The following is a 141,853-nucleotide window of genomic DNA, read 5'->3' on the forward strand; positions in this document are numbered from 1 at the left end:
GGCGCAGCCTGGCAGGGTCGGCCTGTGTGTGGGGGGGGCACTAATCGGTGCAAAGGGTCATTTTCTCAGCCTGTCTCTTTCAGGAAGAATTGCCTGGCTTTGGCTCTCACAGCACCCAGCCCTTCCCCGCCAGCACTCAGCAGCGCTGCAGTCCCGGAGGGGCTGGGTACTGCCGCACCTTCCCAAGGACCAGGCCCTGCTCAGGGGAGCAGCGCGCCCCTCTAGGCCCCATGGAGGGTGTCGCACAGGGAGCCACCGGGCTTTCCCTGGAAGCAGCGTCTGGCTTGGCAGCTCATTTCCTAGACACGCTCCTGCAGAAACAGCCCTGGGGAGCCACCTGCTACATTTCACCAACCCATCACAGACCCACCTGCCCAAGCTCCTCTCGCATTGATGCTGCTGGCTGCTCCATTGAGACAGCTACAGCTCCCTGAAACTTTCCTTTGCTGACCCACCCATGGCCTCTCTGGCACGGCACCTCAGTGCTGCACTGGGCCCCTGCATCCTTCTCTCCAGCCACCCAAGCAATCCCTGACCTCAGTTCAAATGCTGGCCCAAGGTTTCTCTGGCCCTGAATCCCCACAGTCCCCTTCCTATCCCTGAGTCTCTCCAGGCTCCACACAGATTCCTCCCTGACCCCACCTTTGCCTCTGTCCTGCCCAGCTGTGGGAGCCGTACCTGAGTTATGTAATTGACCCGCTGACACCCGTGACCCCTAGTGAATGGCTCAAAGTGGTGGGTATTTTTCCCAGCGTATACACCAGTAATTGCAGGCAGTGTGTACAAAACACTCGGCTGTGAGCCCAGAGATGCTACTTTGGCAAGAAAGAAAACAATGATAATCATAATTCCACAGCTGGGTTTCTTGAAACCACATTTTAAAGGGCTGGAAATGTACCCTCCAGCAGAGCCTGTGTGACGCGCACCAGGTATCTGCTCCCACACCCAACCCTCAAGGTGGCTGCAAGAGAGAATCTGGGGACAAGGCCTGCCTGCTGGTTCCCATGCAGTGTCACCGACTGTCCCTGGCGGGTGCAAGGCCTGCCTGCTTGGGAGACCCTGAGAGCAGCTGGTGCATGGACTCGCAGCGTTCCTGGGAGACGACAAAGCAGGCGAGTGGGTAAGAGACTCAGGGTATATACCGGACTAGGTGCTGTGTGCTGAGAAAATGCACTGCATCGTACATCCCCTAGACGCTCCAGGGACGGAGCACTTTAGAGGTGCGTTGTGTTATCGCTGACATCAGCTGAGACCTGATGAAGAGCTCCGGGTGGCTCGAAAGCTTGTGTCCAGTAAAAGCTATCACCTCCCCCACCCTGTCTCGCCAACTGACCAGAGTAGGCAGGAGTGGATAAATGCAACACTCCCAAGGCAGCACCTGCGACTGGGCTAAGGAGGAAATACCAGGGGGCTAGTGATCTGTCCCCCTTCCCAGACCTGGCTCTGTGCCACAGCGGAGAAGAATGAGCCCCACCACCTGGGCTTGCATCTCCCACTCAGAAACCGGACATCAGCGGAAGCTGGGGACACTCCAGCACCTCTCAGGATCAGGCCTCATGCCATGGGGAGAGCGCTCACATGGCCTGGTGATTCTGAAGCACTGTAAGTGGACAGCAGATGTTTGGTGAGGGGCTGAGACCCCAGGGGGCCTTTGCTACCAGTGAGCAGGGCCATTGCTTTGTCAATTAATCTGCCTTTCCAGTTGGATTCAGCAAGGAGCTGGCAATCCCTCTCCTGCCTCCCCTCGCCCGCCCTGAGTTTAGCAGGCAGCTCTCACGCTTGTCCGTCCTCAGGAGGGGGAACGCAAGACAGTCTGGGTTGCCAACGAGTGCCAGACCGGCTCCACAGAGGCATCAGTCACTGGCACCCGTTGTCTGCACAGGGGCCAAGTGTGTGCTCAGACGAGAAAACAAGCTGGACGTGGCCATCGCCGCAGGACCAGCTGTCGGCGGCTAGCTGTCTTCAAACCAGAGTCACTAGCACTAAAATAACAGCAACAACACTCTGCATCTCTGCAGGCCTGTTTATTTGACAATCTCTACGTGCTTTACAGACATTAGCCCCACCCCCCAGCCCTTCGGGAGGCAGGTGCTTTCTGTTAGCCCTGTATTGCAGATGGGGAAACTGAGGCACAGGAAAGCTAAGTGACTTATACCAGGTCACAAAGTGTTAGAGTCGAGGCTAGAATCCAGAAGTCCTGAAGCCCTGTCCTTTTCTCTCACTAACAGGTCACTCTCCTTTCGGGAGTGACACTACCTGATCCTGCCCCTTTGGCTCTCCTTGAATGTATTAGGCCAAAGGAACCAAATTGCTCAGCGGATAATAGCTGAGGGTGGTGCAGAAGAAGCTCATAATCAGCTGATTGTAAGCCACGCTGTGTCCCCCTCTAGTGGTGACTAGGATTTGAACACAAGAGGGTGGGGGTGCTACAAGCCTTTGGGTCCTGCTTTGAGATCCCGCGGTCGCGGGTTCGATCCCTGCTTAGTGACTCAGCCAGGGGCACAGTGGAACAGGAGCAATATTGATTCTCTGACACTCTTTATACCACACCCTCTTGAGGCCTTCTGAACTCATGACAGTGTCTCAAGTCTAGAAATGCTGTCAGGAGTGAGTCTGAGGACCCGCTGGCGGGGGGAATGGGTTTATGATACTTGTTGGGTGAGGCTGGCACCCCGGCACCCACTGGGGCCCGCTCAGCGTCCGAAGCACTCGCTCCCCCAGATGGAAACATTGGGCGGAAGGGGAGCCGCTCTGGCGCAGCACGGGATGACATTTTGAAATCCACCCGTCGGGATTTGACCTTTAATCCAGAGCAATGTTGATATTTCTAGGATGTCAGAAGAAATCAAGCCTGCTTGACTAAGTGCAGAGTGGGGCAGGGATTGGAGGGGGTTGAAATGGCAGCGTGATGCTACCGGAGATGGGGTTGGGAAGGGGTGTCGCTCCCTGGACGCCTGCATCCACGGGAACTGGGGCTCTCGCCAGCCAGGGGCTGAGTGCTAACCCACACACAGATGCAGCAACCAGCACCACTGCTTATGGCCCATGAGACCCCTGTGCAGCCTGCAGAGGACCGAGAGCCTGATCCTGTGCAGTACTGAGCTCCCCCAGCTCCCACAGGGGTCGGTGGGAGTGGTATTGATTTCATGGGCCTAAATACCTTTGAGGATCTGGGCCTCTCAGGATCAGTCCCTTATATATCCCCTGACACTCGGGCCAGGCTTTAATCTCCTCCCAGTCCATCCCCACACAGATTCGTTTTAGTGGGGGAGGGTTAATTTGCCTCATACCCACCCACTAGACCGAGGTCCTGTTCCCAGTCAAGTCCAATGGCAAAACAGCCCTTGATATCAAGGAGAAAAGTAATGGGTGCTTTAATGCCACACTGGAGGCAGTGTGGCCTAGTGCAGGGAGCCTGGGACTCAGGAGACCTGGGTTCTAATCCTTCCTCTTGCCTGCTGGGTGATCTTGGGCACGTCACTGCCCCGCTCAGTGCCTCAGTTTCCCTATATGCAAAATGGAGAGAATGTTCCTGACCCCCTTTGTAAAGCACTTTGAGATTATGGATGAAAAGAGGTAGGCATTACTAGATTAATGTGCTTCCTGGAGAGTGCTAATTACTCATCCCCTCTCCCCCCCACCGGCCCATGCTGGTGTAACTCCCATTTCTGTGTTTTATTTCATGGGGTTCAGCCTGTAACCCTTATGGCTGTAATTCCAGCTGCTGTTGCTAGTGGTGCTCCCACAGGGGGCAGTACAGAGCCTGGCGGGAGGGCAGTTGCCATTTCAGCCCCCTAGAGGGAGCGTGGGAAGTTTGTGCCCATGCCCAGTAGCTGTTTGGAAGCTGGAGTGGAAGGCTCCATTAAGGGCAGCATCCCCGCTTGTGCCCACATCTCCCCTTAGTTAGAAGCTGGGAGCTCTGCCGGGGTCAGGTGCAGCCTAGACCTGCAGGGAGGAGGCAGAGCTGCCAGGGGTGACCCAGACTGAGCTGTGGGGTGGATCTCAGTGCAGTTCCCTCTAATTGCACGGGTTAGTTGGATGTTACGGGTCTGCAGCAGGCAGGGCTATGCGAAGGTGTCTGTACAGTCCTTCGTCCCAAGAAGGAAAATAAGTTGGTTTTTATATTGCAGTGGATTAGGGACTGGGAAATTAGCTACTTGCCTGAAAGCGTGGGGCCTTACCTGTGTTAGAAGTCAGTAGGTTTCAGTGGTAACCGTGTAAGTAAGCGGGGCAGTTGTGTTTGTGGGACTGTATCCATTGTGGAAGCACAGAGCATGACCCTGTGCCGTGACTGGGAGAGCAGCTCTCCAGCCCCGCCCTGCAGGGAGAAGATAGAGCTGCTGGGGGTAACCCAGACGGGTCTGTGGGGTGGATCTACCGTTCCGGGCAGTGCCTCATTACAAGGGACGTCTCTTGTCTTTTCATCGCTGTTCCACAAGAACGGGAGTTGCTGAGTGCTACCAAAAGCAGCAAGAAATATCCCTGGTGAAAGTAAGTGAGTCCTGCTTAGTGTTATTATGAATAGTGGTGATAATAATAATAATATCAGGAGGGGGAGGTGCTAAGAAAACAATCCCTTGTTTTGAAATACAATGTTGGCAAGCCTGGTTGGATCTCCGTACAGGTTCCTGTAATTTTACACAAGTCAGTGGGATCGAGATGGGGAAGACCCCATAAAGGCGTAATCGCAGACTGGAGGCCAGATGTCTTCAGGAGGTGTGTCTGAAGCAGAGACTGTGCGTGAGCCTGACAACTGCACGCATTGTCCGGTTTCTCCCTTTTTTGCTGGAAGTTGCGTCTGTGCCCAGTAATATGGATGCTGAAACAACTGAGTATGTAGGACAGCCATATGTTTTATTTTAATTGTCACCATAATACGCAGGGCGAGCCTACGTGAAAGCAGATCTCCAGTTGTCAGAGGTCCCAGCCCCTGCATTGATTTGGGAAGGTAGTCTCTGGATTTGGGGTTTAGGCCCTGTGTTCTGTCCTTCATGTCAGAGGAAAAACAGCACAGCTCTAGTTAGTGATGTTAGTTTACCCAGGGGCCTTTGCAGTTGCGGTGGTGCAATGGCTTATCCGTCGAGTGTTATTTGTAAGAAGGAATTAGAAATTAGTGTCTGTGTGTGTGTGAATCCGATTATAATTTCCACTGTTAGTATTTAAAAGGTGTTTTTAGAAAACCCAGCCGTTGTCCCTCTTGCAAGGATAGGAATTCATGATCTGTGCAAATACTTTGTCAAAGAGAAGAATGCTGCGGCACAGAATTGGCAAGTCAACTGACTTACCTCCCCTCTACCCAGGTTATACTGGGACTTAGTCTCCCAGATTCTTGGTGGTGCTTTGCAGGGCCGGGGCTCTGCAGCCACATCCTCCGGGGAGGGTGGGATCATGCTGCTCCATTATCCCTGCTCCCTGTTTCCCATCGCTGGGATGGAGCAAATGCCCCAGCACTGGCTGTGCGTCCCAGCCTCATCTGCTTGCTCCGGGGGAATTCACACTGGAGTGCATAGGCTCACCCCAAAGGCTTTCTTCCCAAACCACAAATACCGGGATGCCTTGCCACCCACAACACTAACCCCTGTGCCTTCCCCTTTCAATCCCTGCTTCGCTGGAGGAAAACCTCTGGAATGAAATCACTCGTGTTGGAATTAACACAGGGCCTGCCCTTTACTGGGATCAATCTCATTTGCCGTAGGCAGGTATTACTGGATAATTCCAGCCCTGGGGTTTTGGCCGTCCCTATGGGCCAGGTTGTGCCTCTCTTAATCACGGTGAGCAGCATCTTGCTCTGTGAGCAGCCCCATTGAGTTCGGCAGGAGAACTGGCAGGGTGAGGCACTGGTCACTCCAAGTAGCCCTGGCCCTGGATGGGGTAGTGAGGAAAGAACCAACATCCTTATTGATTGAGGCTGAGCTTTGCAAAGGGAGTTAGACACCCAATGAGTTTTCGAGCGACGTAAGCATCCAATGCCCTTAGGCAGCTTTGTAATAATCAGCCTTGATTCTTAGCAGGTCCTCAGAGGAAAGATATCCCTGAGAGAGGAAGGATAGAATATTTCCTCCCCTGAGTCTCTCCAGGGCTGTCACCTGTGCTGTCATGGTGCCCCTGGTGGATCGCTCTTTGCAATGGGTGACGTGGGGCTTTGCTGGCCTTCCCATTCTGCAGAGCACTTTGTAAGAGAAGGGTCTCCACTGCTTGGCTGCTAAGATATTTCCCTCCGCTGGTCCAACACGAAGAGCTCCAGGGGCCACAAGTAACCCATTGGTCACTGCCTCATCAGAGACCACTTACAAACTGGGGCAGGACATTGCAGCCCCACCGAGGGGACCTCGGTGACACACAAGAGTTTAGTCTCCTGAGGCCTGAAATGCTTTAGTTTAACCCAAGTCACTAGGGTCAGTGCAGGAGAAACAGAATGAAATCGACGGGGTTGTGGTGGGAGGTCGGGCGAGATGATTTGGCAGTCCCTTCTGCCCTGAAACTCTCTGGAACTGTGACACACACGCTTGGAAACAATAACTACGTAAGTGCTGACAGAAATCTTGACAGCACTTAGGCAGTCAGTGTGCTGCGGCCACTGTTGGTGATGTTGACCAGTATTGTCTCGTTGTTTCCTTGTGCTTCCCTGCCTGTATCCACCTGTTGGCCTTTGCCTTTTACTTAAATTGTAAACTCTTTGAGGCAGGGACTGTCTTTTTGTTCCATGTTTATACAGCCCTAGCCCAGTGGGGACCTGCTCTAGGACTGTGGTTCCTGGGTACTACTGCATTGCAAATAATGAATTATAATAATCAATCATAATAATGGCTGGGTGCTGTTAAGCAGCTGCCAGGTCTCACCCAGAGGTGGCTGCATCTGAGTGGTGGGCAAAGCAACCCTTATGCATGAGTTATATATTAGAATGACAGCCACGCTCTGCACTTCTCAAACATCTTTCCTTCGAGGATCGCACGCTGCCTTACTGTGACAGAATGCCTTCACACCTGGCACACTATTTTGTAATAATCTTTGTACAAAATATGCCTTGTAAGGTATAATTTGAAAACCAATAACTTGCTGATCAGTAATGTCATGGTGAAACTCCGGAGACTTTTAAATAGGGTCATCTGAGCTATTTTATCCAGCGCTCCAAATGGAAAGTGCATGGGGCTCTCCCACCCCAAACAACCAATTCACTAAAAAACTAACCTGGAATAACAACAACAATGGTCTGGCATTCATGGCAACCCTACAGTAAACAAACGAGTGAAGGAACAGCAATCAAGATGCAGGACTAGCTGCCACAGAGCTGTAACAGGGCAGTGGGATTTATTTTACAGACAGAATCAGCATCTCTCTCGCTGATGATTTATAGCCCTGACAGCTCAGGCTTGCTCTGGCTAGAGTGAACCAAACTTATCTGCGTCCATGCCCCTCTCCGTATCAGGAATTCAGTCTTTATCTGGACCAGTGTGGTCCAATGGATAAGGCACTGGCCTGGGAGTCAGGAGGGCTGGGTTCTAGCCCAGTTGTGTTACTAACTGAGTATGTGTCCTTCAGCAAATCAATCTGCCACTCCCGCCTTGTCTCATTAGGCTAGAAACTCTTCAGGGCAGGGACTGGGACTGGCTGTTCCCACTGTCACGCACAGCACCTTACACGAGTAAGTTAGTGTCTCTAGGCACTGATGAAATACTGACAGTGGCAGGAGCCCCCCAGGCAGCTGCTAGGCGCTCAGCTGTCGTGAATGGGGCTGAATAGCCTCGATTCTTCATTTTAACCCGGCGCCTTAAACTTCCCGCAGTGCGTGCCGTGTGGTTGAACTGGCTCAGCCTTTGATTTACTTCTGCAGCAGCTTCCCCAGACAGCTGCCAGGGTTGCCTTTCAGGCGTCCTCAGTCTTTTCTAATCAGCCTCACTTGGTTGGCACATCCGAGGCTTTGCTTGGGAATACAATTCAATTAAGGCTTTCACGCTTTTGAAATGGAAATTCCTCCACGAGCTGACGGGCCTTCCTGCCAGTGGGCTCTGCTGTACCTGACAGCAGCCTCCTGGGAGGTGGGGGGAATAAAGGAAACCCTGTTGGTTTCTTGGGAAGGGGTTGGCCTGTCTCCTTGCAGCTTGACTTTCTGCTCTCCCTTGCCACAGAGCTCCGCTCATCAGCTCCTGAACAATGACACAAGGTCTCCGGCGCATCTGGGAGGTGTCAGAGCAGGGATCTGATCTCTGCTTTCTAAGGGAACTCATGTCACAGCAGTCTCCTTCCCTCTGTCCCTCTGTACATACCGCAAAGGAGGACTAAGCAGAAAGGGTCGGACATCAAGAGCAGATGGATGGCGCTAGCCAAGTTCTTTCCCGCCCCCACCTCCCTGCTGTATATTTCAGTCCTTCCCCCATGTGCCTGATCTCTTTTCAACCACATTTATGGCATTGGCTTTGATGGTCTCTCTCAGCAACTTAACCCCTTGTTTACTTCCTTCTGGTGCTATGGGTCGGCTTCAAATGCCCCACACATCCTTTCCTCCCAGGGTACAGTTCTTTGATAGCTCGGAAATCATCCAGGGTTGTTTTTATGCCCAAACATCCTGCCGCTGGAAAGGGGAGCAAAAGAACTCAGCATCTCCTAGAGAAAGGCGGAGGAGGCGGTTGCGGTTGGTGATTTCTATTCGCTCCTCCTGTGGCTGCATCTAACGCTAAACTGAGCCTTTTCTACTGCGGCCAGGCACCAGGCTGAGAGTTAAAAGGTTTGCTCCCCCCAAACCCTTGAGCTGCCTGGAGGCGGCCGCAGCATTGGTTTGCTTTCCTGCAAACAAAAGGAGTTAGAGGGAGGGAAATGAATACTGGGGCTGCTCATTCCGAGGAGTTATTTTTGGCTAGTTGATCTTCACAGGTAGGCACATCAGGTTAGCTTCAGCTGCTCTGTAGCCGCCCCACTGAGCTGACAGCGCCCAGACTACAGCCCCCTGGGCCTGCATGGCACCCCATTGACTTCAGAGCTCATGGCAGGATCAGGCCCCGGAGTCTTATGTATCATCCTCTGCCTACCTGGAGCCCCAGTTCGGATCTGATCCGAAGCCCATTGGGAGTCTCTGTGTTGACTCAGGGAGCGGTGTCCTGCTTCAGTGCACTTCCCATGTGGTACTTCAATATAATTGCACCTAGCTCTTACCCAAGGCTTTTCATCCATAGGGCCCAAAGAAGCGCTTTACAAAGCAGGTCAGGATCACGATCCCGGGGGAACTGAGGAACCAGCCTGGGGAAACTGAGGCGCCAGGAGGTGAAGTGACTTTCCCAAGGTCGCCCAGTAGCAGAGCTGGCATTAGCATCCAGGTGTCCTGAGTTGTAGGCCAGTGCTCTGTCTTGTAGGCTACCCTGTCTAGTCTTGAAACTCCAGTGCTCTGTTCAAAGTCATTTTAGAATAGCCATGGTCCGTCTACCTGTTAGAGAATTACAGAAATGTGGGGCTGGAAGGGACCTTGAGAGGTCATCTACCCCATGCCGAGCCCCGGACCAGTGTTTCTCAACAACCAGTCCATGAACTGGCACCGATCCTTGAGATTTTTCTGACACAGTTTAGGAAGGCAGCAAGCTGGTCCCTGGTATCAAAAAGGGTGAGAAACACTGACCAAGACCATCCCTGACAGGTATTTGTCTAACCTCGTCTTTAAAACCACCAACCACAAAGATTCCACATCCCCATTGGTAACCTGTCCCCGTGCTTAGCAATCTTTAGAGTCAGAAAGTTTTTCCTAATACCCAGCTTCAATCTCCCTGCTTGCAAAATAAGCTGCTTCCTTCTTGTCCTGCTCTTGGTGGACATGGGGAACAATGGATTGCCGTTCTAACCCTCACCTCTTCTCGTTGAATCAGAAGGAATCGTAACCAGGAGTTGACTCAGCACTTTTGATGCTGTTCTCTTTCTTGCTGAATTTCACTCCATTTGAGCCAGGCAGACGGTTAATGGCTTTGCAGCCAGGTCACCATTTGCAGCCCCGGGCCTGGCCTGATTTCATGCCGGGAATTTAGCATCTCAAGGAAGGGAGCTGTTCACTTTAGCACAGTTGATATCCCCCATCAAGGGTATCCAGTGCACAGAAGGAACAGAGCCAGGATTCTACCCACCATGCTAGCGCTTCCCCCCTCCCCCATCCTTAAACCAGTAAGCACAAAAGGGGAAACTTCTCAAGTGTGTTTGACAACCTTAAGGTCCTTGTCAATTCAGGGCATTTGCCTCCATTCCGGGCAGCTGCACCCATGTGAACCCCTAGTGCAGAGAGGCAAAGCTCTTTGCACCAATGCTCACTTTTGCTTGAAACTTGCCACCGCAAGGTGTGTCCTTGGCGGTCCCTCGGCCTCTCCTGTTCTTTGCCTGGGGCACATGCAGTTGTCTCCCGAGGACTGAAATGCTTTAGTTGAACTCAAGTTATTTGGGCTCAGTGCAGAGGGATTTGGGTGCAATGGAACAGCCTTTGCTATGCAAGAGGTCAGCTCTATGCATCTATGAAACAGGGATCAAGTCCCCCTGGTGCAAACGGCAGCTTTGTCTGTCTGTGTGAGGGGCTGGCCTCAATGCAGGTGCCACCAGTGGCTGGAATCGGGGCAGATCCCCATTGCAGCTGAGGCCTCGATATCATCCGCAGCATGTCCTTGAACATCACCAGTAAGAAAGCTCCATGGCACCAATTCTACCTTCAATGCCTCCCATCGAGACCCCCTCTCTGGCGCTGCCTCTGATGGATTTCCGCTGCTATAACCACCTGGGGGTAAGCAAGCGATTCCAGTGCAGATTCACAAGCGGGAATAGACTCCAGCTTGCTCTTGCCTGAGCTCTGCCGGGCGAAGGAGCGTAAAAGGCAGGAAAGATCTTATTTATCACTGAGGCCAGCGGGTAGGAGTGACCCTCACTGGGAACAGATCTGTTGGGTAGCATGGGGCCATTTCTACATCGTCGCTTTTCAAAACAGAACTGCCCTGAAAGCGACAGAGGCAAATGCGTTATGCAATGCGTCTGCTCTGCATCCCCTTGCAGCTCGCGGTCGTAGGTCATGAGTGAGGTGCAAGAGGCAACCGGAGTACAGCAGGGAAGGTTGGAGCCGCTAACGGGGGCGTTCAGAGAGGCTGCAGCGAGGTGGGACTAGACCCAGCTGTAGGATGGAAAGCAGCGAGGGGGTAACGCGGCCCAGGAGAAGAGCAGAGGGTATCGATAGCAGCGCAATAACAGAGGCTGTTGGGCCCTTGCAGCCAGGACATGGCCAGATACGGCAGAAGGGAATGCAGCCTAGCCACGGCCAGAGGTGACCAATCAGGCCAGAAAGTGGCGAAGGTGCAGGCTGGGGACTGTGGAAAAATCCCCATCTCTGAGAGCCGTCTGCTCTCCCGATATCTGCGGCGGTATTAATTAGATAATGCGAGAGCGAAGCAGGCCATTAGCAATCAATTACAACAAAGCGCTGGCAATAAATGCAGATAATTAGGCTCCCAAAAAGTAATTACGTTTGTTCCACTCCAGTGAACTTTTTATTTTAATAGTAATTAACTCCGGCTGGGGGCAGGGAGGGGAGGTTTTCATGACCTGCTGCGACCAGCCCAGTCTGCATGAAAAATGGAGGGTGTCTTCTTCCAGCTATGGACTTTCCCTGCTCTCCTTGAAACTTTTATATGCTGGAGGCCGCTCCAAACAGATCTTTTTTGGGTCACATTTTCCAGATAGGCGTCACCTAGGACGTGGAACCCGAGGATTTACCACAGATCATCATCATGCTCTTTTGCCCGGTCAAACTATCCCTGAAGTTTCCTAAAGCCTCGTGGGATAATTTGCTTGGAGACATGGGCGGCAGCTTTCGTTGCCACTGAACATGGCCAAATGAGGCATCTCAAGCCGCAGAGGGTGCTGCTAATGAGAATGCCATCAGCTGATTTATCCCTTTGACTAGAGGAACTTCTATGACCCTGTAGCATGAGTCCACAGAGCAGCTGTCTGTGCCCCTGGACCTGTTCTCCAAGAGGAAATGTTTGTAAACTACATTAATTTTTCAGGCTCGCCTGAGGAGCCAGTTGGCCTTTTGTTCACTCGTGCATTACTCAAACCACAATCAGCCCTATGACTGAGTGACAGCAACCTCTCTGTCTCTGTTTAAAAGAAACTCCACATCAAAGGGTATCCATCCAAGCCAAGGAAGGCCTTCGTATATATTTGAAAACACAATAACATAGGAATTATGAAACATACAGGCTTCAAAGCAGCAACATCCCTTCCCCTGCCTACGAAACATCGTGTGACCAATACAGCTTAACCGTCCCACCAAGAGACTTGAGTGAATTTGGTGTTGATGAAACGTGGTGGATTGACAGCTTTGGGCCAGTTCTGCACTAGAGATCTGAGCCATTGGTAATCTGACTGGTACCATTGCATTTAGGGTAAATTGGCTGAAATTGGCAACAAGGGGCCAGTCGCCGTGAGGGGTGCGGCTGGTAAAGGTGGATTGCAAAGTCTCATTACAGTTGAGAGTGATTAGAGTAAACTTCAGAGGATGCACACAGCCACCTCTGATGTAAGACCTTTTTCAACTGTACATTCATAATAAGTCTCCCTTAACTCATGTGTTCAGTTTCTGTTACTTGAAAACGTGGTGTTAAAGTATAAATATTGTAGCCAGTTACTTCATTCTATCATTCATTTATTGTGTGTTGTGTGATGTTAAGTTTACCTAACATACCATGTAATATATAATCATTGTATGTTGAATAGACTGAAGTGGTAGGATTATAGGCCTATAAGATTGATCAGTAATTAGAAGGGATAAATATGTATTAGGTATCTAAGTAAATAGGGCTGAAATGTGAGGCCTACAGGCTGAGGCCTGTATGATTTTAGCTTAGCCATACTACGCCTTAGAATTAAGAAAGGCTTGACATAAATGACCAAAGAATAACCCGATGCCATAAGATTACAGGGGAAAAATGTACCAATGGGTGATATTGCGAAAAATTAGCCGTAAGATTCATTTTAGATCACAAAATGCCCGAGAGGTACCTTTTTTCTAACACATGCCTTACCCGCAGGATGCAGGTTGTGCATCAGTACTAACGAGAATAAAAGGAACTACACACAACCTATGAGAAATGCGGTACCCCAATATTCTTGGAGACACAATATGAATGAGGAAAAAGAGGGTTGACACTTTCACACACAGGCATAGTCAGAATCACATTGAAAAAGAGGGTGCCCAGATTGGGAAAATTGAGTTCCCTATGGGAAAATTCCAACAGGAACCATCCCTCTCCTGATGATCAATTAATGAGAGATCCATCAGACCGTAAGACTATCTAGGAGGATGTGAGTATGACTGTAGCTATAATTTGTGCGTGGATATGTGTAGGATTTATCTATACTTGAATAGTCATAACTTTGCTGGTAATTTAATAAAATTTAGAAAGGCTGTTAGACATTGTTCTTGTGACTGTCTGTGTTGCTTTCCTTGTTCCTAGAGGCTCTAGATCTGAAACAAGTGGCAGAGGTAACTTTCATTCTGTTGAGACTGAGACCGTAGCCAGTGGTGTAAAACGACATTATTAAATCCACTTTAACTAAAATAAAAGGTCACAATATCCCTACATTCTGGTCTTAAACAATGGGAATCAAGCAGCATGGATACAATGCATCAGAAGAGAAGAAAGCATGCCATATAAAGAGGTGTGACCAAAGCATTTCTGGATCTAGCATCTATGGAATGCAGGTAGGAAGGACTCTTGGTCTCTTGACCCCTTCAGTATTTCTGTTCTTCAAAACAAGCACAAGGAATTATCACGTAGAGTTTACTAAGGGCCACGTTCTTAGCTGGTATAAACTGGGGCAGCTTCATTCTTCACCTCAATCGAGCTACACCATTTTACACCAACTAAGAATCTGGCCCTAGAAACATTGTTCTGATTCTCCACCCACACTGTTCAGTGTTAGTCAGAACTGGAACCTGGAAGAAAGAAGAACATAAACTTTCCATGCTCGTTCATTTCTAGGAACATTTTAGTCTAGTCGATGAAATACCAGACACCCTTTTTGTGCTAACTGTTATGGCTTTTCATGATTAAAATGATCACCCCTTCCTGCTAGATACTGAAAGCATAAATTTCTTCCACTTATGCCTCTGAGAAGATTTAGAACATTGCTCTGCTGTGTCTGCAGGATAATTATTATGATTAAAACACATATATAACACTGTAAATAGCTAGCGTCAAGTAGGTTCCTCTCCAGTCTTCAGCATTCTGATGCCAAACTGATTACCCTTTAAATTACATGTGGTATATAACCGAATTCTGAATCCACTCCCAGATCTCGATTGTGTCAATATTCCTGTCTAGATTTCCTTGCCATTCTTTATTTCTGTGCTTTGGAAAATAAGACTATAGTACTTTGCATTACCAGCTGAGGGGAGGGTACAGCCAGTGGTGAGCTGGAGCCGGTTCCCACTGGTTTGCTAGAACCGGTTGTTAAATTTAGAAGCCCTTTTAGAACCGGTTCTAAAAGGACTTCTAAATTTAACAACTGGCCAAAAGTGGCGCCTTAGGTGCCGACTCCGTGGGTACTCCGGGGCTGGAGCACCCACGGGGAAAATTTGGTGGGTGCAGAGCCCCCACCGGCAGCTCTCCGCCCCACCCCGCGCCCGGCCCCAGCTCACCTCCGCTCCACCTCCGCCCCTGAACGCACCGCCCCGCTCTGCTTCTCCACCCCTGCTTCCCGTGAATCAGCTGTTCTCGCGGGAAGCCGGGGAGGGCTGAGAAGAAGGCGGTGGCTTCGCGCTCAGTCCCAGGGAGGTGGAGGCGGAGTGGAGGTGAGCTGGGGCAGGGGTGGGGGTGCGAAGAGGGCCACCTGCACCGCAGCAGGTAACCTGGGGGTGGGGGGCACGCAGGGGAACCGCTCTCCACCCCAGCTCGCCTCTGCCTCCCTGGGACTGAGCACGAAGCCGCCGCCTGCTTCTCAGCCCTCCCCGGCTTCCTCTCCCTGTGGGTGCTCCAGCCCCGGAGCACCCACGGAGTCCTTTTGATGTGATCAGTCGGGGGAGCGGCTGCTTCCCCTGTTCCCCCCCAGCTACGATCCCCAGGGACCTGCCAGCTGCTTCCTGGGAGCTGCTCCAGGTAAGCACCGCTGGGACTCTCCACCTCGCCCGCCAGCCAGTCCCTCTGGCTCTTAGGGGCGGGGTGAGCACCCACTACGGTGGCCCACGAGACCCTCCTGTCCAGTTCTGGGGGCAGTCAGGGGACAGGGGAGGGGGGTGGATGGGGCAGGGGTCCGGGGGGGGCATCAAGAAACGCGGTGGATTGGATGGGGCAGGAGTCCTGGGGGGCACGGGTGGGCCACGACCCCCTGGTGTGGTGAGGAGAGAACCGGTTGTTAAGATTTTGGCAGCTCATCACTGGGTACAGCACCTCTCTTAAGGTCTGATCCACAATGGTTGTTTATCCCCATTTCAGCTACTGTTTTTTGCTGCACAAGTGCAAACCCTTAGCGTAGATGGGGTAAATTGCTATCAATCACTGTTTTCATCCATGCATCTAATACTGGTTTCAAGCAGGGGTAAAGTGCACCAGTGCAAATTGCAGTTTATAGCCTGTCTACCTAGGAGTTTGCACCAGTGCAGCTATCCTGGGGGCTGTCTAGCAGTGGCTTAAACCTCCCATGTAGCCACGGTCTTTGATTCAGTTAGAAGCCTGGTACATAAATTGCCCTAAGCTGTTGAGATTGGAGAGGAACTAAGCATTTCATGTATCAGCTTGATTGTGGACCCCTTCCTTTTAGGCTAACGCTAAACTACGTGCTTTTCCTTCTGTCAAATTAGCTGAATTGTTTACATGCAGGATGTTTCGAAGGTGCAGTAATTCGAGAGACACATAGTCTGGATTCAGAGTAGCAGCCATGTTAGTAGGTATCCGCAAAAAGAACAGGAGGACTTAGAATACCAGAGTTGGAAGGGACCTCAGGAGGTCATCTAGTCCAACCCCCTGCTCAAAGCAGGACCAATCCCCAATTAAATCATCCCAGCCAGGGCTTTGTCAAGCCTGACCTTAACTTCTAAGGAAGGAGATTCTACCACCTCCCTAGGTAACGCATTCCAGTGTTTCACCACTCTCCTAGTGAAAAAGTTTTTCCTAATATCCAACCTAAACCTCCCCCACTGCAACTTGAGACCATTACTCCTTGTCCTGTCCTCTTCTACCACTGAGAATAGTCTAGAACCATCCTCTCTGGAACCACCTCTCAGGTAGTTGAAAGCAGCTATCAAATCCCCCCTCATTCTTCTCTTCTGCAGACTAAACAATCCCAGTTCCCTCAGCCTCTCCTCATAAGTCATGTGTTCCAGACCCCTAATCATTTTTGTTGCCCTTCGCTGGACTCTCTCCAATTTATCCACATCCTTCTTGTAGTGTGGGGCCCAAAACTGGACACAGTACTCCAGATGAGGCCTCACCAATGTCGAATAGAGGGGAATGATCACGTCCCTCGATCTGCTGGCAATGTCCCTACTTATACATCCCAAAATGCCATTGGCCTTCTTGGCAACAAGGGCACACTGCTGACTCATATCCAGCTTCTCGTCCACTGTCACCCCTAGGTCCTTTTCCGCAGAACTGCTGCCTAGCCATTCGGTCCCTAGTCTGTAGCTGTGCATTGGGTTCTTCCGTCCTAAGTGCAGGACCCTGCACTTATCCTTATTGAACCTAATCAGATTTCTTTTGGCCCAATCCTCCAATTTGTCTAGGTCCCTCTGTATCCTATCCCTCCCCTCCAGCGTATCTACCACTCCTCCCAGTTTAGTATCATCCGCAAATTTGCTGAGAGTGCAATCCACACCATCCTCCAGATCATTTATGAAGATATTGAACAAAACCGGCCCCAGGACCGACCCCTGGGGCACTCCACTTGACACCGGCTGCCAACTAGACATGGAGCCATTGATCACTACCCGTTGAGCCCGACAATCTAGCCAACTTTCTACCCACCTTATAGTGCATTCATCCAGCCCATACTTCTTTAACTTGCTGACAAGAATACTGTGGGAGACCGTGTCAAAAGCTTTGCTAAAGTCAAGAAACAATACATCCACTGCTTTCCCTTCATCCACAGAACCAGTAATCTCATCATAGAAGGCGATTAGATTAATCAGGCATGACCTTCCCTTGGTGAATCCATGCTGACTGTTTCTGATCACTTTCCTCTCATGTAAGTGCTTCAGGATTGATTCTTTGAGGACCTACTCCATGATTTTTCCGGGGACTTGTGCACGTCCAGCTTTTCTAAATAGTCCCTAACCACCTCTTTCTCCACAGAGGGCTGGCCATCTATTCCCCATGTTGTAATGCCCAGCGCAGCAGTCTGGGAGCTGACCTTGTTAGTGAAGACAGAGACAAAAAAAGCATTGAGTACATTAGCTTTTTCCACAACCACTGTCACTAGGTTGCCTCACTCATTCAACTATAGGCTGAGCAAGTGCAGAATGGTGGTAGAATGTGCCTTTGGACGTTTAAAAGCTCGCTGGAGCTGTCAGACTTCAGCGCAACCAACATTCCCATTATTATTGCTGCTTGCCATGTGTTCCATAATATCTGTGAGAGTAAAGGGGAGACGTTTATGGTGGGGTGGGAGGTTGAGGCAAATCGCCTGGCATCCGATTTTGAGCAGCCAGACACCAGGGCGATTAGAAGAGCACAGCAAGGCGTGCTGCAGATCAGAGAGGCTTTGAAAACCAGTTTCATGACTGACCAGGCTTCAGTGTGACAGTTGTGTGTATTTCTGCTTGATGCAAACCAACTCCCTTTGTTAATTTTAATTTCCTTGTGGCACCTTAGAGACTAACCAATTTATTTGAGCGTAAGCTTTTGTGGGCTACAGCCCACTTCATCGGATGCATAGAATGGAACATATAGTAAGAAATACATACAGAGAACAAGAAAAGGTGGAAGTAGCCGTACCAACTGTAAGAGGCTAATTAATTAAGATGAGCTATTATCATCAGAAGAAAAAAACTTTTGTAGCTCATCTTAATTAATTAGCCTCTTACAGTTGGTACGGCTACTTCCACCTTTTCTTGTTCTCTGTATGTATATCTATCTATACATCTATCTTCTTACTATATGTTCCATTCTATGCATCCAATGAAGTGGGCTGTAGCCCACGAAAGCTTGCGCTCAAATAAATGTGTTAGTCTCTAAGGTGCCACAAGTCCTCCTGTTCTTTTTATAGTCTGGATTATTGTTCTTTTTATTCAAGATTTGCCAAGTAGATACTGGCCAATTTCTCTGCCAAGACAAGTAATAGGGAAGTAAACCATCACCTGCTGGCTTCAAACAAGTCCTTTACCACAATGGCTTTCAACTTGTGGTCCACAGACCTCTGCAGACTATGTCTAAGATTTCCAAAGGGGTCTGCACCCCCATTAAAATTTTTTTTAGGGGTCTTCAAATGAAAAAACGTTGAAAACCACTGCCCTACCGCTTCCTTCATAGCGGTAACAACGTCAGAGCAGACCTGTTGGAACGCTTCGTGTCTCAGCCTATTGACTGCTGTCGGACATAAAAAAACGAGAGCTCCTATCCATTCTACTCCAGCTTGCGTCTCATCCCCCAGCTATGATGGACAACCGCAGGAGAATACAGAAACCTTGGACAACCACCCTGGGGCATGTTCCGCTCGTGGACTGCAACCCCCACCATGCCACAGGGGACTGGGCACCCCACAGCTGACGTCCGCCTGATGGATTTTGCTCACACCACTTATAAAGGTTCTAAGAATAATCATGGGGTGGGCCAGACCAGGGCTCCATGTTCTGTGTAAAATCTGGTCTGCCCCTACCCAGCACACTGGGGGCAGGTCAGGGCTAGGAGCATGCACCAGGCTCTGCCCCCTGCACCCCACCGTCCCCTGCTCCCAGCCACAGGGGCCTCTCAGGGCACATGTCCATGTCAGGCTCTAGCCCCTTCGGCGCATGCGTATCCACCGCCTTAGCCCCAGCTCCTGCCCGAAGCACATGGCTTCGCTGGACTATGCTGCGCATGCGCCACCTGACCTCCAAGCGGCCGCTCTGAGTGCGCACGCGCCTTCCGCTCTCGGCCAGTGTTTCCCTCTCGGCCTCTGTAGTTTTGACTAATTAGCGAGCTTATTGGCCTACTCCGGGTCACGTGACCTGTTAATCGTCTGTGGCCGGGTGCGTGACGCCGCGGGAGCCCCAGTCCCGAGATGGCGGCCACCCGCTGCCGGCGGTTTCCGGAGCGCTGCGAGGAGTGGCCGCGGGAGGAGACCAAGCGGGCCCGGGACCTGGGCGCCTTCCCGCGGCAGCGGGGGCCCAGGCCTTCCGGGAGGGGGCGAGCACCCAGGTGAGCGCCGCGGGGCGGGAGCGCGGCCGCGCCCCCAGCTGGGCCGGGGGGGCCGGGGCTGGGGCCCTGGGGGGGCCGGGGCCGGGGCCCTGGGGGGGAGACAGCCACGGCCCGCGCCTCGCAGCCCCCCCCCAGCTACTCCCGGGCACCTACACCCCGTGCAGCCCCCCAGCCACCCCCGGCAGCCCCCCAGCCACCCCCGGCTTCTCTCCCCTTCACAACCACTGCCCCCCCCAGGCCCCCAGCCCCACCCCAGCTACTGCCTGACACCTTCACCCCCTGCAGCCCCCCAGCTTCTCTCCCCTTCACAACCACTGCCCCACAGCCCCTCTGGCCCCTCACAGCCCCCCCCCCCCAGCTACTCCCGGGCACCTACACCCCGTGCAGCCCCCCAGCCACCCCCGGCTTCTCTCCCCTTCACAACCACTGCCCCCCAGCCCCGCCCCCCCTAGCTACTCCCGGACACCTACACCCCGTGCAGCCCCCCTCCGGCTTCTCTCCCCTTCACAACCACTGCCCCACAGCCCTCCCCGGCCCTCACAGCCCCCCCCAGCTACTCCCGGACGCCTACACCCCGTGCAGCCCCCCAGCCGCCCCCGCTTTATCTCCCCTTCACAACCACTGCCCCACAGCTCCCCTGCCCCCCCCCACGCCCTCACAGGCCCCCAGCCCCACCCCAGCTACTGCCTGACACCTTCACCCCCTGCAGCCCCCCAGCCCTCCCCGGCCCTCACAGCCCCCCCCAGCTACTCCCGGACACCTACACCCCGTGCAGCCCCCCAGCCACCCCGGGCTTCTCTCCCCTTCACAACCACTGCCCCACAGCTCCCCTGCCCCACCCCAGGCCCTCACAAGCCCCCAGCCCCACCCCAGCTACTGCCTGACACCTTCACCCCCTGCAGCCCCCCAGCCCTCCCCGGCCCTCACAGCCCCCCCCCAGCTACTCCCGGACACCTACACCCCGTGCAGCCCCCCAGCCACCCCCGGTTTATCTCCCCTTCACAACCACTGCCCCACAGCTCCCCTGCCCCCCCCCCCCAGGCCCTCACAAGCCCCCAGCCCCACCCCAGCTACTGCCTGACACCTTCACCCCCTGCAGCCCCCCAGCCACCCCCGGCTTCTCTCCCCTTCACAACCACTGCCCCACAGCCCCGCCCCCCCAGCTACTCCCGGACACCTACACCCCGTGCAGTCCCCCTCCGGCTTCTCTCCCCTTCACAACCACTGCCCCCCAGGCCCCCCGGCCCTCACAGCCCCCAGGCCCTCACAGCCCCCAGGCACTCCCTGACACCTTCACCCCCTGCAGCCCCCCAGCCACCCCCAGCTTCTCTCCCCTTCACAACCACTGCCCCACAGCTCCCCTGCCCCCTCACAGGCCCCCAGCCCCACCCCAGCTACTGCCTGACACCTTCACCCCCTGCAGCCCCCCAGCTTCTCTCCCCTTCACAACCACTGCCCCACAGCCCCTCTGGCCCCTCACAGCCCCCCCAGCTACTCCCTGACACCTACACCCCTGAAGCCCCCCCACCGCCCCCGTCACCCCCTTACACCTGTACCCCATACACGCCCCTTCAGGCACCTTGCCTTACATCTCTGCCTGTTGTCACTGCCCCCCCATGCCCCTCACAGCCCCCCCACACACACCTGTACCCCCTACACACCCCTTCAGCCACCTCTTCTCTTACATTTCTACCTGGAGTCACAGTCTTCTCCTCTGGCACCCCCAATCACCCCCTTACACCTATACCCCATAAGCACCCCTTTTAGCCCTACAGCCACCTCTTCTCTTACATCTCTACCTACAGCCACTGCTTCCCTGTCTATTGTCTGTTTTATTCACATGATTAAGATTTGCTGGGGGGGTTTTCTTCAGTGCTGTCTGCTACACATGTGGGTTGCTCTTTGTCGTTTGTTGAAACGTTTCCACTTTAATTATTAATTGGGCCAAAGCAAGAGGTAGCTCTGAGACGACTTCCTTAGTTCAGTGGTTATGGTACTGAGCTGTGATGTTGGAGGCCTTGGTTCAATTCCCACCTCTTCCTGCCACGAAGGGATTTGCTACCTAAGCTGTTTTGTTTTGTTTTAATTAAGTGAGCACAAGAGGAAAAAACTTAAAAATGAATCACTCTTGTCCCGGACCCCTGTCCAGACTATGGGAGATCCAGTCCCCCCTCTGCCAGGGGACTTGAACATGGATCTCCCACATCCCAGGGACCACCCCCCTGCACGGTGGGTGGTTCTTAATTCAAGCCCCCTTCCTTTCTCAGGAAGACAATGGCTCCTATGAATGAGAGGGGATTTAAACAAGGACCCCCCCACCTCAGTCACCTGGGAGAGAGGAGAACCCTCTTCAAACCCCTTCTAAGGGGCAGAGGGAGGACTCAAACCAGGATCGCCTGTATTCTGGGCGAGAGTCCTAGCCATGGGACTATAGAGTGATTCTAGCTTTTTAGTTGGCCCAATGAATAGTTTAATTAAAGTGGAACAGCCTCAATAGGCAAGACTGAGGGAGCTCCCTGTTCAGATCCCAGCTCCTCATCAGGCGGAGGGGGGAATCAAACTAGGGTTGCTAGCATCCCAGTAGCAGACCCTGACCACTATGCTAGAGAGGGCTGCTCATGTCTGAGACTTGCTTGGGTCCAATTAATAGTGAATTAAAGTGGAACAGCTTCAGTAGGAAAGATTGAGGGATCTTGTTCCACATGAACACTGCTCATTTTTGCCCCTAGCATTGTGCAAAAGAGAGATTTCGTCCCATCCCAAGAACAAGCATGAAATATCAGCTGGGGTGTGTCAGTAACCTAATTGCATGCTGTCATTTATAAGCCTGCTCCCATTATCTACAGAGTGAGCAGTTTTGAGGGCAAAGAGGCAAAACACTCCGACCTGGTCATCTATCAAAGATGATCCAACAGTCTTGGGAGGTAGCTACGTCTCTGCCTGTTGATGGCTTTCTAAATTAGGACCATTACTTTGAATTCGTGGCATGGACAGACCTGACCTAGCCAGACAGATAAAGCACCAAGCAGTAGCTGACAAGTAGCCCTGGCTCAGTGTCATTAGCAAGATTTGAAGGTGGGTAACTGCAAGACAAGGCAACTGCACTTCTTCAGCGTCAGCAGCCTCTGACTCACTGGTATCTTTGTTGTACTGTGGGGAGAAGCAAGCAACTCTGGATAACATGCGCGAACACAAGTGAGCAACTGTCACCAACAATAGCCTCCTTCAGGCAGCACCTGAAAGGTGCAAATTATCAGTCATACATAATGGAATCATGCAACAGGTCAGTATCTTCAAGTGTCCCCTGTCAACAGGGGATGGGTAAGAGATAGCATGGGCCAGCCAGCTTCTAGAGTGATGATGCTGCCACCTGCTCCAGCCGCCATCCTCCCCTTTCTGCAGTGTAGTTGTGTGAGTAGCTGTGCAACAAGGAGATATAAGTGCTGCAGGGATTTGGGGCCTTCGAGGCTCGCAGCTGGGACAGTGACGAGTGTAGCAAACGTCTATTGAACACATCAGAGACAGATTCTGAGGGGTGTGTTAGAAACATTTCAACTCTCTGCCACTTACTGAGACTTTTTCTGAGTGAATATAGCTCAAAGGAGTGTTGCATTAGACATGCAGCAGCTCATAGTGATATGTAGGGTTACATAAGAGTATGTGGTTATACTTCGTTATTCACACATGACAGTCTACAGCCCTTCTACTAAGAGTCATTACTGTTCTGTAAGTAGCTTACGTGTACTGTCCTTGTATTCAGTGATAGGACGGAAGAACCCCATGCACCACTACAGACTAGGGACCGAGTGGCTAGGCAGCAGTTCTGCAGAAAAGGACCTAGGGGTTACGGTGGACGAGAAGCTGGATATTTTGGGCTGTATAAGTAGGGGCATTGCCAGCAGATTGAGGGACGTGATCATTCCCCCCATGTGACATTGATGAGGCTTCATCTGGAGTATCCAGTTCATCTGTGTCCAGTTTTGGGCCCCACACTACAAGAAGGATGTGAAAAAATTGGAAAGCATCCACCGAAAGGCAACAAAAATGATTAGGGGACTGAAACACATGACTTCTGAGGAGAGGCTGAGGGGGGATTGTTTAGTCTGCGGAAGAGAAGAATGAGGGGAGATTTGATAGCTGCTTTCAACTACCTGAAAGGGGGTCCAAAGAGGATGGATCTAGACTGCTCTCAGTGGTAGCAGATGTCAGAACGAGGAGTAATGGTCTCAAGTTGCAGTGGGGGAAGGTCTAGGTTGGATATTAGGAAAAACTTTTTCACTAGGAGGGTGGTGAAGCACTGGAATGCGTTACCTAGGGAGGTGGTGGAATCTCCTTCCTTAGAGGTTTTTAAGGTCAGGCTTGACAAAGCCCTGGCTGGGATGATTTAGTTGGGGATTGGCCCTGCTTTGAGCAGGGGGTTGGACTAGATGACCTCCTGAGGTCCCTTCCAACCCTGATAGTCTATGATTCTATGATAGTAAGGTAATTACAATTGTATTATGTGGGTTTTAGACTTTTCTCCAGCTGAGCACATAACATCAAAACTATATGTTTTATAATTAGCTGCAGAATGTCATAAAAATAGCAGACAGATAAAACTTTACTCAAACCAGTCCATTCTATAAATGACAAGATGTTGTGTGACTACACACTTTAGCTTTGACTGCAGGCCAAAAAGTATAGGAAAATGCATAAAATATATCAGCTGGGGTAAAGAGTTTCCAGACGTTCCAAAGCAGTACTATTTTGAGTACATAGTTGCATTATCAAATGTATTTAGAAGCTTTCTGCCAATTTTGATAAAAATTAAAACGATGCTTCTACAAGTTATGGCCCTCTTTGTGATTTTATGATTTTTTCAGACAGGCACAAGAAGAGAAGTCACAGGTAGCAGGAGGCTGGATGGCTCAGGGGAAGGGTGAGAAGATGGAATCTTTCATCTTTAAGGTCCTGCTTTGAACCCAACTCAGGTCAGTATTGGCCAAAAACTGTCACCATCTGAGGCGGCAGCATGGTCTAGTAGACAGGGCCCTTGCGAGGGAGTAAGACCTGGGGCAGTCACTCCCCACTGTCCCGGTCTTGTCTATTTAGATAGTGAGCTCTTCTTGTACTATGTGCACGTACAGCGCCTAGCACAATGGAGCCTCTAGGGTAATAGCCACTTGGTAGTCTAATGAATTGGTCCAGGTGCCAGTGGGTATATATCCCCCAGACCATTTCCCACGCTGTACCTGTCTCAGCACTGGGAACTTTAGCTTCTGTGGTGTTTACCGCAGCACATTTCCCCAGCAGTAAGATTCATGTGCAATCTTTAATTTAGAAGAGACGTAGGTTTTATGGAGTCTAGATTCACAGATTGTAAGTCCAGAAGGGACCATTATGATTATGTAGCCTGACTGACCTCCTGCATAACACAGGCCAGAGAACCTCAAGTATAGCAATGGCTGCATCAAACCCAATCATTTGTGAACTACAGCATATCTTTTAGAAAGACCTGGAGTTTTTAAAATCAAGACTGGAAGCAATAGAGGCTGTGGAGCTGGAAATTAATTCAGAGAAGAGAGGAAGCAATAGTCCATCTATTTGAAGTCCCTTAGTAAATAATAATTATCTTTAGCCCTTATATATATACATATATATATAGCTTGTCGTCCAAAAACCTCAAAGCACTTTAGAAAGGAAGTCAGTATCATTATCCCCATTTGACAGATGAGGCACAGGGAGGTGAAGTGACTTGCCCAAGGTCACCCAACAATCCAGTGGCAGAGCTCCACTTACACCCCTTCTCTCCCCCTCCAACAAATCAAATAGCTTCTGGCACACATTTTAGTTGGGTTTTTGTTTTTAATTAGTCATGTTAAACTAATGACCATCGGGTCGCTCTCTCAGAGAAAACAACAAAAGGCACACACAAAAAAAGTAAAGTCAGAATGCCTGAGACAACAACTCCAGCTTAGGAAAGCAACTCTTGAGACGCTGGTTGGAGTTATATTGGCAACATGGCTCTCACATCCTCCGGCCTCGCCAGCAATTGTTATTTGACTAACGCCACTGGGACTCTCTTTCCAAAAAGAACAACAACTCAAATAATAACCAGTGCGCTCTGGTCCCCAGGGAACATGCCGAGATCACCTCTTGGAGCAGGGGGAGGAACTCCCCCGTGAAGAAATCGGCCCCAAGAAATCAACATTTGGCACTGAAATGGCGCCTTCCGTCAGGAATAAAACGTTACATTAAAACATTCAAATTTGGGTTTTTAAAAGCACATTGAGGCAAGGTCTGTGTGTGGAGGGCAGAGAGGGAGGAGTCGTGGGGGCATAAGCCATCTCCTCTGTTCTCTCTGCTCCCTAGGAGTGCAGACAGACACACGAGAGCGCCCAGGCCTCTCTCTCTTCGTGGCCCTGAAGAGCCCATGGGACAATCCGATAGGGAGGCAGGAGAAAAGAAGCAGATTGATGCTCATTCCCCTTTAACAAGGATACTGCAGTGATGTACACTAATGGCCCAAGCCGCCACACTACGGTGCTTGGGGAGAGGTTACCGGAGTACTCTTCACAAGGGCATGGCCAAGTGTGGAGAAGGTTGGCCGACACCCCACAGTTCACATCCCGGCTCTTCCAGGGGCTGCTCCTCCCCCATCTCCGCAAAATACCCAGCCCCTCTTGAAACTGATTTGTAAGTTTCTAGTCGAGTTTTCCTAATAGGAATTCGACACTCGTCTCTTAACGTGCTACTGCAGAAACGCCTACAGCTCGGCAACCCCGAACGCCAGGGGAGACCGGAGCCCTCCCGTACTTGTACCTAGGCGGCCTTTGCACGCATGAGACGCATATTATAAATATAAAATCATATCTGCTACAAACAGAAGACGTATATTGTACATCTCTTACCCATATACACAAGACCACAATATACACATATGCCTTGGAGGACGAGGAGTGTCATCATGGAAAGAGGATTGTAAGAAGCACAGCTCCCCCCCTGCCAGCCCTGCTGGGGGGGTGGGGTGAGGGGCTGTGCGCACAGCAGGTCAGATCAGTCACAGGAGGAGTCTTGTCCAGTGGACATGTGTCACTCAGAACAGTGCATGGATGGGCCAGTCTCCCTCACACATGTGCATGCCCCACAAAATGCATTCACCATGTGCTGCATGAGAGGAAGAGAGAGAGTGCACAAGCCTGTCTCCCGTTACCCTTGAAGTGCTGCGTTTCTTCAGACACTTGGAGCGAAGCTAGGCCCTGAGAGCTTTTTGCATCCTACAGCACGGCTGCCCTCAGAAAGGGTTCCACCCAGGCAGGTCTCTGGTAAGGCATCTTCGTCTGGGAGTTGGATCAAACTGTGTCTGAAGAGAAAATGGACCCAGCTGGGAGCGTGTGCGCTTGGGTGGGCTAACAGGAGGCAGCAAGGCTCAGATGGCTGGTGACAGCCAGGCCTGCGGAGGCATCCAGAGGCTCAATCCTTGGCTCAGTTTATACTTAAAGCCCCAGAAGCTGCCACTCTTTGCCTCCTTTCTCCCCAGACTCGGGCCACCACAATGGCATGGAATACTGATGGTCGTTTGAGTGGCACATCCACACACGGAGTGGCAAGCAGGCAGACGTAAGAGTTAAGACAAAAGTCGATGTGAGCTTTGTACAGCTAGGAGTGGCTCCTGGCCAGCGCGTCCGAGGACGTCGACGATGAAATGCCACAGTGATTAGATCAGGCCGGGGTGGGGAGACCAAGTCCTGGCACCTATCGGCGGTAGTGATTGGGGGCATCCGCAAACATGTACTTGAGTCTGTAGGCTTCAGCAAGGAGGAGTCCAATCTCTTCGTTGCCCCAATGTATTGTTGGTAGGTTTTGTAACAACATTAGAAGACCCTGAAACAAGGGAAAAAGGGGTTCTTATTTTGGGAGGCAGTGGAGCAAGGATTCCAGCCGTAGGGCAAATTTAGATCTGGTATGAACAGGCACAGCAGCACTGAATCATGGTATGTTCTAGCTTTAGTATACAGAGCACTTTCCATCCATCAAAGTGCTTTACAAAGGTGGTTGAGGGGGAAACTGAGGCACAGAGCGGGGATGTGACTTGCCTGAGGTCATTCAGCAGGCCAGCAGCGGAGCTGGGAATAGGACCCAGGTCTCCTGAGTCCCAGTCAAGTGCCCTGTTCATGCTTACCATGCTGCCTCCATGATGTCAATGGAGTTGCACCTGTTTACACTAGATCTGAACATGGTCCTGAAGGCAGAGGTAGAGAGAGCCTCATCAACACTGCACATACGCAGACACACACCTCACTCCTGCATGCTGGCGGCCACCCAAAAGTGGACAGTGGACTCTTTATTAACCATGGAAAATGGAGTCCCATCCCCCTGCCCTTTTCCTGATGCACTGAAGCCTTCATACCTCACGTCTGCAGCACACAAGTCTTTATAGCGAACAAGCCTGATCTCAGCACACATGACGTGCTCCCTCTTTATCCAACTGGATTTCACATTCCCTGGTCTATTGAAACGATTGCAGTGCTCAGACCCCGGCAGCAGCAAAACCTGCTTACCCAGCTCTGTGTGAGAGTTGGATACACACCCTGGTATGCCCCTCTTCAGCTTCCAGGCTGCTTCCGGAGGGTCTCAGAGCACTTGTCAGAGGGGCACTAACGGAGCCTCACAACCCCACTGTGAAATACAGCATTAACACTCCAGCTTTACAGATGGGAACCACAGCACAAAGACACACAAGGTCAGACAGTGAGTCTGCAGCAGAGGATCCCAGAGCACCTGGCTCTGCCCTGTGCTCAGTGTAACCAATCACGTGTCCTCTATTAACGTGGTTATGGGACAGTCGTGCAGGGGTCCTCCAGTCAGAGGAGTTGAATGGTGACACCTGGGTGTAGATTTTATGATCTGATCTATCACTTGGGTGCAATCAACATGCGCACAGCCGCATGCGGTGCATCTCAGTGCCTGATGTTTAACCACTTACACGTAAACCACCCAACAGCGGCAATTATGTCGCCCGCCCTCCTCCCCACCAGGGATTCACCTGGAAGTCCTCCTCATCCAGGATCTCTTTCCGCCACTTGATCAGGAAGGCGGCACAGACATACAGGTGGAAATGGGAGAATCCTTCCGGCTCCGACTGGAAAGGACACAAAACTGGGTCAATCCTTGCAGCATGAGGATAGCACCGGCAAGCCCAGCGTAGCCTGCCTTTGCTCCAGGCTCTCCCCAGCAGGCCTGTGGCAGGCACTCAGGGCTGCACTGCACAACAAGGCAGACAAGAGGAAGGAGCAGGTCACTTTGCTGCTGCTGATCTCTCTGAGCGCAACAGCCTTCCCAGCACTGCAGCTGCCCCACGCCCACCACTGGGGAGGCTGTGCTGGGAGCCTGCCCGAGGGCAAAAAACGGGGAGGCTGGGAAGTTTTAGTCCTACATACCTGGTAGGTGTCCCACAGGCGGATAGTGCAGCGCAGGGGGAGCTCCCTCATCAGCAGATTGTTCATCCAGCGAAAGGCAAACTGCAGGTATTCGACCTCATATTTCCTAAAGTGATTGTGTACCTGCTCTGAAACAGCACATTCCATTACACATCTGGATCCCCATGGGGCCCAAGGCTCTGTGCCCTAATGCCCTGCGCCTCAAAGCACTCTCAGGACCAATCCCCTCCCCTGTCCAAATGCATTTCAACCCAATCCCCTCTCCCCATTAAACCAAGCCTCCTCCTACCATGTGCATTAAAGTCCCCTGTTCTGTTAAACGATGCCCCCTTCCACATGCATTTCAACCAAGTCCCCTCCCTTGCTAAACCTCAGTCCCTCCTACCATGTTTTCTCTTGCCAAATGACTCTGATTTGTGCCAAACTATGCCCTCGCCCACATGCCTTCCAGCCTAGCCCTCTCCCCTGCCAAGCCAGGACCCCAGCTGTGTCTCTTCCACCCGAGTCCCTTCTGCCTCCTAATCCACCCCACCAAAACCATGTCGCCTCCCACATGCCTTCCAGCCAACCCAACCCCCTTCCTCATCAAGCCACATCCATCCCAACTAATTCCGCCGCACTTCCCCTCTCCAAACCAAGCCCCACTTCCAGCCCCTTCCCATGGTTGGTATCCGGATCAGGACAGAGGCTACCATCTGGCACAACCACTGGTCTTTGGGAACCTCGTGGGGGGATGGGAGAGGAATTGTTACAGCGCAACCCTGCTCTCTGCCTCCGTGCGTATGCTAGAATTCCAGAGGGAAATCGTGTCCATCAACAGCTTCCACCCTGTTGGATACTCCACTTCTTCAAATAAAGACCCATCATATCACTGCAATCAGTGGTTACTAAACAGTAATAAGTCACCAGGACCAGATGCTATTCGCCCAAGACTTCTGAAGGAACTCAAATGTGAAATTGCAGAACTACTAACTGGTATGTAACGTATCATTTAAATCAGCTTCTGGACCAGATGACTGGAGGAGAGCTAATGTGACGTCAATCATTAAAAAAGGCTCCAGAGGTGATCCCGGCAAGTCTAACTTCAGTACCAGGAAAACTGGTTGAAACTATAGTTAAGAACAGAATTATCAGACACCTAGATGAACACTATTGGCTGGGGAAGAGTCAACATGGTTTTTGTAAAGGGAAATCATGCCTCACCGATCTACTAGAATTCTTTGAGGGGGTCAACAAGAATGTGGAGAAGGGTGATCCAGTGGATATAGTTTACTTAGATTTTCAGAAAGCCTTTGACAGGGTCCCTCACCAAAGGCTCTTAAGCAAAGTAAGGAGTCATGGGATAAGAGAGAAGGTTTTCCCATGGATCAGTAACTGGTTAAAAGATAGGAGACAAAGGGTAGGAATGAATGGTCAGTTTTCAGAATGGAGAGAGGTAAATAGTGGTGTCCCCAAGGGGTCTGTACTGGGACCAGTGCTGTTCAACATATTCCTAAACGATCTGGAAAAAGGTGTAAATAGTGAGGTGGCAAAATTTGCAGATGATACAAAACTACTCAAGCTAGTTAAGTCCAAAGCAGACTGTGAAGAGTTACAAAGAGATCTCACAATACTGGGTGGCTGGGCAACAAAATGGCAGATTAAATTCAATGCACATTGGAAAACATAATCCCAACTATACTGATAAAATGATGGGGTCTAAATTAGCTATTACCAGTCAAGAAAGATCTTTGAGTCATTGTGGTTAGTTCTCTGAAAACATCCACTCAGTGTGCAGCGGCTGTCAAAAGAGCTAACAGAATGTTGGGAATCGTTAGGAAAGGGGTAGATAATAAGACAGAAAATATCATGTTGCCTCTATATAAATCCACGGTACGCCCACATCTTGAATACTGCATGCAGATGTGGTCGCCCCATCTCAAAAAAGATATATTGGAATTGGAAAGGGTTCAGAAAAGGACAACAAAAATGATTGGGGTATGGAACAGCTTCCATATGAGAAGAGATTAGTGAAACTGGGACTTTCAGCTTGGACAAGAGATGACTAAGGGGGGATATAATAGAGGTCTATAAAATCATGGCGGGTGTGGAGAAAGTACGTGGAGAAAGTAAATAAGGAAGTGTTATTTACTCCTTCTCAGAACACAAGAACTAGGGGTCACCAAATGAAATCAATAGGCAGCAGGTTTAAAACAAATAAAAGGAAGTATTTCTTTACACAGCACAGAGTTGACCTGGGGAACTCTGCCAGAGGATGTTGTGAAGGCCAAGACTATAACAGGGTTCAAAAAAGAACTAGATAAATTCCTGGAGGATAGGTCCATCAATGGCTATTAGGCAGGATGGGCAGGGATGGTGTCCCTAGCCTCTGTTTGCCAGACGCTGGGAATGGGTGACAGGAGATGGATCACTTGATGATTCCCTGTTCTGTTCATTCCCTCTGAGGCACCTGGCATTGGCCACTGTCGGAAGACAGGATACTGGGCTGGATAGACCTTTGGTCTGACCCAGTATGGCCGTTCTTATGAGCAAACTGCAGGGGGTGAGGAACAAGAGCTGTGCACAGCAAGACCTCCCCCTCCTGCCTTGCTCCCATTCGGCTCTCCTCACCACCTACCATCTATCCGGCTGACGAGCTCCTCCAGTGCTTTGACCTTCTTCTGGATCCCGGGCTGTGCAAAGGTGTAGTTATCCTGCAGGAAGACAGTGAGAGTCAAGGGCAGCAGCTACTGTAGTGAAAGCATCCTGGAGCTTGGAACCCAGCTAAAAGACCTGCTCTCCTTCTGCCTACTCCTGGGATCACTGAGATCAGCTGTCACACTTTTGCTAAGAGTCCCTGGATGTGAATTGTCCAGGAGACAGTGCGTTTGGGGTGGTGGGATCCTCTGCTCTGGAATTCACCTCCCTGTTGGGGAAGATTGCTGCCCTTCCAGGCCCAGTGTAAGCCAGACTCCCTGGAAAACATGAGCATTAGGGTTTTGCTTAGTGAGGCAGGGTGGTCTAGTAGTTAGATATACAGACTGAGAATCAGGAGACCTGAGGTGAAATCCTGACCCTACTGGGCTTTTTGCTGTAGACTTCCATAGGACCAGGCTTTCCCGCCTGGATTCTATTCCCAACTCACGCTGTAACTCTAGGTGAGTCCCTCAACCCCTCTGTGCCTCAGTTTCCCCATCTGTAAAGCAGGGGCAATTTTTTAAGGTGCTTTGAGATCCCCCAATTGGTGCTAAGTGGTAATTACTCTATTTTAAGTGGAAGGTGTTCGACTTTGATGTGTGTCTCATTGTGTGTTTTGTTTCTTGCTGCATACGGGGCGCTCAGATCACAAGAGAGCACACTTGAGAAATCTCTAAATAAGTGAATTTGTGTCAGGGAGCAAGGAAAGCGATTTGGAGCTTACAGAGAAAAATTCCTTTTTAATGGAGACATACATAGGCAGAGAACGAGAGAGTACTTAATTCTCGCTTTATTAGGAAGGTCGATCCTGATAAAAGAGGGGAGTGTTTTTAATAAAGAAGACAGAGGACATCTATCATTGCCACTTGTAAGTCCATGTGTCTTTGTGGGACCCTGATCAAGTTGGTCCGCAGGCCTGTGTGGGACCACAAGCCAAGGCGGGTGGGTAGAAGTCTGCAGCAATATGGGGCAATGAGAAGCAGAGACGTGAGGAGCCGCACGTGACTGGGGAACAAGATGCATGAGAGATCAGAGAGCATACGCATGGAGACAGCTCTCATCAGAGAGGAGGGGTGGTGGATGTGGGAGTCAGTGTGTGGAGAAGTAGGATACCAGCCAACTGTTGAACAAGCAGTTTCAGAAGTCAGGCTAGAAGGGGGTCAAGAATAATCTCGGCACAACAGCCCTCTGAGGAACGACCTTCATTTTACTGAGAGGGGACTAGACACAGATAAGTGACTTGGACAAGGCCACTGAGTAATCAGTAGCTGAGCCAGGATTAGAACTCGGAAGTTCCTGGCTTTGAGTCCCCAGCCTCTAAAACTAGACAGGACGCAGCTTGTAACCAGAGGGGTTAGGTACAGGGAGATCACTAGGAATGTCACTCAGATTGGGGGTGCGGCCTGAGGGTAGAACAGATGGCTACCCAAAAACAGAGGGAGGACACTGGGATTGCTACCTAAGGGAGAGGGAGGAGCAGAGAGAAATCTGCTCAGGCCCATTTCCCGGTGCACTTACCTGTATGCCATCCAGTAGTTTGCTCATACACCAGAAGCTGTCGGCTTCAATGCTCCGCAACACATCCTGAGACAGGGTCGTCACGTCAAAGTTCTCCACATCCTCTTCTGTAAAACAAGGGGGAAGAGAATCCAGAGGACGTGTCTCCAAGGGTGTGGGGAGAGGAGGAGAGAGGATGCATGAGTGCCTCGTATCTTTAAGAGGATCCTTTAATGTGGAGGGATGCCAGGCTGAGTTCCCCGTAGTGCCACCATCCTTGCTGCAAACACATTTCTGTGTTCCTGGTGCAACCTACCCTTGGCTTTGAGTCACTCTTCTGCTGCCAGGATCAAGGGGGAAAGGGGTGGGTAGAACTGGTTCTAGAAGCCAGAGCTGCTATGAACAAGATTGGTAACGAAGCTGTGCAGCACAGCAAAACATCAGCCCGGGAAATCTGGAAAGCCCAGTCCCCCTGCGTGTGGGACAACCACGCTGCCTGGGGATCACCTGTAACACAATTATGCTTTGTAGGGCGGTAGTGTCTATGAGCCCCAAGCGCAGACCAAAACCCCGTTGTGCCAAGCGCTGCACAAACGGCGAACAAACAGTGCTTACAATCTAACAGTGCACCTTACCGTGACAGGAGAGCTGAGCCCAGAGCTACAGTGCCATTCCCTAGATAAGCCAGTAAAGACGCTCCAATGGCTGTGGGTTCCTTACCGGCTCTGGTCCTACTGGCTAGAATATGTACCAACATACCATCCCCAGGCACCACATCAAGGTCACCACAACCAACAAGTCGCTTCCTTGCTTACAACTAGGCTGGGCAGAATTCGATTTTTATTTTTGAGAATATTGAGGTTCATTTGTAAGCATTTTCATCAGTTTCAGCTGTCACCGTTGGGAAATTGGGGGGGGGGGGTGCCAAGCAATCATTATTTAATGACAATAGGCATTGAGATTCCCAAAGTGAAAGCTCTATAACCATTAAAACACAAACTGTCAACATCACATGTCAGAATATGCAAAATAAATATCCTTAATCAACAAATCACGTGTTTTGACTGCTCATTTGCTAGCCCATATGGAAGAAGCCTAATTCAAAAGCCTAACTCCCTGGATTTTTGACTCTTAAGTTCTTAAGCAACTCGCCTAGCTCTGCATTTTGATTATTATTGCTGGAAATATTTTTTGTGGGTTTGCGTACACTGAAATTGACGTTTCTCTATATTTACCAATAAAAACCTGATCCATCCATGCCTACTTACAGCTCGCCTTTAAGAGTATTGGTGGTGTATTAAAGCAAAGTCCCTAAAGTCAGGCCTGCAGGTCCAAGAGGACCAGCCATCTCCTTGGATCAGAGAAACAGTTTATCTGGAAGCTGGGTGGGGAAGATCAAGGAGACCAGGCTGGGAGGAAAAGCCTGTCCAATGGGGTATTTTGGGGGGCGGGGGAGTTTGCCCCATTTATAATCCTAATTCATCCCTGTAGGCCATGGGGATGGCAGGATGGTCACACAGCAACTCCCTTTGTGAAAGCAGGGGGATCATGCCCTAATCCAAGCTGAGAGAGATGCCCCAAGAGAAGCACACAGCATAGTTCTAAAGCCTGGGATTCAGATAGGGATGAGGAAAATGCCACCAGCCACGCAAAGCCTTGTGTTCCTTTGCAAAGGCAGAGAAGGGGCTCCCTTGATTGCATATTTGATCTGGGTTTGGTTCCTCCAGAGGCTGCTTGCAGCAGTTTCTCCTCGGGCTCCTTCCTACTACACTGATTACCAAGGCAGAAACCCCAGAGCTTTAAAGGCAGCAGAGAAATTACCAGCATGCCAGCTCTCTGCGTTCAGTGGCGAGTGCCCTGCTAATAGATCTGACAGCTAGTGGAGAAAGTGCTCCTGATGGGCTGGTTTTGCTGTTAGGACTGAGTGGGAGGCTAAACGTTGCCCTCCTCATACAGCCACCAGAAAGATAACGACAGGCCACTCGAGCCTCACGCAGAGTTAACAGCTGCTGAGCAACTGATCTAGTTCTTTGAAGGCAGGTTAAAGGGGTGGAGAGCTCGAGCCCAGAGGAAAGTCAGCAGCCCTGGCATGCAGAACCGACAGCAAGCCCTATGGAGGCAATTCAGGAAGGGAGGGACCCAATGACACTGCTGCTTCTGCCTCTTTATAGCAAAAGCTGCGTTAAAGTTAGAGTGCCTTTCACACCAAACAGCTTCACACCCCAAATCAATTCACCCACCAGTGACATGCACCCACCTCTGAGGTGGAGGGCAGCACTGTTTAACAGGAAGCAGCACCACAGGGCAGAAAGGAGAGAAGACTACTATCATGGCAGGGGAGATTTCAGGTACATGGAATTTAATTGCCTGAACTGGAATTTGGCTGAGATACACGGGTCTTTAATGATGCAAAGCAATCAGGGCCTTGATTGTATCTGGAAGAGGGTAACATACCATAAAGGGAACAGCGCCATCTACTGGATCACGAGCAGCCACGTGGCAGAACATGGGTTTGACTGGGAGCAGTCAAGTCTGATGCTGCTTCGATTGTCTGAGGAGATCACAACCCAAGTTATCCTGTCTCCGCAGGGGAAACCTGCCATTTGGCTGAAGTTTCATAGATTCCAGGGCCAGAAGGAATCATTGTGATCTAGTTGGACCTCCCTGTGTAACACAGGCCAGAGAACTGCCCCTAAATATTTGTTTGAATTAGAGCAGATCTGTTTAAAAAAATATTCAATCTTGATTTAAAAATCACCAGTGCTGGAGAATCCACCATGACCCTTGGTATGCTGTTCCCCTGGTTAATTACCCTCACTGTTAAAAATGTACCCCCTCATTTCCAGTCTGCACAGAACACCAAGAGGCAGGACTTGTGTACTACCACGGCCTGCAGATCCCAGTCTTCTGCCTAGGCCTGACAACCACCACCCCACTGCTGGCCTGCAGAAAGTGCGTGTTGGATTTATAGAGGATTCATTTGAGCACCAGGCACAATGTCGTTCCTACAGGAGGGGCATGCCCGGCTCTCACAGTCTACTTCCTGTAGGCCTGACTTCTGCTCAGTTTGGTTCTGGGTCTGCACAGCTATCATTCATGGTTTTATGGAGGAGAAGGCCCAAAGAGATGCACCATGCTTGGCTACAGAGCCAGCCTGCCAATGGCCCCAAATGGCATACGTACAGGAACCACTTGAGACCTGAATGCTGCCAAGGTACCTCCTCTGGTGACCCTTTCCCTTCTAGCATCTCCCCTCATCAGTATCCCAAAAAGCCCTGCAGGGTGGGATGGGCTCTTACTCCAGGGAGCAGCCGGGTCATTCCGTCCACTGCCCTGCCCTCAGATCACTCCCTTGCCCAGTACATGCTTCTGCTTCCAGGCAGATGGGGAGTGGGGATAGTCAATGGCACCTGTGCAGTCTAGTCTCCCCCCCCCCTGCAGTGCCCAAAACCAGTTGCTCCTTCAGTCAACACAAGTACTGATGAAGACGATGGTATGCTGTGCCCCTCTATAGCTCCTTTAATCTAAGCAGCTCCAAGGGGCTTTTCCCACAAGTCACCCTGTGCCCCTAGGAAACCGGGAAGCCTCGTGACCCCTCCGGCTACTAATGGGCAAACGGAGGCAGGGAGAAATTAAGTGACTTGCCCACAGTCACCCAGCGTGTCGCAAACAGCATTAGAATCCGTGATTTGGGACTTCCAGTTCCATCCCCCCCTCCCTTGCCAGGAAGCGGAGACCCCAGCTGCAATTCACAAGTCCCTCCAGAGCGCAGCCCAGGGTTTGGAGAAGCCAGTATAAAAGGCTACTGGATAAAAAAATCAACATGGGCCTTGGAACTAACATGAGCATCTCTAACGCCAGCTCGTTGTGAAACCAGCCGCTCTGCTGGGATGAGAAGCCCTGCTCCCAGCAGGAGAGGCAGCTGCTCAGCTGCTCCAGAACCAGCTGCATCATAAATACAGATCTCCTTTGGGCCTGGGGTGCGAGCAGCATGTCCCGTGGACTTCTATACTCTGCATAAGCCTCTCTTCTCTCTGCATTTCTAGCCTTAGACCCAGCCGTTCTCAGGGCAGAAAAGGCTGTGGTCCGATTCCACATCAAGGTAAGACGGAGGCCCCGTGAGAAAGGGAGGGCTGAGTAATCGGAATGCTACACATCACTGGTATTGCTCCCCCAGCTCTTCCTGGGCAAGTGATGCTTGTCTAAGAGCAGAGACGCTGATCTAGGCTACATTAGAGAAACGTAGATCCTGAACGTGCCCAAACGCCTGGGAGCTAGACATGCAGATTTCATGAACCTCATGCTCAGGGTATAAGCCAATCTCTAGTTACTAGGAGGAAACCTAACGAGGGTGGGGGAGAAGAGAGGGATTATCCCACAGCTGCCTCAGGTGCGGTTTCTTGAACCTTCCTCTAAAAGCACATGTAAGAGAAAATCCTGATCCAGATGGCGCAATGGTTAGGCCATCACGAGGGACGTTTAAACACGCATCTGAGAAGTTGTCTCATCAGCTCCCCACCCATTGCAGTTCCATCCTTTAAACAAGATCTCACGACCAGGGTTTATCCCGGCAGCTGTAGGCAACCTTTCTCCTCCCCCCACTGCTGCTTCTCTCCACCCCAGAGACAGCTGCAGTTCAGTGATGTTTGGAATAAACGGTGCTGCAGGAAGCATGGTCTGGTGGTTAAAGCCAGAGAGAGCTGGCTTCTATTTCTGGGGCTGCCACAGACAATCACACCCTTCTCTGCCTCAGCGTCCCTGTCTGTAAAACAGGGCTCATACCTCCCTACCTCGCAGGGCTGGCAGGAGACTCGGGGCCCCTCTTCCAGAGATGCAGAAGCGCCTGCGTCTCCCCTCGATCACCACTTGCACTGCAGGTGCAGAGCACTTCTCAAAATCAGGCCCCAGTGAAAATAAGGGACGAGGATTATCAGCTCCTTGGGGCAGGGCCGTCTTTTTGTTCTGGGTTTGTACAGCACCTAGCGCAATGGGGTCCTGCACGTTGCCACAACAGACATAATGAATGGTAGGTGCCCAACTCCCCTTGAAACTGAAAGGGCACTGCATTCTCCCACCCTTCCTGTCTAATGGGCTCCTCAGAGGGAAAGTCCTAGAGACGTGCAGTGAATTGGGTGCGGGCTGAGAGCTTAAATCACTGATGCCCATTTCCAGTTAGTGGAGGAACCGGATTCACCTTTCCCTTTCACATCTCCCCTTCCAATCGCCTGTGACAGCCCTCCACCACAGCAGGGCAGATTGCACGGGAAGCCCACTGGCCTCGCAGCAGCAAGGGAATGGAGAGAGCAGCGGGGCCCTAAGCACGACAACGCCAGCGGACAGGGAATGGCAGCGAGGCACTGAGAGGCGGCTGCTGGAGTCTCTGACAGACGCTTGGTCAGCACAGCTAGGGGATTTTTGGGGAGGCTCGTGACCAGGCCCGCAAAGGTCTGAAAGTTAAATCTGGCTCGGAGCAATTAGCTCTGATGAACTGACAGCGGCGCCTCTGCTGTGCAGCTCCAAAAGCACCCCTTCCCTCTGCCGTGCAGCTCCAAAAGCACCCCTTCCCTCTGCCCCTCCCCGTGCAAAACGTGAAAGGAGAGCTCCAGTACCTGCAACCAGCCTTGTGCATTAGAGGGGCAGCATGGAAGATTCTCTTCTGGGCATTGGGGGGGGGCGCATGGGTGGACTCAAGATTTTCACAGACTAGTTTTTCCGAATCCAGCTAATTAGGATCACAGCAGGCAAACGCCGCTGTGGGTTCAGTCCTTGAAGGGTATGCAGAGCGTGAAAGGCAGTTCATCACTTTTAACAGGTCCGTGAGCCACTGGAAAGGGGCGGGAGGAGAGTTTCAAACCCAGATCAGTGCGTGACGAGAAGTTGTGAGCAGCACAGCGAGACAACGCTGCCTTACACACAAGGCAGTGCTGCTCCAGGCACAATCCAGAGACTGCACTACACAAGGCAAGAGCACATCGGGACTCTCACCCAGCACCTGGTCCTTGAAGTCAGGGCATTGGGAGAAGGGCAGTGTGACCTAGTGGATAGGGCACCAGACAGCATCAGGAGACCTGAGTCCCATTGCTGGGTCTGGGCAAGTTGCTGTGCCTTTCTGTGCCTCAGTTTCTCCACTCACTCAGTCTTATCTAGTTAGATTGTAAGCTCTTTAGGGCAGAGGCTGCCTGCATCTGTTCTGTATCTAGCCCAATGCAGCCACCAGAGGCTACTGTAATGCTAATTAACAACAAGAAGATGAGCAAATTCATTTCTCAAACCCACCCTGGCCCTGAAATTCTTTATTTACTGCTGCTTAGGAATCAATGCAAGAAGAGGGGAAATGAAAATTCAAATGAAAGAACTGCCTGTGCCCCACTTAGCCCAGCCCAGCTTTGGGAAGGGGGGTTGTTCTGTCCCCTTCCTCGGTGCTTCGCTTGTGCTAAAAAAGCTGTCAGTGACTCACCCTAGGGGATCCTGACCCCTAACTAGCTTAAGAAGTTAGTTTCAGGTTCACCCAGCAGCCACCATGGCTCATGTCTCTACCTGGGGCGGTTTGGCCTGGAACCAACCCCAAAGCTGAGGTTTATAACTGACAGACTCGTATTTAATCCTTTGTTAATTTCTGCTTATCATCTAACAACAGGATTAGTAGGAAGCAGGTTCTCTGGCTCTGGATAGTTTTCATAAGCACGGGGATTGTTTTAATGTGTCTTCTCCCTTCCCCTTCTCCAGTGGTTCAGAGACCCAAAGGATTGTGTTAGTATTTTAAAACTTAGCATCTTTCCTTCATGACTCCCCCACATCGGTCCAGAGCAGATGATTACACATCCAGAGGGAGACCTCCACCACACACCTACATGCTGTGGAAGTGATGCTCCTAATTCTGGCACACTGGCAGTTGGTTCACCTTGAAACTAGGGGAGGGAACATCAGGCTGCTGAAAGACACCATCTTTCAGATGCCAGGTTCCAACCCAGTCCTGACCAGCAATGGCCACGGAACATCTCATGGCACTGCTCACAATTGGAGCGCCCAGCTGGATTCTGCCACCTTCAATTTCAGTCGGGTACAGCACTCTGCTTCTTGTCCCAAGCTAAACTCGGGCAGAGTTGCTGTGCACCAACACCTGCTACTTTCCCCCCCCCCCCCCCCCCAGAGGTGACTGCAGCTCACTGACTCAGCCGTGAGCTCTCTGTACGTTTGTATTTTTATTTCTACAGTACCCTGGGAGCGTCTGATGCTTTGCAGACCAAAAAAAACAGAAACCAAGTCTCTGCCCTGGGGTGCTTCCAGTTCAGCTCAGACCAAGGACAGGTAAGAACATCAAAATGAAGGAGGAAGGTTAGCGTACAAAGGACAAAAGGGGAGAAGTGGTGGATCACAGATCAGAATGGGAGGGGCAAATTAAGGCACAAGACTGAGGGCGCAGTTCACATATCCATGTTGGTCTTGCAGGGAGACGGTATCTCTGCCCAGGAACTCAGTATTATTCAATGGACTTCCCCCTGCAGGGCAAGAAACCTCCAAGGCCAGGAGCCCTGGAAAGCCAGGACAGTAAACGCAAGTGGGCTGGGGAAGCTTGCACCATGCCTGGCTGTGCCGTACCAAGCTTGGGGCAATGCTGGTAAAGGAAGAGAGCCTGCGGCACACGTCCCGCTCCATCCTTCAGAACTGCCACTCACAGCACAGATCCCCGCTGACTGGTTCGGAGGCAAGTGGCACAATCAGAAGGGAGGCACGAGCCAACTGTCCTGGCAAACAGAAGCTTTGATAAACCATCAGCACAAACAGCGGTTCCGCGGGATCATTAAAAAGGTCCCGCATAAAGAACCTGGCTCTGACCGAAACTGAAAAGGAGCCAACAGCGGAGCGGCAGCCACGCGGCTCTGGGGTGCAGGAGGTTCTAGCGTGGCTGGGGCTGTCGCTGCAGCACAGGGTGCCTGGCGTAGTGTTCGGAGCATGCCCAGCTCCCTGCTGTGCCAGGCATCCCGCTGGGGAAAATAACGCTCCTGGCAGTGGCATCAAACTGCCCCACCCAGGGGCTGCAGTAGGGGATCTGGTTGGGTAGCTGATGAAACTGACGAACCCCGGAATTCCAGACCACCAGCCCCAGCACCTTCCTGTGAACTTTGACCCATCTCCGTTCCCACTAAGGGATGGATATTCCAATTCTAATCACGGCATCCCAACTGTGGGGTAGGTTGCTGTCTCTGTATTATGGGCCGGGTGCAGGGGCTTGCTGGATATTTACACCTGTTCCTCGGTGCACAGCTCTGCTAGGGATTGGATGTGTGTACAATGATGGTAGAATGACTTTTCTAGTGGCTTGGTCAAAGGCAGACTCCTGGCTTGGCAAGTGTAGGATAAAAAGGGCCCAGCCTGAAACATGCATACTGCTATGTCTAGCATTTGGCTAGTTGAGTCTAATGCCACCACTGACAGTCAGGTCCAGGGGCCACTCAGGACTCTGTACAAGCACCACTCACAGTAGCTGGATAGTTCTCTATTAGTTGCTGTGAAATAGGTAGTGTCCTGATTACCATCAGTAGGCTTCAGAGTTAACACTAACTGGGATGTACAGGGGCAGTCTAGAGGAATTGTTCTTATTTGAAGACTTGGAAAACAAACAAAACAATACACAGAACTGACAGGTTCCTTTAGCAACTGCCAGAAGCTAGAAACTTACAGTTATTAAAATATAAACATCAACCTAACAACAGAAACTAGTGGGAACGGTAAGCAGTGCTGGTACAGTGCCCTGGCCAATACCAGCTCCAGCCAACAAGGAGAGAGAGTCACCTTTACAACCTTCTTCGGATTTAAAGGAGCCGTATGCATCCCTAGTCCCATTGCTGCCATTACCCTACCCTGCTGCTTCTCTGAAAGAAAGGCAACCCTGGCGGCTGCAGAAATCTTCCTTCCCTAGGAGGTCGTCGTGGGGTAAGCACAGTGCTTGGGTTGTTAAGCAGCCCATGACGTTCTCTGTAAGAACTGGCACATTCAACCCCAATGCCCCTGACCCCCTGAACTCTCCCCTGCCTGCCCTAACTCAGCTCGGTTTGCTATGGGCTGGTAAACTGAGGCTGCATTTCACCCAGAGGTGGCTGCAGGGAGGCCAGGGCACAGTGTGTAAAGTGCTCAGAGAGGAGCTTGACGAGCACAAGATGAGCAGCAGTGATTCCTGGGAATTACATGTACCATATCCTTGCCTCCTTCCTGGGCCACGTGCAGCCACCTGCGCTGGAATGAGCCATCTGCACACAGTACTCGAAGGCCAGCTTGCATCTCCTGATTGACCACTCAGCCTCACACGCCTGCCCCACCTGCAGGACACAAGACAGCAGGCACAGCTGCTGCTGCTTCTGCAGCCTTGACGCCTCCCACAAGCGTGTCTGTCTCAAGGCACCAGCTGAAACAAGCAGCGCTCAGCACTCTTCAGCTGCAGCCATTGATCGGATGGGAGCAGCAGTCGCTCCAGAGATAGATCTGTTGCTGGCGGAGGCCCAAGGCGTCCGAGGGCTCTGCCAGCTCGCTGAGGCAGCTGCGTTTGGTGCAGCAGGCTGATACAGAACATCTTGGGAACACACAAACCGACTCACTGCTGTGGAGGCAAGGATGGGACTGAGGGACTCAGCTGCAACCCACCTACTAAAGATCTCAAAGCTGTGAGCAAGGGGGGGAGCGGGGCAAGGGAGACAAGACGACCTTCAGCAGAAAGCAAATGCAGAGACAGGGCTGTTCTCCAACCCAACACCACCTCACTGGGAAGGAAACAGGCAGCAGGAAATGGCATCGGGGAACTGACCCCAAGAAGCTCCCCAGGCAGGAAGTAAAAGACTAACCTGCCCTTGATTGACCTGAGAGGCCATCACCCAGGACAGGCACACGTGGCCGGAGCACTGCAGCCAAATATACCTCTCAGCAGACAGTGCGTCGAGTGACTACACCATGAGAAAACCCAACCCCCCCTCCCTTCTATTTCCTTTAAGCACCAATGAAAGGGACCAGAGCTACAGTCCAAGGAGACCCAAGTCCTGTACCACAGAGACAGCAGTAGCATCCGCCACAGCACTGTGTCAGCACGTATCACCCTGGAGCAAGCTTGATGGCTGCTGGAAGGGAGCGGAGTTCCATCTCCGGCCAATCCAAGCATTAGCCTCCCTACTGCCAGAAGAGCCCATGGGAGGGAGGTTAACAGTCCCTGTTGGCTGGGAACTGGACCGAGACCCAGCAGCTCCTGTTAGTAAGGTGACAGCCAGAAGAGAGCAGAAACTGAGGTCATTCCCAGCCTGGCCTGGAGGAGAACCAGCCATCAAGAGAGGCCAGGCTCCAGATTCCACTACCAGTCATGACTGCTTCGCCCCCAGAGTCTCCCACATTCAGCAGCTGCTCATTCCACAGGCAGTGCTGGGTGTTACAGAACTGGGACCCCCACCCAGGACATGGCATTTCTAGCTTTCGAAACAACCCCGGGCTAAGAAGGCCCGAGCCCCTTGTGGAGGGGTTTCTTTTGATCACATGTAAAAAACTTTGAGGGTAGCTATTGGCTAGTGCCTTGTCAAAACAGCATCTTACTCCCTGATCTGTTCATACCACGGCTGGACAAGTGTCAAACCTGGCAGCAGACCCCTCCCACTGCACGCTGACAGAGCCTTTCGCCCAAGACGTGTTTCTGCGGGAGGTCCCTATTTCATAGATGGGAGGAAAACCCCGCAGTGAGTGACCAGCGAAGGTCACACAGGGAATTGGGTCTCCTGACTCCCTGTTCTAACCACTAGACCACCCTGCCTCACCCGTGGCTAATGAAGTGAGCCAAGTTATGACTGCAGAGCGTTTACTGCTAGTGACAGCCTCAGAGGAGGGAAGCTGCTGGCTTTAAGCTTGTGAACGGAGCACTTTTGATACTGAAGCCATTGAGGGAGTAGACAGTGCCCTCCCTGTGTCTTTTATGATGTCACGTAACCATAACTTCCATGCACGGCTTCTCCCAGGACCTCCCCTCCCACTCCTTCCTACTAGTTGGAGTGAACCCAGACAAGCTTCTTGGAGAGATGGTTCTGGCTGCTGCTTGTTTTAACTCTTGGCCTGGCCCTTTTACTGATTGCGACCGAGAAGCTGATCAGCCGGAGACATGTATTGACCAGCCGATCAGTTAAGAGGAGAGGTTGTAACTGACCTGTATGAAAGCCACTGCTGTGTTGGCTTGGAATACAATACCTGCCCAGGCATGAGGAAGGTTAAGGAGTCCCAGTGACCTTCCAAGCTGGGCTCATCTATCACTGGGGGGGGCAGATGCTAAAGGAGAAACTAGTAAGTCTAACAGTAAAAGGCTCTGCTGTCAGCTTGGACTTGTGCTGAACAGTTATTTCCCGACAGCACCCTGGGAGCTGCTTTGGTCCTGCTGACTCAGCTGGCTGCAGGCTCTGCTGTCAGGGGAGGGAGGCGTTTGGAAAGCATGCAAGTCAGAGATCTGGAGAGGGTAGTGAGCAGCCAACTACATGAACTTGCAGTAGACTATGATGCGAGGAGAAAAAGCGGTTCTTTTAGGCTGCACATACCGAGCGACTTCTAAGAGCCAGCCACACAAGGGATGTGGTGGGGCAGGCAGTTGTCTGAGTAGGAAAAGGAGCTGAATGGGGGGTTTCAGATGGTCCATGGTGGGTAGGAATAATGGGATGAAGTGAAAGAGAAAGCTCTTCCCAAGGGGATCTGTTCGGCTGAGGTACAGGCCCTAGGGTAAGTGATGAGAGCACCATAACGGAACACCAGCTTGGACAAACAGGTTTGGAAGATGAGCTTTTTATCAGTAAATAATCTGTCAATTTCATCTTACACATCTAAACCAATGAAAAATCTTCTCAGCGATAATCAAAGTTTACAGATGGGAAAATGCAGCTGAGAATTTAGTAGAGTTTGATTTAAGGCCATTTCCTTCGTATATTTTGATCTGTGATGTTGACATTTGTGTTTTAATGGTTATAAAGCATTAAACTGTTTGGATCTCAGTATCTATGGTCATTATTGTCTAATTCCCTCTCCACTGCCTGACCTCCCAACCCCAAAGTTTCCCCACAACTGGGAACATTTAAAATAAATTGAAAAAAATGCTTAAAATGAACATTGATATTATCCACCAAACTTAATCGAATTCTGCCAAGCTTAACTATGAAGAGACAATCTTGCAATGGTTGGGGACTGTCAAAGGACTAGATCGTCTAGTTGCCTCCTTCCCATGGCTGTAGTCCTCAGAAGTTAGCAATCGCATTCCTTACAATAGGGCTCTGGGGACCATTTACTCCATCAAAATGAACACAGACTACCTCAATCCTTTTCCTTTCAAGCCACCTGCCAGATTCACCACTAGAGGAGACTGTCCATTGCTGGCTCATCCACTTGCAAAGAACACCCCCCCCTCCAGATGTCTGCAGAGGTGTGAAAGCAAGTGGGGAGTATGAGAGGTTACTGCTCTGATGGTCGAGCACCATCTTCCAGTAACTACCCCGGCCAGGTCCCCTCCGCTACCACTCTGATTCAGATGCTATCCACAGGCATGACACAACGCTGCAGGTACATGCAATATACTCAGAGGGTGTAGGAGCGCAGCAGGGCCACCCTGCTGTGGGGGTGGCTCTTTGGGTCTGTGCTGCACGTATCCCAGAGAGCGAAAGCATGTACTTCCTGGGGACAATACCCTGTGAGACGCGCCTTTAAAGAGCGCAAGCCACAGGGCACAAGGAAGAGTTGCCCCAGAGGGGTATGTCTCCTTACAATGAAAATCCACCCAGGGGACCTTAGTATAACAGGCATAAGTCTCTCCACGTTACAAGCTATGCAAAGCTGAATGCTCAGAGTGGAGTCTCTTCATTCACTCCTGTTGCAAAAGCCCAGGTACTACCCCAGCCCTTCCTGATCCTTGGGATCACAGGGGTGAATGACTGACAGAGCAAGAGAACCTCCAGCACAAACCTTTCCAGGAATCACCTGCTCTCGTACCTGCCAGCAAGGGCTGCTGCCCTAGGAACAACCCCGGCTCCACACCACCAAGTGAGCAGTAAGTAGGTGAACTTGGGGCTAAGTAGCACTATGTAGCACCAGTCCAGTGTAGCCAGACACCGTGCAGGGTTCTCCCACCTCTCTAGGCCAGTCGATCTCTGGAGACATGCAGCGCAAGCCACTCATCCTTCCCCAGGCCTTTGTTGAGCAAAAGCTTGCCACAGAGTCAGACCACTATCTCCTTAAGAGACTAGAGGTCATTTCACTTGTGATCCAAACTAGATTTGAACCCAGGTCTCCAGAGGTGAAAGACTGAAGCGTTAAGCAGCTGTGCTCCTGGAACCAACTCGGTGAAAGGGCTAATCTCTCAAGCCGAAAATTTTCCTCTCTCTCATGTTTCAGGAGCAGCTTCTATCAGGAGGGAGCTGTTCAGGGAGAAGGCTTTGAGCTTAAGGGCTAACAGGAGTGAAACCCAGTCAGGGCCTGTCACTGTGTGAAACAGACATTCAGACTAGCATGTCTGTTACAGCACAGACTCCATACTGTGTGGCCCTATGGCATTTTCAACCGCAAGAGACCAGCCCCATTACCCACTGGCGATGGACACAGTGTACCAGAAGTTTTAGACTAGTCCTGCACTCAGCCAGGTAATTCACTCTGCCGCACAGCTCTGCCTCTAACCCAGCCGATCAGACCAGAATGATGAGCCACAGCGGGGACTTGGGGCCATCATGCACCATGGTGTCAGTATATTAACGCCTAGAGAGCACTCAGTTACAGACTAGCCAGGGGCCTGCTCTTAGTCGCTTCCAGGACACAAGTTTGTTCCTTTTGTGGATACTTAAAGGAAATTCACTAGGGCAAAAAACAGCAAGCCCCTTTAGGTTTTGTGCCATTGTTTCCCCAAATCATTACGCAGAGCACAATCCTGCTAGATGCTGAGCACCCTCAGCTCCCACTGAATGCAAGTTGAAAGGACTCAGCCCCTCACAGGATCAGGCCCTTGGAATCAAACACTGTCAACTCAGTGTAGGCTTGCAGGGACTGATCCAAAGCCCAGCGAAGTCAGAGGGAGTCTTTCCATTGACTTCAGGGTACTTTGTATCAGGCCCTTCATGGGAGTTTGAAGATACGCTTAACCTCATGACAGACTAGCCATCCCGTTTCTAATAAGGTTTTCTAAACCCCTATGTTTAAAAAGCGGCCACAAAAGCTTTTGTGGGGCAAGGAGCAGTTTGACTTTAAACATTCTCCTGCAATGCAGTGAACCCAAACAAGACAGCAGAGACTAGAGAACTGGCATTTCAAGTGCAGACCAGACACAGTAGTGAAACTGACCAGCTAACAAGGTGAAAACTTAAAAAACCCCCACCAAAAAAACCACAAAAAACGAACATAAAACCAGAAGAGCAGAAGTGGGAGAAGTCAATTCATGTTTTAGAAGCTCTCCGGTTGAATCAGCTGTGGCTGCATAAGTAACACAGAGCACCAATCTTATTTTAATTTTTCAATTTAAACAGGGTCCCTTTATAGCTCATGTGCTCGGGCGCTGAGTGCGTGCCAGCTTGGGAATTCCAGCCAGAAGAGCAAGAAAAATGCAGTTATGGGTTTGAGCAAAGCCTCAAAACGAATAAAAGGCTTCACTGTGTGGAAAACTACAGCCGGATTAAGCGCATTCAAATGTAAATACACACTCGGCACTTTCGCCTCTGCCGAGCCCTGTACACTAGGTGGCTAAAGCCAATCCAAAAGGAGGAGAAAAGTGGCAGGAAGGTTAAGGTGCAGCTCCAGCTTTGTGCAGCAGCTGAATAGCAAAGAGATCCTCTCCAGCAGGATTAGCTTGTCTGAGCCTAACAATTCAGAACCACTGCAGCAGCACCATCTCAAAGGCAACTGCACGTTCTGAGCGTCAGATGTCACTTACCAACATGTTCGGAGAGGAACACGACAAAGAATGGAGTGACCAGGTCATTAATCCCTTGGACGTAGCCACTGGCTGGGTGTCGGATGGCCCAGATAAACAGGATTCTTTCAAAGATCTAGGAAAAGCAAGGAGGAAAGCCAGACATCTGTGTTAGCCAGGCCCAGAGGAGAGGCAGAGAAGCATGCATAATAGACAGATGGGGCAGGGCAAGGGGTCAGTGGGGGAGATCATGGTTTGGCAGAGCCATTCCTAGCAGCAACGCTGATAGGATAAAAAAGTAAGCAAGCTAAAGAACCAGGACTCCCTGGGGTGTATATGAAGCACAGCTCCCACTCTCAGCCCAGCCCATACCTCCCCAAACCTCAGCATTAGGTTTCCTTGGTGAGTGAACACAGAGCCTGAGTTTCTAAGATCCAGATGCAGCCCTAGATGTGGTGTCAGGCCCTTCCAAAGGCCAGGTAGAGTTTTCACGGTATTACCAGAGCTGTCTGACTGCTAAAAATTGCCAGAGTGAGTTACCCAAGACATTTGCCTCACACAAGCCTGACCACTGTTAGCTCCCAGCTAAGCCAGTTCCCGGCTGTGGAGCATCCAAGTTAGAAGCCAGGCTAGGGTGTCTCTTTACTGCAGTAGCACATCCTTGTTATGGCCCCCAAAGTAGTTCTACAAGTCGGGCACCCAAGGGCTTTTCTGATTTCCTGGAGAGTTACAGAGCATGCTGTGACTGACTCCATACAGGCTTCTTCCCAAGTATCCCTGTGCCTAGGCTCCAGAATCCCATGCCCTCTTCTAGTATGTCAATAGCCTGTGATCTGAGTCTCTAGTGGGGAGAGAGATGTCAGGTTCCCGGTGCCCTGGCAGAGCTCTTCCTAAGTCCTTGAGTTCCTCCTACAACATACACTAGTGAGTCCTCTCAGGAAACTGGCAGACCAAGAACTCTGCCCTAAGTGCAGATCAGTTCCGTTCAATCTGATCAAGCTGCTTGTACCTCCTAGCAACCCCGCTAAATCTTGGGTGTCTCATACAACAGAGGCTGGGATTCTCATGCCTGCTCCCACCAGGGAAAGGCTTGCACATCCAACTTTGATGGCCAGGCTTTAATGTAGCCTACTCTGGCACGATGGCCTTGGGCTGGTTTCAAAGAGCACTTCAGATTTTTGACCAACTCTGAGTTACCTTTAGCCAACTATATCAATCTGTGCCCTTCATAATTGGAGCTCCTGGCCAGAGTCCCTAGAGCAAATCTTTAAAATAGGTCTCCAAAAAGTTTAAAGGCTAAAGGAACTTCCCCAATAAAGTCATAGGGCACGTTAGGACTGGTCTACGCTGGGACACTTACCCGCAGAACTGTACCAATATAGTATTACTGCTATAACCCTCCACCAGCACACCCTTATTCTGGAATCCCAGGCTAACCTGAGCCAGGCCCCTAAGTTTCTTTCAAAGCATGACAGAGCCCAGTCGTGGTTTTGTTCCTTCAAAAGAAGAGCCCACACCAAACACACTCTTGCCACACGGTAAAAGGGACTGGATGTGCCATCCAACAGCTAGAACAGCTAGCTGTTAGTATGGCACAGCTATTTGTAGTCAGATGGATAGAGCACTGGATTGGAACATAAGAGACTCTGCCAGCAAATCACTTCCCCCCTTTGTCTTCTCTATTTTCATGGTAGACTCTCTCAGGCAGGCACCGTCATTTACTGTGTGCTTGTACAGCACTAAGCACAAGGGAGTCCCAATCTCGGTTGGGATGCCAACACCTCCTCCCCACCCCCCCAGTACTACCCAGAGGAAACACCCAGCCTTGTGCAAGATCCCCCTTCCCATGGGGTGCTGGTGTCTGAATGGTGGGGTGGCTACATTTACATCCAACATCCCCCTCCAAACAGATGTGGTAAGGCTGATCCTAAACTGCATATTAGAAAGGGGGGAGGCCTGCCCTGGGTGGAGGCAAGTCCCCAAATCCAGATGACTAGATTAACTCCACCGGGCTCCATTGGAATGGCCCTCTCAGCACAGAATACGTGCCCCTAGGAGCACGCCCCAAAGCCAGATAGACCTGGTGCCCTGGGTGGAACGGAAGCGTCTCCCGCTAGAAGCCCATGGTCACCAGCAGGACTTGGCCTGCCCCACTGCAGGGAAGCTAGAGAGACTCATCCCGCCTCACCTCCTGGACTAGCGGCTGCTGGAAGAGTGGGATGAGAGGGTTTGTCCTGGGAATGTCGATGTGGATCTGAAAAGGAGAGAGGCAGAGCGGGTTAGACACACTGACCTCGTGGGGAGGAGAGGGAGCTGCGATTCGAGGCGCTGATGGAGAGGAAAGAGGCCAAATCCCTCAGCCGCCCCACAGGGACAGACCTTGCTTAGAGGCAGAGGGAAGTGCCTAAACTCTAGTCCCCACCGCTCAATTCTGGGGAAGGGGGAGCAGCTAGAAGGGCTAGCAATCGGTGCACGGGCGACAAATCCAGCCGATGAGAACCACTGATGCATCTGATACAGCCGCTAACAAGGCAGGATGGGGCACAACACCCTGCCCTCACTGGGGGAGATGGACTCCACCTTGTACGGGTTGCCCCAGCTCTAGCTGCTGTGATCCTATGCAGGCCAGAGAGCAGTGGCAAGCACAAGAGGCAGAACGGGGAAGAAAGGAAGCGTCATACTGGGGGGGAGCGGGGGAGAGGAGGAGAAAGGGGGGGGGAGGCTGGCCGGCAGGAGGGCCTCACCCTTGGGTGCAGGAACCCAAAGGAGGAGGAGGAGCAGCAGCAGCAAGGCCTGTACCTGCCGGTAGGTGTCCTGATGATGCTCTTCATTCCTGGAATCGTAATACTGCTCAATGAAGCCGAAATACTCCTCCCGCTTGCGCTGCAAGGTCAGCTTCCTCCGCTCCTTGTTCGCAGGGAGATAGCCCTGCGGCAGAAAGCAGCCTGTCACAGTAGGTCCCCTTCCCCTCTCCCTCCTGCCCCAACCACGGTCAGTCCCCTGCAATCCTGCCAAGCAGCAGTTTGTCCAGGAAGCGCTTCCAGCCTGCATGCAAAGGTTGGAGGAGGGGAATTCTCCAGAGCTTCAATGCTCCCAGCATATGTCTGATATCCTTCCTGCCTGACCCCAGGGCAACCTGCCAACACCCTGCTGCATGAGATCTGATTGCTTGTTTCCACACGAATAGCTGAAGACCGCGCTCTCTAAAGCTACAGGAAGATACCGAACAGGTGTGCGAAGCGGCAGGTAGGGCTCCACTCCAAGCAGGAGGCAAGACCACACTGACATGGGCGTTCAGATCATGCGGTGCATGAAGGTGCTGGATAGCACCTGTGTGTTAGCTAGAGCCTGTGAGATTTGGTGAGGAAAGGGGCTGAGGCGGAGAAAATGAACTTGTAGCATACACAAGATGAGAGCTCCGCTGAGGGAGAACTCGTCGGCTTTAACACTGAGGCCAAACTAGCCTTCATTGTATTTTAACATGGCTTGTTACTGACTGCGCTGATCCCCACTGCACGGTCATGCCCATTTCAGGGTGCCCATCAGCGACCTCAGAAAGCGTGGGGTTTGAAGGTCAGGAATATCAGATCTCCACTTCCCCGGGTTTGCTGCAGGACTCCACAGTGAATTGGAGAACTGGCAGCATTGAGACATCCCACCCGACTCCAAAACCTGTGTGACTGCGGGGAGGAATTTTTAAGCATGACAGATGTTAGCCGTGCAGCTCAAGGAAGTGCTGGAAGGTGCTCACGTACTGTGGTGCTGAGTGTGACAAACTATTCTGTGCTAGAGAGTCCATTAAAAAGAGGGAAGCCGCCAAGCAGGGAGGCTCTCTCTGCTGGAAAAATTAGGCCATTTTAGATCACAAAGGAGCAGCAAATGAGACAGGCAACAAAAAAAAAAAAATCTTTGCAGATTCCTCTTACAGGCTTGGCCCAAGGCCATTCAATGTGGTTGGTGGGGTCACCGCTCTGCGCACCGTCTGCATTCACATGCACCAGTGTACACCTCAGTGGCATGCTAGTGACGCTCTCAGACCCTGCTGCTGGTTTCTGGAGCTGGAGCAAAGTATGACCACATCACCTTGCTGAGGTCCCTGCCCTCCACCCATCTGGGAGTTCAGGCCTTGAGGCTCTCCCCTTGTCATCTGACCCGAGACCCCTCGCTCCTTAGGTGCCTCTGTCTCCTCCTCAAGTTCTTGAGCTTTCTCCTCCTAACAGTCAGATCAGCCTCCCATTCTCCAGCCGGTAAGTGACCCCCCTTCCCTAAAGCCCATTTATTCCAATGAGCCTCCCGCACGGAGGAGCTCTGCGCCTGGAATCTTATTTGCCCAGGTGAGACCGCAGGCTCCTCAGGGCAGGGCTCTCCGTTCCGTTCTGCCATACACCTTTAAGGTGTCCTGCAAAGAAGAGTTTGGATTCTTTGCTGGGTAGCATATAGTGTGGCCTGCACAGGAAAGGGCAATTTATACATAAGGAACGGCTCCATACTCAAGGTCATGGACCACCATGGAACTGGGCAGTCCCATGTCTAGATAGTCATACATGGATTTGCCCCGGGGCCATGCACTGAGCTGATCGGACCTAGTTCAATGCACACAGGAGCATTCATGTTTAGCAAGCCTAAGGCATGTTCATTTGCACGCCCTTCTGTGTGTACACATCCCCCCGTGGGCCTCTGGGCTGCCATCACCCTCATGCGCCCGTTGATTGTGGCACCGGGGCAGATTTGAAGGTGTCGTGCCGGGTGTTGCTGCACCCAGCTCCATGCGAGGCTGCTCAGCCTTTCCCCAGGAACCCCGGGCCGCAGTGGTCGGCACTCACCGACAGGAGTCGCCATGTCACAGGCCGGACCTCTCTGGGCACGCCAGGCCAGCTGCATTTCCTCAGCTCATCTGCAAATGGACAGTGGTGTCAATGGATTAGATCCCAGGCACGTCCCGAATGAGGTCCCCGGCTAGGTAGAGCTACACCTAAAAGGAGAGGAAACCCCAGTCTGCTCCTGCAGGCTCCGGATACGCTGAGCCCCCAGGGAGGCTCCATGTCTCTGATGCCTGGGACACAAGTGCAGAACAAGCACGCTCATTGATAACATCGACAGGAGACCAGCCCAGCCCAGCCGAACCAGCCTCCAAAAGACCCAGAGGCCCTCAGCAATCCCATCCATCACCCCAGTGACACTGGCCCACATCTGACTGGCACAGAAGTGCCCTCGTGACCCACCCACCTTTCCACCTAGCCCCGCACTCACCCAGGTCCGTGTTGTGGCTGGAGAGGAGCTGCCGGAACTTCTCCAGGCGTGTTTTCTCCCGCACTGTCATTGGGGGAGCCCCCGACGCGTTCTGGTCAGAGATGCGGGCGACAAGTGGAATGATGGGTCTGAGTGGGAGGGACTGCTGTTTGTGCAGGGTGTTCCGCATGCAGACATCCTCTGGAAGAGGGTTCAGATGTGCTGTGAGCAGGGGCGGGGGGGGGGGGGGATGGCCGCGTGCAGTAGCAGTTAAAGCACAGAACTGGGGTCAGGAGATCTAGGTTCTACTCCTCATTCTCCTACTAATCCACGCCTCAGTTTCCCCACCTGCATAATGGGGATAAATCCCTCCCTCAGAATTCATTCCCTCACATTTGTACAAGTGCTTTGGTATCCTCAGATGGAATGGAAGTATCTCAGGAGCCCCCAAACAAAGGAGAGTCCCCCCAGGGTCAAGCTGCTCTCTAGTCACTGGAAAATGCTTGAAAAAAGTTTACTGGTCGAGAAAGAATTTGATCTGGTCTCTTGAGTGCACCCAGGCACCTGCCGAGATCCCCACCCTTAGAATCGGAGTGTTTCAGGCCAAAAGGGCCCACCAGATCACCTAGTCTGACCACCTGTATGGCACAGGCCACCCCTCCGCCCCCACTAAACCTAACTACTGAAACTAGACCAAAGTGTCTCAGCCCACAGGAGACTGGATTGTTATATTCCACAGGCAGAGAATAGGAGGGACCGAGGTGCACCAGTGCCTGAAGCCCCCGCAATGGCAGGGAACTGAATACGCAAGAGATACCCAGATAATCCTGGCAAGTGACTTGCCCTCACATGCTGCAGAGGAAGGTGAAAACGCCCCCACAGTCACTGCCGATCTGACCTGCTGGAAAGTCCCTTCTCAACCCCCAACAGGATCAGTTAGACCCTGAACATTTGATTAAGAACCAGCCAGCCAAGCACCTAAGACAGACAATGTTCAGTGCCACCTCAGAGACCCGGCCCTCCCCATCTTCAGCTGTGGCCAAATCTGGTATTTCACAGGAAGGAGACCAAAAGAAAAAAATAATCGGAATACGTTGACCCCTGCAGGTGATGGACGCCCTGAAGCATGAGATTTTGGGAACATAAGACAAACCAAAAGGAGGCCCCAGGGCTGCCAAGCCCAGCACTCTGCCATCACTAGCAACCCAGCCCTACAATCCCACTCACGCATTTGTCCAGCTCTCTCTTCACTAATTATATTGTTTGCCCAGCCCCCCCAGAACTGCTAAGTCTCCCATAATTCCCAATGACCATCTCACTGGCTTTCCCCCACCCTGTACCACATCCACACTCCCACTGTTGGAGAGCCAGGCATCCCCGCTTTCCGGTAGCGGCTCTCACACTTTCATACCATGAACCACTGATCCAGCCTGAGGAAGTCACAGCGCAGAGAGGGGATGCCAGGAGGGCCTGGCTGCAATCCCATCAGCCAGGATGGAACAAGGCCAGCTCCCTGCAGCCGTTCTTCCATCACTTCCTCCTTATCGACCCTTTCCTCTCACTCCTGATGTTCGTCCTCTCCTTCCTTCCCCCCTTTTGCATGCAGCATGCCTGCCTGCCACTCGACCAGCACTCCACCACAACTCAGAGCGGGAGGGGGCTTGGGAGTCCCAGGGAAACCGACCTTGAAGTTTACCCCACCTTGCCTCCTTTAGCCTACCAAGCAGTCAGAGCTTGAATAGAAATGGAGCCATTACATGGCCTCTGATGCCACCTAGTGGCTGGACTCATCTGCTGTCTCCTTTTCACATGGTGAGTATCTCGTCCGGCATTTCTAGGTCCACTGGCAGCACAGAAGGACACGTTTAGACGACCTCAGACTTTAAGGCCAGAAAGGACCATCATGATCATCTAGTCTGACCACCTGCACATCGCAGGCCACAGAACCTACCCATCCACTCCTGGAATAGACCCCCAACCTCTCAGTTACAGAAGTCCTCAAATCAAGGTTTAAAGACTTCAAGTTACAGAGAATCCACCATTTACACTAGTTTAAACCCACAAGTGACCCATGCCCCATGTTGCAGAGGAAGGCAAAACCCCCACAAGGTTTCTGCCAATCTGACCTGTGGGAAAATTCCTTCCTGACCCCAAATCTGGCAATCAGTTAGACCCTGAGCATGTGGGCAAGACCCATAAGGCAGACACCTGGGAAAGAATTCTCTGTAGTAACTCAGAGCCCTCCCCATCTAGTGTCCTGTCACCCTGCAGCCTCTGATCAGACACTGACAGATAAAGCAGTCACATGCCTGGAATCAGACCAGGGTGCAGCACTGATGTGGCAAGACACTCAAGCCAGAGGAGTTAATCTAGTGCACCAAGTACAGCGCTCCGGCTGGGCAATCAGGCTAGGAACAAGGCAAAGCGTCCCATCAGACTCAAAGGATCCCATTCCGACCTGTTCCAAGTGGGCGCAACTCCACCAGAGCTGTATCCGCTTAGGAAAGGTCTGAATTTGGCCCAGAGATTCCAAGAGCAGCACATGGGGTTCCAAAGAGCCATAGGCAGAGCATCTCTGACAAGGCTGAATCAGATGGCCTAGATTTGAAGCACTGGAATAGAATGGAGGATCACCTGGGCAAACCAAAGCTTTGAAATTAGTAGCTGGAGGCTGAATTCCACAGTCAACCAATACAGCATGTGGGCACTAGCTTCAAAGGCAGACAGCTAGGATAGCATATGAGCAACAGACTGGTGACTGCCTCTGGAGAGAGGCTCTCTTACCAGGTGATCTGGACAGCTGGGCCTCGCTGCTGGACTTGATGACCTTGCAGTTGGCTGGCATCTCGCTGAGAGCAGACTGTGCCCGCTCGGGTTTCACACGCAGCTTGCTGTGGTTCTCCAGCACCTGGGCTGCCGTGGCCTTGGCTACTTTAGAGTTCAGGGTTTGGAAAGAGGAGGAGAAGTCTTCATCTTCATCATCGCCGATGTCCCAGGCATCACTGGTGTTGCGTGCAAACTCGTGAAAGCTAGAGGCCTTCTTATTTTTCAGGGGCAGCGCATTGCCCTTGGAATGTTCCTTAATGAAGCTGGGAGTCAGGGACAGAGGGTAAATGCCACGGAAAGAGCCAACCCCAAGCTCCTTACTCCTCCCACAAGCCCATTCCATGTACCCTCTTCTCTTCCTCCCGTGGTACAATCCCTTCCCCTTCCAAATACTTCCTTCCCTTTACCCTCTGGTATACCCCGCAATGCCTCTTCATCCCATGGTACCATCTCCTCCCTCCTTCCTAGGCATGAACTAAGGAACGCATGAAATCCCTCCAAGCAACCCCCACGGCAAGTACAACACTGGAAGGCAAAACAAAGCTGGTACAGTCTCAACACAGGGAAGACCAATGTACCAACCTAACCGTTCCTATCAGGAAGGTGTTCAAGTCTATCTACTCTACCCAGCCGGGCAAAGGAGAGGAACTGATTGAGCTCCAGGCTGCATGAGGCCACTCCTAGGCTTGCAACTGCCTCAGCCGCATACAAGAACAGGAAAAATAATGGATAAATTCAACCCAGGGAGATGTACAGGAGCAGCTCTGTGCTCACACACGCAGGATACAACTGCAGGCCAGACTGGCCTGCTGATGATTTCAGACACAGGGAGAGCGCTCCCACTACCTTCAAGCTCCACGAGTCAAAGTCCACCGTGATAAGGAGCCAAAGCCAGGCAATAAAGTCTCCCTTTCAGTGCTGGGGAAACGTGCTGACTTGACAGTCCTAGGGGCTGAAGTGCTGCCCACTGACAGGGCAGAGACAGCAGGGGAAGCAGCAGAGATGTGGTTCCCAGGTCCTCCCTATTGCCCGGGAGGGATCCCCTCTAAGAGCAAAGGGGGAGGTCAGTCACCATCACCCAAGGAATCCTTGGTCTCTTCTGCTGACAGCACCCAAGGGGGTGGCTGTGACAGTAGTTATATGATGCGGATTCCTTGCTACTAAGGTGAGGCCATGGGCTCATTTCACACAAGCCAAACAGCCATCAACTGGGAATGTGGGTCAGAGTCAAACAGATGACCTACCGGTGCATGGCTACAAGGGAGTACGGGAACTCTGGAGAGCCCCCGCCCAAGAAGGGACAGAGAACATCCCAGCAAAGCAAGCCCTCCAATGGAAACAGAGCTCGGTGAGACGGGGGCAGGGAGATGCGACACTTACGTTTTGGTGAGCCGGGGATCCAGAGGAGGATGCTGGGCTCCATAGACGGGTTGAATACTGCAGGGGAAACAAAAGCCACAGAAGATTTGCGAATAATTGCCTCAGCGTCGGACAGGGTCACATTCCTCAGCTGTTCTTGGAAGCCTCAAGCAACTTCAATGGGATTCAAAGTTCAAAGCCTTTGATCAAAGAGCCACAGTCAGCTGAAGGTTTATTCTTTCCGAGAGCAGAAAAGACACTAAACTATCAGCCGCACTCTGGCTCAGCTGGGAAGGAGGGGGCGGTGTATTGGGCATTAGGGTTCTATGCCTGGCTGTGTCACCAATTCATTGCTTGAGTATGAGCCTCCGTTTCCCTCACCTGTAAATTCAGGCCAACAGTTATTTACATCAATGGGGCATCAGAGGCCTAGTTTGTTATGCCTTGAAAGCCTTGGATGAAAGTGCTTAGCAAAGGGCAAAGTATTACAGCCATTAGCACGCTCGTGTCTTGGAGAGAAAGATGGGGATTTGAGCTCCCCACAAGGTGCTAGGTTCTCGGTTGCTGCTGAGCAGTGCAGAAAGTTACGAGGAAAACACTGCACTGAGAAGCGTGATTGGAGCTCAAGTCCCAGCTTGGTCAGGGATGGCTGGGCAAGTAACTTCACCGCCGTGCCTCGGGCTCTGTACTTGTGGAACAGACTAACACTCCCCTCATTCAAAGGGGGCAAGGATGCTATGAAGCTCTGAACCGCTATGCAATGAGGCCTAGCCTTCACAGATGTTAAAATGAGGATATCGCTAGTTTCACAGGCAATTTAAAGATCCCCAAGGCAATTTCCACAGAGCAGTAGGGGATTCAGTCCAATGTTTAGCCAAGACTCAGGCTAGTTATACATGTCCCCAGCCCACTCCCCTTCCAACATCCAGGCTTATTGCTCGGTCTGCCTCCACGCCAATGCTCTGAGAAGCACAAGCATTCCCGGAGGATGGTTCTCTCAATAACCAAACCCCATCCCTCTGCACATACGTCACATACCTTACTTAACAGCAGGGCCCATTCTTAGCTGGTGTAAGCAGACTGAGCTCCACCTAAGCCAATGGAATTGCAATTGCTTTCACCAGCTCTGGATAGAGCTGATGACTCCAGGCAGAGCCAGCGGCACAGAGAGCAGGGCCCATTCTTAGCTGGTGTAAGCAGACTGAGCTCCACCTAAGCCAATGGAATTGCAATCGCTTTCACCAGCTCCGGATAGAGCTGATGACTCCAGGCAGAGCCAGCGGCACAGAGAGCTGGACCCTGCGGTACAGGAGGGAGAATGCAGTCTGGCTGCAGCTCGAGAATGCGCTCAGTGCTGGGAACTATCTGGCTAAGGGGAGGGGGAAGGCGGCAGGACGTACGTGGCAGAAGGGAGAAACAAACAGAAGAGCGAACAGAAGAGCTGCAGTAAAGGCACATGGCGACAATGGGCCCTAAACCCAAGAAAAGCAATGGGTGACGAAACCTAGCATGGGCTTTCTTTGCTGCATCAGCAACTCCCATCTTTCAGCCTACAAAGGCTAGCTGTATTTCCCCAGTAGTGATTAGGCTGGGAAGAAATTTGCTGGCTAATTAAGATCTAGGTGTCAGGATGGCCATTAAACATAGGTGGCTGTGTTGGTGGAGACGATGAGCAGATTATCCAGGGCAAAATGAGATTGATGTTGCTGACAAATGACTCAGATCGGTTTCTTTCAGAGGCCAGGAGAACCCAGACAAATTGTTTTAAAGCTTAACATGAGTTTTACAAAGCTCATCAAGTTGCCCCTCTGTACGCAGATCAGTGTCAAGTGTAACACAGAGAATCCACGTGCTCCTTCTTGGAGAGGATCCTCATTTACATACAGGAAGGGCACTGGGAAAAGACTGACACAGGAATATTGGAGTCCCCTTTGGGAACACACCACTGGTCTCTCAAAACTAGGATCCCGCCTCAGGCTGGCTGTGGTTGCAAGCAGCTAATACTCAGAAGTACAGACCTAAACTTTTGAGTGAGTGCACCCTCTGGGAGTCATCTTAAGGGGAGGGGGGAGTCTGACACCCAATACCAAAACCCAACCCAGATCACTAGTCACTTCTGAAAACGTAACCCAAAAGCCTGGGTTATTTTCATATAACAGCTAAAAATGTTATTGGGCAAGTATTTCCCAGCCCCCTTTGGGAAGCTAGCGGCAGTATCTGACATTGGCTTCCTGCAGCAGCAAGTTCCACAGGATGACACAAAAGCAGCATTTCCTTTAGTTTGTTATGCTGTTCATTTCACTGGCTGAACCTTTTGTCCTTTTATTATGGGATGATATAAATGGCAGAGTGAGGAAGAAACAAACACTCCCAAGGAGAAAGCTACAACGGGGTTGACTTCTAGGGTATGTTGGCAATTCCATGAGCTTCCTTCCACTTTAAAGAAAAAAAAACCTTGTTTCCTTAGGTGGCCATCCCCAGCCAGTAAACTAGGTCATAACTCTGATAAGGACCAGCTGAGGACACTGTGGACTTCCCTTAACAGGACTACTTATAGAACTGCTGAAAATGACTCCAGTTAGCTCTGATTTTATAGTGGTTAGAGTTTCTGCAGAGGTGGATAGGAAAATCTATGTAAAAATCAGCTTCAAGAGCCAGTCACATCAATACTCTGCCTGAGACAGCCAGAGATATAAAAATATCCAGAACAAGACTGGGAATAGCCTAGCAACCAACATGGGACTACTGAAAAGTAATAATACTCAGTCCTTAGTGTCTGATCCTGTTCCCATTGGCTTCAAAAGCGAGGAGGATCTGGCCATTATGAAGTCCCCTTCAGTGGAGGCTCTCAAATGTTTTCATGGAATGTTCAGATTTCATTTCCTTTTGTTGCATTGAAAAAGGAAATGTCATCAACTTAGCTAGTGAAACTAGTGTGATCAATTCCACTTTATCTAGTCAGTTTCACTTGCTTGTTCTCTGCTCCACTAGTGAAAGGCTGAGTCAACAGAGGCATGCAGTGAATAGGGCACTGGCTCAGGAGACCTATGCTTTGTTCCCATCTCTGCCACCATCCAAGGTCACAAAGCAGCTCAGGTCACTTTATCTCTCTGTGCCTCTCTTCACTCTCCCACCTTTGTCTGTTTAAATTGGAAGCTACTTGGGGCGGGGCCTCTCTCACCACATTCATGTATAGTGCCTAGCACAATGGGGACCTGACCTCAGCAGAGGCCTCTAGGGTCTACTGTCTATAAACAGATAAGATTGCTTGGGTTGCCAATACCTCAGCAGAAAGTAAAAAACCAAAAAGGCTGTCAGTGACTCAAAATATTTAACATTTTTATTCTCTTTATTATTAAAACCCTAAGCACGGGTCCCAAACTTCCCAGTGCCCTAGAGAACCTCTCCCTATAGCAGGGGAAACCTGGACACCAAGCCATGTGCAGGAGAACAAGTGAAACTGACCAATCTTGTTTCACTGAACAAAATCCAAGAAATTAACTAAATTCATTATTCCCAATGTAATAATTTATGGCAATCATTTATTAGCAGGAAAACCCCCCATACAGTCTCTTTGCATCTGATTTTATTTTATCTTGACAGCAGTAACCTTTTAATGTTGATGTGCCATTGAACCAGCCTGTCTAATCTGAGAGGCCATGTGGCTTGGCAGACTCAGTCTGGGATGTTGCCAGCTGGGTGATGATGGGCAAGTCACTTCACCTTTCTTATGCCTCAATACCCCCCCTCCTTAACACCCCAGTTTCTAAAAATGGGAAAGATACCATCCACAAAGCGCTTTAAGATCTACAGATGAAAAGCACTACATTTGAGATTTGGTGGATGAAGAAAGCATGAGTGCTTCCATCTCCAGTCCCTTCCAGGGTGATCAGCACCGAGGGAAGGAGCCAGCAAACACACAGGAAAAGACCCCAGAAGGTTTGGTTAAGCAACTCTTAAATAACCTTAACCTCCTGAGGCCATAAGCCTAGCATCTCCTTTTTCCCTCCTCTACTATCCACTGACCTGCCAAGAGGGACAACATCAAAATGGGGGTGATTCAGAGCAAGATTTAAGAACAGAGACATTCCCACATTACACTGCTGGAATTGATAGAATATTAGTACGCTGGCCTGTTGGGCAAGAGGAACAGTTTATCCAATACCTTGTGAAGTCTGGATTTCTTGTCTGGGCTGGCTGGTTCCTAGTTCTGTCCCCAAACCGGTTTGCCTGGTTAAGCTCTCAAAAGTTGAGCTCAAAGTGGTTAAAGATGGAAGAGACTTGTTATCTTAAAGACCACCCCTCTTCACAGGAAGGATGTGGACTCCCGATAAAGAATGTACCAGATAGTAAGATTACACTTAAAGACACGTGCTTACACATTGTGGAATTTATTTTCCAGAAGGAAAGGAGGAGTTGTGGGTTATGTCTGCAGCTTCACACCCCCCCCCTTCCCTGACCTGGTTTGTCCCAACAACCTGAGTTTGAGCAGGGACAGCAAGTGAAAGTGAGAGCGCATTAGAAGGAAAGAGAATTAACTGGCCAAGCAGGACTTAAAGCCAGCTAAGCATTTCAAAGGCTGTGCATTTGCACACCAGGAGGGGATTGCAGGGTCAAGATGAGATTAATGGGGGTGTAGAAACCATGAAGCCCACATGAACTCCTCAGACTTTAACCTAACCTTGTAATACTCCTCACATGGAGGTCAGTGAAATTCCCCAACCTTTTCCCTTTCTCCTGGGGATTTGCTGTGTGTTTTTCTATGGGAACCTTCTTCTCAAAACCACACAGGAGGAGCCTCTCTCCAGGGCAGGTTTCCTGCCCCCCATTCTCATAAATCTATTTTAATGCAGTGGTTTGTGCATTTCTCCCTATAAGTAAGCGTCCCTTGCTCTAAAGGAAGCAACACCTTGCTGCTCCCCACCCAGAGGAAGTGAGGTGGGGGAGGTACCCCCATAGACTGTCACTGACACTTCCTGAGGACAAACCCTCAATGGAAGCAGAGTTTAAGGGGAGTCCAATGAATTAGTCTCATGGGGATCCAAGGCCACCCATTCTGCTGTCTGCTTGGGGGCAAGGATAGGTTTTGCTGTTCAAGGAGAAACCTCCAGGGCATTGTATGGGGGGGGGGGGGGAGAAGAGGAAGGGAGGGGGAGGTGAAGGGCTTCTGCTTCAACATTTGCCGGGGAGGGGGCACTGTATGCCCCTCAGCTCTGAAGTTGCCCTTTGGATGTCCAGTAAGCCCCTCTCCACATTGCCTCCTACCTGTCTCGCTCCTGGATACGGCATGAAAGAGAAAAGACTTGCTGATTCCTCACCCCACAATATCCAGCCCAAATTGTTCCTCCTCTTGCTTAGCTTCCCCCACTGAATGGGGGGGGGGGGGGAAGGGAGAGAAGCAGGTGGACAAGAGTTTAGTTAACTGGCTCCTAAACTCCTCTTTTGTCACTGGCTCCCATTCCCTTGCAGGAGCCTCATGGGGGCAGGGATACAGATTACCGATACCCACAAATCGAAGTGGGAAGTGAATCCCGTTCTCAAGCAGGTCCCCTCCTCTTAGGCCCAGGCTGCAGATGAACAGGAGTTCATCGATACGACAGGATCAATCAGGAGGACTATTAGAGAGGTCGGCTTCTTTCTCCCTCCCTGGACAAGCTGCCCAACTCCACTCATGCATGAGCTGGGGGGGCGGGGGAAATTTGGCACCGACAAAGCAATAACAACCATCCTGCCCCCCACTCTCCCAAAGAACGGATGGAAAAAGGGGGTGCCCCCTGCCCGGGCTGGGAGATCACCACTTAGTATCGATAACCCATCAGAGGGCAGGGGGAAGGAGTGTGTGTAGGGAGAGGGGAAGGGTCACCGACCAGCCAGGATCAGGATCGGGACCGAGTCTGAGGTGTGGGTGTGTCACCGACCGACCGGGACCGAGCCCGAGCCCCCGGGGGGGGGGTGTCACCGACCGACCGGGACCGGGACCGGAACCGGGACCGAGCCCCGGGGAAGGTGGGGGGTCACCGACCGAGACCGGGACCGCTGTCCGGTGCCCCCGGCCGCACTCACCTCCCCGGCAGCTTAGCGCTCCGCTTCCAGAACTGCCTGCTGCTCTCCGCGGCCATGGCGGGCGCTGGGGCCGGGCCCCGGCCGGCTCCGGGCGGGGGGACAAGCAGGGGCCGCAGGTCCCGGAGCCGCGGGCCGAGGCCGCTTCACCTCCTCCCTCCGGAGGCCCCGCTGCCAGGCTCCGGCGCCGCCATTTTGGATCCGGGAGGGCCCACCCCGGCCATTGGCTTCCTGGCCCCGCGGCCTCCGGCTCGGCCAATCCTGAGCCGGGATCCGGCCCGGTCGTGAAGCGAGGGCGTCCGGGCAGAGGGGCGGGGCCGCGAGAGGCGGGAGAGACCATCTGCGGCCAGGGAGGAATAAACCATCTCCGCTGGAGTGGAGTGAACCATCTCCACTGAGGAGGGGGAAGGGGTCGGGTAAATCACCTCCACTGATTGGGAAAGGGAGAAGCTACTCTGCTTGGGAGAGGAGTGGGAGAATAGGGTAGATTTTCTGCCTTGAAGAGGAGGGGTAGAGTGTGTTAAACTATTTGCGTTTGGAGGGAGTTACACGCTCTGCACTGGGGAGGAGAGGGTTAAGCCATGCGCCCCAGACGCGGCGTGGAGTGGGATTAAACTAAGGAGTGGGTTAAACCATCTTCGCTGGGGGAGGATAGGTGGAGAGGGTTAAGCCATCTGCACTGAGAAGGAGGGAGTGATGTAGGATCAAACTGTTTGCACTGGGAGGGAGTGGGTGATAAAGCTGGCGGGCTCCTGCTGGGTCCCCTATGATTCAAGTCCAACCAATGTTTCCATATCACCCCCCTTTTCAGGTGCTTGTAACTTTGCCTTGGGGAGCCCTGAAACTTCCCACCTCTGGCCTCTGCCCAATGACAGTTTGTTTTTATTTATTTTAAGTTAAATTGGACAGGAAACATTCCAAATTCTGACACTTTCAGCTGAGAGTGGGGTGGGGGTCGGGGTGGGGGGAAGCACTTTCTCCATTAGCATAAAAATGTCTTAGATGTTTCAGTTCTAGGACCTGAGTGGTTTGGGGCTGAATCCTGGATTGCATCAAAAACACAACTCCCAGGTTGATCATGTGCCTCTTGGAATCGTGGTGGAAATCCACCTTGATTTGCCCAACCTTAAAAAAAAATCTTTTTTTGCCCATGCAAGTGGGATTACACAAGGAAAATGGTAATGCAAATTTTAAAACTTGTAAGGCGCTCAGTTATCCCGGTGATGAGCACAGTACATACGGCTAGGCAAATCAAAAAATAGGTCAGATGGATGGGTATGCATGGCAATTATATAAACAAACATTTCTCTCTCCTTGTGAAAATGTTATCGAATGTAATAGAAATTGGTAACTTTTCCATCGTGTTTTTGAACCATCCGATTAAATGCGATAAATAATTATAACTCTGCTATAGAATTCTACAGGATGGTAAAAAAGGAACTCACAGAAAGCTGCGGTGCCCTTTCAGATTTCAGTGGGGAGGGGACAACTTTCAGCAGGAGTCCAGAGGCTGTTTCAGTCCCCAGAAGCTCTTGGATTATTTGAAGAATAAAAGTGTAAAAATGAGCCTATTTCAGGAGCATTTGTTGTGATTATTTCCTATATGTTTAATAACAATTCATGAAGGTTTACTACAACAAAATGACCAGCACTGGACAAACAGGAAACTAAGCAAGCTAAGCAATCTGCACCTGTGGCATGTAGACCCAGTACCAAATAAAACCTATTTCAATTTGAGAAAACAACAAGGGTCCGAGCATACAGAAGTTTGCGAATACAGACTAACACGGCTGCTACTCTGAAACCTTCCATAGGAATGACACTCAAAGCAGACATCCCAAACCAGTAATTAACTAACAAAGTCAACTAAAAAGAAAAGGAGGACTTGTGGCACCTTAGAGACTAACAAATTTATTTGAGCATAAGCTTTCGTGAGCTACAGCTCACTTCATCGGATGCATAGAACTAAGTCAACTAATAAAATCTAAAAAAACCCTCCAAAAACAACCACTCTCCCCCAAGCAGAGTTTTGACTGAAAAGGGTGAAGTGCCAGATTGTTCATGTAATTGACTAGGGACTGTGCTAACACTCTTGATTTTATGTGGAAGGCTCTCAGATATTATGGTGAAGGGCGGCAGTATAAAACCCATATGTAGGGACACAGGCAGGTGCTACCAGTAGTCATTCTGAACAGAAACCTGTGTTTAGTCCAAAATGCTTTTGTGCATAATGAGCAGAGCATTCTGAATCATTGCTTTGTTTGGGAAGTCCCTAACATTCATTCGTAGGCTGATCCTTGTCAAACATTTTGAGCTTTCACCCCATCTTTTTCTCTTGTAGTACAGCAATTGCTCACCATGATACCACTTTGGGAACAACCACCCCTCCCCCCGCCCCCCCGTTCATCTAATGCCATCCACTGTCACTTGTGCTATTTTAGGGAGGAAAATTCCACAGATTCTCTTTAAGTAGAAACCTGGTCCAGGCAGCAGGTGTATTCCCAGCTTGATTGCATGTTCCTTCTCTTATACTGATTTCACGTCAGGGCAATTGCTTTGCCACCAGTGGAATCGCATCCTGATTTACACAGGCGCACGTGAGAAGAGAAGCAGGGCAAAGAAGCTCCTTTTCCTTCAGGCTGGTGTGTGACGAAGTGGGACTGTTCTTAATGTTTTCTCTGAATATTGTGGGGGTGCCTCAGTTTCCCCTATGCAGTTCTTAAGTATCTAGGTGGTGGGATAAGGGTGTATGATCATTGCAGAGCCCTAGAGGGCAGCTGTGTGCAGGGGTCTGGACACAGAGAATGGCCAGCACCCTGTTTCCTGGCAACTGATGGCCTGGCCCTTCCCCCCTGCAAGGTGACAGCTAAAGGGTTGAAGACAAAGAGATCAGGTGACCTCCTGGCCCAGGAAAGGGACAAAGCCCAGAGGAGGAGGAGCTGGAGAGAGTTTTCAGTTTGGGGCTGGCTCCGGACGTGGAGTGAAGTGCAGATGCGGTTGTCTGGCTCACTGCCCCCAAAATGGGCTCGGCTGAGGGGTCCTGTTCTCTGTACCGAAAAACTCTGTTTTAGACCATGTTCCTGTCATCTAATAAACCTCTGTTTTACTGGCTGGCTAAGAGTCACGTCTGACTGCGGAGTTGGGGGGCAGGACCCTCTGGCTTCCCCAGGACCCCGCCTGGGCGGACTCGCTGTGGGAAGCACACGGAGGAGCAGAGGAGGCTGAATGCTCCGAGGTCGGACTCAGGAAGGTGGAAGCCGTGTGTGAGCTTCTTGCCCTGAAGACAGTATGCTCCCAGAGAGGAGACTCCCCCTGAGTCCTGCCTGGCTTTGCAGGGAGCAGTTCCAGAGCATCGCCCGGGGACTCCGTGACATGGTGTTCACTAGCAAATAAGAATGTGCTGGAACGTGCTAACTAAAATGATCTCAAATGCAACTTTGCAGGCAGTCAGATGGACCTGAGCTTAAACCCCAAATCTGAAGATACCCTCCATACACCTAACATACCTAAAGTGACCATGGGCATGTCTACACTGCAATGTCAACCCAGATTTTGAACTCAGGCTCAAGCCTAACCCCCCTTTCATCTACACAGAAATTGCACTGACCCAGGGCTCGGACCCAGGACCCTTCAGGTGTGCAGGGTCTGAGTCTGTGTCAAGTCAGGACACAGGGATTCAAGCCCTATTGCTTTTCAGTGCGGATGCAGTCCCACTGGACTGGAGCCCACCAAAAGTATCCCACAATCGCAGGGGTCGACTTTCTTTGTCCTCTGAACAGTCAAGTATGGTGAACAGTTAACTTTTCCACAATGCATCATGAACAAAGGGCTAGAGTGGCCACCTTCTGGGAGGGTGCTAGGAAGTCTGGGATATGGATGGTGGGAGTCAAGCCTGCACAATGCAATGTAGATGCTGGAGCCTCAGGTTGGGACCTAGGGTTCAACACTTCCTAAAATGGGGTTAGCAATGAACGTAGATGCTCCAGCCCTAGGTGAACAAACCCAGTGTCTGCTTACTCAAGTTCTACTAACCCTGGGCTTACATTACAGTGTAGACATACATCATATGTCCTGGTTTTTCATCTGTATCCCTGGATCTTCTTTTGGAACATCTGGGATGGATGTGTTTGTGTCTCAGTGAAGCTTTCCCCCCCCCCACTTGTTTTTGTTTTACATTAGACATTCAGGGGTTTTTTAAACCCGGAAACTCTCTTGGAGATTGGAGGGCTGTTAGCCTTGTAGGGGGGGAAGGATAGTTCAGTGGTTTGAGCATTGGCCTGCTAAACCCAGGGTTGTGAGTTCAATCCTTGAGGGGGCCATTTGGGATCTGGGGCAAAAATTTGGGATTGGTCCTGCTTTGAGCAGGGGGTTGGACTAGATGACCTCCTGAGGTCCCTTCCAACCCTGATATTCTATGATCTATGGAACTCAAACGTGGGAGAAACACTTGGGGCATCTTTGTTAAAGATCCCACACCTTTCCATTAAGGAGTGGGGAAGGAAGAGACACTACACAGTTGAGATCTCCAAAGAATTATCCACCAAGAGCAGGAAGGAACTTTCCATTGTTGATATTTCCAAGGTTAAAAAACAAGCAGAACCATACCTCCCCCAACACCCCATGCACTCCCCTTTTTTTTAAAGGGGGGAAAATCTTCTGAATGTGAATGTGTGATACAAGTGACGTGTTGATCTCCCTGCCCCTGTCCTGCGGAGCGGGGGTGCAAGTACCGACTATAGAGCTCCTGGGCTTTAGTTTTTAGGTGGGTGTAGGTTTTGTGGCTGCTTCTCCAAGGAGCTGATCAGCCAGGGGGTTTATGACACTTGTGCTGAATCTGCTGTTGAGGGAAGGGAAGAAAGCTTCCTGCTCTATGGGAGGGGTGAAGTTAGAGGCGGTCAGTGGGAGCCTGCAGCAAAAGCTTGCCAGCCCCAGGAAACTTGCTGGAGTGCTGACTTTACCCTGGCATTTCCTATGTGTCTTTGGCTGCCTCCCGCAGGGATACAATTGCCAGCTAAGCCAGCTAACAGGGACTTGAGCAGAGGCCAGTTCCTAGACTGATGCCGTAACCGCCGGCTCATCCTTCTTCTCTGATGACTTCGGATCAGGACCTTTGTCCAGGACTCTACACTTTACCATTGCCCAGCAACTAGTTCCACATTATGGAATTTCTTTTCTGTATCAATTTTCTTTTCCTCTCTCTCTCAGAATAAAAACAACAAAATCCAACACCGTAAACATTGCATTACAATCGCTGTGTTCATGAAGAGAACACAAACGCTGCAAAGCCAGGCACCCCACGCCAGGGCGTTCCAAAGCGAACATTTCCCAGGCACCCTTAACTCTGTCCCTTGGCCTGGCTGCACTATTCGCCAGCTTTTTCAAGCCCTCAGCACCCACAATTGGTGCCAACGTTTCCTGAGAGTGCAGCTCCTGGGTAGACATCTAAGGAGGGGGCCAAGTTTGCAGACATGCTCAGCCCCTCACAGCTCCCATTGAGAACCATGGCCTCTGCTTTTGAGTCTCTAAATGGAAGCCGAGCTCCTTTGAAAACGGATCCTGTCGTATGATGTTCAATGACACGATCCCCTCAAGGGAGCTCAGAGCCTCTACAAATCAGGTCCTAAGTCTCCCAAGGCGGCCACTTTTGAAAATTTGGACCCAGGTTTATTTCTCCTAGCTTGTTTTGTAAGTCAATGAGGAGGGGTGGTTTGGCTGCTAAAGCAAAGAGCTGGACGCTGGGCCTCCTGGACTGTCTGTCATAACCTTCATCTGCGCGCTGGCCCATGCTCAAGTTTGTTCCTTTGAGTCCATCAAGGCAGCTAAGACCTTTGCGAAGGCCAGTCTGGACCCTCCTTAAACCAGTGAGACTCAGACGGAGGCTTGCGAGCCACGAGTGGTTCTTTAATGGGTCTCCTGCAGCTCTTTGCAGCACACAGTGTTAAAACATTGTGTGACTGAATTATTAACCAATCTAAGTTATTAATCAATCAGGATGCTTTTACTACCTTATTAACCAATTAAGTTTCTGACTTGCACTAAGTTATTAACTTATTTGCTGTGAGAATAATATATATATTTCCCCATCATTCACACAACTGTGTCTCTTTTGAGTAATGTTGATCGCTCCTGAACCACTGAGGTCTGAGTATCACTGCCCTAAACTTTTGTTACAGGCTGAAAACAAAACAAACATTTGCAATTCTGGAATATGTATTTGGGGAGCATTCAAACTGGCCTGTGCAGACATATATTAATTGCCTTGAGATAATTAGCAATCAATTTATTCAAGGTAAAAACTCAAGTGTCAACCTGTCCGTCTGACTGAGGGCAAGTCACTGCCCCGCTTTGTGCCTCAGTTTCCCCATCTGTAAAGTGGGGATAATAATGCAGGCCTGTGTCAAGAGGATTCCTTCGATACTCTCAAAAGTGCTGTGAGGACATGAGAAGGAAGGTGTTCTAGGTGGGCAAAATGCTATTATTTGTATAACAATTCAAGAAGAGAATGGGTCTGATTCTCCATTGCCCTGCACCAGGCGTGGTCACTTACACCAGGGCTAAGTGAGCAGAAAGTAAGTATAAACTGCTGGCGGGCTGATTTGCTGGCGTCGCTGGCCCCCTGTGCATGAGCGTGAATGATTTACATGCAGTGTGAGGTGAAGGAGAATGGCCCCCCATGTTTCTCTTGAACATTCAAGTGAGGAAGTGTCTTCTTTAAAGTTAGACAAGGATTCTGAGGACAGATTTTCTAGAGCTCAGCAGACACCACTGGGGTCAGGTTTTCAGACGACCCAAGCACTGAGCACATGAAAATCTGGCTCTTTGTTTCAATGCCTCAATGGGACACGCTAACACCAGAGGGCAGTGCAATTCTACAGCTGATAAGAAGCCAGGACACCTACACTCCCCTGCGCTATACACCTTACAGAGCTTCTCTTTTCTTCTGAACCAGCCAGCAGGAGCCTCCCAGCTGGAAGTTGGCCAAAGGCAAAGGCCAACTTTCGTTTCTGAGCAAGACTAAAAGTGAAGGGACAAGAATCAGTTCCCCTTCCTGCGCCCTGCCAAGCAGGGGAAAGTACTTAAAGCCAAGAGAAAGTTAATGTTGTGGCTCCCAGCTGCAGCGAGATCAGCCTCTCCAAGGCAGGGGCAAAGTAGGGGGCATGCATGCTTCCTCTTAAGTCCTATTAGAACAGAAAGCTTCAGAGTTTCATACTTCCATAGACTTTAAGGTCCGAGAGGACCATTAAATCACCTAGCCCAGTGGTTATCAAACTTTTGTACTGGTAACCCCTTTCAGATAGCAAGCCTCTGAGTGTGACCCCCCCCTTATAAATTAAAAACACTTTTTTATATATTTAACACCATTACAAATGCTGGAGGCGAAATGGGGTGTGGGGTGGAGGTTGACAGCTCACGACCCCCCATGTAATAACCTTGCGACCTCCTGAGGGGTCCCGACCCCCAGTTTGAGAACCCTTGACCTAGTCTGACCTCCTCTATATCATGAGTTCTCAACCTTTTTCTTTCTGAGGCCCCCACAACATGCTATAAAAACTCCTGGGCCCACCTGTGCCACAGAGGTACAAAAATAAAAAAAGAGAATATTATTTTTGTTTTACTTACTTAGTGTGAAACTCGTTGCTGATGCTGACCCACAGGCAGGGTGGCCTGCTGAGGTGAGTAAAGGGGCGGAGGTAGCGTTCCCTCCCCGAGTCCCACCGCCTGGGGCTGAAGCCGGGTTTATTTTGGCAGATCCCCTGAAACCTGCTCACGGCTACCCAGGGGGCTGCAGATCCTTAGTTGCGAATCACTGCTTAGAGAACTGCAGATACTCCTATAGTGAGCCTAGTAACTTGTGTTTGGCTAAAGCATATCTCCCAGAAAGGCACCCAGGGCTGATTGGACAACATCAAGAGATGGAAAATCCACCCCTTCCCTTGGCCACTTGTGCCAGTGGTTAATCGCCCACATTATGACAAATGCATGTCTTATTTCCAACGTGCCCTGTTTCTAACAGGGGCTCAAGGTACTAGCAGTGATCATCCTTGTGACGTCTTACATAGCGATCAGCCTGAGTCACTGCCCCCCCGCCACTTCCAAATCCTCAACATCTGGCAGTCGGCATCTCACTTTCATAAACGGCCCCTCTCTTTATAATGGGCTGGAAAAGACTTGAGATCAAAACACATCCCCCCCAAAGATTAGGCTGATCAAAATCTGCAACCAGCTTTTGCAGCTGGAGCTCAGCCTTCCCTTCCATCTGGTTAGCAAACTCACCATGCACCGCAAACGACGTGAACACAAATCACGTCACCGAGAGACAACACCGCTTTGCTCATAGCCCTTTGCAAACCATGAATGCACGAAACCTCACAACTTCATAATCAGCGGGCGGTCAGATCTGTATTACTAGTCCCGGTTTGCAGAGGGGGAAACTCTGGCACAGTGAGTCCAAAGGTCAATGGTTTCTGAAGCGGCCATCGACTCGGGTCACCTCCAGGTTCGGGACACCTTGGTGCCTGAATTTCAGAAGCATGAGGCACCTGTAAGTGCAGCAGAAGCCAATGGGGGCTGTAAGTGCTCAGCATCTCTGAAATCAGGCCTGCTTACCATGCCCCGGGGAACGTAACCTCCTTGAACCAGGGGACAGGCTTGACAATCTGGTCTAAGTGCTCAGGGTCTGCCCCAATTCCCACTGAAGTCTGTAGAAAGATTCCTTTTCATGTCAGTGGTCACTGAATTGGGTCCTTCGCAATCCAGGCTGGATAGGGTGATAAGGAGGATGGAGAGGATAGGTCAGGACAGGAGATAGAGAAAATTCCCTCTCACTAGGAATTTTACCTCTGGTTTCTCCACAGATTGGCCCCACAGGCTTTGTTCCTTGGGGAAATTGTTTGGGAACGACTCCGATGAAATCAGCCCTAGTTACAAGACATTCCCCTCCTCTCTGATGGGCTAAGCCAGCATCCCAATTACTGCCCCCCAAAGGAAGGTGGTGCTCAGATTTTAATCCCTTACTTGCCATCTCGCAGCAGGGTGGGAGAGGAAAAGTTTGACTTTAAGGTTTTATTCTGCCCAAATCCTGGTTTTCCCATGACAGGTGAAATGCACCCCAGGGCAGAGGGCCCTCATGGGGCTAGACCGGCAAATGAACTCGCAGACAGATAGTCAAGGGCTCAGCATCCGCAACTGGGACGTGGTTTTCTAATGAGCTCATTCAGGCACCTAAGGGGATGAAATACCACCTGCAAGCTGAGGAAAGGCACCGATCAGCAAAGGGAGCCAGGCTCCAGCTGTCTGAGGCCAGCTCCCCATTCCTGTGTGACATCAGTTTGGTGGGGCTCAGCCCAATTCCCAGCAGCCAGGCATTCGCTTCACACAAACACCACAACCAGCAGTGACTCAGGCCACCTGGTCAGCAGCCTCAGTGGAGAAGGCAAGGCCCTACTGAGACTAAATTCCCCCATCAGGCCCTCCACAGCTGAGTCTCATTGACAGATTAGGATGGGGGGAAGCTGGCCACGGGCCGAAGCAGAGCAAGAGGGAAGGGAGGAAGCCCCCATTAAAAGAACCAGAAGTCCTAGAGATCACTCCAGCCCTCAGCTCAAAAGCCTCGTCTCCAGCCCAGGTCCGTCACGAGTAAGCACAGAGTGGGGAGGGAATACTACAAAGTTTATGGTAACGCTGGTTCTGGGGGTAACCATGGTAGGGAGGGATGGGACGGAATAAAAAGCATGCGAGCGGTTAGGGAGCTCCCACTGGGGTCAGGTATTTACGGCTGGCGGGGGTGAGTGTAAGGGCCAATGGAGGGAGTATTTAGGGGAACTGGTGCCACTCGCTCAGTGTGGCACGGACGGGTATGCTAGGCCCGATGTGCTTTCAGTGACGCCGGTATAAGCCTCCAAGCGAAGAGGGGCTCTGGCCTACATGCGACGCCCGCGAAGTCAAGAGTTACTCCGGGCTCACGCTGGCCCAGGGTTTGCATTGAGAAGGATTCTCAGACGAAGCTGACGAGACACGGTCCGGCAGCTAAGGGAGCGTGGGGGGCGAGTGAGCGTACGTCGGCTCATGATGATTAGTTATGATTGGTACCGTGGGCGGGGGCGTGCCCAGGGAGCAGGGCCCCCCTGTGCTAGGCGCTGTACAAATACAGTTCCAAAGGCTGTTTACTGTTGATGGCTCCAGCATAAAACGAGAGAAAGAGCCAAGACAGTGGAACACTGAGGCTTTATTCATTCCCACCAGGCCTCTCTCATCAAGCACTTCCTGCCAGTAGAGTTCCCAGATATTACCCTCTCCATACCGTCATCCTCTGACACCCCCTCTTGGGAAGCCGTCTCACGTAACACTCTCAGATGCACTGGTACTTATGTTGTCCATGAATGCCTCAGGAAGCCGTTGACTAGGCTGGAATAAAACCTTATCAGGCCATCTTATGTTCGATCAGTGCTGGAGTGGTACCAGTGCCGCAAGGAGCTCCTCGCTCCTATGATAGCAGCCCCGTCAAAGGCTCCCTGAGCTGAATAACAGCCCTTGTCAAACAGCGACTTTGGGCAAGTTTGTCTGGGCCTCAGTTTCTCACGGGTGACCTGGGGCTAATTGTACCTTTCCTCTCTCCCACTCTTTGCTGCCCTGTCTGTTGAGATTGTCAGCTCTCTGGGAGAGGCGTTGTCTATTGTGTATATATATGTGCAGCATCTAGCACGATGGGGCCCTGGGCCCCACATACACAACAGAAATAAGAATAGAGTCCACACAAACAGACTCACACAGCCCTGATCTTGATTGGGGCCTGCAGGCGCTCTCATAATGTACCCTGTGGTCTGGGACGGCGCTCTTTGGCAGAAGGGATACAGTAATACAAATTAATAGATTTCCATTTATTTGGGTCCCTTTGGAATCCACATACACCAACCTAAGATGGCCCCCAGAACTTTTTTTTTTTTAAAGTTTGGAAAGGGGGAATGGGAATTGCTCAAACCTGACTTCGATAGAAATTTTTTTTAAAGTTGCAATGAAAGCCACTTGTATGTGGCTGTTAACAATTCCTCTGCAGGATTTGCCACCCAAACCTTGCAGCTTTGGGGTAAGGCACAGAGGCCGAAAGTGAAACTGATTAGACTAGTTCCACTCTCCCAGCTGGAAACATTCGCAGTGGTACAGAGTAATTGAGAGTCAGGCCACAACAATTATGAGATTGGCTTAAAAATCATGGTTTTTAAAATGAATAAACATGGGTTCTTTGTCTTGCCTTTAGGCAGAACTCGGGTAACGTTTTCTGGATTTTCTCCACAACCATGAGGGCTAGAAATTTTTTTTTAAACAGAAGTCGACATTCTCACCAAATCACTTGCCTCCAGGAGCTGGGGCTTTAAGAAAAACACCAAATATCGCAAGTCTCTAATGAAGATAAAATGAAGATAAAATGATGGGAGTTGACAATACTGCCGTTCTTGCCCCAGTGAACCTATAATCTAAGGCCCTGATCCTGAAAACACTTGAGCAGGTGCATAACTTTGCATCTGTTAAGAGTGTGCATGATGGGAGGGCCTGAATTCTTTTTAGCTTCTTTTAAGGGAGGAAGCCAAACAGAGTCACTCCCCATCCTAAAGTGCAGGATCTAGGGCTGGCAGTAATACATCCCTGCCCCATGTGGGGTCAAAAATCTCTTCATTGCCTGAACAGACCAAGGAGGCACTACTGATTTCTTGGCCATGGAGACAAGTCCTCCCCCAGGCCCCTGTCCTAGGTGCTGGTCTCCAGCAGGGGGAAGCAGCTTACCTTTTTCTGGCTCTAGGCAGGTGGATAATTTGGTTTCTGCCAATATTTGGGTCAGGTGCCTTCTGTTTGGCCATAGTTAGTGTCTAACTGTTAGATTAGCCCACTGCTACCTTCTGTTTTTTGTTTGTTTGTTTGCATCTTCATCTGAAGCATCTGGCACTGGCCACTGTTGGAGAAAGGATCCTGGACTAGATGGACCTTGGTTCTGATCCCATCTGGCAATTCCTGTGTTCCCTTTGCTTTATAGGTTCCTGGTGAGCTGAGTAGTTGGAGGAGTTATTCCTTTAGCAGAGCAGGGTCCCAATGGGAAGAGTATATGGTCTCTCAGCCATTAACGGCTAAGGTCCGTGGCACAGTGGCGAGGCATCATTTCCAGCCGGTGCAAAGATATCGCAGCCGATCCATCCACCAGGTCTCCTCCCTTTTCTCTCTCAGAAGGAGGTACGTTAGCCCTGACCTGCTCACTGAGTCTAACCTTTGAGGGGCTGGAAATGCCTCCTGTTGGTGGGAATGAAAGATGGAGACGAAATTGAAAGGCCTATTTCCGGATGTCCCCATTCAAACAAACTTCCATTGACACTGATGGGAGTTTGCTTGATTAAAGCTCCAGGCTTTGGCCTTTTGAGTTCAGTGGGAATTTCTGGCAGTCATAGCCTAGAAATCTGGCCAGAGCACCACAATGGGAGCTTCTGAGCACTGAGCTAATTTGGTCAACCTGGCCTAGAGAGCAGGTCCTGCTGGGCTCTTATGAATCTGGAAAACATGGTCTGTGGATTTCCAGGAGAGCTGTGGGCGCTCAGCCCCGCTGAGGAGTCAGCCTGCAGGCTTGGCTTTGCACCTTTTCTTTTAAGTTATTTTATTTTATTTTGCAATGCTTTTTTTTTTTTTTTTTTTTTTAAATGTCTGTGTCAGTATAGAGCTGGCTCAAGGGGCCTGCAATCTAGAGCTAAGTGGTTACACTGCAGCAAATAATTGATTCAACATATATTTGGTGATTTTAATGAAATAATAATAAAGACCTCACTCTAATCTAGCACTTTTCATCTGTCGTTCTCAAAGCGCTTTACAAGGGAGGGCACAGTAGCATTATCCCCATTTTACAGGTGGGGAAACTGAGGCACGGAGAGGGACGTGACTTGCCCAAGATCACCCAGCAGCCCAGTGGTAGAGGTGGTAGAACCCAAATCTCCTAAGTGCTCTATCCACCAGGCTGCCAACAGCTGGGAGACTGCTAGACTCTATGTTATTGAGATTAAAATAATAAGGAGGCCTATGCAAGGGCTTAGGCACCTAACATCATTAATTATTCGGTAAACACAATTAAATTTAATCTCACCAGCATTAAAATTAGTTCCACAGGAACTCGAGCAATCAACCACCTGTCCCCTTCACTGTTTCTAAAAGGGGACTAGAGTGGGCCCCCTTTACAGCAGGCAGGTCTCTCAATGCAGGAGCTCAGGAGCATGGCTTGTTGTTGATTAAGGGGGCTGGGAACCCTTCTCTGCACTTGAGGGTTGGGGGATGTGGAACGCGGTCAAGAGCACATAGGATCATGGGGGACATAACCAAGTTTTGGTTTAGCAGGAATCTTGGTGAGATGGGGCTACAGAGTGTGTGTGTGTGTGAGTGAGATGGGGTTACAGTGTGAGAGAGAGAGATGGGGTTACAGTGTGTGTGTGTGTGTGAGAGAGAGAGAGAGATGGGGTTACAGAGTTGTGTGTCTGTGTGTGAGAGATGGGGTTACAGAGGGTGTGTGTGTGTGAGTGTGAGATGGGGTTACAGTGTGAGAGAGAGAGATGGGGTTACAGTGTGTGTGTGTGAGTGTGAGATGGGGTTACAGTGTGAGAGAGAGAGATGGGGTTACAGTGTGTGTGTGTGTGTGAGAGAGAGAGAGAGATGGGGTTACAGAGTTGTGTGTCTGTGTGTGAGAGATGGGGTTACAGAGGGTGTGTGTGTGTGAGTGTGAGATGGGGTTACAGTGTGAGAGAGAGAGATGGGGTTACAGTGTGTGTGTGTGTGTGAGAGAGAGAGAGAGATGGGGTTACAGAGTTGTGTGTCTGTGTGTGAGAGATGGGGTTACAGAGGGTGTGTGTGTGTGAGTGTGAGATGGGGTTACAGTGTGAGAGAGAGAGATGGGGTTACAGTGTGTGTGTGTGTGTGTGAGAGAGAGAGAGAGATGGGGTTACAGAGTTGTGTGTCTGTGTGTGAGAGATGGGGTTACAGAGGGTGTGTGTGTGAGAGAGAGAGAGAGAGATGAAGTTACAGAGTGTGTGTGTGTGAGAGAGAGAGAGTTACAGAGGGTGTGTGTGTGAGATGGGGTTACAGTGTGTGTGTGTGTGTGTGTGAGATGGGGTTAGTGTGTGTATGTGTGTGAGAGAGAGAGAGAGAGAGAGCGTTACAGAGGGTGTGTGTGTGAGATGGGGTTACAGTGTGTGTGTGTGAGAGAGAGAGAGATGGAGTTACAGAGGGTGTGTGTGTGAGATGGGGTTACAGTGTGTGTGTGTGAGAGAGAGAGAGATGGAGTTACAGAGGGTGTGTGTGTGAGATGGGGTTACAGTGTGTGTGTGTGTGAGAGAGAGAGAGAGATGGAGTTACAGAGGGTGTGTGTGTGAGATGGGGTTACAGTGTGTGTGTGTGAGAGAGAGAGAGATGGGGTTAGTGTGTGTGTGTGTGAGATGGGGTTAGTGTGTGTGTGTGTGTGTGTGTGTGTGAGAGAGAGAGAGAGAGAGAGAGAGAGAGAGAGAGTTACAGAGGGTGTGTGTGTGAGAGAGAGAGAGAGAGAGAGTTACAGAGGGGGTGTGTGTGAGAGAGAGGGAGAGATGGAGTTACAGAGGGTGTGTGTGAGATGCGGTTACAGTGTGTGTGTGTGTGTGTGTGTGAGAGAGATGGAGTTACAGATGGGGTGTGTGTGAGATGGGGGTACAGGGTGGGTGTGTGTGTGTGAGAGAGATGGAGTTACAGATGGGGTGTGTGTGTGAGATGGGGGTACAGGGTGGGTGTGTGTGTGTGAGAGAGATGGAGTTACAGATGGGGTGTGTGTGAGATGGGGTTAGTGTGTGAGAGAGTGAGAGAGAGAGATGGAGTTACAGGGTGTGTGTGTGAGATGGGGGTACAGGGTGTGTGTGTGTGCGCACACGCTAATCAATTCTCCTTGGGAGTCCAAACGACGATCTCCCACCACACGATGTTTCAGCCTGATCCTTTTCCTTTCCAGCACAGCCGTGGGCTCACTGGCTCCATACCTAACACAAGCCCCGCCGACGTCTTTCCTCGCTTGCCTTTCTACTCTGCGACGCTCCTTCGGTTTCCTTGGCCAGCGAAGTTGCCTGTGGAGAAAACATGATCATCTTGTGCCCGGGGGGGTTCTGTGGCATGACCCCCAAGGCCGGGGCCATTGTCGCTGCTGTCTACATGATCCTAGTGACCAACATGTACCTGATCTTTGAGTTTGGCCACTTTGAACGAGCAATGACAGACATGGCGCAAATCAAGCCCTTTAACATGACCAAGCTGGGGAAGATGCTACCGTATTGCTACTATACAGCCATCACGCTGGCCATCATGACCTACCCGGTGTGTGTCTTCCTCATCTACTCAGTCCACAAGCGGCACTACAGGGGGTTGTTCGCCTATGTCGCATGGATCACCTTCTACGACCTGGCTAACTGCTTCGTCGTGGCCCTGGCTTACCAGGTCTCCAAAGAAGCCTGGTTTTCCCTCAGCCCCCTGGAGTGGTTTGGGCTGGCCACCAGGATCCCCATGGATTGCTTCTGGCTCTCCTTCATTGTCACATATGCCCTGCTGATTACTGACAGCAAAGGGAAAGGAAGGCTGTCGCTCAGGCTGAGGCGGATCTCTAAGAACGTGTCAGAACCGCCCAAGTTTAGGTTGAGCTCCATTGCTCGGAAAGGCGTGTGAGGGGAGGTTTCGGAGCACTGCATTGGGCTCCATTTTCACATATTTCCTACTGGTGGAGATGAGAGACCATTACCTGTATAATCTCCTTCCTCTGTTGTGTAATTCAGTGTTTCTCTTGCTGTTGCTGCATTTCCCAGGCTGTGCGTTCAAGTCCTGAATAAACCCCCCAAAGCCCATCGTTTATATTTGTGTTTTAGGTTCTTCCCAGGCTTTTATTTTGCAACAGGGAGCCACAGGATGTGGGAACTGGGAGTCGGCAGAACTGGGCCTTTCCACAGCTCTGCGACCGACTCACCAAATGACCTTGAGCAAGTCACGTCATCTCCCTCTACCTCAGTTTTCTCATCTGTAAAAGGGAGAGAAAGATCTTGACGTATAGTATATAGGGAAGGCACTTGAAGCTCGAGGGATGAAAAGCCTGACATAAGGCCAGCTTTTGAAAGGTATTTAGGCATTGCGGGGCTCAGCATTGCAACACCTAACTGATTTAGGAGCCTCACTCTCATTTTAAAAAGGGATTTAGGCACTTGGGACAGCTGTAAGCTATGATCAGGGTATTGTAAGAGCCCCGTGGCAGATGCTGCTGAGAGGATGCATTCAAGTAGACCACGCACTGATGACTTTTTGGCCTATACACTCACCTGGGCTGACTCCCTATCTGATGGAAGAGGCTGTGGCTGCTTTTTCCTGCTACGCCCTCCCGCCCGTGGACTTTCTGCCAGTAGGGGCCTCTAGCAGGATCGGCAGCACAGATCTTTGGCATGCAGCCTAAGCAAATTGTTGCATGGTTGCCAGGTAAGAGTAAACAAATACAGCACCACACTACTGACATAACTACGCAGCTCCTCTATCTAGGACGTAGGCTGCCACAAAACTATTTACGTCACATCCCAGGAAGCACTGGTTTTGAGCAGCACCTTCGGGGGGACAGTGTAGGAACTGGAGCTTAGCAGTGCAGTTGCACATTGTGGACAATAGCCAGGCAGAGTGAGGTTAGCGAGCACAGGTGCCAGCCCAGACTGCAGGTGCACCTTGCTTTGCGGAATAACCTCTCTAATAAAGCACAGGAACCTCCGGACCTGCCAAAGCGGAGAATAGTGCCAATAGGTTTTGTTGCATCTCTGTTGCCCATCAGGGCTATCAACACTGTGTTGGGGACGTCCCCTACCTAGCTGCCAAGATTTTGGAACAACTGAAGAAGAGAGCAGCTTCCAGAAAAGCCAAGCCAGTGCATGCTGGGGCAGGACTTTGGAATTTTTGCCTGGTGCTGTCAGAGGCTCTAGCTAGCCCCCTGAGCTCAAGCCCATTCTACCCGCGGGGTCTGAGATCGTGTGGCTAACGCTAGCCTCCACAGGTTCCAAGATGTCCACCCTGCTATTTTCTAGGGTGTTCCCAGCTGCAGTGTAAACATACCCAGTTAGGTGCCATTGACTTCCCAGGGCTTCAGCCCACGTTTAAATGTTTTCCTGAACCAGGATCTTAGATGGATTTAACTCCCAGCCTCAGTGAGAGTTATGCCTACGTGACAAAGGGACTAATTAGGCTCTATGTGCTCCTTGGTACTCTGCGCCATTTGGATGTCATGTCTCCCTGACAGCATTTCCCTCCTACTGAGCTGGCCTGGCCGGGCAATAGACATAAGCTGCAGCAGGAAGCATAGTGACTATCATTGCATCGGTCTCTGCAGGGCTTGACACTCTGATCTGACTTGGCCTTTCTGTGGTGAGGTTTCTAAGAAGTGGAATAGCAGTTGAGCAGTGTGTTTACGGGAAGGAAGGAGAGCCTCCACTCAGTGGGGAGCAGTTTGCTGTGATACTGTAACTGCGCCCGGCTAAATTTCACTCACTGCAAGAGACTCATTTGCTGCCCTAAATGTGTGAGATGGACTTTCTCAAAATAAGGAGTTATAAAGTTTGTTTTGGTCTAGCACAAGAGCCTGCAGTTAAATGAAAACCACAGAGCTCAGTAGCCCCCAGCCTTTGAAGATGTGGAGCTGAGCTTTCTTGTTCAGCCCACCTACAAAAAAAAACAACTCACTAATGCCTTTCCTCAAAGGGACCTGCAAGGGCTGTACAGAGGACTCTTTACAGATGGGGAAACTGAGGCATAGAGCAGAAAATGACTTGGCCCGGGGTACACAGCAAGGAAGTTGCAGTGCAGGAATACAACTCCTATATCCTGCTGCTCATGCTTGTAGTCCAGCGCCATACCTAGAAGACTCTAGGCAACCCCAGTGCTCACTTGGTGGCAGGCACCTTGCTGGAGATTAGCAGTGCCGAGAGGGTCAAATATTTCCCCAGGAGGCTACAACCAACAGGGTTTTAAAAAGAAGTGCACTGTGCAAACAATGCTTGCAGTCACTGCTCCATCTCTTAACGTTACACAGCCCCACACTTGAACCAACAGCATAGGTTTTAGACAACACCGTGAATATTACAGCCAGGTGGAGCAACTGTTCCATTCAACCCGCAGACACCCTGAAACGTAACAGGTAAAGAATAGCTCCTGCCTCCACCAGGGTAAAGCAGAGTTTTAAAGGTTGCCGCTAACTCAGTGCTGCACAAGTTACTGTTCACACCAAGAGGCCGTTGCCTGCACCATGTGGTCGCTGTAGTTTAACGAGGGGAAGCCCAGCTTATTTGTGCTGAAGAGTGTGAAAACGACCACGTTCTCCTAGTCTGGACGTCAACAGCTCCCGTGGCTCTGGGCCAGCCCCAGCCTGGCTGAAGATGGTGATAGTATGTAACGAATCAGATGCCTCCAGAGCCTGCCACACAGGATCGGTTAACTGAAACCCCATGTGCCCAGACATGGATGGTCAGCATCCAGTGTGCCACGTGCATGGGTAACATACTGCATCATCAATGCAGCACTGACATTTACCTGCTTTGTTCACACACGACTAGGCATGAATGGAAACGGTATGTACATACTTTATGCCTCAGCCATACACCTTTGATCTCACAGTTCAGTGAAGAAGGCTGCCAGAGATGGCCAGAACCAGGACATCTGGCATGGAGAGTGCACCAGTTCAGATCCAACACTAATAGCTGACACCTTTAACGGGCTGAACCAAAACACTGCATCTGAGTGACACGGCTTTGAGGACATGTGAATTCAAGCTTTGTGGTTTGGGCTGCTATCTCTAGCTGTAGCTTACTCATCTCCTGCTCCGAGAGCCGCGCGCTTTGGTGGTGCTCTCGGCGTTTGGATCACGTTATGAAGGGTCCTGAGTTTCGACAGCACCGCTTTGCTGCGCTGTGAAACTGGCAGTTTTACTCCACCCGAAAGAGAAGAGGTCTCAGGTTAAGTCAAGTGATTCATTTTTATTTAAAACCGCATGTATAAAAAAAATAGGATTTCTGAATTCCCCTGTACAATATTAACTATTAACAAAAGCAGCAGACTACACACTGATGACATATACAGGCTTGACAGTGTTGGAGTCCAGGGTACCTTCCCCGACAGCTCGGCAAAACCAGTGCTATATACACATGACGTCCCGCAGCCCAGACAAATACCCGTGGAAATGCCTTTAAAACAATTGAACACACGCGTGGAAGAGGAACACCGGCAGCCGGAACTATTTACAGACAGCTGGGAAGCAGTCAGCCACTCCACACAGTGGTGAGATGTTAACAGAGCATTTTAAGAAGGGAGTGCAGTCGGGTGGGGAGACCCCAACTGGAAACCAGATCAGCAGCTATGGAAGCCAGGCATGGGCTCTGAACCCACATGAATTATAAATAAATAAATAAGTTATCCTACAGGTTCGGACATTTTCCTTAAAAACAAACAAACAAAAAATAACCCAACCCCCTGAAAATAAGTTAAAAACAAACAAAAAAAAAGTAAAAACGTTACCATTATAAACTACAGTCCTCTGTACACCAAGCTTCGCTCCTGTATAATTCTGTACACATTTACAGCTCTATTGGGTTGCATTGTTTGTGCATCTGTGAGGATGCCCCAGCTTTTGAGACTCAAAGCAAAGAGCTGAGGAAGAAAAGTTTCTGCTAGACAGCATACCTCAGAAACAACTAGCCAGGGTGCACTGTTTTCACCCATGGCTGCTTCTGACCTGTTCCTTAAGGAGGGGAATATAAAATAAACCCAGGTGAATCTTGGAGAAGCAGAGGTGTAGGAAGATTCAAGTATTTCCCCCAGCACAGCCCAGATCGCAACTGAAGGCACTCAGAACACGGTGACACAGTGAATAAGACAGGTATTCAAATCAGTACCTTCCCTCCCTCTCCACAGCCAGTTTCCCCAAGCGAAACTTTCTTGCTTATTCTCTGGTCCTTGCTCAGTTCCTATTCCAGGACTCAGCAGGTCAGGGACACTCATGGATGTGCCCATAAGACATCAAAAAAGTCTACTGGCAAGACATCAAGTAAGGCAGGACCTAACGAGTTCAAGACCAGTCCACCTGGGATGGATGGTAACCTCCAGCCTCTCAGAAGATTCTCCAGTTAGCTGAGCTCTGGAATGAGATATGCATGTTCCCATGTAACAGGCAGACAGTTACTGGTGAGAGTTTTTTCTTTTACACCCAATGGATGAGAGGAGCTGCTATTTGCCAGACTCCTGAATTAGACTGTGCAGGTGGATCTCTGCCGTTTTCTGTGGCAAGAGGACGTCTTGCATCCAAGAATGATTTAGAAGGTCTTCAAAGGATGGCCTCTCGGAGGGCCTCAAGGCCAGACACCATTTAATGAGGTGCTGGCACTCTGGGGAGAGAAAACAAGCAGTCAGTGAGAATCTGCTGCTGAGTAATGTCTGTGAAGCCTACAACAAGCCTCCCTATTTTGCCATCTGCAAGTCTGCTTTGGGATCTGCCTTTCTTGCTTCACAGGACAGATTACCATGGCTGTGGCTAGGTGTTGTTTCTGAGTTACGCCCCCCCCAGCCCCCGTACGTGGGTGAACCAGTTCCCATCTTTGGGAGGAGACTCCGAAAATACACAAGGGAGCAAATTGGCAACGAAAAGCCGTGAACAGCCCATCTTCCCCTGCCATTCACACCCAGGCTAATAGCAAAAATCAGCTTTCCCTTCCCCAGTGAGATGATTAAACCGGAGAGCTACTTGGTTCAAGATCTTTTGTCATTTCCACTTTCTGTAAGACTGCTTCAGCAGCCAGCTGCAGTAGCCACATTAAAGACCCCAGCAAGCGGCAGGAGAGTCAAGTGCTGAAGTGAACTACAACAGTGAGCTCTGAAACAGCTGTCTAAGGCAGAGAAGACAGCGGGGTCCCCCGCACTTTGCTGGGATTCAATAGCATTAAACATCTCATTGAGTTTAAGACAAGAAGGGACCACTAGATCACAGAATCATGCCTTGCACGTCTCACTGGTTGCATGAAGTGATGGTAATGCATCTCTATGGCATCATATTATCACTTTGTCAGTGTGGCATTCAGGCTAAGCAGTTGTTTGCCCAACTCTAACACAACAAAGGAGAGTGCTCACCTGGAGAGACCCTCTGTCTGAAGTAGACCTGGCCCTTAATAATCTCCTCATCATGTTCAAAGGGGATATCCCCGCAGACCATGTCATACAGCAGGACCCCCAGAGACCAGACTGCTGCTGACCTGCCGTGATATCGGTGACAGCGGATCCATTCCGGGGGGCTGTACACTCTGGTTCCTGTAGAGAAGATTAGAGGATCATGGTTAGCAGAAATATTTCATCTTGTACCCTAAGCAGAGCAACCAGTTATTAATTCTTTTTTCAGGTGTTATCAGGGTGGTTTGAAGAGACCAAGTCAGGTACTTCAGCCCCAAATTTAGTTAAACAATATTAAGATATTGCAACCTATCAGCCCAGTCTGAGTGGGATTTAAGCCCCCAGCAGTTTTAGCAATTGCAGAGTTGCACTAGGGCACAGACTACAAATGAAGCAGAACCAAATGGAATGCAAATAAACATGTTTTCCAGCTGCAATACAAGCCACAATAAAGAACAGGTTTCTTAAGGCCACTGTTGTCCTGACTTTCTCGCTGTCGATGTAACCATTTCTCACTGAGGTAAAGAGAGAGGCAGCTTGCAGATGCTTCAGTCCATGGTGACCCAGTGTAGACAGAGCATTTGGGGCGGGGCTGAGGCCTTGTCTACTGCACTACAAGGAGCCCAGACAACCTTATAGTCCTTTCTTCATAAATGGGTTTCCTTGTGGAACCCAAAGAAGGGCAGATACCTTGAAGAGTTTTTTCCTTTTTTGGCATTATACCTGACTGACTCAACAGTAGCCAAAGCCAGCCTACTCCAAAGCTGTGGACAAAGGTTTGTTGTACAACACCAAGGGAGTGGTTTTAGTTAGTTCAATTGTGCATGTGATAATTATGCTTGGAACTCAGATTCCACCCTGCTTTTGGCCTCTGCAGATGCTTACGCCCTTTGCCTTTGTTGTATTTGATCTCTTCCCTTCTGGCAGGAAGAGGAGACTGAGGTCAGAGCTCCTAGTCTGGTTCCTGGCCACGTGACTGTTGTTTACAAACTTTGGGTTGTAAAAAGAGACCCGATGCCCCACCAGGGGGCACCACTAGCTTGGGAAATTCTGCAGAAGAGAAGGTGGTTGGGAGGGGCAAACCCATCCCTTGTCATCAACCGTTAAATTAAAAACAAAAAATGCAGCATAGCCCAAGCCATCCGGCAAAGCAGAAGCAAAACAAACCCTCAACAACAAACAGTGATTTTTTTTTGAAAGTCAACGGCCCTACCCTGAATATGCCTTTCAAGTGAGTCAAAAAAAAGCCTACCACCAGCAACACAAGGCAGCTCTCTTTATTTGTCCCCCACGCAGATCCCTGCACCCCTGCTCCAAGGTCAAACACTCCTCCCTGGGTTTATAGCTCCCCCCTCCCCAAAGATCTGACTCAGGTGCCTTTGGGCAGCAGAGGAAAGGGAGCCTGCTGTAAGCAGATCTCCTGCAGATCCTATTTCACAACATTCATCCCGTGACAAAACACAACTTTCCAGTGAAATGAATAATTTAGCGAGATGGCGGAGACAGCAGCTTCTCCTCTTGATCCCCTCCCCAAATTGATGTCCATCCATCCTCACAGAAAGAAACTGTACAAGAGCCCTTCTCTTTATCCTTAGGGGGGAAACATCCCCTCCCCTGCATTCTAGCTGCTAGATTAGGTTAGAATCCAGCATCTGAGCAGCCATGGCTGCAGACAGGTTTAACTCAATCTTTCCCCATCTATGAAATGAGGCAGATCTTGTTTGCACCCCCCCCCCCCCCGGAGGGTGGAATACCAGCCAGATCCCTGCTGAAATGCTACAGATGTGATGGACCTAGAGAAAACCAAACCACTGGAACCAGAACCCAACTTTCTCCTCTCATTGCTCACAGGGACTCCAGAGATAGATTCTTGTGAGTTCACACCCGGTTTCTGCCATGTGCCCCCCCGCCACCCCCTGCATGACATGGGCAGCTACCACCAGTGCCTGTGATTAACACCCAACAAAAGGGCAAACACATTTGTGAAATGCTTTTTGGATACAAGGCAGGGAGGAAAACCCCAAAGGTATCAAAGCTGCAGATCATACAACAGTATATTTAGCAAGTGACAATGGCAGGGGGAGGAGGGAACAAAACATTCCTTGGCTGGGAAGTTACTGAACATTTACAGGCAGGGAACAACCCATTTCAAAGAGGAATTTCCCTGGCTTCCCTCCCTACGCAGATAAAATAGAAGGGGATGGAAATAGACACTCACCATCAAAATCAGTGTACACTGTGTCCTTGAGTAATGCCCCAGACCCAAAATCTATCAGTTTCAGTTCCCCGCTGTTCAGATCAATCAGGATGTTCTCGTCCTTGATATCCCGGTGCAATACCCCACAGCTATGACAGTGCCGAACCGCCTCCAGAACCTGGCGGAAAAAGCTGCGGGCGAGCTCCTCAGGGAGAGCACCCCTTTCCGTGATGAAGTCAAACAGGTCCTGCACGGGATCTGGCCGCTCCAAAACCAAGATGAAGCTGTCCGGTCTCTCAAACCAGTCCAAAAGCCGAATGACCCCCCGGAAGCCTGAGCCCACTTTCTTCAGGAGCAGGATCTCCATGGGCACTCTGGTCCCGCCAGGCTGCACAGAGAGAGAAAGGAGAGCTCCATCAGAGGCAGGCAAATTGACCCACAAAGTCAAGAGCTACCTATGACACCGGCTGCAACCTTCACTACAGAGCCATGACCATGCAATGCAGAGCCACAACAGCTATTCCTGCCCCAGGCACTTACCAGCTCTCCCCAGTCAGAAATCCGGTCCCGGGCCACGTGCTTGATGGCCACCTAGAACACAAACAGAACCCCACAGACAATCAGAGTCAGGTCAGGCAACCCCAGAAAGAGGGGAGGCAAACAAGGGACCGGGGAAGGGGATGCAAGATGGTGGTTCTGCCAGGGCAAAGCAAAGGAGATGCAAGTGGGTCAGGGACAGGTCTCTCACCAAAGGTAGAGCTCCGTAGAGCAGCAGGCATGGGGAGCTGGCTGCAGGGGTGGGGGGGCGGAGGCGGGCTCTACTCACCGGGGCGCCGTCGGACAGGCGGGTGCCCGAGTAGACAGACCCAAAGCCACCACTGCCCAGCAGTGGGCCCACCTGGTACAGCTTCTCCAGGGGCTCCTTGTCCTTCCCTGCAGGCAGAGACAGACAGACACCAGGATCAGACCCAGCTGTTGTCCTCAAAAGACCGGGCCAGCCCTCCAGACCGGACCGGACCCACATCCCTCCTCGGAACGACCCCGAACTGGACCAGACTCATCATCCCTCCCCCGACCAAACTGGATCAGACCCCCCCATGCCGCCTCAGACCGAACCCCGCCAACCCGGACCAGACCCCCCGAACCGGATCAGACTCCTCTATGAGCCTCCCCAATGCCCCGCAGGACCGGGCTCCTCCCGCACCGAACCCGGACCGCTCTGGGGCGCCCCACTCCAGAGCCAGCCCCGGCCGCGGATCCGAGCCGAGCCGAACCGAACCGGGCCTCACCTGGCTGTAGCTTGGCCGGGTGCTCCCCGCCGGACCCGGAGCACAGGTGGGCCAGCGAGTTGATCTTGGAGAGCAGCATCCCCGCCCCGTCCCCTTGCTCCGGGACCGGGACCGGGACCGCCCGAACCGAACCGGGCGCCAGTGGCTCGGCTCGCAGCCCCGCCGGGTCGGAACCAAGGGGGTGGGGTCCGGGCTGGCGCGGGAGGGGCGGAGGCCGAGGGGGGAGGGGGGGCGCGACTGGGAGCAGAGCCGACGAGGCTGCTGCGCTCGGTGCCGGGCTCCCGTGTGGCGCCGGCTCCCCTCGCTCCAGCCGCCAGTAGTAAGGGGAGGGAGGGAGCCGGGGCAGGGGCGGGGCCGGGGACAACCTGGGGGCGGGGCTTCGGCGCGGGGCCCGCCCCGCCCACAAAGCCGCTTGCAGCCAATCAGCCGCGGGGCCCGTCCTCCCCTCCCCCCCCCCGTCAGAATAGGACGAGGAGACTAAAGACGTGGCGGGAAGGAAAAGGCGCCAAGAGGGGGGAGGGGGCGGGGGAAGGGGAGAATAAAGGAGCGGGGCGGGGGGAGAGACTGGGGGGAGCGGCCTGAGGGGGGGAAGAGGGAGGGGAAGCCTGAGGAAAAGTGAGGGAAGACAGCAGGTGGATGGGGCAGGGGCAGGTGGAAAGTTTGGGAGGGGCAAATGAGGGGGGGAGGGGCAGAGGGTGGGAAAGGGGGGGAGGGCTGTAAATACCCCCCCCCAAATCCAGCAGAAAATACAAGCCAAAATAAACTAACCCCCCCCTTCGCTCCCCCCGCCCCCGCTGGGCTCCCTGGGATCAGTGTGGTTACAAGCAAGAGGGCAGGGGGGCACCCTCCCACCCTCCATCTGTCTCTCTGTTTGGCTTGTAAGCTCTTCAGGGCAGGGACCTCCAGTAGGTTCCTGTACAGCGCCTAGCACAATGGGGGCCCCCATGACCCACCCATAAAACACATCATAATCCAACCACCCCCATGCAGTCACCTCTGGGGTGGAGGGTGGCGCACTGGCAGGAAAGAGAAAGGAGGAGATTTCTGGTAACGCCCCTATTCCTGCCAGTTGGGCCATGGGCTCTTTAATGTCCACCTTGACCAGAAAAACGCTGGCATTTTCAGATCTCACCTGATGTAGATGGTCAACTAACTCGGTGGTCAACTAACTCGGTGATTCTGCCCTCACACCAGTTTGACGCTGGCACGGTTCCATCGATTTCAGTGGAGTTACTCTCTTGATTTACACTGGCGCAAATGAGCTCAGACTCGTGCCCTTTATCTTGCGTATATGTAAAAATAGGACCCATACACGGTAAACAACATGGCACCCAGTCCCTTTGGCTGCTTTAAGGCAGTGTATAACGTCTCACGCTCTTGCAAGTAAAGATTTTTGCAGCATGTTCCAATAAACGTGCTTTTTAAAAAACGTCACTCCTTCACTTAAATTGTCCCTCTCAGCCAGCTCTGAAGGAGAGCTGTGTTGTGTGCTGTAATGTGTACATTGAGCTAGAGAAATACAAATACAACCTTTAAATACGGTCAATTCAAATTTGGCCCCATCATTTTTATTTTGGATAAACAAGCTGTTATAAAACCTAAAGCCAACAGAAATCTCCTCACAATATTTGTATTTTAAACAAATTCTGGCAGGAGTAGCTATATTTAAAACAAACAAACACTTCCCAGCAATGCTTGCAAGCCAAAGGTTGCAGCAACCCGAAAGTGAAACTGACTATAAACACAAGTGAAACTGACTAAATTCCATCATGTGCAAGATAAGTGCAAAAAGGTGAACAAAGGAAAAATGGTAGAAAATAAATAGGACGTTAAACATGTTTTCTTGCCTTACGCTTTGTGTAGTTACTGACAACTGTGCACAGTGGGTGTAAAAACACTATTAAACCAGAATTCTCTATTCATCCACTATATGCTCATTGTGTATGGGTGTAAATGATGGCAAAAGCAAGTCAGTGGAGATGCAGGCTCTTTTCATTAAGTTATTGTCCAAACTTTCAGTTCTTCTATTCTTCTAAACTTATAAAGAGACGGCTAAGGGGAGATATGATAGAGGTCTATAAAATCATGGCGTAGAGAAGGTAGGTAAAGAAGTGTTGTTTACTACTTCTCATAACACGAGAACTAGGGGTCACCAAATGAAATTAATAGGCAGCAGGTTTAAAACAAATAAAAGGAAGTATTTCTTCACACAATGCACAGTCAACCTGTGGAACTCCTTGCCAGAGGATGTTGTGAAGGCCAAGACCATAACAGCGTTCAAAAAAGAACTTGATAAAATTCATGGAGGACAGGTCCATCAATGGCTATTAGCCAGGATGGGCAGGAATGGTGTCCCTAGCCTCTGTTTGCCAGAAGCTGGAAATGAGTGACAGGGGATGGATCACTTGATGATTCCCTGTTCTGTTCACTCCCTCTGGGGCACCTGCCACTGGCCACTGTTGGAAGACAGGATTCTGGGCTAGGTGGACCTTTAGTCTGACCCAGTAGGGCCGTTCTTATACAATATAACTATTTCAGAGCAATAGCACCCAAAGCATTATGGTCCAGATTTTGACCCACAATTCTGGCTCCTCTGTATAGGGTCGCCAGTTGTGGTTGGACGAATTCCTGGAGGTTTCATCACATGACATAATCTTTAATTTTTGGAGACTCCAGGACAATCCTGGAGGCCTGGCAACCCTAGCTCTGTCTTGCTCTGAAACAGCTAGGAAGCCATCTTAACCACCTATCTGGGAATTTGTCTTTTGCACAGAGAATCTTTGGATGGGTTGGGCCAGTCTAGTGGCTCTGTGCCTGCCTGCCCTTTCCCCTTGATCTCTAGTACCAGAGATGTGGATAGGGGAAAAAAGTATAGCTATAACAGTGGTGGCTTAAAGGATGGGGGATCAGTGTTGCCTAACAAAGTATTGAGCTAGCTTGAAGAGACCAAGGTTCAATTCTTGACTCTCCCACTTGCCTGTTGAGTGACTTTGGGCAAATCATATCCCCCCTCTGTGCCTCAGTTTCCCAGCTGTAAAACAGGGATAATGATACAAACCTCCTGCTTTGAGATTGCTGGTGAATCTATGAAAGCACCCTCTGTTCCAGCTATTCTTAGCATTAGAATGGCCCTAGTAGGGATAGTAAGCAGCCAGGTGTAAGTTAGGTTTGAGCATCTCTCAAAGGGCAGGACTTCATAACAGAATTTCCATTTGGTTGAAATGTCTCATTTTTCTCAGTCGCGTGGTGAATTTCACGTGGGGAATTCTGTTTGGCTGATTTGAAACCATAGCCATTTCACACAGTGCATTTAACTTGATATCCTCTTCTTCTTCAGTATCCTCTTACCATTGTCTCTCTCTCTCTCATTTTTTTTTTAACAAAAAAGATGATGATACAACCTTGTGGTTGAAGTTTTTACATAAAATACTCAAGAAATTCCAAAATGCTACAGCTGCCCCATCGATCATAGTTTGGGCACTGTATACAGAGCTCAAAAACACTATATAAATGCAACGTGTTCAAGTTACATTTGTTCTGAAGAACCACCGTTTAGAATTTCCCCATTTCCAGCTGAAGGAAATCAGGATGGAGAGGATCTTGATAGAGGAGTCACTGTAAAATTGAAAGGTGTTAGAGACAGGGATGGTAGCCCCATAGAAAGAATAGACTGAAACAATGGTAGGTGGTAGATAGAAATGAGAACAGAGCTTTGAGCTTCTGCACAGAGGAATAATCTACTGTCAGCAGAGCAACCACCAGGGATACAGAGAGGTAGGAGGAGTGATACCATGTGACGAAGAAGCCAGCAACATCAGTGTTTTCTTCAAAGCTTTCCAAGGGGAGAGTGTCAAACAGTGCAGTGGCTGCAGGACAGAGTCTGGTACAGATAGAGCCTCCCGGTACAGAGAGGAAGGATGGGTCAGTAGTTAGGGCACTAGCCTTGCACTTAGGTCAAGTTGCTGCTTTCCGGTAGACTTCCTCTGTGACCTTAAGCAAGTCACATACACCTAGATCCTCAATGGGAGTTAGATGCCTATATACCTTTGAGGAGCTGGGCCTCGCTTCCCCAACCGTAAAGTAGGAATCGTTGCATTTCCCTACCTCACCAGGCTGTTGTGAAGATAAATACTTACATGATTAGAAGGCGCTCAGCCACTGCAGCAATGTGGGGGGGGCCATACAAGTACCATAGACAGACTATGGCAGTGAAGTTAAAAGATGAGCCCCTGGTTTTGTTGGCGAGGGGTGAAATACAGTGGGAGCAGTTTTGTCAGGTGCTGGTCCTGTTCTGTGGGAATACAATGGCTCTCTAACTGGTCTAAATCCAAAAGTACTTGTCTTGCAGCACTGAAGGACTATTTGGTAATAGGATGGGATTCATGAAAGGATTTAGGTGCCTAAACCCCAGATTTAGGAGCCTAAGTCTCAGTATTGGCTCCACTGAGATTCACAAAACTCCCTCTGAACCCTAGGTGCCTAAACTCTCTTGGTGCCTAAGTTTTTCAGGATAAAAGTTCCCCAGGTAAATGCTAAAATAGTCACTGGGGGAGGTGGGGAAGAGCAAGAGAAAAAACTCTGTAGGCCAGCGGTTCGGGCACCCACATGGGAGACCCTGGGTCTAGTTCCCCTGCTCCAATTACTCGTTTATTATTTAGCCACAGAGGAACACCTGCGACAGGAGAGACTCAGAGAGCCACCCCACCAGAATATGCCATAGCTCAGTGATTAGGTGGGAGACTCCTGTTCAAATCCTTTAGCAGAGAGGGGAGAATAGAACCTGGATTGCTCACATCCCAGGTGGATGCTGTAACCACTGTGCTAAAAATTAGAAGGTGGGCACCGCCTTTTGTGGCCATTTTCCTTAGGCAAGTCCCCGCCTACTGTGCTGGCTTTTGTGCATTGCATTCTAAGGCACCTCTCTCTCCCCATTCATTGTACAGGGAATCTAGACACTGAACTCGGCTATGTGGATTGTAGCATTCCTGGATTTTCTAGGCCCCATGATGCTCGGTGTTGCAACGCACAAGTCCCTTCATGGATCCCACCCATAGTGCCTGTCAATGCTGGCATCATCAACACAAGCCAGACCCCTTTTGCCGCCTTGAAGAAGTCAGCTTTGATTGGCTTTGGGTATTATTGTAATTACGTCATTGCTTCCTGATCCACACACAGACTTTTCCCTTTTCTAGTAAAAGTGGAGATTCCAGCTGGGAGTTCTTGACCAACAGCCTCTTTCCACAGAAGTCGCTGGCTGAGATGCTTTGCTGAGTTCCAGAGATAAGATAAATAATTTACTGGATGTAGGGCTCTGATTACTCACTCTATTAGCATTTAGAGCAAAGAGCTTCAGCCACTGGGAGCTAAATTATTACAGATGAAGCCCATCTGGGCTCTTTTTCCTGAGAAGCTCAGGGAGCTCCCAGCACCCACACATACTTGTGGAATGAATTGCTTAAATCTAATGGGTTTTACTGGAAATTCTGGTGAGCCTTGTTTTCTTTTATTATTTAAAAAAATACACAGCTGCTGAGGCTCCTTGCTGAGTCAAAACAAAACTCCCCAACTGATTTTCAAAAAGTACACAGGCTCCGATAGTTGAAAACAGAGTTTCAGTCTCAGACCCTGTCATTGTCCTAAGAGACAGATGGTACGTGGCAGGAGCAACTCTAAGAGTTGAGATTAAATATCTTTCTAGCACGGAGTATCTCTGCTTTCAAGAGAAGTATGTTACCATATACAAAAAGGAAACAAATGTTCACATCATTTCTACAAGTGGACCAACAAGCAATTATAGGCATAACAAAAGGGCCACACCTGTAGCTGCAGTGCAGATTCTTATAATTATTTGTGTTTTTATAGTGCCAGTCAGGAACCAGAACCCTACTGCGCTAGGTGCTGTACAAACCCAGAACAAAAAGACCATCCCTGCCCCCAAAGCCTAGAAGACAAGTGACGACTGATAGAGACAGACAGGGGAGCCCAAGGAAACAATGAGGTATTATTGGTCAGCGTGGCAGACAGTGAGCTCAGAGTTGTGGAGTTTTTTGTAGGCATCACGGCAAAGGAGACACCCCGCTATTCTGGGAAGATATAAATACAAGATGTGGCACATACTCAGATGGGATCGAGCTAAAAGTGAGCAGCGTGATAAACGCACGTTTCATTCATTAAGGATGAATCCACAAAACACTTTGCCTTCCCACCTTATACTGTTCGCCAAGCATTCAAGGCTGCAAAAGAGTTTCAATTTTCTGTTTTCGGCTTACTCAGAACTTTCTGAAACATCCTCTTGTGCAGCTGAAATTTTCTAGGCTTGGTCTCTGGCCAAAGGTGAAATATTTGTTGCTGGAAAGTTTGAGGAAAATCTGTTCAGTCTTTTCTTGAGTGATGCAAGGCTGCAAAAAAAACCTCCCAGAGCCCTGTGTCTCTTACTGCTCACGCCAACAAGTAGTCTTGTGTCAGGCAATGGGACTACTCATGGGAGCAAGCGCTCACAGTTTGCCCCTAACCAATTACTGAATTCCTTACAGTGATGATGAAAGGTCCCAAACGGACTGCCCTAGAAATGGAGGTTCTCTGTTTACAAACAGAGTGGACGGAGCAACCAGGCAAGCTTTCCTGCCAACGTGCCTTGATTCTCACCTGCAGGGACTTCCTCTAAAGAAAGGTGGAGGAGGATGTACAAGCAAGCCTCTCTGTTGAAGCTGCTAATCAGGGCCAAATGTAGCAGTGTTTCTTGTAACATGGACTCCTAGGGCCAAATCCTCAGCTGGTCTAAATCAGTCTACTTCAACTGATGTCAGTAGAACCAAGGCAATTTACACCATAGAGGGTCTGGCCCATGCACTGGTGTAAATGATGTCTCACAGAAGCTTTGCCTGTCTATGCTAAGGGATTGTCCCATTGCAGCTACTCTAACAGTCCCCCAATGACTGAATCTGGGGGAACCTCCCCAGTATAGACAAGACTTTGGAAGTGGACTGAGTCCCACACCAATTTATTTCCCATGGTCCACTGAACAGCTGTCACGTGGTGACAACTTTCTATCCCTACTGACTTGTGCTGGATTTAAACTGGTGATCTAGAAGCGAAAAGCTCCATCTCTCATCACCAATGGCCTAAGCTAGCCATGCTGGACCGAGATAGCATGGGGGTGCATGCAATTACTACGTGTCCGTTTGTTGCTGGTGGCTCAGGCCTATCTTTCTCTCTTCAGGGTGTTCCATGAGGGAGTAGATCCATCCCCCAAAATGGACTAAATGGTGTGTGAAAAGCCTCATTCCGCTGAAACCAAGGTTTGCATGTTTGTATTTAACCTGGCCCTGATTCCAGTCCAGGCTTCCCTGCTTGAGGCAATTAGGATGTGTCAGATGTGAAGTAAATAAATGAATAAATAAATAAACAACCAACCAAACACTCCAGCTCACTACCTGGTGTGTGTTTGGTTGGTAGGGTAACCTAGTGTTCTGGTTGATTCCAAAGTGCCCCACCTCTCCCCCTGGCAATCTGCAGTCAGGATAAAAGCTGCAGAGGATGTCAGCCTCTTGACACCATCAGCATCTGTTCCGTGCAGTTTAGCGCCTCTCAGGGACACCCAGGCCTTCAACCAGGGCAATTTACTGCCCATTTCAAGCAGGCCCCGCTATGGCAGCAGATAGGGGAGGCTTCCCTGGGCTTCGAATCACTGCGCTAGCCAACGGGAATCCCCTAAATCAAGTGTGGTCCGCTTGTGTCTGTCTGGTTCTTCCTCACTCTCTCTCCATCTCCAGGCCAAATTCAGCCCTAGAGAAAGCGGCTGTCGCTCTAGTGAAGAAGGCAGCGTTTGCGTGCAGTGACACCAGGGCTGAATTTGGTCCTGCTGTCTGAGAGGCGCTCACATTTCTCGCAGAGCAGACTGGGAGAGTAAATCTTAGACAGTCTGGGGAAAAAAAAAAAAGCAAGCAAGCAAAAAGCCGGGAGCAGGAGAGCTGGGCGTGTCGGCAGGCTTCCCCAGAATCTCGCAGTCAGCTCGCGCCCCATTCTGTCTGCAGCGTGGTTTGTCGGCACAGGATTGCACAGTGCACAGTCTGGTGACTGGCTGAGCCAAGCACCATGCAGACATCAAAGGATCAGTCCCCAGCCCTGCAAACAATCCCTCCAGCTTGCAGTCTCTTCAGCTGCATTCCAGTCAAACCATGGCTGCCTTGCATGATAATCAGGTCTAATTGCCGCTTTATCCCTTGATTGTTGTGCTGGGCCTTTGGCGTTGCAGTGTCCCTTTCTCAGTTTATATTTTTGTTTCCTCTCCCCCACCCCACTCTTTAGATCCTTCAGGCTCCAGATTTTGTCATTACAATTAGCAAATAGGTGAAAATGGTTAGTAGCAGAGCTGGGCTTTATAATTTCAATTCACTGCACACAAATATCTGGAATTGGCTGTCAGACAGGGGCTTGCGCGCCATGCAACATTCTGGACAGCAGAAGGAATATTGCTGGGTTCATTACTGAGGCAGTTAGGTCGACGCTGCAGTGTTGTTCCCACCGATGTAAGTTGCCCAGTACAACAACGCTGATTTAATAACTGCACCTCCGTGAGAGGCGTACCGCTTAGGTCGCTGTAGTTAGGGCAACGCAGTGTCAGTGGAGACACTGCGTTACTTACGTTGGCTTTAGTGGCCTCCGGGAGGTGTCCCACAATGCCGCACCGTGACCGCTCTGGTCACCGTTTTGAACTCTGCTGCCCAGCGGCCAGGTATGCAGGTACATGCCCCTCCCCTTTTAAAACACTGTGAATTTTTGAAATTCCATTTCCTGTTTGCTCCGCATGGAGCGCTCACCTAGCAAGTGCCCAGCTGACCACGCCGGCTCCACGCTGCAGACGTGTTCCCGCCTGGCCTACACAGGAGGTGGTGGATCTCCTGGGCCTGTGGAGAGAAGAGGCTGTATGGGCAACCGTAGAAACGTTGATATCTACGAGCAGATCACTCGGGGCCTGGGGGAGACAGGCTACAAGAGGGACCCACAGCAGTGCCGCGTGAAAGCCAAGGAGTTGCAACAGGCGTACCAGTAGGCAAGGAAGGCTAACAGTTGCTATAGTGTGGAGCTGCAGACACGCTGCTTTTACAAAGCGCTGCCTACCATCCGGTGGAGACCCCACCCTCACCCCCATAGGGCCCTTGGATACGCTGGGGAGCTGGAGTCACAAGCCCCTAGAGTGAACAGTGAGGAGCAGGTATTGGATGAGGAAGAGGAGGAGGAGGAGTATAGGGGACAGGTGACTGGAGGATCCAGTGGTGCAGTGAGCCAGGACCTGTTTTTGACTCCAGAGAAGTTGAGCCAGTCCCTACAGTCCAGCACGGGTGAGCCTGATGCAGAGGAAGGAACCTCTGGTAAATATGCCGTTTGCTTTGATATTGCAGGGACACATCTGTTCATTTAGTGGCCTGATCAGGCTATAAGAGGTAGCAAAGTAACCAAGAGCGGTAGAGTTGCTATCTGCTTCTCATTCCCCTGTACAGTCACGCAGAGGGGGCATCGGGATGTCCCATGACTCTTCCATCGAGATCTTGAGGAAACTTTCCTGAAGGTAGTCTGCAATCCTCTGCCGAAGGTTTCTGGGGAGGCCTGCCTTACTTCTTCTTTCTACCGCGAGAGGACACTTTCCCATGCCAGTCTGCAATTACTTCAGCAAGTACCATTGCAGCACACAGGCCAGAAGCATACGGATCCCGTAAGAGCTGTCTGCTTTCAACCTCGGTTACCCTCAGGAGTGAGATATCAGCTAATATCACCATTGCCTGTGGAAAACAGTGCCAGTATTCAGTTCAGTTGTCCTCGCCGCATATACTCATGCCTGTGAGCTGCCCCCTGCCTCATTAATTGTCCCAGCGTGCCCCCTCCCTGCCAGGCTGTACTCACCCTAGCTGGGACTGCTGCTGCACCCTATGAATCCCAGGGAGAAGAGAGAATGTAGCACTAGTAACTTGTATGGATCAAGGGGAGTGAGTTCAGTATATCAAGTTCCCATTTATCTTGTGAATACACTCACAATAGTACCTCTGTGCATCGTATCTTTTGCAGCCGGAAATGTGGCCTTGAGGATCTCTCCATTCACACCAGCGGGGCGCCCCAGCCAGATAAGGAGGAGAAGAAAGAGGGCACGAGATGACATGATGCAAGAGATCTGCAATCTGGTGCTTCCGATACTGACCACAGGGCTTAGAGGATCACCCTCGTGGACAGAATGGACAGGGATGGAGCACAGAGGAGAAAAGCCCAGGAAAAGGAGAGAGACGTGCAGTGGAAGATGCTAGCATGTTGGAGACTCTTGTTGACCTTCAAGTTCAAAAGGTCTCCCTTTGCAGCCCATAGAAAACTGCATTTCGGGACCTCCCCCAACACACACCCAGGTTCCACCTGGCTTCCAGGGCTGTTGTACTGTCCCTACCACTCCACCCCAGAAGAGAGCACAATCACAGCCGCACATACGCTGACCTGTGCGGGACATGGTTGGACACGTGTGTTTGAAATGAGAATGACTTTTCTTTCCCATTCCAAGGTTCTTTCCCCTGTACAGTAACGGCTCGCTTAACATTGTAGTTATGTTCCTGAAAAATGCTACTTTAAGCGAAACAATGTTAAGTGAATCCAATTTCCCCATAAGAATTAATGTAAATGTGAGGGTTAGGTTCCAGGGAAATTTTTTCCCCCAGACAAAAGACATTATATACATATACAGTATAAGTTTTAAATAATTTGAAACAAACTATTTAATACTGTACTCCCCAATGATGATTGTGAAGCTTGGTTGAGGCGGGGCATAGTGGGGTTGGGGCGTGGGGGTTTGCCCCACTCCAGCTGTCCGGTGCTCCTACCAGGGAGGCGGGTCGGGAACTTGCCTGCTCCGCAGCTGGAATGCCGGGTGGGCAGAGTAGGATAAGCCCCCGCACCCCAACCCTGCTCCCCAGCTAGAATGCCAGGTGGGTGGAACGAGGCAAGCTCCCACTCCCCGACCCTGCTCCCTGGCTGGAATGCCAGGTGGGCGGAGCGGGGCAAGCCCCTGTGCCCTAACCCCTCTCTCTGGCAGGAGCGCTGGGTGGGCAGGTGGAGCAGAGCGAGCCAAACAACCTTGGCACAAAAAGTGGGAGTGTGCTAATAAAGTGTGCGGATGACACAAAGCTGGGATATCTCTGCCAAGACAGAGAAGGACCGGGATATCATACAGGAAGAGCTGGATGACCTTGTAAACTGGCGTAATAGTAATAGGATGAAATTTAATAGTGAAAAGTGCAGGGTCATGCATTTAGGGATTAATAACAAGAATTTCTGTTATAAACTGGGGACGCATTACTTGGAAGTAACAGAGGAGGAGAAGGACCTCGGAGTATTGGCTGATCACAGGATGACTATGAGCCGCCAATGTGATATGGCCGTGTAAAAAGCTAATGCGGTCTTGGGATGCATCAGGCGAGGTATTTCCAGTACAGATAAGGAGGTGTTAGTACCATTATACAAGACACTGGTGAGACCTCATCTGGAATACTGTGTGCAGTTCTGGTCTACCATGTTTAAGAAGGATGAATTCAAACTGGAACAGGTACAGAGAAGGGCCACTAGGATGATCCGAGAAATGGAAAACCTGTCTTATGAAAGGAGATTCAATGAGCTTGGCTTGTTTAGCCTAACTAAAAGAAGGTTGAGGGGAGATATGATTGCTCTCTATAAATATATCAGAGGGATAAATACCATGGAGGGAGAGGAATTATTTAAGCTCAGTACCAATGTGGACACAAGAACAAATGGATATAAACTGGCCATCAGAAAGTTTAGACTTGAAATTACAGGAAGGTTTCTTTCAGAGTAACAGCCGTGTTAGTCTGTATTCGCAAAAAGAAAAGGAGGACTTGTGGCACCTTAGAGACTAACCAATTTATTTGAGCATAAGCTTTCGTGAGCATCCGATGAAGTGAGCTGTAGCTCACGAAAGCTTATGCTCAAATAAATTGGTTAGTCTCTAAGGTGCCACAAGTACTCCTTTTCTTTTTATGAAGGTTTCTAACCATCAGAGGAGTGAAGTTCTGGAACAGCCTTCCAAGGGAAGCAGTGGGGGCAGAAGACTTATCTGGCCTCAAGACAAAGCTTGATAAGTTTATGGTGGAGATGATATGATGAGATAGCCTAATTTTGGCAATTAATTGATCTTCAACTACTAGTGGTAGATATGCCCAATGGCCTGTGATGGGATGTTAGATGGGTTGGGATCTGAGTTACTACAGAGAATTCTTTCCGGGTGTCTGGCTGGTGAGTCTTGCCCATATGCTCAGGATTTAGCTGATCACTATATTTGGGGTCAGGAAGGAATTTTCCCCCAGGGCAGATTGGCAGAGGCCTTGGGGGTTTTTTGCCTTCCTCTGCAGCGTGAGGCACAGGTCACTTGCTGGAGGATTCTCTGCACCTTGAAGTCTTTAAACCACTATTTGAGGACTTCAGTTGCTCAGACATAAGTTAGGGGTTTGTTACAGGAGTTGGTGGGTGACATTCTGTGGCCTGCGTTGTGCAGGAGGTCAGACAAGACAATCATAATGGTCCCTTCTGACCTTAAAGTCTATGATTCTATGATTCTAGGATCCAGACTTCTCACAGAGATGGCGGATGTGTGGGTTTGCAGGGAGAGGTGCAAAATATTATGGGATGCACATAAAATTATAGGATGGAGAAAACTGCATCGTGGGACATTGAAACCATGTTCCCAGGCACTCCTGCGCAACTCGTTTGCCCCCAAGAGGCATTGCAAACTCTTCCCAAAACACCCTGCGCTAGATGGTAGCGAGCTGCACAGTGGGATAACTACCCACATTGCACTGCTTTCTGCATTGATGCAAGCGCTGCCAATGAGGATGTGTACCACCGACACACGGAGCGTAGTATGGACATGCAAAAGTGATTTAATTACTGCAGTGGCTGTGCGTTGACATAACTTAGGTCGACTTACTTTTGCAGTGTTGACTTACCCTAAGTTCAAGACTGAAACAAAGATTGTCAGCCAATGCAGGCTTTGAGATGTGTCTCCATTCTCAATTCCCTGCCATTCCAGAGTGGATGAGAATCACAAAATTCACTTCAGCATTGCCAGAAAAGGAGGAAGGATGGGCTAGTGACTAGAGCAGTGGACTGGCAAGCCATGAGGTCTGTGTCCTGCTCCTAGAACTGTCGCTGACTCACTGGACAACCTTGGGCAAATCATATTTTGACTCTGTGCTTCAGTTTATCCACCCATAAAACTGGTTACCACTTACTGACTTAACAGGGGAGTTGGGCATACATACATGGGATCATTTTGAGTAACTTGAGCTTAAGCACACACGTAGGGTGACCAGACAGCAAATGTGAAAAATCGGGACAGGGGATGGGTGGGTAATAGGAGCCTATATAAGAAAAAGACCCAAAAATCAGGACATCTGGTCATCCAACACACGCTTCTGATTGTAGGTTATTGTTGGACATGTGATACCTTTTTAGTGGACTAGCAAATAAAGGCACAGACCTCCCCCTCCATACCACAGGGTGTGTGTGACAACTTCAAAGCTGTGCATCCCCAGCACTCGTGAGCCCCAGAAGCAATGAAGCCCTAGGTCTCTCCGTTGGCTCTTGAAAAAAAGGGAGACCTCCAAAATCAATGGATGCTTTGGAAAAGGGAGGTGGCCTCATGGCCTGAATCACTTCCCCTCCCGCAGATTCCCCAGGAGCAGGTACGTCTCAGGCTCCTGCCCTTAATGTACTTTGAGACCTTGCCACAGATTCTTGTTCCAGACCTTTGAGACCTTGCTACCCACTGGCCTACTAACGGGGGTCCCGGAACCGACCTTCCAGCTTCACGCAAGGGCAGCCTTGGGGTACAACAGCTCCCCTCCCATGAGAACCTGGAGGTTCCCCAATTGTGGAAGAAGAGGGGCACAGTTGGGGCGCCCTGCCCTGTGGGACATCCCTGCTATGTGGGAGAAAAGCCCCCAACGCGGACTAGAGAGCTTTGGGTTGAGTTTTTCAGCATGGGCTTTTTGGGGAGTAGGTGCTGCATGTCAGGAGGGAGCAGTCGCCCTTGGAGGCAAAAAAACCATCGCTAATCTGCTTTGTGAATGGAGCTGCATGGGGGGCTGGAGAGGGGAAGATGGGAGGGGGAGGGAGCCACATGCTTGAAATTCCTTTATCTGGGTGGGCTCTTTCTCTGCAGACTCTCAGGATGTGGGAAATGGAAGATGAAAGAAGCTGCGTTTCCACCCTCTCCGGTTACAATGTCTAAAACAGAAAAGGCTGGTGGAAGGGGGCGGAGGGTGGGGGGCTGCTGCAGGGAGACCTGGTTTGGGAAATGGCATAGGGAGAGAGAGAGACTTTGGGGGGGGGGGAGGGTGCTGGGGCTTGGGGGGATCATGTTTCACATCACATCAGAGCTGTGGAATTTCCTCTGGTCTGGGGGTGCCTTGCAGAGAAGGGGTAGGCTGAGATTTTAAGGGGTTTTAAGGCTAGCTTGGGATGAATAATAGCCCAGAGGCAACTGATGAAGAGTGTTACTAAGTGACTGATGTTTACAAAGCTAACCCTCCCGCAGAGCAATGTGGGCGGGGGGGGGGGGTATGTGTGTGTGTGTCTGAGAGAACCCTGTGACACAGCAGGGACTGGGTGTGTGGGGGGTATATCTAGCACTTCCCTTACAATCAGCGCTGGAAAAATAAATCCCAGCCACCAGCTGGTTCCTCTCATGCAGCCGCTTTCTCTGCTTGAGGGAGATCCAAGCATAGGTGCTGGAACTGCGTAGCGGCAGCACCCCTTGGCTAGACGTGGTTTCCATTGTATACAGGGTTTACAGTTTGGCTCAATAGCTCTCAGCTCCTCCCTCCCCCCCACTCTACAAATTGCTCCAGCACCCCTGGATCCAAGATCGGATCTGCATTTCCTCAAATGTACCCTTTCTCCGGATCTATCTGAAGAGCAGCCGTGTCCAGTTTTCTTTATAACTCTGCCACTTGATCATGTATATTCTCAGCAGCAATTGGTTGGGCAAGTCACATGGACATGGTTTCTGCCACCCTCCTTGGCTGAGGACAGGAGTTCTGCCAGCGGGAATATTACTGCCAGTAGCTACAAAATTGGCTTTCCCTGCTTGTGTGTCCTGGGCTGCTCGGAGGATCCAAGAAGAGTGTAAACACAGGACCAGCGAGATATCTTCAAAAATCCCAGCAAATATTGTGGGAAATATTTCTGCATCATTCCCTCAATGATACACAAGATACAGATCCCAGTACACACATGTGAAGTGGAAGTTTTGCCCAGTCTACCCCGGTTTTAAATTAAATTCGGGAATCACAAACTGTATTAGAACCATCTTTAAAAATCACAGGCCAGCCCGTCAGCTGGTAGTAACTTGGCCTAGCTCCACGGACACCCACTGATACCAGCTGAGAATCTGGCCCCATTTTCTGGCCTGGGTTTTCACCATGTTAACACCCAGGTTTGCAAACCATCTGGAAGGAGCAGGTTAGCAGAAGAGCTCAGCTTCCACTTAGGTACCAAAATGAATGTACAGATTGGAAAATCTGCCCTCAAAGGGTCACAATGCTCGGAACAGAGCCCTTCTGAAAATCTAGGGGCCTAAATGTGAGCTGAAGTCTGTGGATACTGAGCCCTGCTGTGCTAAACCTGGGTTAATGCATTTTTTGTCATTCTTGTTATGAAGCAGTGTTGACCCCATGTATGCTAGCAGGACCAAAGCGTGATGTTACAACACTGTCTCCCAAAGCAGACTAAGCAACCAGCTTTAAACAAGGTCAATTTTTTAGGCTGTAGCTTTTTTAAGGGGGAGGTGTGCGCATGTGGAAATTCACTTACAATTGCATAGGCTTTGGGGCAGCTCTAACATGGACCACCACTGTGGTCACTAGAGCATCACCTACCCCTGCTCATAGACATCACCACCAAGCAACTGAAACGCTGATCAAAGGGGAGAGCCTGGCTGAAGGGCAACCAGCCAGCCTGTGGTGAGAAACATCTAATTTTGTAAGGACACTAAAAGTGTTAAGATCAGCTTAGAATGTGTTTTGTTTTTATTTCATTTGACCAAATCCAACTTGTTGTGCTTTGACTTATAATCACTTAAAATCTATCTTTTGTGGTTAATAAATTCGTTTGTTTATTCTACCTGAAGCAGTGCGTTTGGTTTGAAGTGTGTCAGAGACTCTCCTTGGGATAACAAGCCTGGTACATATCAATGTCTTTGTTAAATTGACAAACTCATATAAGCTTGCAGCATCCAGCGGACACAACTGGACACTGCAAGACGGAGGTTCCTAGGGTTGTGTCTGGGACCGGAGATATTGACTAGCGTCATTCTGTTGCACAATCCAAGCAGCGGCTGGCCAAAAGTGTTCACTCATGTAGTTGGAAGCAGCTTACATGCCAGAGGCTCTGTGTGAACAGCCCGGGAGTGGGGGGGGTCTCACAGCAAAGCAGGGTAAGGCTGGCTCCCAGAGCCGAGGATTAGAGTGACCTAGCAGATCACTGGTCCAGATAACACCAGGGGAACGTCACACATCCTTCCTGTACATTAGTGGTGGCAGAGGCTGTGACAGAAGTGCTGGTGTGAATGCCATAAAACAACCCCTGACTCCAATCCAGTTCAGCAGCACTGTCTTACCCCCTTCAGTCTATAGGGGTTACCACGTTCTGGACAGGTCACTGTAGGTCCTTCCCCTCCCCACCCATTCATTAGATGCCTGTTTGTCCTGGGAGCGGATAACGAAGGCTCCAGGGCACGGCCCATGCAGCTGGCGGAGCAGCAGGACTGCCAGGCACTCACATCACTCAGACGGAGCCAGCCAGTTGGCAGCGGTGTTGCCAGGCTGAGCTCGCTCAGAGGGATGCCCTTTGTGGGTCCCAGCATTGCCAGGCTCTGTCCATGCAGGAAAGCCCAGCTGGTGAGGATGGCGACAATGCCGGGATCAGGGCTGGAACGGCAGCCTCCCCATGCTGACGGGTTCCAGGAGCGGGCCTGAGGACAGGGGGGTGGGTGTGCCAGAAGCAGGTGGTTTAAGGCCGCAGTAAAAACCAGCTCAGAAGGCAAGCGGTTTCCCTGCTTCTGTCTCCGGCCAGTCATTTTAAGCCAGCTCTGTGTAGTTTCAGAAGTGAGCAAAGCACTGGGTGAAGAACACTCGTTTGGGCAGGCAGGTGCCCTGCCTACGACTCCTGTGCAACTCTACCTAGTCCCAACCTGCAGCACCTCCTGCTCGTCCCGTTCTGGGCCTCTTTGACACAGAGACAGTGGGGCTTCCTTGCAGGAGGAGTGGAATCGGCCCAAAGCACATGATGGTTGTTTGGCAGCCACTGGGATTAAGGTGAGCCCCACATCACTTTCATTCGGGCCAGAAAGCCAGGATCTGAACGAAGTCTTAGGAGTGAACAGCTCAACCCCCCTGTGCTGTGTAACGGAGCCTCTCGTCTAGGATGTGCTTATCTGGGGCAATTTGCCCAAGGCTTCTCTTTATTAATTGCCTTTATTTACAGACCGACCCCCGATCGGCAGGCTCCATGTCAACTGATGACACAGCAACCCAAACCCAGAGCATGGCTCTTTGGGGCTTTTACACACGTCCACACCATAAGCACCACATTCACTCAGCGCTAACAGGTACTGGGCCCTGCCAGGGGCAAGATGCCCGGGGGAGCGGGATGGACAAATGGGCTGACCTCAACTGAGAGGTTCCTTTGATCTCTCTTTCTTGCCTGACCACAAGCCAAAGGAGCTGCATAGAAACCTACCCCTGGTTTGCCCCATCCAGGGAATCCACAGTGTCTACACTCTACTACGAACCTCAGGGCTGGCAAGAGGATTTCTGCACCCAGGCCTTAAAAGTTCTGGGCCCCGTTACCCTGGCTGTCGGTCTGCAGCACGCTCCTGCTGTCCCTTTCACATCACTGTTTGCATTTCCCCATGGCATGACCTGGAGAGTCCCACTTTTATGCCAAGGGTGTGTGTGTGTGTGTGTGTGTGTCTCAAGTTCTTGGATATTAGGGACAAAGGACATAAATCAGGGGATGCCAAGATAGGAGGAGGAGAAATGCTGATTGTGCACAGCACAGTCTAGCGATCAGAGCAGGGGCCTGGGCATCAGGTGCACTTCCTAACTCTGCCACTGACTCACTGTGTGACCTTGGGCAAGTCCTTTCACTGCTCTGTGCCTCGGTTTCCCAGTTTCTAAAGAAAAGGGATAACGATACCCCCCCGACTTGGGACTGATGTTGTGGAAGTGCCTTGAGATCCTCGAATGGGAAGTGCTAAGGAAGGGCAGAGGCTTAGCAATAGGCCTTAGCTACACTGGAAATTAGCTAGTCACTGAAGCAGCTGCAACCCTGCATGCCCCCAGTATACAGCAGGAAAGCTGTGATCTGTCCCCACGCAGCCCCCCCCCCCCCGGTTTCAAGCTCCCCTGGTGCAAATAGCATCGGTGCTTGCCTGCACTGGGGGGGGGGGGGGATTCACATGGGCACAGCTACACCAGGGGCTGGACTTGGGGCTAATTCCCAGCATAGCTAAGGCCTTAAATGGAGTCAGTCTCCAGTCCAGCCGAGAGGACTTGCTGACGTCCGCTGCTCTCCACCGCCTGTAAAAGGAAACACCTCCCCGGGGACTGAGAAGGGAGAGTCTGGTGCAGAACACGCCTTTGTCCTGTGAAACCTGAGGCACTGGGGTCACAGTGCCCTTGGCACAGGCTGTTCCGTGGCACCTTTGTTCCCGGGGGCACATTTGGTTGGATGGCTCATGACCTGGCGGGGAGGAGAGGTTACTGCCATTTGCCCTGGCTTTCACTCACTGCATGAGTCTGACTGGAGACCCCAGCACTGGCCGGGGGTTGGTGGGGCCTGGTGCACAGTAAGAGAGGCGGGGACCTTCCTGCAGGTGGGGGAGGGTTTGGCACAGGGCTGGCCGGGGGCAGGGGGCTTTGACAGGACATTGCTGGAGAATTGGAGCGACGGGGGAAGAGGGGGATCAGGGTGCTGAGGGCAGGGCAAGGGTTTGACCAGTTTGAATTAGGTGGTGGGTAAGGGGCTGGCAACTGGAAGGGGGGCTTCAAGCCAATGGGGAGAGGCCCTCCCCCCTGAGAAGTGTGGGGCCCAATGCCAATGCCCCAGGTGTCCAGCCATCTGCTGAATGTGCCGGTGCTCATCAGAAGCAAAGAGTCTTCTCCCCTCTCGGATCCAGGCTGGGTCAGTTTCCACCCTGCGCAGTTGATCTTGCATTGAAAAAAAAAAGGGAAGTGGGCCTCCCGGCTCCCAGACCATAAGACGTCCATCGTCTGCGATTGGTGGGAAATGATGTCATGTGTGGGGACCCCGGAGCGTCTGGGATTGGGGGCGGGGTGGGGGGTGCTGTCTGTGGTGGCTGCTTCCTCTCTCTGAACCTTGACCTTAGCAGATGAGCGTGAGATCAGGGAAACATTTTACCCATTGTGAGATCAGCCCTTCTATTTAAAAAGCTCCACAAGTCACACGGCATCCCTAGAGGAACACAAGAGCACTTGTCTCTGGCTGGCAGGTGACCGTCTGATGAGCTGCCTGGCTTTGATCCTTCCAGAAGCCACTGCCCCAAGTGGAATTCCAGGAGTCAGTCGGGATGTCCATTTACGGTGCTGTCCTTGCATCAGATTAGTCGCTTTGTTTGTGTGTTCAGGGAGGGCTGAGGGTGGGGGCAGTGGGGAACTCACTAAAGGGAAAGTATCTGCACAGTCCACTGCTGCAGCCCCAAAGGTGCGCCCAGGCCAGGCCAAGCCCAACCTCTTGGGGCTGGATTCCCCAGGTGGCTTTGGTTCTTGTTGTGTTCCCAAAGCAAATGAAAACATGTTACATGGGAGAGGGGTGTTAGAGCAGAAGGCTGGGACTCTGGACGCCTGGGTTTGATTCTCAGCTCTGACAGGAGAGTGTGATCCAGTGGTTAGAGCAGGGAATAATGATTAGGGACTCCCCTGTTCTGGTTCACCTCTGAAGGAAGCGTTACCTAGTGGTTAGAGCAATCAGGACGCCTGGGTTCGACCTGCAGTTCTGCCACATATCTGCCATGTGACTCTGACAAGTCACTAACCCGCTCTGTTCTTCTGCCTGCCCATATGTAAAAATGAGGCATGAACGTTTACCTACCTCACAAGGGGTCAAGAGGATGGTAAGTGCTTGTGCAGCAGAGCTGGGCAAAAAAAGGTTTCCCATTCCACAAGAATTTTGGCGATATCGAAAATGTTTCCAGAGCTGAATCGGGACAAAGTCAAAATCTGGACAATTTCACAAAGCAATCAGCTGAAGAAAGAAAATAGGATCGGTCAAGCAAAGCCTTGTGGTTTCATCATTGCAAAGCATTTTGTTCGGGTTCCAACCTTTGACAACGTTTTAATCTCTTTAGTTTAAATCAACTCAAGTTTCAAACCAAACAGTTGTTCCAACCCCCGAAACAAAGCTTCTCAGTTTTTTTTAAAAAGTCACATGGGTCGTTTCAACCATTTCAAAGCTTTTTTTTTTTTCCCGCAGAAAAGTTTTTTGAGTCAGGTAATTGATCAGACCAGATCATCTCCCACGAATGGTTTCGATGACTCAGCATTTACCGATGGGGTAAAGAGGTTCAGTCAGAATTTCCCAACCAGCTCCGTTGTCAAGTGCTTTGCAAGGTGCAAAGAACCATGCCACACTTTTCTTTCTATCGTGCGGATGGGACAGGCTTGCGGATGTCCAATATTAAGCACCGGAGGGTATTAAAATGGGAACCGATCTCCAGGGAATGATTACACAGGGGATTGTCAGCTCTGTGAAGCTGAGAGAGGCAAAGGACACTGGGCGTTTGACTGTAGCTCGTTCCTAACCTCAGTGTGGAGGTGGCTGTAGACAGCTGCCCCATGTCCAGGATCAGGGAAAAATCACAGCACAGCAAGGTGAAGTAAAATCATCAGCCAAGATTTTCCATGGGGATTCTGGTGGATTCCATCTTTGGGTCCCTCAGACCTTAAAGAGGCCTGATTTCCAGACAGCAGGTGCTCAGCACTTTCTAACTGTCATAGGGCCAGCCACCTTCCCCACACATGACCAATGGTGGCTCTGCAAGCAGTCCCTGCCTCAGTTTCCCCCTTCTTAAATAACCTCCACACCCAGACTTTGCATCCAATAGCACCCATTCCTCAGGGTCTGGTTTTATTAACAGACCAGTTCAAAATAAAGTGCTCACATCCATCTGTTTACTCTCTTACTGGGTCACTCCCAAGCCTTCCCTGCCTGTATACTCCCACTTCAAGTCCCAGGTTTCTCGGCTGGAGCTTGCTCACACCCAGCAACTCAAACTCAACTGCACAACCATCCCGCCCACTTTCTGCACCTTCCGGCTGCTTTTTATAGGGGAATCAGCTCAATCCTGCACAGCTGTGCCTCCTTAGGAACCAGGGCTCTAGCCCTTAAAGGGGCCAGTCACCTTGTTACAGTAAAAATCAGGCCCCCTGTACAGCATCTCAAGCTGAAATGACTCGTCACTTTTGCAAGTCGTGGCTGGCGCTCTTCTAAGTGTGGAAAGCATTGCTGCTTCCCAAGGACTCTCCGCTGTCCAAAACCACATCCAGCCTGTCCTCTGAATGGAAATGACCCCTCTGTTTGGCGGAAGCATGGCTCCTGCTACCCTGAAACCAGAGTGGTCTCAGTCGCCCGCTACCCTGAAACCAGAAAGGATGCTTTCCCTCTGCAACCAAAATGCACCCCTAGGCGTTGAGGATCTGTTTAGGGTCCAGCCGCCTGGTGGCAATGCGCTCTGACCATTGGAGCTGGTGCTCTCACACTGTCTCAACAGGGCTGCTCTTCAGTCAGCTTTTTGAGCCTGGTTGCCCCTAATGGGGCCCTGGGATGGAAGGTGAACGAGGAACAAGGATGCCGAGGGGAGAGGAGCCTCGTAAGTCACCGGCACTCCTCCAAAACGAAACCAAGCCCTGCTCCAGGGAATGGTGCCATTTTGCCTCCTTCTGTCACCTTTGATCTGAGCATCTCACAGCACTTCCCAAACAGTAATTAAGCCTCAGGAGCCCCCTGCAAAGTAGGTTGGTAGTATTATCTCCACGTTAGAGATGGGGAAACTGAGGCACATAGAGCTTGCCAGAGCTACGCGGCGAGTCAGTGGCCAAGCTAGAAATGGAACCCAGGAGTCCTGGCTTCCAGCTCCTCCCTTTAACAGCTACCATGTTTCCTTGAGCTCTCCCCTTCACTGAATCTGCGCCTTTCAGAGGCCTCAATCTGGCCCAGATGGATTGTCTCAGGAACAGCTGGGGAACCAGTGAGACAGAGGGAAATGTGCTGCAGTCAAGGGGAGCTGGGAATGCAACCCCTGCCCCTTTCTCCCCAACCCCTAATGTGCACAGAATGTGGGCGGGTCATTTGTCACTAGCTGTGGGTCCCATCCCTGGCTCTGCCACAGCCTTGCGGCATGACCTTGGGCAAATCATTTAGGGCTGGACCATTCATGGTGCTGAGGGCTCTGGCCCTGATCCAGCGCAGAAGAATGTGCTTAATTGTAAGCGTGCGAGCAGTCTTGTTGAAGTGACGGGCTTAGCTGGATCAGGGCCACCATGCAAGCACAGAGTGATTCCCTTCGCTGAGATCAGGGCATGCAATGTCAGGCCTTGCTCCCGCAATCAGAGCTGCGTGGGGACTCTTGTGCCTGCTCAGAGTCCCAGTGAAGTCAATGGGGATCTCAAAGGTCTGCTTGCATGGATCCAGCTGCAGGATCGAGACTGAAGGGCCCAGTCCAGGCAACCACTTGCAACCGGGCAAAATGCTTCCTGCTGGGAGCAGTCTGATTGGTTTCCCTGTTTGCACCCCATGTTGGAAGCATGCTGGGTAGGGAGCGATTGCCTAGATGGGAACGGAGGGGAGGGAGGTCAGGAGGAGGACACACGTTCTGGGCCAGACTCTGAGCTGGTGTAAATCGGTGTCACTCAGGGGCCACGGAGCTGAGTTTATTTGCAGCAGCGGAGGAGATAGAGCGCTGCCAGTTTACACCTAGTGAAGATCGGGTCCTGGGAGTTCAGCCAGAACAGATTCCTTAAACAATGCAAGATTTTTCACAGCGGCACCCAGAAAACTGGCTTTTTATATTTCAAGCCATTCACAGCTCTTTTGAGAGTTAAAGGGGAGCTTGCTCTCACAGCTCCATGTGTCTCTGCAGGTCCTGAGCAAAGGAATTGCCCATTCCACAGGTACATTCCTTGCATTCTTCTGTCCATGAGCACTGGAGAGAATGCTGACCCCTGCGACCATGGGAAAATGCCTCTCTCTGCTGTAGGGAATAGGCAAGGGGTCAGGAGATCAGACAGGAAGTCTCTTTCATCTTTTCATGGTCCTTAGCAAACACATCCAGCCTGGGCAACTTGGGAGAGCCCCTGGAGAATCGAGGGCAGAAGACAGCATGTTTCATTCGTGATCCGCTTCTGCAAAGGGAGCTGCCTCGCACCGGGCTCAGGACTAGAGCAGAGTGACGTTTTTCGGACACCCCTTTTTTTCCACTGAAAAATGCAGGTTTGGGTCGACGGAAACATCCCGTGACTTTGTGTCATAAAGTGTTTCCGTCCGAAACAAACTCCGGCCAATCGAAACACTTTGACGGTTTCTAAAGGAGACGTTTTGATTTTTCCATTTGAACAGCTTTTCCTTTTGAATTTTCCTTCCGTTTTATTTTTAACAAAAGGGTAAAAAAAAAAACAACAACCCAACCCTCAGAAATGGGATGAAATGCACGGAAGGTCATTCAAAGCCCATGTCTATTGAGTCCTGGCCTTCCCTGTATTGGTGCCTAGGGCATATTGGCTCATCCTGTCCAGAGATGTGATTCACGTCCGTTGCCTGTTTTCTCAGCCGCGGATTGAGATCTCCTGGTCCCCCTTGGAAGTGAATCTGCTTCCATGGTGGAATCCAGGGTACGCCGGTGATTCTAGGTCTCAGAGGCAGAGGTGTCACAGAATTTGCCTGCATGGCTCCAGTCCTCTCCCCTCTCCCACTGCTAAGTGCGATGCACTAGAGAAGAAGCAGTTCAGTGCATCGCTCCTGGAAAAGCTGACGCCAGCTAATCAATGTTGCAGACAAGTACATGGAGTGCCGGCTCAGCTGCCCCTGGACAGCTGCTGCTGCTATGTGATATTTCAAGCACCTGCCTGGCCCACATTCTCCCCTTCTGGCCCACTGGACATGGCCTTGGCCGGTATGCAGGAGAACTCACGCCTAATTGTCCAGCGCTTTGGAAACGGGAATCCCAGAGTTCACTGGGAAGCAGCCACGGTGCCCCAATGGCACGGCTGTGACCTCCACTTGCCGGGACAGGGGCTTGGCGGGGTTAAAAAGGAACGAGGATGCGGTGTGGAAAGCCACTACCAGGCATGTCAGCGCTCACGCTGGAATCATCCTCTAGCCCGCACGGGCCCAGCGATGAATGATCTGTGGAAACATAGCTTCTGACAGCCAAGAACGCCCCCCGCCTGGGACGCTGTGACTCCCTGCAGGCAGAGGTGTGGCTGTCACGCTGGGGATTCAGGCTGCGAATCGTGAGCTAGGCCCTGAAAGCCAAAGCTAGCACAGCCCGTCTCAGGACAGGCTGGCTGCACAGATAGCTCCGTCCCCGAACGGAGAGCCCTGGCGCCACGGGACCCTGGGTGATATGTAGATGACCTCGCTGCAATTGGCTCCCGCTCAGCCGGAGCTCTCCGTTGCCAAAACAAGACTATTCCCCAGCACCGTTTCCTAGCTACGAGGCGCTGTCATAACAGCCGCTTGTGCTCTGGAGATCGGTGTCTTGCAGTTACTGGATGGAGCCCAGGTCAGGAGATTCAAACCCAAATACGAAAGCCGGGCGTGCTGCCATCGCGGGCAGTGGGACCATGGAGAGGGGGCCGAGCGTGTCAACTGCCCGCCCGTTCGGCTGGCATTGTACCAGAGGCAAGGCAGTCAGATGCACAAGCTCCAACCTCCCTGAGGGAGGGCTCTCTTTTTGGGGCTCCATTCGGGCAGGAGTGGGGTTGTCTGGGGAGCCCTTCACAGCACCAGCTGCTCACACTCCCCTCTGTGTATTTATCCTCATCATTGCAGGGGCCTCCCACCTGTTGCACCAGGAAAGCTGCTGCTGCTTTGGTATTCATGGGAGCATCATTCAGATTCGTACAGCCGTGCAGGCTGCGGGAAGCGGGCAGAGCCGCAGTGTTTGATCCACGCCTCCATGTCGCAGGGCTGGCTGGGCCCAGGGGATCCGTTCAGCCCGTGGCAGAGATCTGGCCAGATCAAAACATCAGCGAAGCTCAGGGCTGATAATCATAGAAACGCAGGCCTGGAAGGGACCTCGAGAGCTTACCCAGTCCAAGCCCCTGCCCTGAGGCAGGACCAAGTAAACCTAGACCAGCCTTGACAGGGGTTTGTTCAACCTGTTCTTAAAAACCACCAACGACGGGGATTCCACAGCTCCCTGGGAAGCCTGGTCCAAAGCTTAGCTACCCTGATAGTTAGAAGGTTTTTCCTACAATCTAACCTCAGTCTCCCTTGCTGTAGGAGAAGCCCATTACTTCTTATCCTACTTTCAGTGGACATGGAGAACGACTGATCCCCATCCTCTTTCCAACAGCCCTTCACACATTTGAAGCCTGTTATCAGGTCCCCCCTCAGTTTTCCTTTCTCAAGACTAACCGTACCCAGTTTTTTCACCTTTCCTCACAAGGTCGGGCTTTCCAAACCTTTTAGCATTTTTGTTGCGCTTCTCAGGACTCTCCAGTTTGTCCACATCGTTCCCAAAGTGCGGCGTCCAGAACTGGACCGAGGACGCCAGCTGACACCTCACCCGTGCTGAGTAGAGTGGGACAATTACCGTCCATGTCTTACACACTGTGCTTCTGTTAATACCCCTCAGAATGATATTAGCCTCTTTCGCAAGTGTGTCACACTGTTGACTCATATTCCATGTGTGAGCCACTGTAATCCCCAGATCCTTTTCAGCAGTATTACCCCCTAGCTGGTTATTCCTCATTGTGCATTTGATTTTTCCTGCCCATGTGAAGTACTTCGCACTTGTCGTTTTTGAATTTCATCTTGTAGATATCAGATCAATTCTCTAATTTATGAAGGTCATTTTGATTTCTAATCCTCTCCTCCCAAGTGCTTGCAATCCCTCCCGGTTTGGTGTCATCTGCAAATTTTATAAGCATCCTCTCCACTCCATTATCCAAATCATTAATGAAAATAATGAACAGTACCTGACCGAGGACTGACCCCTGCGGAACCCCACTTAATACATGCTCCCAGTTTGACAGTGCCCCATTGATAACTACTCTTTGACTACGATCTTTCAACCAGTTGTGCACCCACCTTATAGTAATTTAATCTAGACCTCATTTCCCTAATTTGTTTATGAGAATATCATGCAGGACTGTGTTAAAATTAAGATATACCACATCTACTGTTTCCCCCCTCCACTAGGCCAGTAACTCTGTCAAAGAAGGAAATTAGGTTGGTTTGGCATGATTTGTTTTTGACAGATCCATGCTGGCTATTCCTTAATTCCTTATTATCCTCTGGGTGCTTAGAAATTGAGTGTTTAATAATTTGTTCCAGTATCTTTCCAGATATCAAAGTTAGGCTGATTGGTCTCTAATTCCCCAGGTCCTCTTTGTTCCTCTTTTTAAAGGTAGGTTCTATGTTTGCTGTTCTCCAATCATCTGGGACCTCACCCATCCTCCATGAGTTCTCGAAGATAATCACTAACGGTTCCGAGATTGCTTCAGCTAGTTCCTTAATTACCCTAGGATGAATTTCATCAGGCCCTGCTGGCTTGAATACCTCTAACTTATCTAAATATCCTTTAACCTGTTCTTTCCCTGTTTTGGCTTGTGTTCCTTCCCCCTGTGTTGTTAATATTAATTGTGTTAAGTATCTGGTCACAATTTATCTTTTTAGCGAAGACAAGCAAAATCAGCATTAAACACCTCCGCCTCCTTGATGTCCTCAGTTATTTGTTCTTCTTTCCTGCTGAGTAGAGGGACCTACACTTTCCTTCGTCTCTCTCTTGTTCCTGTCTCGCTCTGGGCTGTTTGCAGGTCAGGCAACACGGGCGTCAAACCATGGAATTATTCAGTGGTAAAGCTTGCAACAGAGAAGGATCGGCCAGGATTTAAAACCTCCTCAAAACTCATCGTGGCAGGTCCTTTTGCTCTGACTCCACCCACACAAAACAGGGGCTCTCCCACCAGCCTTTCGGCCATCAGGTGACTGATCGTTGCTGGGGCTTGCTTGGCTATGGAACTTGTTCTTCCGGGACATTTGCCTCAGTCCAGCTCTTTGCAGCCAGACTGCGGCGTGTTCGGGTGTCTGATCTGTATATGTAGAAGCCTGGGGTTCTGTTCCTTCCTCTCCCTGTGTGACGTGGGGCAAGTCAGCCTTGCTCTGTGCCTCAGTTTCCCCAGCGGTAAAAGGGATAATGATACTGACCCCACCTGGTGGGATGGATTGTCTGTGCAACTCGCTAAGGACTGCAGGCAGTCCAGAGGTCACTTGTTTAGAGCAGGCCTGTTGCTAGAACGACCCAGCTAGGAATAAGGGAATGGGGATCTGTTGGGTTGGCCTTTGGAGTCACGGTTGTACCTACGCAGGCAAGATGTTGGGAGGGTGAATCTTGACTGTCAGTAAAGGCCCAGGATTTGGGACAAAGTGCTTTGAGATCCCTGCATGAAAGAGTCCATATCCATGCAAAACAACGGCAAGGCAGCTACGCTGTGTAACACCAGCTGAGGATCTGCCTCACTATTATGATTTACAAATATCGGTCCTCATTCTATTCTAGTTTGTAATACTCTGCCCATCACACTGGTATCTGAGCCCCTGTAACTCCTCTGAAGCACTTGGATATTCCGGTACCTAAAGTCACTCTGGGCTTGCTCGGCTGTAAGTGAGACCAGCAGCTGGCCCGCCTCTCACACGGCCTGTGGGGGAGACATCAACTCTGCCCCCTTTGCAGGAACATCTGGGTCTCTGATATGGTTCTGGAGCTGCCATGTTCTGTGCTGGCCTCTTCCCTGACGGGGAGTTTGCTGTTGTATGTTTAATGCTGTTGAAAGGTGACAGATTGACACTGCTGGAGATGGGGGTCCCCTCGTCATCCCCAGAGCAGGGACATCGTGGGCGGCGGCTGGGCAAGTTCCCCCTACAGTCCCCGGCCTATGAATATGCCTCCATTGGACTATGCCTCCTCTCTTGTTTAGAGCCGAGTCCAGTCTCAATGACCCCTTGAACCCTTGGCCTTTCTGCTGCCAGCCTGTGAATAAGAGGTTCAACTCGTACTAGTTGTAGGGGTGGTTTTGGGATGTGGACACCTGGCCGCTAGGATCTGGGTTGAGAACTGCCAGACTCGTTACATATAGGCCTTGGACAGCCGCTCATCCACTAGGAACTGGCCTGAGACCAGGGGCAGCTGCGTGTTTGTATTTGGACAGGGCTTTTCCTCTCGCTCCCTGGTGCCCAATCAGATCACAGGGTTTGCTCTCCCTCCCTTTCATTGCCTGCTGCTAGCACAGATCCAAACCCTTGGAAATCCAACGTCCAGCCGGCGCACTGGCTGTTCCCCCTGCTGCAGCCCATCACCCTTTGCTGGGGATCGGGTCTTTGTGTCCTTGGCCGGGGCTCCGTGCCTCCATCTCAGCCTCCGCAGCGTGACTGTCTGTGCCTCGCGGTGCGCTGAGCGTCTCCCAGACCCCTGCCGCTTCGCCCACATAGGCGGTGGGGAGCTGGGCGTCCTGCTGCCAGACGGACTCCAGCTTCGGAGGAGCAAACTCCTTGGGATGCGCTTTGCTAATCCCAGGTGAATCATGGCGGGCTAGGAGCTTCCCAAACGATTTCCCTGCCCGGCTGCATTGCCAGAGCCTTTGGAGTCGGGGTTGCTTTTGTATTTGAGTGCAGGGCGGTGGGGGAAGCTGATTTTCCCTGTTTATAAGGAAAGAGCCCTAGCGCTGGGTTCCTCACTCAGCTCTGCTCATGCAGCTCAGTCCCGACCCTTATTCCAGTCCCAGGGCCCCACAGAGCTCTGCCAATGCCCCCCGGTCCTGACCCATTGCAGCCCAAACACTCCAGTCCTGCCAGCCAGTGCACCTGTCCTTGGAGATGCCTCTCTACCTTGGTTGTTCCCACCCAGTGATGAGGGCGGTGGAGGTGAGCTTCCTTGGACGTGGCAGCACTGACTGGGGGATCACGACTAAAGAGGAAGCAGTTTCCACCATCCCGGCTCAGCCTCTCACGATATGAGAACCTCAGAGCAATACTGATAAAGAAATTCCATTCCCGACTCGTCTCCCTCTATCCCTCACACACACCTACTGTAACCAGACAGCAGACGGATACCAGCTGCAAGTATCCTCTCCCTGCCAGCTGTGCCTTGACAGCAAGTGGGCCCTGCAGGAGGCAATGCTGGCTTTTATCCGCTAAGTATATAACATGCCACGTTATAATGATCCACTCAGACCAGGGCCCCATTGTGCTAGGTGCTGTACAGACACACGACAAGAGACAAGCCCTTCCCATAAGTGCTTACAAACTTAACTAGACAAGACAGAGAAGCGGGCGAGGGGAAACAGGGCCAGGTGACATTCCCAAGAGCACATAGCAAGTCAGTGGCAAAGCCAGGAATACAGCCCATGCTGATTCCTAGGCCACTGCCCTGACCACTAGGACAACCTGCTCCCCAGGGATAATTGTATCTAAAAATCTCTCTTCTGGGGCAGGGAAGAGGACTGGTTTCTGTGTCTCACAGGTTGGTTTCATGTCCCTAGGGAGGCTGGCCTCTTCTTTCTCCCGAAGAAGTCTCGGTGGGCTTCACATGTGGCCACCAGGAGGAAGAATCAGCCTCCCCATGAGAAGGCCTATCTGGGCAACATCAGGGAGGGACAGCGCAGGAAAAGTGCATGCGGGGACAGGATGGGGCTGACGCATGGCAGGAGGTTGCTCAAGGGAGTAGAAGGTGTCCCAGTTCGTGTCAGCACAAAATCTGGGATGAGGAGATGGAGGAGACGGGAAGGGGCCTCTCAGGAGAACATGAGGCAGGGGCATATCGGGACAACATCAGGGAACAAAATATCATGGCAGCATCGGGAAGTGGCACATCAGGACACAAGGCGGGGATGACGAGCCATGTGAAAACCCCATTAGGAAGATGTGTGGGAATCTTGACCAGTTCCTCATGGAGATTACTGCCCCCAAAGCCTCCCCTGGTGGGTTTGTCCATGGGGCACCAAGATGTGGGCCAAGGCCAGTGGAATACCATGTTGCATCCTTTCACCCTCACCATCACCTGTGTGCTGTCCACGTGGATCATCAGCTCTGCCTGTCCTACTCCAAACCCGCAGTTACAACTTGCAGTGTTGATGGGACCCGGCTAGCCATGGGTCGGTGACTGGGCTAAAGCCACAGGCTGTGCAGGGTCCTGACTTGGTTATGGGGGTGTGGCTAAGATCTACCTACACCAGGCCCCCCTTAGTGGTCTTGTAACCAGGCCTCTGGCCCACACAGCCTAAGAGACCTCGTCATCAGGACATTGCCATTGGTATTGCACTAACTCCTAAGGGCTGCACCTGAGGTCAGGGGCTCATCATGCTGGGTGCTACACGCAGGCCTCGTAAGAGACACGCCCTGCCCCAAAATGTGTACACACTGAATAAAGAAGTCAGGCAAAGAAGCAGGGACTTTTTGTTCTGTGTTTGACCAGATGTGGGGTCCTGGGCCAGGACCGGGGCTCCTAGGCACCACGCTAACACAAATAATAAATATCAGTGATGGGCTGGGTGCCTTAACACCAGCTTCTCTTTCCTCTCCAGAACAGCCTTCCGACTTTGCCTGGTCTTTCTTAGTTCCCTCTTATATCCCCTTGGCTACCCACCACGACCACCACCACCACGCTGGAAGCTGCAGACTCTTGAGCCCAAATTACAGTCTCAGAAAAAAACCTGCCCCAGTGCAACCTGAGGAGACCTGGCTGGGTTAACGTCAGCTGGAGCTTCCTCTTCTGGGCGGCTGGTCAGCACAGGCATGTTCTCCTAGCTGCACCCGCCTGGCAGCGCGTGCTCCAGAGGTGTCTGCATCCCACAGGCTGGCTTCGAGAGTGGGGAGATTTGATCTCTGAGGGAAGGCTTTGTAAAGGGAAGCGATCCCACCACAAAGCGGCCTTCTCCCCTGGGTTTGTTAATTTGGCTGGTTCTCAGTGGTGTGGCGCGATGAGGGAGTCCATCGCACACGCAAGGCAGATGGTCAAGCAGGACTAACAAGATCAAAGATGAATCCTCAGTTTGTTCCCAAGTCACAGAATCACATAATTACTCACAGAAGCTAGAGATGGATGAGACCCACCAGATCATCTCCGCTCCCTGCCCATGCAGGATTGCCTCTCACCGTAGGGAGACAAGGGACAGATTCTCACATGGGGTAAATTGATGCTGCTGCCTCACAGGTTTGGGGGATCTGTCCTACTCCTGAAAAGCTAAGCCATAGGGCTTTCACCATCTCCCTTGGGGGATGCCACTTCACAGCCTCAGAGTCCTCCCAGTCTTCTGCCTTTCCTCCCCTGGCTCCCAGTTATAGCCGCAGGCTATACAGAGGTGGATGAGCCTTCTCCATCCCATGTCTTACCTGTTCACACCCTTCACATAGTTGTTACCATGATCCATTGCCATTTCACTGAGCTCCACAAATTCAGCTGTTTTAATCCTTCCTCCAGCAACCAGATTATTTCTGGGATGAGCAGGAACTGAACTCCCTAGAACTTCAGACTGGTTCTCCTCTTACCCTGGTGTAAATCAGGAGTAACTCCATTGTTCCTGGTTCTCCCCTCACCCACCCAGGTGTAAATCAGGAGTAACTCCATTGGGCTTGGGTCTCCTCTCCCAGTGTAAATCAAGAAGTTAGCCGAGTTCCAGTAGCTGTAATATTAACGCTAGACTCGGGCCCCAGGAGTTCAACCCTTTGGGCCCATCTCACTTTATAAATGCCCAAATCCTTATTCAGGCAGAACACTCGAATTTGTGGACCAAGGGAAAAACACGCAGGACTTGGCCCACCGCTGATCTTTTGCGAAGACCTTGGCATAGGGCTGCGTGAGGGTCGGAGGGACTTTTGTAACTGCCTCAGGGCACGGCTACACTGCAAGCTGGGGGGCGCGATTCCCAGCTCAAGGAGACGCTGATGACGCTCACGTGCAAAAACTAGAAGGCAGCAGCGGCAGTGCGTGGGACTAGCTGCCCTGAGCTCGCGCTCATCCGTACATACTCACCCTCCAGTTACTCGCGCAGCTAGTTCGCATCGAGCTAGCGCGGGAATTTCACCCTCCCTCCCCCCAGCTCAGACATACCAGGGTGGCCTGGAGCACGCCTGGCACTAGGCAAACATTAAAGAAAAACACATTGGCCTATTCACTGGCCTTGCTGACTCACTTCTATAGCAGCCTCCACGCACCTAACTCCTTCCATCCCTCACCCGCTTCCTGTTTGCTGTTAGGGTTTGCAAAGCCTCCTCTTGCGACCCTCTGCCCTCCAGAGGATGATATCTGGCCCTTGTCCTCATTAGCTGCGATGTCTGATCTCCACAAGACAAGTTTCGAAAGGGCCCAGCATTCAGCACCTCCCACTGTTCTCAGCAGGGACTCATAGGCACGGAGTCCCTACCTGCTCCATTACAAGTCGTGGTTTACCCCAGTGCTTCACATCTATGCTCTGAACTAGGGATGCCTCTTAAAGCTACCCACCCCTGATTCTCCTCTCACCCAGCCCTAACGCTGTTGATTTCAACAGCATTCATCCCGATTGACACTGGGCTGAGCGAGAGGGGCCTCAGCCCCCGCAGAGTTACTCTTGATTGCCAGTGGGTGGGTTACTCCAGATTTACACCAGGGTGAGTAAGAGGAGAATTAGGCCCAATGTAGCACCCATTCCTGCCAAGAGGCTCCGCGGGGCATACGATCGAAGTGCTATCTTCGGGCAAGCAGATCCAGCCGCTCGTTGGCTTGTACCATGTTTACCTTTGCTTCAGCATCAGTGAGTCCAGAGAGGAAGTGTGAGTAAATGCAAAGTTTCGGGAGCACATGCTGCTGGGCCACATAGTTTCCCTATTAACACACATTCCTCCGCAGCGCATACCAGCGGCCTCATTATCAGCGTGCCTTGTTTGTTTGCTGGAAAAGGGTGGTAGCGGAGCGGTGACCCAACACTTCCTTCCTTTCCTGGAAGCTGAGCACTGACACCCTCCCGCGCTGATAACCAGCCGCTTTCACAACACAGCGCAGAGCGTGGGTTTCACAGGGCGGGGCTGGCTTTGGGATCCTTTCCCCGCTCCTCGCCCCAGCCCTCGGCCCCGGCTGTGTAGGTGGCTCCTTGAACAGGATGGGCCGGGGATGCGTTTTTCTGAATCAGGGCTGGCGGCGCCAAGGTCTCACCGGCTGCTCTGACTTTGGCCCCGAAAGGGTGCAAATCTGGCGAGATCGTCTTCTGGGCTCCTCGCAGTTAGACCTGGCCAATAATCTCCTTCTGGTTTGACCTCCAACTCACTGGGGGCGTGGGGGGTGGCTCTGGGGGTGTCGGTTCGACCCTCACATCTCTCTGCCTGAAACTGGGCGAGTTTGCATCGCTAGAGGGTCTGGGCCAGGCCCTCAACTGGTGTAAATTGGTGGCACTCCACTGAAGTCAAAGCGGTGATGCTAATTTACGCCAGCTGAGGCTGTGACTCTCGGCATCTCAGGAGAAGGATGCTCCGACAGCTCTCGCGGGCTCAGAGAGGGATGTTTCCACAGCAGCCCCGTGGCGAGATGCCTTTTCCCAGAGGCATTAGGGCTCCTGGCTGTGGAACCATGCTGGCGTGAGCAGGTGCAGTACATGCTTGGGAACACTAGAGGGTGCTGAGGCAAGGATTCTGGAGAAAAGGGAGACTTTTAACTCCACCAATCCGTGGGCGTGTACAGCACCTAGCACGATGGGGCCCCGATGCCCAGCTGCGGCTTCTAGGCGCTGCTGTAATACAGCTAAGAAATGGGAGCCATGAAGCAGGATTCAGCATGGCCCATCTGGCCAACACTCCAGCCCAGCACTTGTTTGTCACGGACACCGCGGGACATGCTCTTTGGGAGCAGAGAACACAGTGTGCGTGAAATAGTCTGCAGGTTTTAGAGACCCCCAGGGGTGTAGAGACCCCCAGGTCAGTTTGTAGAGACCCCCAGGGGTGCAGTGTGGGGCGGCTGTCTGATAACAGAAAGCGGGCTAGTTAATCTCTTCCCTTGCTCTGCCCTTAACAAGCAGGTGGGGTATGGTTCCTTCACGGGCTCAGTGCCCGAGCTGGAGGTGGATTCACCCCAGGGAAAGCACTTCACCCTGTCAATGCCAGCACCCGTCGTGGGCACAGGTCTGGGAGGAGGCCCCCCCCAATGGCTCCAAGCACAATGCAGTGGGGCAGCCAAGTCTGAGGCCATCTGGCACTTGCCCACGGCTGCTCCTGGGCAGCGAGGGAGTTAGTCCAGCCCCTGCTTGATTTTGCGGTGGGGGGGATCCAAATCCACAGGTCGAGACAAGCTACATTGCCTTGACGTGCAGATTGGTGCTTGTCACACCTGTAAAACAGGGGGTGACATTACAGCTGATCATTCGGCCTGAGCTGCTGGCCTAAGCCATTGCCTGAAGTGCAGGACCCAGCCCTTGGCGGGCTCTGCTCTGACACAGAGCGCTGCCCTGCACAGCCTCCCCTTTGGGGATCTCATAAGAACGGCCCTAGTGGGTCAGACCGAAGGTCCATCTAGCCCAGTATCCTGTCTTCTGGCAGTGGCCAGTGCCAGATGCCTCAGAGGGAATGAACAGAACAGGTAATCATCAAGTGATCCATCCCGTCGCTCATTCCCAGCTTCTGGCAAACAGAGGCTAGGGACACCATTCCTGCCCATCCTGGCCAATAGCCATTGATGGACCTACCTTCCAGGAATTTATCTAGTTCTTTTTTGAACCCTGTTATGGTCTTGGCCTTCACTACATCCTCTGGCAAAGAGTTCCACAGGTTGACTGTGCGTTGTGTGAAGAAATACTTCCTTTTATTCGTTTTAAACTTGCTGCCTATTCATTACATGATTCTTGTGTTATGAGAAGGAGTAAACAACACTTCCTTATCTACTTTCTCTACACCAGTCATGATTTTATAAACCTCAAGCGTATTTCCCCTTAGCAGTCTCTTTTCCAAGCTGAAAAGTCCCAGTCTTATTAGTCTTTCCTCATACAGAATCTGTTCCATACCCCTAATAATTTTTGTTGCCCTTTTCTGAATCTTTTCCGATTCCCATATATCTTTTTTGAGATGGGGCGACTGCAGCTGCACACAGTATCTCAAAGCACTTCAGAGACATCCACTGCTGCCTTGCACGTTAGGTATCAGGGAACCCCATTTCACAGGTGGGGAAACTGAGGCACAGAGCTGGGACCTGACTCACCCAAGCTCACAGAACAAGTCAGTGGAATAGAACCCAGGAGCCCCAGCCCCCCCTCCCCCATTGTACGAATGAACAGCTACAGGTGTATGATAATTAAGCACCTACAGACGCTCCTTTTATTGTTACTACCTGTATTATTACAGCAGCTGGCTTGCCTGGTGATGGGTGAGGGCGTGTTAGCATCTGCCTTGTGAAACTCGTCATTCAGGAGTTTATATAACTTGGCTGCAGAGCGTTCACTCTGAGCTGAGACCTGCTTCCAAAGCTGGGAGACTTTTCTGACTTAAAAAACCCAAAGTGCTGCAGTCCCCGTACCTTTTCCATGTAGTGGATGCAGAATGGTACAGGGCGGTTTGGGGATGTTTCCCAGAAAGCCACAACTCAGAAAACAGACACAGGTTCTCTTAACATATAATCCAGTTGGATCAGAAGTGAGAGTGGCCATCTGAGGGACATTCAGTGTAGCGAGTCTGGGGGGTTCTCAGCCCTGCTCCATTGGGAACAGCTGTCCACACCCCAAAACCGCCAAGACAAAGGGTACTCAGGGGCACATGGGGTGCTTGGCTCTTTGGGAAATCTGGCTCTGACTGTGGATGCAGAGACACCTTGAACATCTGGCCCCGAGCTCTTTGCGACACCTAGAGGGGCCAGGAATGAACAGGCTGAGATCCCTTGAGTCCCTGATCACCCCTGGCAGGCAGCGGTTGAGGCAGAACAGTGAGATGGGGTGTGTGTGTGTGGGGGGGGGGGCGGTTGCACTGTTGCTACCCATGCTGGTGTGTGGATAGCTAGAGCCCAGCCAGTCACCCTATTTCAGGGCAGTTCTCTGGCCCATTTTATGGAGGAAGTCAGAGGAGATGATACAGTGGTCCCGTCTGGCCTTACACTCTATTAATCTTTCCCCGTGAGCTTCAGGCAAACAAAATATATATTTTAATAGTAGGACCTTAATCAGTGATACAGACCAGTCACTGTATGTGTGCCCCAGGTACACGAGTTATGTTGGAAGCTATCTTGATCCCTGTACAGCTAATCTTATGTTTGAGTGTTTCCATAGCATCCAGAGGCCTCAGATGAGGTCCAAGACCCATTGAGCCAGGTGCTGAGAGACCGCGACTGATCCAAATTGCTCATAATCCTTCTCAGTGGTATCTGAGCATGGCACAAAGGTTAAGGAATTTAGCCTCACAAACCCCTGGGAGGAAGGGAGCCATTATTTCCTCCATGTTGCCAATGGGCAAGCAGAGGTGCAGAAGGCTAATGGCTTTGTTTTTCGAAGGATCAAGGCACAGCAATGGGAGTCAGGCCAAATACCTTTGAGGCTCTGGGCCCAAGAACCCCAACGCCTCTGAAAACCCAACTCTGGTGGTGATGGTTTCTCCATCACTGTAGAAAACCCACCTCTGTGAGAGGCGGCAGCTAGATGGACGGAAGGATCCATCTGTGCCTAGTGCAGGAGTTAGGTTGACGTACCGACACTGCACAGGGGAAGAAATGTTTCCCAGCCCGGAGCGCCGCAGCTAGGTCGACCTACGTTTGAGATGTAGCCCAGACCGAAGCGACTCGCTCAAGGTCACACGGGGAGACTGGCCGAGGCAGGAACTGGACCCTGATCTCCTGCCTGCCAGCACCTTACGCACAAGACCTGCGTGGTTGCCCTGGGTCTCTGCTGCTGCTATTTATGCTCCACCTGAGGGACACTTATGATGTTGTTAGCATGTCTCTAGTTCTGCTGTAACAGTGGTGCGCCAGGCCCTGAGACTCCTTGTTTCCTAGACAGCTGCAGACAGAGATCCAGCCTGCATCCTGCTGTCCCTGGCTCGCAGCACTTTCCACGCCCACCTTTCCATCCGATTTTGCAGTGTCGTGTCTCCTCTTAACCAGATTCTCTTTGGAGCTGCCCAGTGAGGAAGTGGACGGTAGAGTCCCCCGTGAGTCACGGATAATGGGGAGGTAAATACCTCTTGCCCGAGCAGCCCAGCAGGTTGGGGCCAGAAAGGCACCCGTTAGGGCTGGGGAGGAATGTGGGGGCTAGTGGAACCCATAGTTAGGAGGCGGGCAGCTTTATGCATCGGACACATCCACCTTGCCTCTCCTAGATGGCGGTGGGCACACCCTCGGCGCTCTGCCATGCAGAGACCTCCCAAACAGTGCTCTGGGCACTGGCACTGCCCTTCCAGGGGAGCTGGGTGGGCCCCTCTGCTCCCCAGCCCCACTGAGATGGTTTAAAAACGGCACCCGAAGCGAACGAATCCCACGTCTCACTGCGGAGGGTGACAGAGAGAGCAGGGTGCTGCCTGCTGCCAGTGCTGGCGAGGCCAGGGGGAAGGAGGGGAAATGTGTGTGCGGGACAAAGGTGTATGCTGGACAGATGTGCTAAAGAACAGAACAGCCCCCAGATGTGGAGAGCCCAGGAAGGGAAGCTGGCTGACTCCTAGAGCCAGAGCCCAGCATCCACCCACCCCCTGGTCCTTGGGAAGACCCAGACTTCCCAGCGAGGGCTTGGGTCTGGACAAGGACCCCGCCCCTCATTTGGGCTGGCCTCCATTCGAATGGGCCAGAGAAGGCGACTGTGTGTGGAGGTGTCAACACCTTACACAACAGAGCTGCTCCCGGGGTGGGTCTGTAAGTCACCTCTGCTAATGCCACCCCTGGGCAGAGGCAGGGAGCCACGGGACGGACGTTTCTGTAGAACCACAAGTCAGACCTGAGCGGGCCTTGCTTTTCCAAGACGTGCCAAAGCTTTGATCGACAGTTCAGATAGATGAGAAACGGCAGCTTATTCCTAATACTACTGTTCTGAACACCTCTATCACCTTCATCACATCGGAGTGTTTTACACCCATCAGTAGGTGGTTGGGTCTTCATCATTATTAAGGCCACTTTCCAAACGTGGAAACCGAGGCAGAGAGGGGAGCACATCCTGCCCAAGATCACACAGTGAGTCAGGAATAGAATAATAGAAATCCCAGAACTGTAGGGAGAGAAGGGACCTTGAGAAGTCATCTAGTCCAGCCCCTTGCTCTGAGGCAGGGCCAAGTAAACCTAGACCAGCCTTGACAGGTGTTTGTTCAACCTGTTCTTAAAAGCCACCAATGACAGGGGTTCCACAACCTCCCTTGGAAGCCTGTCCCAGAGCTTAACTATCCTGATGGTTAGACATTTTTTCCTAATATCTTACCTGAATCTTCCTTGCTGCAGATGAAGCCCATTACTTCTTGTCCTACCTTCAGTGGACAAGGAGAACAACTGATCCCCATCCTCTTTATAACAGCCCTTAACATATCTGAAGACTGTTACCAGACTTCTGTTCTCATGACTAAACATGCCCAGGGTTTGTAACCTTTCTTCATACGTCAGGTTTTCTAAACATTTTTGCATTTTTGTTGCGCTCCTCTGGACTCTCTCCAATTTGTCCCCATCTTTCCTAAAGTGTGGTGCCCTGAACTGGACACAGTTCTCTAACTGAGCCTTTTCCATAAATTCATCACACTCAATTGACTCTCACTGGATTCGTGATCCACTATTGCCCCCAGATCCTTTTCAGCCTAGCCGCTTATTCCCCATTATCTAGTGGGGCATTCGATTTCCCGCCCCCAAGTGAAGGACTTTGCACTTGTTTTGATTGAATTTCACCTTGTCGATTTCAGACCAATTCTCTGATTTGCCAAGGTCGGATTTGAATTCTAATCCTGGCTTCTTTAAAGTGCTTGCAACCCCTCCTAGTCTGGTGTCCTCTGCAAATGTTATAAGCATATAGCTTAGGAGTCCTGATTCCCCATCCTGTGTTCTTCAACACCATTTTCTCCTCCTGGGCCTAAGCCAAAGGCTTTTGGAGCCCATGGGATTCTCTCCCTGTGCGAGGCAGGTATACATAAGAAGGTGCTGGAATGGAGTGGCTGAGATCATTAGGCAGGCCGGGATTTGGTATCCAGGTAAATACAACCCTGGCTGTATCATCACCTCTGTACCTCTCAGGTGTAACAAATGCTGCCACCCCTCCTGGACAGCCTGCCCGTAACCCAGCTCAGAAAGACCACATCAGCGGACATCTCTTGTCACCAACTCTTCTGCGGAACCTTCCCCACTGAGCGTCACTGCTCCGTGCTCTGCTGGGACTGAGGCATACGAACCGGGGATAAAGGGGAGCAGAAGAATGGGCTGGAGAGGCTGGGCCAGGAGCACCCAAGTTTTGCAACCCAGGGGGCCTACACGGCCACCCTGCCAGCACCACCCCCCACTTCCCCCAGCCGCATGGCTACATTTAGATAAGGAAATGGAAGCATCCAATAGAAAAGGCACTGGACTGGGACTCAGGTGTTGGGTTCTATTCCCTGCTCTGCCATGGGCTTGCTGGGTGACTCTGGGAAAGTCACTTCCCTGCTCTGTGCCTCAGTTTCCCCTCCCACCCTTTATCTTGTAAACTTGTTGGGGAGGGACCAATATTCACAGAGATGGGCCCAAGCTGCAACACTCAGATCCCGCAGGAGAAGTCCAATGTCCCTAGTTTTGCGGGTGGGGGTGAGGGAAGGGGAGCAGTTGGATTGGGTGTGGGGTCATTGCAGACCCATGTCTCCCTGCGGTTTGCTCCCTGCATTGCTATCCCTACACTGGGCCCACAGACGTCAAAGCGAGCATTTCCAGTGGCTTCAGTGAGGCCAGGGCTTAGACCCTGGCCGCGGCTTTGCACTTACAAGGAGGAAGCTTCAGGGCATGTGTGAGATCTCTGCAGCCCCTGCATCCTAGGCCCCCTGCTCGGCCCCAGCCCGCAGCACCTCAGTAACAGAGCGGGTGGGAGTGATGCCAAGGGGGAAGGGGGAAGATAGCGAAGACTCAGACTGGGGAGTGCCTGATTCCCTCCCTTGGCCGCATGGACAGGTGAGGGGGCAGCTGTCCAGCACCCGGCTTGCAACAAGTTTAACACATTCAGAGCTAATGCACAAGCCTCTTCCCACAACTCAATACCCCCCAGCACTATTCTTGGGAACCGCAATGAGAGGCTGTTCCATTATGTACCGAGGCGATTCCCTGCAGAGCAGGGGGAGGGGTGTGGGGCGCGGCACGCTGCATTTTGCAGGAGTGGGGGGTATGGGGCATGGCACGCTGCATTTTGCAGGAGTGGGGGGTATGGGGCGTGGCATGCTGTATTTTGCAGGAGGGGATTTTTGGCCCAGCCTGTATCTCATCCCTACTGTCTAAGTGTGACAGATAATCCAGCCTTTCCTCTCCTACCTCCAAGCGGAAATAGCAGGAGCCCTGTACAGGGGCCGGAATAATTAACCAGAGAGCAGTTAAAGGATTTAGGGCCGAGAGCTGTTTAACCATGATCTGCAGCCTCCCAGTGACCTATCGAACCCGCTGGGATTTCTGCGGACGCTGAGCGGGGTTGCGGCTCCGGGCAGGGATGGCTGCGAACCGGGTGGGCAGGCGGCTGGGACGGGGGTCCCCGGCGCGCTCTCCGGGGAGTCCCCGGGTGGAGCCGGCCCGCAGCCCCGAGATCTAGAAGCGCCAAGCCCGGGTGACGGTGAAGTACGACCGGCAGGAGCTGCAGCGGCGGCTGGACACCGAGAAACGGATCGACGGGCGCCTGGAGGAGCTGTGCCGGGGCCGGGAGGCAGAGATGCCGGAGGAAGTGAACATGGACGAACTCCTGGAGCTGGACGCAGACAGGGCACGGGCCACGCAGCTGCAGGGCATCCTGAAGTCATGTCACAACAGCCCGCAGGCCTTCGTGCAGGAGCTGCTCCTCAAGCTGCAGGGGCTCCAAAAGCAGCAGGCCCTGCGGCGGCCCAGCCTGGAGCTCCAGGAGCGAGCGTGACCCCTGCCCAGTCCAGTCCCTGCCCTGCGGCCCTTGGCAGCGGCAGCTTCCTCCAGACGAATGGGACCAGCGAGGCCCCGCAAATCCAGCCTGGGGCCGGGGGCTGCTCGGCGGAGCCTCCTGACGCAACAGCTGGTGCCCCTGCAGCTGGGGGTGGCACAGGCCTGGCTGTGCACAGAGCCCAGACGCGCCCCCCCCCCAGCCCCCTGGACAGTATCCCCCTGCTCTGGCCTATGACTGGCCCCTGTGTAAATCTCTGACGAGCTGAGTACTTGGGGCTCAGTGGGTGCCTTTTGGTCTGTAATAAAGCCTTGCTCTGGCGCACTCAAAAAAAAAAATCACAGTCTATTGATGGGAGGGGCCCGAAATGGGTGGATTGTGTCAGCCACTCTTTCCAGCAGGGCTGCTTGCTCCAATCTGGCCTTCACAACGACATGACCCTCAGTCATGGCAGGATTGATTCGAGCTGTCAGATCCCTTCCCCCTGGTGATGCGGGGAGTCTCTGCCAGGACGAGGGCATGCTGTGATTGCAGTCGCCACTGAATCTGCATTTAGACGGATGGAGCAGCAAGACACACCAGTTATGTCAGCCACCATGCCCAGGTCATTCAGCACTGAAGGTGTTAAAAGATACATAATTGCAAGGGAGTCTGGCATCATAGTAGGAGTAAGAGACTGGGAGTCAGGACTCCGGGGTTCTGATCCCAGCTCTGAGAAGGGAGTACGGTCTAGTGGTTCGAGCCTGGCAATGACTCCGCCACTGACATGCTGTGTGACCTTGGGCATGTCACTTTGCCCCCTTATGCCTGGGAGGGCCGAAGCTCATGAGCAGAGCTACCTTCTGTTCAAATGCTCAGGCAACTAACAAGGCCCATGGGCGACAGTTCCTGGTTCATGGCTGCCCGAAGAAAATCTGAACCTTTGTGACTTCTCCTTATCTGGGCTGCGCAGGGGGGAAGTTGGCAGGGTGGATTCCATTGAGGAAGGTAAACAGAGAACAGGTGGGAAGACGTGCTCTCTCCTGAGCTCAGTTCAAAACACCCATTCAGCCTTGCCAAGGGACCGAGCTGGGTTTGCACAGCCAGTGGCAGCTTATCTGCCTTAAGATGCCTTCCCCCCGGCACAGGGATTCTCAAACTGGGGGTCGCAACTCCTCAGGGGGTCACGAGGTTGTTAGGTGGCGGTCGCGAGTAGATGCACGAAACAGAGCAACTGCTATGAAATATATCATTTACATCGAGTATTTTAGAAAATTACACACACCTTTCCGTCGCAATCTCGTGTGTTTACTGCAAAAAGTATTGTCAACGGATAATGTTTGCGAGCGCTGTTCCTGAACAAAATATATATTTGGATTAGCACCACTTTAAGGAAATTGGAGTCTGGGGATTGTCTATCTTGTGTGCAGGTTTGTTGTCGAGACTAAAATGATGGGACTGAGACAACATGAGAGGGCTTGATTGTTCAGCAGCTGACGAGGCGCCTAAAACCGCAGACCAATCAGTACACGGAGATTGGCAAAAAAAAAAAAAGAAGAAGAAGTAATTTTATAATTTAACAAGCAGACACACAGGCAGGAGTGGCGCTGGGGGAGGGGGGCCTTGCAGGGGTTATAGGACCCCCAAAATTTGCTTTAGCCGCCCACCGTAGCCACCCCTCCCAAAGCAAATGTCAAACGAGATGCAGAGGTAAGGGTGGCATGGTCTGACATGGCCACCCTTACGCCTGCAGTTCTGCGCGGCTGCTGGAGGTGGCTCTGCTTTCGGAAGTAGGCATCCAGCCCGCCACCCAGCTCTGAAGGCAGCACCTGCTTCTAGCAGCAGGGCAGAAGTAAGGGTAGCCGTGGGGTTCCAGTAAGTCGGCTGCGAAAAGTGATAGTGTCCTTTCTTCCCAGGATTAAACAGCAACTCTTGAAAAAAAAAAAAAAACACCAAAAACTTTTCTGCTTATGACCATAATTCAACAAAAACGTCTTTTCGTCTTAAGTGAAAAGCGGTGAGAAAAGGTCAATTCATTTTAAAGAATTGAAATATAAATCGAACATTTAAAATAGCGCGAAATCAAAAATGGGGGGTGTTTTTAATTTAGAAGGGGGGGGCCGCAGTCGGAGGCTTGCTGTGTGAAAGGGGTCACCAGTCCAAAAAGTTCAAGAACCACGGCCCTAGAGAGACCGCTCCAGCAGCATCAGCCACACTCAGCCCTGCCGGCTCCCCATCTCCCCCTCAGACATCCGAACCTACTGGGGCCGACCCAGTGCTGCGGGGCCCCAGCAGCAGAAAGACCAGGGTTGAAGTAGGGGCGGCTGCATCCTCTGCCTGCATTTGCCAGCAGATTCCCGCCAGCAAGGCTGACCTTACCCCCTTCCTCTGTCTGCAAAGTGTGGGGTGTGAGGATGGGGCATGGTCACAGGTCTCTGCAGGGCTCCTTTGTAGCCCCCAAGAGGTTCTGTTTCCAGGAAGCTTCTGCCCCAAGGTTAATTCCTTCTCCTTGCCACAGGGACTCATAATATCTCTGCCCGAGCCTGGGGGAACAGAGGCCTTTATCTGTGGGGTTACCTCTTTGGTACTTTCCGAGCGTGAGATCGCCGGGGCCTGGCACCTGCTCCTGGTGGGGCAGTCTCTGCTGATCAGGAAGAGCTATGTCGGTGCACAGGGCACCGTGTGAACACGAACGGAGCCAAGAAAGAGACAGACCAGCCAGGGCCCTAAACCGGGACCCCTGCGTTTAGCGTAGCACATCTGAGGGCATGGAGGGGCCTGACCTATATACTGAGGCCCGGCTCTGTCAGATCCTGGGTTCAATTGCCGGCCCGCCTCTGCGTGTGTGCGTGCTAACATAACACCAGCCTACGCAGAGCCCAGAACCAGCCAGCCAACACACAATTAATGAATGACAGAGCAGGGGAACCTGGCCTAGTGATCTAAGCGCCGGGCAGGGAGACGGGAACTCCAGGTTCCAATCCCAGCTCTGGCACTGGCTTACTGGGCAGGGCAGATTGCCGCCTGGTGCCTCAGTTTCCCCTTTGAGCCTCTCCCGGCTCAGCTTAATCAGCTAGCACCTGCGTGATGCTTTGATGATGCCCCACGCGAAGGGCGATTGTAAAACGCCCCGGTGCGCTCAGCTCTCGCGGGTGCCCGCAGCAGGGAGAGGCGAGTGCTAATGAAATAGGAACTCCCTGGAGACACCCTGCCGAGCCCGATTAAGGCAGGCAGTTTTATGGTCTCTTTCTGAATAATAGCGATTCACAACAAACCCTCCCAAGCAATAGCGTGAGTAACCCTGTTAGGAAAGCTGGGTGGGGAGGGGGCGGAGTCCTGGCCTAGGCTGTACACAGCCAAACAATCCGCACAGAGGCAGCGGGCGGGGCATAACTTCAGTTCATTCACTGTTAGCCTCCACTCAGGCAAGAAAAGAGAAGAAACTTTTGGGGAAACTATTATTCTTTCCTCCCCTTGTTTTTTTTTCCACAACAATACACCGGCCGATTTAGGGTCAATGCAAGTGGAGGGGTATTAGCATCTGGTGGCACAAGTGTCGGTTTTGGCATGGAGCTCTGCCCGGGCACCTTGCAATGAGCCCTGCCCACTCTCCCTACACCCTGCCCTGCAGCTGTATAGCAAGGTGCTGCTGTCCTTATGCAACACCGCTGCTCTTCCGGTCCTGCTCCCTCCCACGGCTCTGGCAGGGAACCTCAGCCCAGACTTTCCCATCCCCGTCCTGGCCCCCTCGCCTCTGGCGATGCACCCTCAACCGGACGTACCATCAGCTCCGTCCTGATGCAGATTTGAACTCATCCTTGAAGTCAGACTCACCACCATCCCTAGGGTGGGTACGTCCGTACCATCCCTGTGCTACAGATGGGGAAACGGAGGCACGGGCTGGGGGACAGGGCAGCGATCTGAGGCTGGGTGTGGGGAGACGGGATCCTGCTACGCCATAGGTGGGTTTTGTGCTGCGAGCTAATGAAGAGCTCAGAGGGTGAAATTCACCAGGGCGCAGAGGGGACCAGAGCAAGAGGCCTGCGGTAGGGTTGCATGGGGTGGCGGGAAGAGTGACCATGGAGGGTCTGAGCCCTGAGCACATCACCCTGCCACAGATAGGAACAAGGATCCATGTTTATCCTGATCCCCTAGCCCCTGTGCTCCCAGTGCAGAGACTGTAACCGCCAGCAGGGGAAAGGTGGGCCTTGTGCCCTGGGGTGGGGATTTTGCTCTGGAAGCCCAGTTCCTGAGGTTTGAAGAGGATGAAGTCAGTTTCACGCACAGGCCCCCAAGCTCCTGGTTCCACTAACAGCAAGAGGGACTGTGTCTGTGATGCCATGAATAGCAATTGACGCAAAAGCCTCCCACTAGACCCGAGTCTCTACAGCGTCCAGCGATCTCTCCCCTCCGAGCCCAAGTACTGCTCCATCCCTTCCAACGCATGCAGGGGAATTCTTTCCCTCTCCTCTCTGCCCGTCCAGTGATGCTGGGAGAGCTTGAGAGAGGGGTTAGGGGAGGAGAGAGTCATGCCAACGAGTTTTCTGCCTTCTGTTGAGCTGCAGAATTTATTACCTAGATGGGGGAAGGAGCAGAGGGGTGAGCGGGAGGACGTGTCTCTGGGGCTGTCAGCTGCCAGCCCTGTGGTAGGAGCCCAGCTGTTCAGAGATGGAGGATTGCTGATTGTGCGGCACTTGAGAGCTGGTGCTTCCAGCCTGAGCGCTTGGCAGTGATTTTGATGATCCCTTTTGTGCCAGTCGGTGTGGACCGAGTGTCACACAGCCACATTCAACCCCCATCAGAGTCAGAGGTGGTTTGGGCCTGATCCTGATCTCCAGGACTGCAGTAGGTACTGGAGGGGCTCAGCACCGCTCATGATCAGCGTCCCTTCGGCGTAGCTCCATTCCTGTTGTAGGCAATCGCCCCCCGGGAGTGGGAGGGAGGGGTTCATCCTGGAAGGTGTTAAGTTCCTTTATGGAGAATTGCAGGGTGCTGAATCTCTGAGCACCTTACACCCTGCAGACTCCACCCAGGTGATCTGTGCCAGAGAGTTTGCTGAAGAGTCAGATCTCGTCTACACCACCAAGGCAGCTTATGGCGACCTAACTACGGAAGTGCCTACACTGACATTTCACTCCCGCGGATGTAACAGCCCTGTTACGCCGACTTAATAACTCCACCTCCACGAGCAGCATTGATTCAGGGCCGACGTAGTTAGACCGATGCAGCGTCGGCGTAGACACTGTGCGGCTTACTCTGACTTTCCGGAGCCGTCCCACAAGGCCCCACACGGACAGTGCAGTCGGTGGGGAGGACGGGCACTGCCTGCACAAAGAGCAACGCACAGACACGCACAAGCGGTGCGATTACAGCAGCGGCTGTATGTGGGGTTGACTCAATTTTGTAGCGCAGACGTGGCCTCAGACGTGCATGGAGAGGGGAGCGCGGGTCCTTCTGGGTTCTAGCCCCAGCTCCAGGAGCGTCTAGTAGCCAGAGCAGGGGATTGCGAGCCAGGACGCCTGGGTTCTATACGCAGCTGCTGCACTGCCTTGCTGGGCAAATTCTGCACAGAGAACACACCCCTTGCCAGCAATGGATAGCGGCTGTCTGAAGAACGAACATGTGCCACAAAGTGTTAAGAAACCAGAGTCATATGGGAACAGAGAACCTGCTCCCTCTGAAGTCAATGGCAAAATTCCAGTGGTCTTTACCCAGAGCAGGAATGGGCTTAGAACAACTGATGTTAGGACAGGAGGCTATTAACTTCTCTGGAGATTAGAGAGACATCTTCCTTGCCAAGCACAGGGGGAAAGAAAACCCTCTTTCTGTCCTCTTGAAGCCTTCTTAAGGACACTGCCTTACTGGAGAAGAACATTTAACTGCTTGGCTGAAGAGGGAAACAGAAAACGTAGGAATTGCAAGAGTGGGTCTGCAAGATTATGGTTACATGGGCTTCTGGGGCAAATGTGCTCAGTTTACAAGCTACCAAACCTACAAACTCACCCTGAGATCTGAGAGGCAGGATGGATTCTTTCCTTCCTGGGCATCACAATGCCACTCGCCCCTAAGGAGACATGCTCGCCAGGACAAACCAGGCCCTCAGTGACACCTGTGCCATCCCTCTGCCTTCGCGACCCTGCTTCTGTCAGGGGCTCTGCACAGGTGTGGAGTGGAATTCACTTTCCCATCCCGAAGGGCTCGGTAGGGCTGAAAAGCACGAAAGGTTGGGGGCTGCAGATCTGAATGAGCAAACGGAAGAGACGCGGAGGAAATGCATTCAAGGAGCAGCGGGGCCATTTCTGCCTCGTTATTTTTTCAGAGTAGCACCGGCTGGCTCGGCGAGACGCCCACGGGGCTGGAGGCCTGCGTGGAGGGCAAGGAGTGCACCACTCGGACATGCTGTTCTTTAGACCAGTCAGGGCACCAGCAGCCTCGTTAGTTAATTGAATCAGCAGAGGCAATGGGCTGGCATGGAAAAGGTCTTCGCCCGCCCTGCCAGCTGAGACTGAGTCAGAGTGCAGCTGACTCAAGAGCAAAGGGCTGCTACACCCTCCCCTCCAGCCTTTACAAACCTGCTGCTCCTCCTGGCTTCTCAGCCTGCATTTGAGCTCTCATGGCCTCTCCAGTCAAGGGAAGCCAAGTCCTGGGATCGGCCTGGACATCACATTCAGCCATCCACCCATATGGTGGGGGGTGGGAGGAGGGTTCTGAGACGCTGATGTTCATTTAGAAATATACGAGCCAGATCCTCAGCTGCTGTTAATCAGCACAGCTCCCTTGCCATCACCGGGGTTACGGGGCTCTCCACCAGCTGAGCATCTGGCCCTGCGTGGGGTATAGTAATGGTGCCAGCCCTCACACAGTTTGGCTCTCGCCCGGAGCGGCTGACATTTCATAAGCAATCATTACTTTGAAAATACAACTGCATTTAACCCCGAGTCGCCAACCGGCTTGGGACCATTGCAATAATTTCATAAGCTAAATGCATAGAAACAATCATCTGATAAAAGCCTCCCTCCTTAACAGCGTGTGGAAAAGGCCAATTAGAAGGGGAATTCTAGGGCCCAATCCAGCTCCCACTGAACTCAGTGCAAAGACCCCCCACTATTAGAAACAGAGAGATCAGGGTGGCTCTGAAGGAACCTGGCTATTTACCAGCGACCCCTGCAATCCAATCCCTCACACGCCCAACCACCCTGTCCCGCTAATGCAAGAGCACCTGGACTTTTCCATTCTCAGGATGAGATGGCACAAACCAGGATGTGGGGGCAGGTGGAAAAGCAGCTGCATTACAACATTTGTGCCTAGCTGGTTATGTGCACTGAGCATCTCTTGGGAAAAGTAATTATATATATTGATTAGTTCTTCTAGGAGCACAGGAACTGCCAGATGAGACCAATAGTCCAGCGAGCTCTGTATCCTGTCTCTGGCAATGGGCTAAGCCGGATGCTTCACAGGAAGACATAAAACCTGCATGATGCCCCCATAGTTGTGCAATAGTATCTCATGAAGAGGGGGCATTTCTTCTTGGCTCCCCATTTGTGAACACCATATGCCCTGACGCATGAGCATTGAGTGCCCTGGTAAATCCATCCTAGCTAGTGTAAGTGTGGATGCTATTCTCATTCATCTCTTATCCTTTTTTGAATCTCACAAGCTATTTGCTTCAGTAATATCCTGAGGCAGGAAGTTCCATGGGTTATTATTAACTTTTTTTTAGTGATTTACTCATCTTTATAATTAGATATCACGATTACAATCTCTCTAATATCACACTGGAGTTTGTTAGAACTGACTGCATCCCTGTGACATAGATTTGCCCAGACATGTATATTATTACCCCTGTGTACAAACATCTTCTCAATATTTTACCGGAGCGGGTCCTGGGTGGTCTCTAAGAATTCGCTGATCGGCATGGTTATTGTGAGAGGTTTGTATGGGAAAAAGCTTGAGAGAGGTGCAAAGTGTTGAATTCTAGATTTCAAAACCTGAGAAAGTGAAACTTGTGTCCTGAGGCAAGGCAGGTCTCAGGGCTAACGCAATTGGCAAGGAGAACAATGGACATCTCTGTAGCCAGCCCCAGCCCTGTGTTTATGGTCTGGACTTGGTGGAGACTTGGTCAGTCCTCAAGTCAAAAGAACCCCAAGATAAGTCTCTGAATAGGGGACCTCCTGGGCTAAGAGATAATAGAAACTGTACAAGAGATGAAGAAAGAGCATATGTTGTTACCAGAAACTGTACAAGAGATGAAGAAAGAGCATATGTTGTTACCCATTATGGAGGAGACACTCCACCAGTGGGAGTGTCTCATGCAATGTGGAGCCCAGCTTTCTGGCCTGGCCTGGGCAGTAAGCTCTAACCATTGGGTAAGAAATACCTTATTAGACAGCAAAGAAACTTGTTAACAAGCCTAGGCTATCGCCTGCATTCTGTGTTTTTCTTTTATTTGTAACCTGATGTTTCCAAGCCCTTCTACTTGCTTTTATTTGAATCTCTATCTCCAGCTCTGTTAAATAAACGACAATTGTTAAACTGGAGTGCCAGGCTTCCACTGAGGCAGCGGATCGGTGTCCAAAAGACAAGGGCCTGGGCACTCAAATGTGACAACCTGGGGTGTGTAAATTGCTATCTGGGAAAAAGAGTGGGCCTTGTGGAGCGGAGCGCTTGTGTTGCCAGCAGCCAGTGGCTGGGGAGAGTTTCCTGGGGTGGGCAAAGACTTGGCTCCCTCCCGCGGTGAACAGGTGGTAGAGATTCACCCTGGGAAAATGGCCATTGACCCTGAAAAGTGCCCCCATCACCTGGCAGTCACTGCACTGAATTCCATCTAGCATGGAATTGCCCAGTTACCTACTTTGGCTAAACCATTCCAGAGCTCCTCAATCCTCTGCATGGACCTAAAGAACCGGTCAGAAGACATTTTTGCCACCTTGCTCTTCATCTCCATTCCAGGCTTCTAATCAATATATTGAACAACACTGGTCCAAAATCTGATTCCGAGAGCACCAGTCTAGCCTCGTCCTTTTCATGATCACGCCTAGTCCTATTTATCAGCCAGCTTCTAGGGTACGATCTTCAACTGGAGTATATCGGCATTGCTCAGCCACTGGAAACTCGTATGACACCATTGACTGCAGTGGATCAATGCTGATTTACAACCAGCTGAGGATCTGGTCCTTCATCTTTACCTCTCGCACTGTATTTGCCACATTTCTTTGAAGCCCCCGGGCAGGGGCTGCTATTCAAAGCCTTTAGAAAAGACAAGTTTATGACACCGACCTGTTGTTCTTTCTCTACTATTGAACCCGAAGAGGTTCTGGCACTAGGGGGAGCCCATATTGTGTCATGACTGTGGCACAAAGGACAAGAATTTCAAAGGAAAAAGAGGAATTTTCAGGGTTCGGGGGAAGGGTGTTTCCTTAGTCCAGACCTAGCGCTGGATTCTGGAAAAGCCACATGCAAGTCAGACCTCATTTATGGTAAGTTTTTGCTGCTTCAACGAAAAAGCAGGAAGAAGAATGGTTGAGGTATTTCTTTATGCAGCCCTGTAATTGGATATGCCAATTTACCAGCACAAAAGAGATAATATTACTTATCACTTCAATAGTGCTTTTCATAGTAGGATCAAACCCTGGACAAGCATCATTGTCCCCACTTCACAGAGGGATAAACCGAGGCATGGAGTGCACCACTTCATGATTAAGTGGGAGAGCCAGGGACAGAACCCAGCTCTGCTTAAGCCACTGGCCTGTGCACTGGGGCAGGCCTTGCTCTGATGAGTTCACATCTCTCACACAGATGTGCTACATGGGCGGCCACTCCACGTGCAAGAAGGGATGGAAACAACGTGTGAGGAGAGCAGCTGAAGTGGGTATAAGGAAGTACTTGGGATGCAGATGCTAGGGACTTTGCGGGGGGGTCACAGTTCCAAAGGAGTCAAAACAGGCAACAGAAATCTCAACCCCACAAGACACATATCCCTCTCCGGTGAATTAGCCTCATTTCTACCAAGGGGGAAACTGAGGCACAGAGAGGGGCCATGACGAAGAGTCAGAGCTGGGATAATTCAGAGAGTCCAAGCTTCAAAGAAGGGAGCGATGTGATCTAGTCAGACCTACATCCAGTTGAGAATCCAGAGCTCCCTGTTCTCAAACTTCTAGACCATGTTTTGGCCTCTGTGCCCCTCTCAACAAACGTCCCTGATGCCCTGGTTCTGCAAAGCACCTCAGGACACATGTAAGTCACATGGACTTTGGGTATTGAGCATGTGTTCAGGTGCTTTGCTGAATCAGGTCCCAAGTGCAGCCAGAAAACCTTGTGGAGAAGGTTGGGTTTTATGCCTCCTTTGAAATAAAGTCATTAAGCACTTAAGATCTCTGACTCAGACTGGGCAGCGGAGCTGGAAGCTAGTAAAACGCTGTTAATAGTGCAGTAGGCCAGCTAATCCTAAACCCACAAACAGTGACAGCCATCAATGAGACGCACCAGCCGCCCGTGGGGTGTCACAATCCAGACATGATAGATGGGCAGGACTGAGGGAGGGAAGAGATGGCTTCATCATAACACCACCAAACTACAAACTGCAATTCACACACGTTTAAGGTCCACAGTCACAGTGGGGAAGCAGGAGGGATGCCTAACATAAGCATGCTCTTTTCCCCGGTCATTTAGAAATACCCAGAATGAGCAGAAACAAACAAATCCCAATACTCAGCATTGTTCCAGCCCTGCAGGATCTGACCCTAAATTCCTTTCAATGATACCGTGCCTATTTACTCCAATAGGGAATTTGGCCCAAGACCATCTATTCCCTGCCATATAGCACCTGGCTATTAATTGATGCTGGAATCACTGGGTGAAGCGATCAGGAGACCTGGGTTCTGCGCCTGAATCTGCTACTTATTCACTAAGCGGGCTTAGGTAAGTCACTGTGCCTCAGAGAGAATGATCCTTGTCCAATGTTTGGTGGGCCTGTGTTATGCAGGATGATCACAGTGATTCCTTCAGTAAAGTAACTCCATTTGGGAATTAGGTGTTTATATACCTTTGAGGATCCGGGCCTGAGATTGACATGTCTCAGTGCATAGGGTAAATGCTGCAAAGGTACAGAGAGGGAAAGCCCTCCACCCTTGCAACTTTTCCCTACTCGGTTGATGCCTCCCCTTGGTGTGTTCTTCCTCGGTTTGTGGTGGCAGTAACTGGGAGTCACTTTTTTCAGGAAAAAAGAACAGGAGTACTTGTGGCACCTTAGAGACTAACAAATTTATTTGAGCATAAGCTTCCGTGAGCTACAGCTCACTTCATCGGATGCATTCAGGCGATCTTAAAGTCCCGAGGGTTTGTTTTGTTTTCCAGTTTGCTGTGCAAACCCATCCAGTGGCTAAAGCACCAGCCTGCAAGTCGGGAGAGCTGGGTTCTGTTCCTGGCTCCCCTACTGACCTGCTGTGAGTTTGGCCTAGTTCCTCAAACAGTATTTAGGCTCCGAACCTCCACTGAGGATCTGGACCTTCCTGTCTCTTCTCCCACCCTTCATGTGGGTGGGGCGGAGATTTATGGCTGCCTGGGGAGCCCCGATCCTGCATGGCGCTGGCTCAGCCTAATAGCTGGGGGCACCTCTCAGGATCAGGACCTTAAAGATTGCCAGGGCTGCAGTTTTTTTCGCTTGTGTTTACTGTGTCAGAAAGAGAAGCCGTAAATTCCCTCCTGGTTTAATTGAAAGCCGGTGCTGTGGGTTTGGCTTAATCCGCCCTCCTCCTCCTCCATTAGATAACGTCTCGCTGAAACCACGCTCTGCAAGCTCACAGCATTCCAATCTGCTGATCCCAAGTGGCAGCCGGCTGGGGCATTGCCGCGTGAGCGACTCGTGTGCTGATGGGGCAGATACAATAGACGGTGTGGATTCCCACAGCCATGCCCACCCCAGTGACGCTCCGGCCCTGCTTCCAGCCTCTCCCCAGGCATAACACAAGCAAATTGCAAGATGCTGGCCCTATAATATGCTGGAGGATTGCAGGCGGAGGGGGCTGACCCAATCATGAAACACGACTTGTGTCTGGAAAGCAGGACCATCCCCGCCATGAGTGATGAGCAATCAGGGCTACTGCTGCTTTGGAATTGAATAGGAACGGTGATGCAATTGGAGAGCAGGAGAAAGAGGCTGGAATCCTGCCAGGGGGCATATGGTTACGAGTATCTCATCTCGGTGCTCAGTGTGGGCTCCCGGGAAGGTGTTGGATGAGAAGGTGGGGGAAAGAATCGAGGGCTAAAAACAGTGCAGGGGTGGAGATGGCCCAGGCACAGGTGAGGCTGTGGCCTACCGGTGACGAGACGAGGAATGTGAAAATGATGAAAAGTGGCACCCGGGGGGCTCTGAGTTTGCTGGCTCTTAATGATTCCTGGATTGAATGTGATCAGAGAAAGAGGTTTCTTGCCTCCGCCACCTTCCCAGCCCTGCAGTAACCCTGGGATCCGAGAGCCATGCTGGGATCTCTTCTTTATCACCAGCAGTACGGGCTTTGCAGCATCAATGAGGCTCGGAGGGATACCCGTTCAGAATTTAGTGCCCTCCAT

At 51.2% G+C, this 141,853-nt stretch overlaps 3 protein-coding genes, 1 long non-coding RNA gene and 1 pseudogene across 5 annotated transcripts; 3 read left to right on the forward strand and 2 right to left on the reverse strand.

Annotated features, from left to right (window-relative positions):
* The first annotated feature begins 19,131 nt into the window (after positions 1-19,131).
* Positions 19,132-32,446, forward strand: LOC140901412 (uncharacterized). The gene is made up of 3 exons (XR_012155842.1): positions 19,132-19,343; positions 24,206-24,313; positions 25,458-32,446. It is a non-coding gene; the product is annotated as an uncharacterized lncRNA (long non-coding RNA).
* On the reverse strand, positions 26,195-63,570 carry TBC1D22B (TBC1 domain family member 22B). 2 transcript variants are annotated; one of them, XM_073320223.1, is made up of 13 exons: positions 63,303-63,567; positions 57,261-57,317; positions 55,839-56,143; positions 53,076-53,255; positions 52,649-52,719; positions 50,625-50,753; positions 50,014-50,079; positions 47,847-47,961; positions 32,957-33,063; positions 31,380-31,455; positions 28,763-28,890; positions 28,369-28,464; positions 26,195-27,206 (listed from the first exon to the last, which is right to left on the reverse strand). In XM_073320223.1, the coding sequence occupies exons 1-13, from the start codon at positions 63,356-63,358 to the stop codon at positions 27,078-27,080; spliced, it is 1,515 nt and encodes a 504-aa protein (XP_073176324.1). In that variant the 5' UTR covers positions 63,359-63,567; the 3' UTR covers positions 26,195-27,077. The 2 variants fall into 2 exon arrangements, with proteins under 2 accessions (XP_073176324.1, XP_073176325.1); XM_073320224.1 differs by having other exon boundaries at positions 27,119-27,206; positions 28,369-28,586; positions 63,303-63,570.
* A 14,846-nt stretch (positions 63,571-78,416) lies between these two features.
* On the forward strand, positions 78,417-78,995 carry TMEM217 (transmembrane protein 217). Its single transcript, XM_073320410.1, has one exon. It carries the CDS (start codon positions 78,417-78,419, stop codon positions 78,993-78,995), a length of 579 nt encoding a protein of 192 aa, XP_073176511.1.
* Positions 78,996-82,306: 3,311 nt separating this feature from the next.
* On the reverse strand, positions 82,307-88,298 carry PIM1 (Pim-1 proto-oncogene, serine/threonine kinase). The gene is made up of 6 exons (XM_073319834.1): positions 87,987-88,298; positions 87,524-87,630; positions 87,238-87,288; positions 86,719-87,085; positions 84,465-84,641; positions 82,307-83,725 (listed from the first exon to the last, which is right to left on the reverse strand). The coding sequence occupies exons 1-6, from the start codon at positions 88,063-88,065 to the stop codon at positions 83,568-83,570; spliced, it is 939 nt and encodes a 312-aa protein (XP_073175935.1). The 5' UTR covers positions 88,066-88,298; the 3' UTR covers positions 82,307-83,567.
* A 40,595-nt stretch (positions 88,299-128,893) lies between these two features.
* On the forward strand, positions 128,894-129,307 carry LOC140901456 (protein phosphatase 1 regulatory subunit 14A pseudogene; annotated as a pseudogene).
* The last annotated feature ends 12,546 nt before the right edge of the window (positions 129,308-141,853 follow it).

Source organism: Lepidochelys kempii, chromosome 21, assembly GCF_965140265.1.
Source record: "Lepidochelys kempii isolate rLepKem1 chromosome 21, rLepKem1.hap2, whole genome shotgun sequence".
Taxonomy (NCBI): Eukaryota; Metazoa; Chordata; order Testudines; family Cheloniidae; genus Lepidochelys; species Lepidochelys kempii.

Bases quoted from the DNA above. Each gene is read 5' to 3' on its own strand.
- TBC1D22B (XM_073320223.1), bottom strand. From the start codon at position 63,358: ATGGCCGCGGAGAGCAGCAGGCAGTTCTGGAAGCGGAGCGCTAAGCTG. The intron at 31,456-32,956 runs GTAAGTGCACCG...GTCTTCCTGCAG, and splicing joins AACTACTGGATGGCATACAG to GATAACTACACCTTTGCACA. The intron at 27,207-28,368 runs GTGAATCCCTGG...CCCTTGTTTCAG, and splicing joins TGGATGAGGAGGACTTCCAG to GGTCTTCTAATGTTGTTACA.
- TMEM217 (XM_073320410.1), top strand. From the start codon at position 78,417: ATGATCATCTTGTGCCCGGGGGGGTTCTGTGGCATGACCCCCAAGGCC.
- PIM1 (XM_073319834.1), bottom strand. From the start codon at position 88,065: ATGCTGCTCTCCAAGATCAACTCGCTGGCCCACCTGTGCTCCGGGTCC. The intron at 87,289-87,523 runs GTGAGTAGAGCC...TTTGTGTTCTAG, and splicing joins GCCTGTCCGACGGCGCCCCG to GTGGCCATCAAGCACGTGGC. The intron at 87,086-87,237 runs GTAAGTGCCTGG...CTCTCTGTGCAG, and splicing joins TTTCTGACTGGGGAGAGCTG to CCTGGCGGGACCAGAGTGCC.